This window comes from Chenopodium album, chromosome 15 (assembly GCF_948465745.1).
Source record: "Chenopodium album chromosome 15, dcCheAlbu1.1, whole genome shotgun sequence".
NCBI classification, from domain to species: domain Eukaryota; kingdom Viridiplantae; phylum Streptophyta; class Magnoliopsida; order Caryophyllales; family Amaranthaceae; genus Chenopodium; species Chenopodium album.
Window position 1 is genome coordinate 52,601,675 of NC_137848.1, and position 108,666 is coordinate 52,710,340.

Consider the following 108,666-nt stretch of genomic DNA (forward strand, 5'->3'; position numbering starts at 1 on the left):
GGTCAATGGTGGCTTTGAGGCCAGGGAGCCGGCCATGATGAAGTACATGCAGCTAGTTAAAAATGAGGCCGAAGGCCTAGAGCTTTTTTCTCTCAAGCAAGTTCCCCGTTCAGAGAATCATCAGGCGGACGCCCTCTCCAAATTGGCTTCCTCGGCGTCATGTGATACTCCAAGATCAGTGTTTTGGGAAGTAAAGGAAAAAAGGAGCATTGATGCCGAGCCCGTTCAGGTAATAGATAGAAGTTCAACCTGGATGGACAGAATTACTTCCTACTTAAGGGATGGAATACTTCCGGACGATCCGAAAGAGAGTTGGCTATTGAAGAGGAAGGCGGCCTGGTTTGAGATGAAAGACGGAGAGCTATTCAAAAGAGCCTTTGTGAAGCCTTACCTTAAATGTATAACTCCTGAAAGAGGGCATGATGTGTTGGATGACCTTCATCAGGGGCATTGTGGTTCGCATATTGGAGGCCGAGCCTTAGCTGAAAAAGCGACACAGTTGGGATATTACTGGCCGAGCCTAAAATCGGACGCCATGAAAATGGTGAAAAAATGTGACAAGTGCCAGAGATTTTCAACCCTTATTCATCGTCCAGCAAATAGTCTATCAGCCATCAGTAGTCCACTTCCCTTTGCCAAATGGGGCATGGACATTTTGGGACCGTATACTCCTGCATCCGGCCAGAGACGGTATGTATTGGTGGCAGTAGACTACTTCACCAAATGGGTTGAAGCTGAGGCCGTCCGGGGCATTAAATGGACGGATGTGTCAGCCTTCATTTGGAAAAGCATAATCACTCGGTATGGGGTGCCTCCGTCAATGGTGTTCGACAATGGACCCCAGTTTGAGACGCGTCAACTCAAAGAGTGGTTGGGAGACCAAGGCATTACCCATTGCTTCGCCTCGGTCGGCCGACCACAAGCCAATGGTCAAGTTGAGGCCTATAACAAGTTGATTGCAAATGGGATCAAGCGCAAGCTTGAAAAGGCAGGCGGCCTATGGGCAGACGAGCTGGTCAATGTGCTATGGTCCATACGGACAACAGCAAAGAGTTCTACAGGGGAGACTCCATTCTTTTTGGTCTATGGAGCTGAGGCCGTACTCCCAATTGAAATGTACGAGCCCACTTTGCGGGTAATGCTTTATGATGAATCGGCCAATTGGGAGGCCATGAAGACCGCCCTAGATTTCCTTCCGGAAGCTAGGGGCAATGCGGCGCTTAGGCATGAAATTTATCGCTTAAGGATGACAAGGGCATATAACCGCCGAGTGACTAAGCGGCCGCTCAAGATGGGGGATCTAGTGTTGAGAAAAATGGAAGCTGTTGGCCGTGCCAATGAGGACGGCAAGTTGACTCCAAAATGGGAGGGACCGTACAGAATCAGGGAAGAAGTCCGAGACGGCACATATCGCCTTGAGGCAATTGATGGCCGTCAGATCCCACGGACATGGAACACTGATAACCTGAAGAAGTATCATGTTTGAGCTTAGTTTCTTTAAGTACTTAGCCAAAAAGCTGTTTATACAGCTAGGTCTACTGACCGAGCCTTGTAATTAAAGCCGTACGGCCACAACAATGTACTTTTGACAGAAATTAATGAAGTCAGGCATTGTTGAACTGTTTGTTGTTTTTATGTTTAAAGGCCGAGTTAATAAGGAAGCAAGGTTTCTTCCAATATAGTAACACGGCCCACCATTCTTTTTGAATGGCCGAGTTAAAAAGGAAGCAAGGTTGCTCCCAATATAGCAACTCGGCCACACAAAAAAAAAAAAAAAAAAAAAAAAAACTGATTTAATTCAGAGATCAATGCGTCCGCCCAAATCTAGGCGGACGATTGAGGCAAGGTATCCCGAACTTGTGTAGAGAACAAGTGTCCTTTACAAATAGGGCAAGGGCATACCTAGGCATTTAGCCCGGCCAATCAAGGGATCTCTGAGTTGAGATAATACTCAGGATTTCTAGGGTACGTCCGAGCGATAGATTCAACGGACTACTCGTACAATGATAGCCGAACGGCCAATTAAATTAATTCGGTGCTTCACCTAGCCCAAGGGCAATCATTACTATGATTTGATTAACTTGCTAGCCGTTATGCCCTTTTAAGGCATAAAAACTACCAAGTTAATCAAACCACTTAAAGAATGGACTAGGCGAACACCGAATAAAGGGGCATACCCCTAGGAACGTACGAAAAGGCATAATACTGAGACGTACGGAAAACTTGCAAAAAGTATAAAATTTGCAAAAAATTGCTAAGTATGAAACAGAAGTAAGAGCCGCCAAAAGGCGGAAAAAACTTTCATTAATAAGACCGCACAAAGGCGGCCGAAATGTTTACATAACCGCTTATACAGGCGGCCTCAGAAGAGGAACAAAAAAAAAAAAAAAAAAAAAGAGAGAGTAGTACAAAATAAACTAAGTACATAGTAAGCTGAAAGGAAAAGGAAAGCTGAGCAGACGGCTGCTGGAGGACCTGAGCTCTACTTAGCCGTATTATCTGTGGCAGGCTCCTCCGCTGTTTTCGCGTCCTTGGCCGGGGCATCCTTTTCGGCCGCCTCCTCCTCCTCCTCATCCCCTTCCCCTCCAGACTCAGGGGAAGTAACTACTAGGTCTGGAGGAGGCATGCCGGCCTTCCTTGCCTCTTCTTTAAGGCAGACGTATTGAAGCCGCTTCTTGAAGCGTTCCTCGTAATAGGCGGCTTCACCTGCGTCCACCATCAAGTTGAAGGCATCAAAGAAGTATGCCTTAAGCCTGTCTTCAGCATTTTGCTCGATGCGGATGACTTCTTCAACGCTGATCGGCCGAGGAGTTTTAAGTTGCTCCTCATAGTCCGCAAGGGACTTCTTTAGGGTTTCCACCTCGGCCCTCAGCGCGTCCGCCTCATCTAGCGCAGACTTAAGGTTGGCTTGTGCCATCTTCAGCTCGCTCTTCAGGGCCTCGGACGCCTCGAAGCCCAACCTCCATTTTTCCTTTTCCAGGACGGCCTCGTCCCTTTCAACCCTCATGGCCTCCCTGGCCAAGGACTCCTGTTCGAGTGCCTGGCCCAATTTGACCAGGTCCTCTGTTTGCCGCGCCGCTTTGTCAGACAGCGCGGTTATTTGGGTCTCAAAGTGTACCCTTTGGACGGCGGCCGTCCCAGTTACAGCGTCCTCGGCTTTCCTGATTTCAATCCAAGCGTTCTTCAACCGTTCGTTCTCCTTGTCCTTCCAATCTAGGAAGGCGTTCAAACGGAGGAAGAGCTGCGGACAGAAGGAAGGAACTTAGTCAAAAATATGGAAAAGTTGGCTAAGTGTTGGAAAGCAAAAACATAAGGAGATAGAAGTATACCTCGGCGCTACAGTTTAGCATGGGGCCGAGGAAGCCTTCGTTGATCCCCCGCAGCTTATCACGCTGCGCTTGTGGGACCGCGCGAACCATGGCCTCGCGCATGGCCTTCCTGTCCGCGCCAGTCAGTGACTGGCCGGGTACCTTCAACTGCATCTCCTCTGATATATCTGCGGACGACCGTGTAAGAAAAGTTAGCTGAATTTTTCAACAGACTTGTAAAAAGTGAGAAAAAGATGGCTAACCAGTGGAGAAGGTTGGAGGAGAAAGATTGGCGGGAGGAGGCGGTAAAGGAGCTTCCTCCTCCTCCGGACGGCTCCCTTCTGCGCCGCTGGACGGCGGGTTGACCAGCACCGTCCCGATCCAGCGACCGGTCATTTTTTCTGGGGTTAACCTATCCCCACCGTCCGAAGGGACGGACTTCTCACGGACCTGACCAGCAACAGGTTCCGTGGACTTGGAGGCCCCGCTTTGTGTCAGCCGGGGTTGTTCTCCTTTAGACTGCGTTGTAGCAGTCTGCGACTTTGCCATGGCCGCTGCTTGAGAAGACGTCTTGGAAGCAACCGTCTTTCTCCTCTTGGATGCGTTCGCATCAGGAGTGGACGTGGCCGGCTGCTTCCGCCTGGCCATCGGGGTGGAAGAGGAGGTCTGCAAAAACACCAAGTTAGAACAATTTGATGGCGTCCGTGCGATTTGGGAAAGGAGCTCCCTGCCAGTATGCATGAACGGACATAAAGCGTCTCAGGAGGTAGGCTCCTTCCAATATAGCAGAACGGACGCATTAAGAAATGAGAAATTCAAAAAATAAGCTAAGTGTTTACCTCTTTGAGTTGCTCGTACATCTTGAAGCGAGCCTTGTATCTGGCCAAGTCCACCTCGGACATCTCAACCTCCGCTTTTTGGGCCGAGTCAAGCATAGCGTACGCCTCCGCTGCAAAAACAGAAAGCAAAAGTGTTAGAATATTTTTCTGAAGAATTCTATGTGCGTACAGAAAAGTTTATATATCTAGGTGCCCACCTTGGGGCATGTTCTGGTACAGGCCGTACGCAGACATGAAGATAGGGTCCCTAAGCCAATTGGCAAGTGGAACCCAATGGCTAGGAACCCGTTCAGTTTTGTTGCCCCGCCTGACTCGATTAACTTTGAAGTACTCGAGCTGGTGTTCGTGGCTTGGGTGGATGGGCGGCTTGTCAGGCTTGAGGTCTCCGCGTCCGAGTTGAATAGGCTCTGGACGGCACCTGTTCATGCGGAGGTTGAACTCCGCGTCCTGAGTTTTGATACGGTAGAAACGGTGCTTCCAATCCCTCCACTTACTGACACGGTCGACCACGACCATGTAATCCCTGGTTGCACTCAAGATAAGCCAACCATCCACCTCCTTTTCCAGCCGAGTGAGTGAGTGCATCTCACAAAAGACCGCAAAGTCTGGTGTAAATTTCTTAGCGATGCACGTCACTAAGTACCCAAAGATGTTCAACCAACTGTTTGGCGTCAGTTGGAAGAGGCCGATGTCATACTCGTCCAGGACAGTCCGGACGAATGGGTGAAGAGGGAAGCGGAGCCCCACATCAAAGGCGGCCCGGTAAACGCAAAACGCTCGTTTGCGCGGCTTCTCCTCATCCCAGATAGCCACAGCAATGGCCTTCCTGGGGACTTGAATTTCGAATCCCTCCCCCAAATGGAGGGACTCCTTATACTTCTCAAAATCCTTCTTTAAAAACTTTAGGGCTGTCTCCCCAACCGTACAGGCGTACGGGTCCCTAAAGTTATCAATGTTGGCGACGGTCTCTTCGGCCGCCTCCTCGCCCTCGGCCGTCTCACCCACGGCCTCTTTTTCCACTTCCTCCTCTTCCACTTGGTGAGAAGGGGCACTCCCAAACTCTGAAGACAGCACTCTGTCCAAGTCTGCTGCCTCGGCCGAGCTTCGGCCCCTTGAGCTTGGAACGCCCATTGAAGAAGGAACGTCCTCCTCGACCATTGGACGCTTGCCTTTATCCTTGGCAGCGTCCGCCCCATTTCCCGAAGGAGGGGCGTTGCGAATAGGCAGAGCGGACGGTTCACGGATTGAGATTCCTGTCAAGGGTCTGTCCGCCCCACCCAGTTGAGGCCGAAGTTGAGAAGAAGGGACGGACGAACCAGAAGCGTCCGCCCCAGGATTGGAAGGGTTGTCCATACAGGCTACCAGTTCAGCCCCATCCATGACTGAATTGGCAAATTGAGGGAACCTAAGTTCCGGAGCGGGTGCGGACGAGGCGCCTTCAGCTCTAAGGCGTTCCTCGAAGGAAGAAGTGACCTCCACGGCCAAGTGATGAGAGCCAGTGGAGGCGGTCGTTGTTTGGGCGGTGGAGTCAGTCTCCACCATTGTACTTGGATCACTAGGGTCATAAGGGACCCTAGGATGAACCAGACTTCCGTCTGGGTTCCTGGCCGCGTTAAGCTCACGCGTACGCATGGTTCTCGCCATTGCCTGTTGGGACAGAGAAGAATAAGTGGGGGTGAGTATGTACGCATCAGACATAGACTCACTCCAGGGAGGAGACAACTCTTCTCCGTCCACTCTAGATTCCTCAGTCCCAGGCGAACGGCCGGCCTCATGAGAAGAGTCGGACGAAGCCGAGTATGGATCCAGAATTGAAGTAAAAGAAAAAGAAAACGAGTAAAAGAGAAAATGTAGACGGCCTACCTCTGTACGTTCTGAAAGTTCTGAAGGTGGTGGTGAAGTTCTTGAAGATTGACCGGAAAGCTCAAAAATGCCCGGAAAACTCAAACTCACGGCGGCGCTCTTGAAGATTAAGGGAAAAATAACTTTCTCTCACTAGAACGCTCTGACTTCTCTCTAGAATTCACAATTGGGTAAAGTGTGAAAATGAGAATTCACCTCCCATATTTATAGAGTGAATTCATGAGGGCAAAATGGTAAAACCATCTTTCCCGCCTAAACACTCAAACGGTAATTTCTTGAGAAATCACTCGAAGAAAGGGCCAGGACGACGTTAGGGTTCTGTTAACTTGTGAAAGAGACCAGATGAACAATTAACACCTTCAGCACATAGTCTCCAAAAATTGAGAAAATCTAAGAGGAAAAGCGTCTGCCCAGTTCTCAGACGTACAAAGCATGATTAGAAAGCCAGGAAGTACATCTGAAATCATGGAAGCCCAGATTACCCCAAAGAAGATATGTGGCCGTTCTGGGTGGTTAGGAGATAAGCTCCTCCCAGAGTACCAGAACGTCCAGTCCCATTAAAGTGGTCGTTCTGGTCAGTTAGGAGATCAACTCCTCCCAGAGTACCAGAACGTCCAGTCCCATTAAAGTGGTCGTTCTGGTCAGTTAGGAGATCAACTCCTCCCAGAGTACCAGAACGTCCAGTCCCATTAAAGTGGCCGTTCTGGTCAGTTAGGAGATCAACTCCTCCCAGAGTACCAGAACGTCCAGTCCCATTAAAGTGGCCGTTCTGGTCAGTTAGGAGATAAGCTCCTCCCAGAGTACCAGAACGTCCGGTCCCACTAAAGTGGCCGTTCTGGTCAGTTAGGAGATCAACTCCTCCCAGAGTACCAGGACGTCCAGAGTGCAAGATCAGAGGAGGCGACCAGTAAGTGTACGAGCCACCCCCTCTGAGGGGCAAATGTTTAGGGTAAAAATACCCCAGGTACGTGGCCCAATCTCATAGTGACACGTGGCCCAATAAACAGGTGACACGTGGCCCTATGAGAATGTGACACGTGTCCACTTGTCATAGTGACCCATGTTAGCCATCTCTAAATGCCCCAATGCTGAAATCAGAAAGAGAAAAGGGCCCTGATGACCTCAGGCCCAAATCCCGAGAAAACCTTGAAAGCCGTAAAACGGCGCCCCTTACGACACGTGGCGACTTCTGATTGCGCAGCCAATCATGTCACGAAATTCTAGGGTAATAAACCCTAGAAGGGTACATGTTCTCACCCCTATAAATACCCCAATCATTTATGATGGGAGGGGGATGGTTGGCGACATAACATAAATATAGAGTATTAAAAAGCTCCAACTTCTCTCTACTTTCTCTCTCTAGCCTTTTCCGTTTCCGTTCACTAACTTGAGCGTCGGAGGCGAATATTCCGTACACCGGAATATTCGTTATTTTGCAGGTGTCCGAGTCTCATTGCCAGCAGAGCGTGACCAGTATCCGAGGGAATCACAAAAAACCCCGAAACATTTGGTAATTAAAAATATTTTTTGTGTTTTTTTGGGTGATAATTTCAAAAAATGAGTTATTTATGGGTAATGAAATACAAAATTTCTTTAAAGACTTAAAATAAAGGCAGTATAAACTATAAAGCATCAACAAAAAATGAGGATAAAAAAACTCAATGTGAATAAATTGATACAAATCTACAAATTCGAGTCCAATGACCCAAAAACTAGCCCAACCCAACAACCACTATTCCCGCCAAAACAATCGTCAAACCCTCGCAATTTTCCCGCCACAACAATTCCAATTATATAAACTACCCACCTCTTTTTTCCCGCCATTGTCAGTCTCCCACCATTTTCTCTCTCCTCACTCTTTCTCTCTCTTCATTTCCGCCATGGAAGCTCATACTCAAAGCTCGAGAAAACGAAAGCAATCATCCTTTTCTTCATCATCTGCAGCAGCAAATTCAAATCCATTTTCTGGGATTTTAACCCGCCATAAATCCCAGAAGTTTTTCTTCCATCATAATAGATCTGGAAAATCTCGCAGAAGTCGTTCGTTTCCTTCTTCTCTTACGAATCCTGAATTGCCCACTAATCAAAGATTGCTTGATTGTAATGTTCGTGATGTTGGTACTGAAGAAGATGATTCGATTTGTCAGATTTCGATTAAAGATCTTCGAGCTCGGCGGGTTTTTTCGAAGCCCGTTGGGGTGGATTCTGTGGCTAAGATTCGCGATGATAAAATTGGTAAGAGTGTAAACCCTAATTTTGATTCTGAGGTAATTGCTGGTAAATTGGATGATTGTGATGTTAAATCGGATGGAAATGGCAAAAACCCTAGTTTATTGGTAATGGGGAAATGTGATTCAGGGGTTGAGTTTAAGGGGCAAGGTTTGAATGGTGAAAACACTAATTTGGTAATGTCAAAAAATTACGATGATTCTGGGGTCGAATTGAAGGTGAATTCAAATTGTGGGAACCCTAATTTGGTAATGTCAAAAAATTGCAATGATTCTGGGGCTGAATTGACGGTAAATTCAAATGGTGGAAACCCTAAATTTTCAATGCTTGACAAGTGTGCTGAATTAAAAGGTGAGCTTTTGAATGGAGGAAACCCTAATTTGTTGATTGAAGGAATTGGCGCCAAAAATGATTGCGTACCTCGGGTTTCAAATGATATGAGCCCTAATTTGAGTAAAAAAGATTTGAACGGTGAACATTGTGAGGAAGATGTGCAGACAACACCTCCAGATGCTGCGGTTTTGGTCAGGCAGAGTGAAGATCAAAGTGTCCTGTGGAGCAGACGTTCTGATTCGAGGTCGCCGCCGAAGAAAATCAGTCCAAGTAAAGGTGGATTTGCTGAGGGGAAGAGGAGTTTTCCTAATTCCAAGAGAAATTTGGTGAGAATTATATTTTTTTCTCCTTACAATTTGTTTGTGTTCAAGTTAATAATTTCATTTAATTGATGATGATTTGGCGGGAACTTAGTTTATGAAGCTTAGTGTTTGTATGAGATTATTTGCAACTTTTTGGTTATCTTTGTCTGTAATTTATATTGAATTTATGATGCAATAGGCTCTGACTCCGTGCTCGAGGCTGAAGGTTTTTAAGGCCCCGAATTCGTTCAGCTACAAGAGACTGCTCCCTTTCCTAATGGACTTATCAAAGGATACACCAAGTAATCCCTTAGCCCTCCTTTTATATGTTTCTAATTTTACATATTCGTTTGGTTCATGTAGTCGACTCCACTTATGGGATTAAGGCTTTGATTGATTGATTCGTTTGTTTATTTGTTTGTTAATCTATGAGTATGATATTGTGGTAATAAAAAGCCTTATTGAATAAATGTTTTATACAGATGCACCAAAAGTTAATCCAAGCATAAAAATTGAGAAGGTGGAAGACAAGCCTCTAATTTTCTCCTCTCAAGAAAATGTCATTAATTGTCCAAAATTGGATGAAAAGCCAGTGGCAGCTGCAGTATGTTGCGAATCACCGGAAATGAATGTTGATGGTAAAGAAGAGGTTCTTTTGGACCTTAAGACTAATGTTTCTGATCCTCAGCAAGCTGCTCCATGTGCCCCTGACAGTTGTTCTATTGAAAAGGCTCAAGAAAACCCAGTATTTGATAAAATCCAAATAGAAACCCCTGTATCAGATGATCCCAAGAATGGCGGAGCATCTCTTGATAGCCAGGTTTCAAATATAGGGAAGTCGGGAGATATTAGTCCAATCGTCGAATCTGATCTTGCTGTCACATTGCATAGCCCCAAGAGAAGTGCTGAACCTTTAGGGGAAGAAGCTTTTTTAAATACTCCGTCTCATTTGTCTCTGTCTTCTGAACAAGAATGCAAGACAGTACATACAGAGTCAAATTCTGTAGGAAATCCAGTTAATGTCCTTAACAATTCTTCGACCCTGGAAGCTGTTGTTTCTCCAAGTGTTCCTAGTTCCGGCCAAGCAAATGGTATCCTAAAGAGAAATCCCCGGGGTTGTCGGGGTATTTGCAATTGCTTGAACTGTGCTTCATTCCGTCTCAATGCAGAAAAGGCATTTGAGTTTTCAAGGAATCAGTGGCTTGATGCCGAAGAACTTGCTATGGACTTGATGAAGGAGCTGTCAAACCTGAGGAGTATTTTAGAAAAATCTGTCAATGGATCTGATGCTAATGCTGTTGTCCCAGTTGATCAGGTAACAATTTCATTTTCATTTTCAATTACTCCATCTTTTGTGTTTGCTATGATATTGAGAGTATTACGATGATCTATGTTGATGTTTACGTTTCTTCTATGGAGAATATAAGATACTAGGATAGTGCTACACTATGGTTGCTAAATTTCATCTATACAAGCCATGGTAGTAGTTATGGCAAATTTAGAATCAAGGAAAAGCCTGAATGTGTTCTGTTACAGTACTTGATGATTTATTTGATATACATATACCTTGGACTTTTGTCTAAGAGAGGAGAAGGCTATGTCTCTGCACTCATGAATGTGCAACAATCTAACAATTACCTTTAGGTTGAGTTTTAATCATAGTGATTAATTCATAAAATTTCTTTCTAATATGATGATTTTGATTCATTTATGTATTACGTAGTATTTATCATAGAAGGTTTCAACAATATTCTCTATTATTTACTTCACCAAAAACATTTGAGGAATTATCCAAATTTTTAGCCCACTTTTTCTTCTATGGAAAGTCTGTTAGTGGGGTTTTCTCTCCGAAATTATGTTGTTTGGCTAGTTGTATCATTGTATGGTAGTCATGGCACGAATGCTTACTGGAAGTAAGCAATTCATCCCCTCTTCTGATTATGTTGATCAAGGAATTGTGTTTGTGATGCTTTGAAACTATATTTTCAACCAAACATATTTTCTCCTTTTGGGTTCACATTAAAATCTACGAATTTAATACTATTTCTAACTAGAAACACACAAAATACTAGTCACTTCAATAGTTTTGCTGATCCAAAGTTCGTGCAGGTTCAGGAAGCTTGCAGAAGAGCTTCCCATGCAGAAGATACAGCAAGAAGCCAACTTGATCAAATGAATGAAGATCTCCACGTTCATTGCAGAACCAAGGTAAACTCGTACACATTGTCCTTGATATTTCTTTTGATATATAAGCTCATATATCTGACAATTTCATCTCGTTACAGCCTTTGCAGCGTCCTGGGGTAAATTTCTCAAACTCTGTCCAAGAAAAGAAAGATCATAGGAGCCTAGGAGGAAGAACTTTTGCAAGATGTGGAAAAGTCTCAATGAGGATCTTGGACTAATGATTGGAAGACTTCTTTATCAGTTAAGGAAATTGATTATACTGTGGTATTGTTCTAGAGTTGAAATGCACTTCTCATTCATGATTGTAGCTTCTTGAAAAAAGGGGTGAAGGAAAGAATCTCACTGACTGACTCATGTTTGTCGAAATACCATGGCTAAGGGATCACCTAATGACAGTTACTACTAAAACTCACATTAATGTATTTGTAAGTTATAATTTAGCTTATATTATGTGACAGCAATAGCTGTAGGGTTTTTGTTGCAACTCAATGATCTGCTTCCCAAATTCATCCATGACAACACAAATAGCTTCATTGCGATGACTCAATGATAGTTTGCCAGTGACATCTCAAGCAGCAATACATGTAACTATTAATAGGTACTAAACCATATCATATTTATGAATCATGTATGCATGTGAACTAACCATTATTTCTGCTGTCATGTGGACATGTTTTAGTTTTTGGTATGCTAAGCTAATATCCTTTACTTTTCTTTAGTTTGGAAGAATGATACAGTCATATATTTTCGGCCACTTGATTCCTTTACCGAAGCATGTTTATGCTGTACTAAATATACAGGAATTTTCACTTGGAGGCAGAATATAAAGAGGTTTGAAACATTCAAAAGAGGTCGAGAAATTGAAAGGACTAAAACAGGACTTTTTATTTTTGTATGAATCAAAGAATGTAAATAATTTATTGAACAATCAAATACAAAGAATTTCAAATGTGGAAAAAAAAAAAAAAATCAAATTAATTTAATTTTAGTCATATATGCGTTGATATGACAAGGATTTAGTTTTCTCTTCAATCTTTTAAACCCTGTTGTGCTTGCACTCAGTAGGATAGCCTTGAGGAAATCGTTTTGAATCACTACAATAATCATAAACCTTAAAATGCTTATGCACCCATCTCATTCTTTTCCTGCCATTTGCATCGAGATCATGGCTCCTCCATGAAGCACGCGTAGTCCCTCCATTAGCCGGCCTTTTAGAATTGATGGAAGCCTCAGGTTCAATAGCACAAGAGGAGGAGCTGCTACCTACAACACAGGCATCGATATTGAAGTTACGATAGTAGGCAGTGAAGGGGGCCTTGGTCCAATCTGTCTTCACCAAGCCACCTTGGGTAGCCCAATCGTCAGCATTCCAAAGGCTAGAATGTATTGTCATAGGCTGGTTCTTTGGGAATGCAACTCCATGTTTTTCATGGTTTCTGAATATTCTTATTGGTGTTTCATCCACCAAAAACCTGCAAGTTAAATCAATGTTCACATAGAGTTAAACATATGTTCAGAAAGAAAATAAAAACACGCTCATAAAACAAACTAATAATTGAATTGGTGTTTAGCTTATTTACATGATGAGTTTTGTGTTCCAAACAATGGAGTAAGTGTGGAAGTTCTTGGTAGGATCAAACCATAGTTTAAATTGCTGCTCCCTGCTGCCTTTCCCCTGGCTGAACACATTTGTGTGGACGGTGTAAGGATTGCCACTCGAGTTTCCCAAGAACTCGAAATCAATCTCATCATGTATACCTGTGGTTTGATCAGCTGATAACTGCAAAATGTAATGCAAAAATCAGCAAATTGTACAACTTAGCTGCCATTCAAATGCATATAATGCAAGGACTATAACTTATACTTGTATATACTACTTCCGTTAAATGTTATTTGCAATTTTGGAATTTTTTTTCTGACCAAAAATATCCCAAATTTGCAGATATAAATTAACAGAGGCAGTAATAATAATAACGTGAAAAAATGTGACTTACATAAAATGTTGTGACGGTGCCAGCAGAGTTACCAGGAACGAGTTTAATTTGCATGTCAATCCTTCCATACAAGTATTCCTTCTTGGACCGAAACCCGGATCCAGTATACTTGTCTAGGGTAAGAGATAAAAGACGGCCATCTTGACCGAAGATCCGAACTCTGTTGTCTCCAAACGTGGGCTGAAACTCATCCCTGAAGCTGCCTGCAGCGAAGGCGGTAGTGCTGACCATGGCAGCAACTAGCACAACAATCTTAGGCACAAGCAACTTGTACTTGTCATGCCAATGTGATGAAAATGCCATGTTTTTTCTTATAATGAAGAAGATTTATTGAAAATTTATGTTTATTTGTAGTTGTGTGAAGAATATAGTTCAAGAGATAGGTATATATATACATGTAATATGGTGAATTATTAGTATTAGTAACGTAGATCTAATGCATGGTTTATAAGAGGGAAGGTTCTTAACTAGTGTATACTTAACGCGGAGCTAACTGTGGATTTGCGAGTATAAGCTGGCCAATTATAATCTAATTAGTCAAAGTAATAAACCTCGTTAATTCATTTTCATCTTAATTTAGTATTGATGTAATATGTTAAAAGTCAACGATTTAGACAATAGCTATAGTTATAATTTTTTTTGCTGTTCCATAACACAAATTATTTTAATTAAGCAATGATGCATATCGTGTTTTTAGAAATACACACATCTCAAAGGACATGCATAATAAAAGGACATGCAAGTCTAATGAAAAAGGAGATTAACTGAGAGCATGATGCAAAATATACTTACGATGGTTATGGGTGGAGCAATTAGCAATTTCTTAATTTATTGGGTGTGTCATTTTATTACCGAGGTGAAACCAATTAATCTATAAGTTTTAAATTTGTTTGTATTGTTGTGCTAGTATAACATGAGGCAATTGCGATGTGCTTTTCCTAAGCTAGCTTAGGTATGTTATACGACAAGCTCATCATGAATCCACTTATTTCGTGTTCGATTTGTGTTGTGTTGTCACGTCTGATCAACATTTAATTTATTAGCTCGAATTAGGCATATAATACTTCCTTTGCCAAGACTCCTTTTCTCTAACAGTCAATACCATACAAGTATAATTTTTGCAAGTTTTGTCAAATGTAAACTATGCTGGTACAAGAATCCCCTTTAATCTAGGTTGTCGTTCTAATTAACTTTCTAATTTCGGTGCTAATTAATTTTGTGAGCGTGTCTTGAATTATGTAGCATGCACCCATATGTGCACCATGTTCAATAATGTAATTTAATAAAGGTAATGTCAACGCTTAAACTAGGTATCTTGCTGAGTAGTGACTAAATTCATCAATTTATTATTAAGAGAAGTAAGCAACTTAAGTTTAATTAAGTCGTCTCTTATAGAAAACAACTTCCTCGGTTACTCACTTGCTAAGCTGCTTGTTGTTTGTCAACGCCAGTTCATTATTTCATGTAGCATCTTATAGCAGGATTTGCAACAATAGTAATCTCCTTCAATCTCAAGAAACTTCATACGAATTAGGTTTTTTGGTTAAAGTCTCTGCGGTGGTAGACTAATAGTAATTCATACTCAAATATAAGATCGTGTATCTTCTATTAGCTTATCACAAGAACTTTCTACCCCATCAACAAAGAAATAAGAAATAAAAATTTAATGCACTAAATAACAAATCCGAAACAAATTGAAAGGTTAGTAAATAAAACATATGGAGTAAAAATTTCTGCTTCTCTTTATAGGTAACTTGCAAGGTCATTCAAGTTAAATATTTTATGCAGAGAGAGTTGAAGCGGAGAGCCACATAGGGTTGTGTCGAAGGAGCTTGATCTCCAAGTTTTGGATACCAATAACCCCAAAACTTTAATCAACTAAATTAATTGAAATCCACACGTTAATTCGAATTAATTGGAAAATAATAAGAGAATTATTTAATTGTGTAGTCATTGATAACAAAACTTTGTGTACCAAAGAGTAAATGTGAAACAAATTGAAATAATGAGTGACTTATATTTCCTAGGTTTACATGTACCGATAACTTGTAACATTAATCCAATTTAATTTATTGATGTAATTCGATCTCTTCAATTATATAACCAACTAAATCACCGAGTAATCAACATTCATACATCAATTTGAGTTTATTGTGAAAGAATAAAAGAATTAATTTAATTACATAATATTTCTTGAATGATAACATTATTTCGTCAAACCAAACAAAAAGGTCTCAATTAGTGTTTGCATTCAGGAGGGTAACCTTGAGATGAGAATCGCTTCCAATCTTTGCAATAATCATAAACCATGAAATGCTTCTGGACCCACCTCATTCTATTCCTTGATCTTGCATCAAGATCGTGGTTCCTCCATGTGCCACGTGCAGGCTTTCTATAGGTTGGCCCTCTAGAGTGGGCAAAAGTTGTTGGGCCAGTTACGCAAGAGGAATGGGGTCCAATCGGGCCAACACAAGCATCAATATTGAAGTTACGAAAGTAGGCCGTAAATGGGGCCTTGGACCAATCTGTCTTTACTAATCCACCTTGTGTGGCCCAATCATCTGCATTCCATAGGCTTGAGCATATTCTCATGGGTTGATTCTTTGGAAATGCAACTCCATGCTTCTCATAGTTTCTAAATACTCTTATCGGTGTTTCATCGACCAAGAACCTACATATTCAAACAAATTAGTACAAGATTGATAAAATCGACCTATTTGTAATTTTATATCATAGTTACACATTTAAATACTGACATGCAAGAAAGTCTAACTAGATTTTTCAGACATCTTAAACTAGTATGCGTGACTATTTGTAGTTTAGAAAGTATATGCACAACTCTATAGAGATAAGGGGGCAAAGATAAATTGTTGATTTAATATGACTTACATGATGAGTTTTGGGTTCCAGACAAAGGAATAAGTGTGGAAGTTCGCGGTTGGGTCAAACCAAAGGTGGAATTGCTGCTCCCTGTTGCCTTTCCCATGGCTGAACACATTGGTGTGCAAGGTGTAAGGGTGGCCACTAACATTCCCCAAGAATTCGAAATCGATCTCGTCGTGTATACCCGTGCTTTGGTCCGATGTTAACTACAAGTCACAATACCATAAGATTAACATGCAGCTTATACATATTGCTACAATTGTGTCACTAAATTTTTTCATGAACTAAACAAACTGAAATATGAACTACGGAGTATAATTTTAGCAGTATAAACGGACTTACATAAAGAGTAGTAACGGTGCCAGCAGAGTTACCGCCAACAAGTTTCACCTGCATATCGACCCTTCCATACAAGTATTCTTTCTTAGACCGGAATCCAGATCCGGAATACTTGTCCAAGGATAACGAAAGGAGCTGGTTGGTCCGTCCCCAAACCCGAACTCTATTACCCCCAAAAGTAGGCTCAAATTCATCACTAAATCGACCTATACCATAAACACTTGGGCACACCATAAGAACAACCATCACAAAATATTTAAGCATAACAACTTTGTCATGCTTAATTGCTAAAATTCCCATGATTTTTACTACAAAAAAAAAAAAAAAAATGATGATTAAGTATTTTAATTTGTAGATAAGTTATAAGTTTGTGAGATGATTTAGAAAGAGTGTAAGATCAAGTGTATATATACTAGTGAAGTGTGAAGATAAGTCACATGGAATTTCAGAATGAGTAATGTAAGACAAAGATACAACAACTGGAGTTCAAAGCATAATTAGCTGGACTATCATCATGTTATTAACTTCATAATTTACTGAAACTTGATTCAATAGGAATAATAATTCTTTTTTTTTTTTCTTTTTTAGGTCGGTATCCTTAGTTTAAATTCATACAATATTCTGAATTATTTATGTCTTTTTATGGAGTTAAATCATATAGTACTAAACTAGGGTATATTAAGTACAAGAAGCTATTTGTTAATTATGATCAAAGCTTAAGCCATTGGGTATAACTCTCATTTTTTATGATTATACAAAGTGCATAATTATATTTCTAATGGTATTTTTCTATATTCGATGATAATCTAGCAAGTTTTATCATGTGTGATAGCATGTGAATAAGAAGAACAAGCTATGATTGAGACAATGATGCGGGAACAAGTAGATGGCTTTAAATAAATTATTAGTTGGTTATATTCTTGTATATTAGGATTATTGTCTAGTGTTATCATAATTTATTATTACTACGTAATATAGTTTTTAAGTTTTAGAACTTAATCTTTATAGGATTATGTTTAATCTAAGTAAAATTAGCTAGATGACGCAATAGTGTTACTTAAATTTAGTGTCGATGCCATTAATTTAAACCTTAGAAGTCGTCATTGCCTTTTAAGCTTTGTCATAGGGTCGTAAAGCAAGACCCATACTACTATTCATTTCTTTCTTAGCTGCCTTTAATTTGTTGTATTCCTAGTGATACTATGTACAAGAACTTCTTTGAGTTAGGAACCTATAACAATTAGTAACTTCTTAGGGTTTCTCCTCAAATACTAGTACCTTGTAACCTTACTTTGCACTCACACCAACCTTCTTCTTTTTTAAATTAACAATATATCATTTGCAATGATAAACTGTCTTGAGTTTTTCAGACTCCAATATTATGACATAAATCCTTTCATGGTGAAGATCGAATTAAACAAAGAAACCAAATCCAAGATCCTAGATCGACTTTGTCATTTTGTCAAGCTATATGCTCTTACAATTAAGTTACTCCCTTCGTCCCCAAAAGTTCGACCCTTTCGGCCTAATTTTAGTCCCAAAATGATCGACCCATTTGCATTAAAATGCCCACCAATTTACAACAATATTTGTGCAAAATTAGCTTCCCCATATAAAATTTTGTTTTTTCATGTATTTTTAATACTTTCTCTCTCTATTTTTTTACAAACCCTATGTAAATTTATCTTTCCTATATACTTTTACTTCTTTTTATTTAACTTTCTTAATACCTGCGAAATTAACCCAAAAGGGTCGTTCTTTCGGAAACGGAGGGAGTATAACCAAATATAAAGCATCAGAAATATACTCATGAGAAATAATTCATTGAAGCTTCACTATCTCTATCTTCATTGATCTTTAGTTTGGGCTTCAATTTATCTCATTAATCTTCTTTGAGATTCGAACAAGTCTCGTCTATTATAAATTCTAATATGCAATAGGAATAAATTAGGAATAGATATCTTAGATATACAAATTTATCATTTATTTTGATGCATAACATATATAAATCGACAATGTTATTTTATTTTATTTATTTATTTTAATTTTGCAATTGACAATGTTATTTTTTGGTAGGTTATGCTCTTACATATAACATATATTGATATATAGCTTGCAAGAGTATGTTATTTTTTGGTAAAGGATGTGCTCTTACTCGTAATGTTTAAGAAGCCAACCATATAATTGCACATACTACTACTGTAGGACTATTTATTTTTGTGGAATGTAAATTAATTCATTATTGAGCAAGTCACATGATATGACACCTACAAGGGCTAGAACATATATACTACCTCCGTTTCTTATTATGTGCAACAAAGGGGTATTATTTGTGAGATATAAAATTCCTTTGTTGCACATAATAAGAAACAGAGGTAGTAAATCAAAATGAGGAAAAAAAAAGAGAGAGAAAATGGGGCCAGGAAAGCAATAAAGTACATGTACACCGTTTTTGTTTTGTTGTATATAAATAACTAGATAATCCTCGAGCGATACTCGGCTTTCTAACTATAGAAAAAAGTTAATTGCATTATGTAATGTAGTTTTTAATAATAATAATAATAATAATAATAATAATAATAATAATAATAAGACTTAATAACCGAAATAAGAGAAAACCGGAAAAGAGAGTTTTCCACCAATAAGCTAAGCTAGGCCCAAGGAGATTCATATATACTAAAACTAATTGGTGATGATAATAGGAGTAACTCATCATCTATCATATAAAATGGAACTATGGTTCCTCTTTCTTCAATAAGCGACACTCATAATTAAAGTTAATTAAAATAGATTTCAAACAATATCTAATTTTATCATGTATGCTCAACATTAGGCATTTTGTAAAAAAAAAAATTTGTGTATGATGAGTAAGCACATTTAGGAGAGTTGCATAACTTTAGGATATATATATTTTATGTATGTAGCTAGGTAAGACTTCGAAGAAGACTCAAAGACTAAAAAGATACAAGCACAATAAATATGATCTAAAAAAATGGGAGTGGAATAAGTGTGAATAATTGATTTCATTTTGAAATTGCTTCACAATAATACAACAGATTTTCAAACTATTTGACTCTTGTAACTTGTAAATCATGTATGGATTGAAAAATGAAAATCAAACACGCTTGACCTTAGTTTATAATAAATATATTGATATAAAAATAGCAAACGTATATATTTGGATCAATATCACACGTACAATAATGCTATTTATAGTAAGTTTTCAAGAATTAAAACAAACGTTACTTCAAACAATATATCAGATCATGAATAACAATGGTGTAAACTCTTTAGGGAATGCATCTTTTGTCAAGTAATATAAGGTTCGTTGTTTCCCTACTCGAAACCGTGCTTGCACTCGGGTGGAAAAGCTTGAGAGAATCGCTTCCAATCGGTACAATAATTGTAGATCATGTAGTTTTTTTGAACCCATCTCAATTTCCTCCGGCTATTTGCATCAAGATCATGGGTCATCCATCTCCCGTTCCTCGCGGTGTTGATGTTAACGTTGCGGTAGTAGGCCGTGAAGGGAGCCTTAGACCAATCTGTCTTAACCAATCCGCCTTGTGTAGCCCAATCGTCGGCATTCCAAAGACTAGCGTATATTCTTTGTTGTTGGATTTTAGGAAAAAACGTTATTCCTTTGTTTTCGTAGTTTCTGAATATTCTTAAAGGTGTTTCGTCAACCAAGAACCTGAAAAGTCAAAGGTCATACATTAATTAAAAATGACTAGAACTATTGTACTGGCTCGTGCAGTGACAGGTTTTAATAAAGAAATTACTATACGTATATATGTTCATATCTTAAATGTAGTAAAAAATATTTAAGTGTACTTACATGATGAGTTTTGGATTCCAAACAATGGAATAGGTATGGAAGTTAAGAGACGGGTCGAACCATAGGTGGAATTGCTGCTCCCTGTTGCCTTGCCCTTGGCTGAACACATTGGTGTGGATGGTGTATGGCTGGCCGGAAACATTCCCTAAGAACTCGAAATCGATCTCGTCGTGTCTTCCCGTGCTTTGATCAGATGACAACTGCATATGATAACGTCGTAATGTATGTTAAGCAACTATAATATGATTACTATTTTTAAGAGTTTGTACAAACCAAATTAAACTATAACTAACGGATCAAATAATAATCGGCCTTATAATTGATTAGTACTATGTTCCCACCATCATCTCTAAATGTTGCTCCTATTTTGTAAAAAAAAAGTCAAAATAGGAACAATATCTAGAGGCAGAAAAGTAATTAACTAACGTACTCCAAATAAAGTAGTTGTAAGTTGGTTCATCTAGCTTATTTGACCTTTAAGTAATTAATAAATAATAATGCTAGCTATTAGCTAGTACCTGTTGTTTTACTCAGTCGTCTGGTAGCTGACTAGCAGTAATTATATTTTGAAATATGTATCGTAAATCATTACTCGTACAGTAGGTTTTAGACGTTTTAATGTAAAACAACCAGCTTAAATTTTGGAAAGTAAATGCCATAATAAAAGTCAGCAAACCTTTCTAGTACGAAATAGTAAATGTTGCTCGAACCAACTTTTTTTACGATTGAGAAATTTGAATTTAATTGTTTCACCACTTTGATAAGCTAGTTACTCTAGCTCTCAATTAATATCTATAAGGTTTTTGCCTCAAAAAAAAATTATCTATAAGGTTTTCATGTATTGATTTTCTAACGAGAAAAAGGCAACTATCTCAATCTCTGTAACTAACAATCAACGTTTAAATAGAAAAAACTTTTAAACATGATGGGATATACTAAATTAAAAAATTATTTAATTGCAACATGACACCACTAAACAATTCACTAATAAGTAACCAAGGATAATGCATGTTACCAAGTAATAGTAAGCAACTTACATATAAGGTAGTGACCGTGCCAGCAGAGTTACCAGAAACAAATTTCATCTGCATATCAATTCTTCCAAACAAATACTCCCTCTTAGAACGAAACCCGGACCCTGAACCCCTATCTAGGGTAAGTGCAAGTTGTTGACCACCAGGACCGGATACACGAACCCTTGGACCACCAAATGTGGGTTCAAAATCGGTGTTAAAGTTCCCGAGACCATAGGCCGTGGTGCACAACATAAGAGCAACCACGACCGAGGTTACAACTTTAAGCACAATAAAATTATTGTCATGCCTAGTCCCCATATTTTTTTTTTGGTTGTAGTAGTAATGATAAGAAGCTAAGTAGAGTGTGGGATGTGGTTAAGAAAGAGTGGAAGAAGAGGTATTTATATAGTAGTGGGAAGTGGATAATATGCAAAAGAAGGAAGATTTATTAAAATTTCTAGTAATAATAATATGTGAATGGAAAGAGTAACAACTATAGTAGGGACTAGGGAGTATTAGCTGGCTCAATAATCGGACTCACCCGAAAATATTGATCCAAAATTAATTTCGTGTTTTTTTTGTAGGTCCCTTTATAAATTGGTTGGCACTTAGCTAAGATAGTTGTATAGATTTTTTGTGTGGTTCATAATTTTATGAAACAATCATGCACGCGTATGTTTAAATGGCTATAATCAAAGCATAGGGTCGAAAAGTTAATATTTTTATTTATCGATCATAAGCTTATGATATAAACGACTCTAAAAGTTGGATAACAAAATTTAAATATATTTTTTTTTTTAATATGGTACTAATACTTAATAATTCTTAATTGTTTGTTGTTATTGTATTATTTTTTTATTACTCTCTCCGTTTTTAAATACTTGTTTCATTTTTCCATGCGTGGAGTTTCAGGATAAATTGTAGAAAGTAATAAAATATGGAGATAGTGGGGTAGGTGGAAGAATAAAAAATTATAAAAAGCAAAAATAGTGGAGAGAATTGGAGGAGATAAAATATGAAAATAATAAAATATGATCATGGTGGGTCCATTAGGTGAGATAACTTAATTTAATATTGTAAAAACTTTCCAAATAAAGAAATGAAGCAAGTATTTGAAAACGGCCAAAAAAGGAAAGTGAAGCAAGTATTTAAAAACGGAGGGAGTATGATTGTAGTAACAACCCGTCTTGTATGTGGCTGGCTATACCATATGGCCACTTATAAAAAAGACAAATTAACCCCTGTAACACTAACCAATTAAGTAACCCCTGTAACACTAGTTGAGTAACTCTTGTAACACTGACCGAGTAACCCTATAACATTGACGAAATAATCCTTTTAATATTGATCAAGGAACCCCTATTACACTAACAAGTAACTTTTATGATAGTTGGTCGGCTACATATAAGATTTTGTGTTCTAGTAATCGTTTTCATTTTTTTTAGAAAACTTTTTTTTTTTTTTTGGTTGTATTGTGTGTGATTGGAAAAAAGAAAATTATTGCATGTAGTTTAGAGTTTACTAAGGTAATTTTTTTTTTTTTTTTTTTTTTTTTTTTTTTTTGAGAACATGTTATGTTGATCAAATTTTAGCCAAATTAATAATATACGGTGTACTTTCTACTTAATTTAACCAAATTTTAGCTTTTAAACGTCGTTGTACATAATTACGATTTGCAAAATATTTATTTTCTAGACACGGAGTACGAATTAATATAAGTGCTGAATTATTAATTTTCTGTAGTTGTCATAATGGTAAGTTGAATTTTCATATATACTCCTATCAATAAAATGTAGAGCAATGCTAAGCTATTTCTATCTCAATCATAAATTCATCACACTCTCTTTCAATGTCAAGTGTAAGAAGTAACATCAACAGCTAGCTGCAATTGAAATTAGGTTTGTAGTCATCTTGTAACTTGCATGTAGTAAGTCACTAAGTCAGCCTGGTTTTAGTTGGCATTTTTGCTCTACTATTTTCATGATTGTACTAGAATTTATGTAACAACTACATTATTGAAAGATTTTGCTATAAGTGTTATACTATTAATTATTATGAATTCAACTCTCATGTCAACGTGCAATGTCTATACATTTTCACACATAAAATTAATTTTCTAGAATAAATGGATTAAACAATATACAAGAATAATTTATATACTACTCGATCATATATGAATTTTGGCCATTCAATTTATATGTATGTTTGTTAAACAAAGTTTTATCAATAATAATTTTCTTTGTACAACCAGTTAGTTGTATGATGTATATCATGGAGTATCTTGATTATAATTTTCTTAGTTTTTAACAAGGGCATGTTGGTACTATATGATCGTTGACGTGACTATATATGAACATGTACTTGTGTATCACTAATAACTCGAAAACAATGTATTGCAATGAAAAATACATTTGTCGTCATAATATGAGTTAAGTACGTACTTAATTAAATTAAAGTTAGTTGTTATGCATTTATTTATTAGATCACTCATCCATGCAAACACATTAACATGTACGCACATGCATTTGTGTGCTAGGGTAGGGATGAGAGAAGAAGAGTATCAGATTGTGGGTCAACTTATAAATGGATTTTCAAGACCTAGTCTAGGTTTCTTGAATCGAATATGCACAATCAAACATCAAGTCATCATAAGAAAATTATACATCAATGTATGACACGACATGACATAAAGTTGAGAGATTGATATGCCGCAGCCACAATTTTATTTATTGGAAACGTACATTATACTGCCTTGACACGTTAGCATGTGGGCTTGGGCCTTGAATTACCCATCCAAGAGAACCTTTATAAGTTCTCGACACGGCATGACCATGGCCAATGGTCATTGGACCAATCCAGCCAACCAGCATGCGGGTTTGGACCTTGCATTGAAATTCCTATGGAAGCCAAAGTTAATATTTTTGATACGACATAATCACCTAATAAAAGAAAATTTTGAGCAAATTAAATTTACAAGGATTATGGCCATGTTTGATAAAATCTTTTGTTCATTATCTTAGTCAAATCGCATAAAAGTTGAGTATTTGGAAATCTAGTGCTAAAGGTATTTATTAACTTCGGAATAATAGAGGTAACTTTTATGGAGAGCTAAATTTATTAGTCTTTGAAAAATTAAATGTAGTTGTTATTTTGGTTTTGTTAAGTCAATAAAATTAGAAAATTGTTGACCCATATACACTAATTACATGTACGCATATCATTAGTTTGTTCTTTATCAATTGCAATATTTAGAGTTTAATGCTAGCTTGATTAATCAATCTTAGATGCACTTTCATTGATACTAAGAAGCATTTTTAGGCCTATTGTGCCATAAAATTAGGTGTAATTTTCCATCCTTATATTAGCTAAGTGAGCCTTAAGAATATTGAGGGATTACACTCATACTCGAGTTTGCAACATCTATCTACAAGCTACAATTGGGCCAATCGAGGTACAATATGGCAAATTTTGCAATGGTGATTGTGACATATTTGGCTCTTAATCAAAAAGAAAGAAAGAAAATTGATGTTTTTTGGATTATTCTTTGGAGTTACAAGACAAAATGCATATTAGCTAATAGGGAATACTTTCTATAAAATTCTCATCTGTCTTCCTTTAGATTCTTGCATTATATTTCATATATTTGTCTGCTTCTATAAACTGTTTTGTAATTTTCTGTAATCTTCATATATAATAATAATGTGGTCTCTATTATTCACCTGAAAACGATTTAGAAGTAAGTTAATATAAGCCTAAGATGTGTGATTCAATTAATTTAGACTTATCCAAATTTATCTTATCTGAACATATTTTGTCAATAATAAGATCAGCATAATACGTTCTTAATTCTACAAAAAATTTGGTTAATACCCCCCTCCAAGTTGATTTTTATATGAACGATAAACAACTTTGTCTACAATTTTGAGTGAGACGTGAGCAATCCAACAAGGAGGAGTACATTTTGATCTACTTACAAGTTACAAGCTATATACTCCACAGAAAGTTACATCCCAAAACAAATGATAATTAAAGGAGTAAGACCCTATTCTCTTCACCTTAAAAAAAAATAATATTAAGTAAAAATAATTTCAATTCAGTAAAAATAAGTTCAATTCAGTAAAATTCAATTTTCTTAAAGAAGAATTATGATAGAAAACCAGTAAAAATAATTTAAGTTCAGTAAAAATAATTTAAGTTCAACAAATATAATTTTATTTCAGTAAAAATAATTTCAGTGCAGCAAAAATAAGATGAAAAGAACGGGACCTAAGTACTCAACCTTATAAAACACTCGCTTGTAATTATTATTTCTCCTATTCGCCAACGCAGGACAATTACATGTGGACATCAAACATATTTCATGATCCGATGATTTCAATAATTGTTGGTTTTTAGTTTAATTTATTACCAATCTGCCAAATTTCCAACCTCCATATGGTGGGTGACATCAATTTTGTCTCACCGTTTGTGGAACAAAACATTTTCACCCATAAAAATTTTTGGTAGATTTTTCCTTACAAAAATTGGTAAGAATTCATTCAACCATTTTTTTCCCTTTTCCTAAAAGCATACATCTATATAATTAAGGACATTTTACTATTTTAGGCATTATATATGTACACCGCTACTCTAGTCTACATCACCCCTTAGTTTATATAATAGAGATTTATGAGTACATTCTTATATTCCTACAATTTCTTGTAAATATTACAAGTAATAAGTTTTCCGATATATATCAGCTTTCTAATGTCGTTATTAATACCTAAAATTTGTTATATACACTCGGGTGTACGGTGTACCGTACACCCAACTAACATAAGGTTAGTTTTTGTTTTTCATTTGAGACCTCTCATTAATACCCCGTGTAGGGTGCATGTACTTTAATTTAATTATAAAAAAAGAATCAATTTGATTTTATTGATTATCTTATGATTATAATTACACATAAAAATGTAAATTCATGTATAAACCTAAAATACAAAGTGAAATGAATACGAGTATATAATTTGTGAATAAAGAATCAAATTAAAATACAATATGAATTAATTGGTAGCCCATGCATGCAAATATATTATATGTCCATATTTTCACCCCTTAATTAAACTTGGCATGCTTGCACTCTGGAGGAAAAGCTTGAGAAAATCTCTTCCAATCAGTGCAATAATTGTAGATCATATAGTTATCTTGAACCCATTTCATTCTTCTCCTGCTGTTTGCATCAAGATCATGAGTCTTCCACTTCCCGTTCGTCGAGGTATCGATGTTGAAGTTCCGGTAGTAGGCGTTGAAGGGAGCCTTAGACCAATCTGTCTTCACCAATCCTCCTTGTGTTGCCCAATCGTCGGCATTCCAAAGACTAGCGTATATTCTTTGGGGTTGGCTCTTTGGGAAAAATGTAATCCCTTTGTTCTCGTAGTTTCTGAATACTCTCAAGGGTGTTTCATCCACCAAGAACCTATAAAATATAATTAGAGATTAATTAAAATGAGCTACATATAGTATAATATTGTACATACTACATAGTCATGTAGGCCATATAAAATCGACTGGTACTCATGTTACTCGACCCGTTGCACAGATATTTTGGTACAATTAAATTGACTTACATAATTAGTTGTGGGTTCCAAACAATGGAATAGGTGTGAAAGTTGCTTGTTGGGTCAAACCAAAGGTGGAATTGTTGTTCCCTATTGCCTTGTCCTTGGCTAAACACATTGGTGTGAAGAGTGTAAGGCTGGCCAGTTACGTTCCCTAAGAACTCGAAATCGATCTCATCGTGTCTTCCTGTGCTTTGATCAGATGTCAACTGCAAGCAGCAACATTTTAATCATCAAACATCAAGCTTAAAATTTTTGTACTAAAAATATCATATAATGTAAGCTACCAATTAAATTAAGATAGACTTACATATAATGTCGTGACAGTACCAGCAGAATTACCAGGAACAAGTTTCATTTGCATGTCAATCCTCCCAAACAAGTATTCCTTCTTAGACCGGAACCCGGATCCTGAACCCTGATCTAAGGCGAGCGAGAGTTGCTCGCTACGAGAGCCGGAAATTTGTACCCTATCACCACCAAACGTTGGTTCGAAATCGGCGAAAAAGTTGCCTGCGCCGTAAGCTGTAGAGGTTACCATAATAGCAACCACTATAGCAAACTTAAGCACAAGAGCTTTATCATTTGAGAAAATTCCCATTTTTTTGTAGCAAAAATATAATAGATGAATTATTAATGAATGTGTTAAAGATGATTAAGAAAGAATGAAAGACGAGGTATATATAGAGTTAGACATGCAAATAAAATAAGTTAGGAAAGTTCATAGTACGTAGTTTGAATAATAATGTGAGACGTAAAGGTAGTAACTGGAGTAAGGAGTATTAGCTGGTCAATTATTAAATTCAACCGAAATATTATTGATTGTATTTTTTATAATTTTATTTAGGAAATATTGATATGAAATCGAATTATGTTTTTTTGGTGGGTCCCTTGGATTTGGTTGGTACTCTAGTTCTACCGATTGTGTGGAGAAATAATTGTTTGAAATTATGGAATTGGTCTTTTTTAAAATCATGCAGCACCGAAAAATATTTATTTTGCTGTGTTTTTTAGTGGAAAAATTCTGAAACTATTTAGGAAAATTATTGTTTAGTTTTTAATCTACCATTGTAAAGAAGATTGGTCAATATCTTACCTTCTATATATCTATATACGACCTAAAATAAGGTATTTTTATAAGTTATTATATTAGTGTCTGTTCTGATTTACTGAAATGAGCTAAACTAAGTTAAACTGAACTGAACTGATTAAAGCTGAACTAAAATTAAGCTGAAGAGAAAAGACCCTATATTTTTATTTACCCCGAATTGATTTAGGTACAAGCACAAATAAAAACTTGCAAACGACATTCTCTACAGCGCTTGGGTTTTAAAGTGCCTTGGAAATACACCTTTAGTGGTTATTGTCTTTACATACAAACACTCGTTAATGTACCAATTATTAACTTTTGATTAAACTACGTACCATCAAAGGAATCCAAACAAGAGATTATACATTATTCAACTCAAAATAGCTTACACAAACATTAAAGTCTATAACAATTGCTAACTTTATTTGCTTTATTTAGTCATGTGAAGTTTAGTTTAGTGGAAAAATTTGTACTTTCTAACTTTAAAATTGGAAGTTTAGTTTTCATTAGAAGCACATTGTGTGGAGATTCTTTACCCTTTTCCCTCATTCTTATGACTCTCAATTGTTTCGGGTAATTTTGTGATTTCCCCTGGGACACTGGTCGCGCTCTCTGGATAGACGACCCGAACACCTGAAAACACGAATATCCCGTTATCGGAATATTCACCTCCGACGGTCAAGTTAGTAACCGGAAAACGGAAAGGCTAGAGAGAGAAAGTAGAGAGAAGTTGGAGTTGTTTTAATGTTCTATTGAATGTTATGTCACAATCCACCCCTCTCATCGTAAATGATTTGGGTATTTATAAGGGTGGGGAATTGTGCCCCTTTAGGGTTATTACCCTGGAATGACGTGCTCTGATTGGCGGAGCAATCAGGGTTGGACACGTGTCCTGATAGGTTTGTCGTTTTGCGGCTTTCTCAGGATTTGGGTCTCCTAATGTAAGGAGGTCATTTTATCTCTTTTTCAGGTGCTCTTTATAGGGATTGTATACGTGTCATCTTCCTATAGGGACACGTGTCGCCCTTTGATTAGGCCACGCACGTGTCACTATGGGATTGTTGGGGTAATTTTTACCCTGAACATCAATTGTAAATGCTATTGTTTGTTGGTTTTGGGTTGGGTCACATGGTTGACTTTCTACCTCCTTTTTTGGTTTTGGGCTATTTCACATGGTGGGCTTTCAGCGACCTTCTTTATGATATGGGCTAGCCCAAACACATTTACAGGTGTAACAAAACTAAAGTCAAAAACATAAGTTTTGGCAAGTCAAGTTAAAAAAAAAAAAAAAAAGAAGAATTGACCGAGATTAATTCACAACTAGAACAAGTACTCTATATCAGTTACTCTGCACTTCAAACAAGTTCAGTGAAGCTCAATAAAAGAAAAAAAATTCAAATTAAGCTCACGGCTAATAATTAAGTTTAGATCAACAAAATTCAAATGAAAAAATTCAAATTAAGCTCACGGCTAATAATGTAAACGATTATGTTTAACTTTACAATCAATATGATACATGTAAGTTAATGCTTCAGAGAGTAAAGGAAAAAGGTAAGAAAATCCCTTACACCCAAACATAAATAATGAGGCTCGAATTTGTGATCTCAAAATGAGATAGTGAGTTTCCTACCAAGTATCAACTATTTGATTACTTTCCTAGTTAGTTATTGTCTAGCTATGAATTAAATCCATATTTTATACAAAGTATTTGGATGATATATGGCAATTTAAGGCTCAAGAAGTCAAAGTTGTAGGCCACTGCACTGAAATCAATAGCATTGAACTTGCTTGGGACCAATTTTTAACTAAATACTCCGTTAATGTTATTTAGTTACTAATGTTTCGTGCTCCATGTAATTATGTACTTGTAAATATTTACATTAATGTTATGACCTTGTGAAATTGTAAATTAAATTTAGAAACTAATAAAGCGTTTTTTTTTTTTGAAACCAGAAACTAATAAAGCTTGGTTAGGCTATTCAAATGGACTAATTCATACATAAACTTTAAAAGTAGGGAAAGGAAAAAATGAAGGTCTAAAAATGATTGTTAAAATTATTTCCAACCCAAAAAAAAAAAAAAAAAAAAAAAAAAAAAAAAAGAAAGAAGATGAATTTGATTCTCAACTCCAACACTACAAATCTACAAAATGGATTAATCCTATTATTTTAATACAGTATTAACTGGTTCCCTCTACGTTTTCTCCTTGAGAGGTTTTTTTTTTTTGTTCCCTCTAGGGTTTCTCTCTTGGATGGGCTTTCATAGCCTTTATTGCTAGGTTTTTTCAATTTTTTTTGAAGGTTTTCCTTTTCTCTTCTCCCTTTTCTCTCCATCTCTAGCTACCATCCATTTTCTTCTAGGTCTCTGTTATGAATCTTTGTAAGAGCTTTCACTGGTTCTCTTACCGATGGTAAACCCAAAATACCTTTTAATTGCTTTCAATAAATAAATCTCATCCTTCAGATGATGATTTTTGTCTTGAGTTTATTTTCTTTTTATGTTTGTATGGCAAGAATCGAAGATCTACGGTTTCATAATCTGTATAAGAATCCGGAGGACCACAAGAGTATTTTCACTCAAACGACAACGCATCAATGAATTTTAATCAAGCAGAATCAGTGCGAACTCATATATTGTATTGCTTCAGATGAATTTTTTACTAAGACGATTGTTTATCAAATCTACAATTTATTTAGTTTTAAGGTATTATGTACTTATATTAGAATTTTTTGATTTCTTAGAAATTATATGTAAGTGTCTTTTGATGACATTTTATTAATGAAAACACTACAATATGAAATTAGAAATAAAAAGTCAGGTTTTTTCAATTTAATTTGCTAAGATTTCCCCCCCTAAATAATAATAATAATAAAATTAAAAAAAAAAAACCCAACTCTGTTCGTGAACTATTTGAGGTTGACACAAAATTTTAGCGTGTCGATTTGAGGAAGCTAGTGTACAAGCTTGAAGTTTTCTAAAAACTATTTATTTTTTCTACTTTGCTCATACCAATTATAAGATCTACCTTGTATTTAAAAAATAATAATTAAAAAAAAAACAAAATTAGTGAGAAGGTAAAAAATGATTAACTCAATAATAGTTTTATGGTAATTTAAAATTGAAATAATTTAAGCTTAACAAAGATAGCTCAATCCCCAAATCGTGTTCAAATAAAAAGTGTTTAGAGCAACTCCAATGGTTGTAATAAAGGACGTACTTGCAATTTTAAATAGTCTTTAGCAACTAGCTTGACCATTAGAGCTACAATATGCAACTAACTAGCCCAAGCTAATTTGCTTGAAAAAAACTTGTCAAAAAGAAAATGCTAAAAGTAAATTAGTAATTTTATTTAGTTTTGCAATTTAGGTTTCAATAAATCTACACATGTAATGTAGATATTCGTTTGTCTCCCTACAGTGGAGTGTCTCCCTATGGTGGAGTCGTAAGTTTTTGTTAGTTTAGTTGTTTGTTTATGTTTAGGCTTTGTTTGTGTGTTAGGGTTTATAAAAAAAAAGTAATCATCTTTTGCCCTATTGTCAGTTCTTTGGTAAAGATTTGTTTGGGATCGATCGCAATGGTTGTCAAATTTTCAAATGCATTCAAGTGAATCAGATGAAAATCGATCATCCTTAAGGCTACAACAAACCGTTAGACCGTCTCTCTGAAAAGGCTGTATATTCCAGCGATGTGTGTGAGAGATGTACCACAGTTCAAGATCTTTTCAACGATCGTAGCTTTGATGAAGAAAACCCTAATTTGATTTAATTTTATGTATTTGTTAATTTAGATTTCATTTGTAGAACCCGAATGGCTTTTTATTAATGTATTGATTTCAAAAAAAAAGTAATTAAGATGAAAACAATAAATTATTAATTTAAATACTAAGCTAATAGCTAGCTATTGGGACTCAAATTAGCTAGAAAGATAATTAGTTTAAATATTTATGTGACATGACAAACTACAATTAACTTGTCATTAGAGTTGCTCAAACAAGCCCAGTTTAAGCAACTCTCACCTCGCTCAATTATCACCCCTGAATTTAGTCATAGACCAACCAAGAGCCGACTCTACAAAAATATTGCCTAGTTTGTTTAATTTGGCAGTGATGCATATGCTTTTAATACAAACCAACCATGTATAACAGAACTGAACCAGATTTCCTTGGCAAATTTCATCTTCTGATTTCTTCTTCTATTTTTAATGCAATCTTATTTGTGTGGTGCTATGTACTCTATGTATGTTCAATGTTTTTGCAGGCTGTAAGTGAACATTTAATGTATCTTGTTTGCTCTTACTACTAGGTCTACTACTGAATTTTTCTTAATAAATAATTCTACTAATGGAAATGGAAAGGAAAAAAAAAAAAAAAAACAAAAAACGGGAGAGTATTATTTGAGCTTAACCCAGTTCATCAAATTATTTTGTTTATCAAATGACATTTTTATAAATAATCAACAACTTTATCTGCTCAATATTAACTATATATGAGGCATGCGCTTAATAAAAAAATTATTAATATATTTACTATAGTGTCATTTGATAAACAAATATCGAAATCACTATATAAACTTGTATTCTCTTGTATTATTAGATTGGCAATTATGAGGATATTTGGTAATTGTAGGAATTTTTTTTCCCTCGACAATTATTTTCTATCATTTTAGAAAAATAAGGCTCCTTATTCTATTTATCTTAATATATACTTATATTAAAAATATATAATAAGTTCTAAAGCTCACTACCCATATTAGGAAAAATATGTTTTACTTTTGCAAACACAATAACCTTCATTACCCCATAATTTGTACCCATTCCAAATTCACCATTTCTCCTATTTGCATTTTTCATTATAAGCACCCGTTTGTATCTCTATACTGACTCTATATACCCATTTTTCTACATTCATTCACCTTGCATGTAAAGTTGAAAACGAGCATATTTAGTTGTAAGGAGAAAGGTTTTATTAGATTGTAATCTTTCACAGGTCAACCCGATTCAGCCTGAATTATTGAACTAGGTTATTGGCAAGAGAATTCCCACCTCAAAGTACCTCCGTGAGGTTTGATCCCACACTCTCTTGATGGTAAGCTGATATGAGTACTAACTTTTTCACTAGATCAAATTTATTTGGTAAAGCATATATAGTAAGTACATAAATCAATGTAACACTAACTACTCTGTGGTAATTAGACAAGAAAATAAAGATATAGATTGTGTATTTATAGCCGTGAATTACGGCCTAAGATTGATTATTGAAATAAATAAACAGCAAGACAATAAGGTGTCAAAAAAGTGAGTCTCAATTCAACTAACTTAACGTCAATTACTGAAGCTTCAAAGGAGTAAATTTCAAACACTAGGAAACAAATATGTAGCGTAATATATTGTGAAATAATGGACCATATTTCGGTGCCTGAAAACTTAGGACATCTTCACATGAATTTCAGATATCAACAACACTTCTAGGATAATTGGACCGTTAACTAGTATAAGGTCACCGACCAACTAGACCAAGACAAACATTTGTCAAAACCAACTATAATATCGATATTTTATTACACTACCTTATATTATCAATTTACTAGTATATGAATTTCTATTTTGTAATTTAACACCTTCAATTTCCAATGTTAATTCTGAAATTATTATTTTTTTACAAGGATTTTGAGCTTGGAGTATGACCATGTATATGTGAAATACTTATTGTGTTCTCGAAGAGACGTAGGTGCATATGTATAGAAATGTCATTATGAATAAACGAAGGAGATATGATACTTTATCATTTTACAATTACATGAAAAAAAAGGAAATATTCGTTTTTTTTATCATAATGTTGTGTTCTTTAGGTACATAGTTAATATTATGCGTATAAATAATAGAGTATGCCTTTCTTTAATTAAATTTGCCGTATAATAATTGTGAGATGAAATAATTGATCCAATCTATACTAATACTAGTTTTGTATCCTGTGCGATGCCCAAGAAGATTCGAACCCTTAACCTTATATATCAAAGGTGACTACTTAACCATCTAAGCTCATATTAACTATATTATTAATATGTAAAAACTTTTATATAAATGCAAACCACGAGATTCGATTAAAAAAAAAAGAAAAAAAAAGACAATCACATAATAACTCAATTTTGGTTTGACAACGATGATTTCAGTTTTAAAAAGCCTTTAACAAAATTTCTTGGTTGAACTTCTACAACAGTCGCAACCCGGGGCAACGCCTGAGCTACTCACTAGTGAAAGGATGGAAACATGGAATAAATGTCAAGCTAAAAGTAGACCATATTACATACTCCGTTGATTCTTTTTTTTTTTTTTTTTTTTTTTTTTGACTATGTGACATGTCTTGTGGTCAAACTTTGAAAATATTAATTGTGTATAACAATTTGTATATTGATAACACCATCTTACGAGATCTTATCAATTAGTTTTATTGGATGTATATATATTTTTTCAACAGAAAGAATGATATTAATGATTAAAGGTACTCGTAAAATAAAATTACTATGTGATTGCAAAAAATAATAGGATAATTTGGATAAGACATTCATTTCAGTCGTAAAGTAACAAAGAGATAACTTGTGTACACTTTATTTATTACACATTATTGTTAAATAATCTAAAAAAAATCAGTACACCATTTCAAAAAATAATTTAGAAAGAGCTAGATGATGAAGACATAGCCAAATAAAGAATTGGACAACCAATGCCCACAGCAAATCTACAGTTGGTAACGCTTCTGATGCTCTCCGTGTTACACTCACCTAGGAAACTACTATCGCGTCACCTTCCATGTGATCCATTAACGGTTTACAACAATTTTATCTATTTTTTATAACCAACGGTCCAAACTATTATATTCACCCTATATATATATATACGTACCCTTGTATACCATATTCTTCACACAACTATTATATCATATAATCTCTCAAATAATCACTTCTTTTAGTTCTTCATATTTAGTCCTTTTTCCCTTCTAGGGAAAAAAAAAAACCATATAATTATGGGCCATGAAAAGATGCTTCTTCTTGTTGTTGTTGCTCTTATGTTAAGCTCTAGGGTTTATGGTGCAGGAGGCAACTTTCGCGATGAGTTTGAACCCACATTTGGTGATAATAGGGTTAATATGGCTGGCCGGGACTTGTCACTCTCCTTAGACCAGTATTCGGGATCCGGGTTCCGGTCTAAGAGGGAATACTTGTATGGAAGGTTAGATATGCAAATGAAATTTGTTGAGGGTAACTCTGCTGGTACCGTCACTACTCTTTATGTAAGTCCGTTTTACTTGTTATGTTGTCTAGTCGTCTATCTAGACTGTACTCCTTATTTTATATTATCTGTCACTTAAAATATCTGTCACTTTATTTATATTGATGGCGGATGATTTAATTAATTTTTTCATTCTTGGCATTATGGTTCGCAGTTGACATCTGATCAAAGCACCGGAAGACACGACGAGATCGATTTCGAGTTCTTAGGGAATGTGTCCGGACAGCCTTACACTATCCATACCAATGTGTTTAGCCAAGGGCAAGGAAGCAGGGAGCAACAGTTTCACCTTTGGTTTGACCCATCTAAGGCCTTCCACACCTATTCTATTGTTTGGAACCCAAAACTCATCATGTAAGTATAATAGGACACATGAAATTGTTTCTTTAATTATTTATTGATGTGTCATACACAACAAGACCTAATAATCTTTGATGATATAAAGATGTAAAATTAAAATAAAATATACTTGTATATGAACAATCATGGGATTATATGTGTATAAGGGTCAAGGAGTGAAAGGATGGTTAGTCCTTCCATATTCCCCCTTAGTGGGTGGGTGTTGATCATTAATCCCATTTTGTGATAGAAGGGTCCCTTGTATTTTACATTTTTAGTTCATGTAGCCAACTCTACTTATGAAATTAAGGCTTTGATAAATTGATAGTAATAAAACACGTCTTAACTCATTTTTATATTTGAATGCAGGTTCTTGGTTGATGAAACGCCTTTAAGAGTATTCAGGAACTACGAGAATCATGGGATTACATTCTTCCCAAAGAACCAAGCCCAGAAAATCCATGCTAGTCTTTGGGAAGCCGACGATTGGGCAACACGAGGTGGATTGGAGAAGATAGATTGGTCTAAGGCACCCTTTGTAGCCCATTATCGCAACTTCAACATCGATACCTCACCAAATGGTGCATATAGAAATCATGATCTTAATGCTCAATCTAGGAGGAGATTGAGGTGGGTTCAAAAGAATTACATGATCTACAACTATTGCACAGATTGGAAGCGATTTTCCTCAAGTTTCCCTCCTGAATGCAAGCATGCCAAGTTTAATTAGAAGGGTTCAAAAGGGATTATTATTATTATTAACAATATATCATTGTTACTATTGTTACTTTTCTATTGTTATACACTAGGCCATTGTAATTTCATATGAATTTAACTCAAATTTGTTCTTGTATTTTCAATTCTTATAATAAAAATAATAATTATATTCTTCTATATGCATTGATTTTATGGAAAGTCAAGAATAGTGGCCATCCTTGTTTGATTTTGTGACATACAAGAGACTTTTTTTTTTGCCTAAGTTGTTGAAACAGAGGAATTTGCATTGACCAATTGATGCAAATATAGTAAAGTTAGACACTGGTTACTGTTGTTTTAAAAAAGGCAAAAGCTAACGAACGCCCCGCAAGCGTTGGATAAGCTAGCTAAAAGTAAAAAGATTAAATTAAAATGAACATTAATTACACCGATCGACGCGTGATTTTGTCATACTTTCCCAAATTTATACCACTCTTGGTAGTATTTTAAATGTTTATCCAACGCCTCGAGGACATTCGTTAGTAAGATCCTTTAAAAAAATCAAAATTTTCTTATTTTACTAATTAATTGTAGTAGTTTGAGAAACATAAAGTATATGCTTAGCTAGCTTTTTGGGCCATATATAAAAAATATCTATAAAAAAATAAATATAATATGCCACAAGTCATCTCTCTAGAGAAAGAGTTTAAATTACTTTTGAAATTAAAGATAATAATGAGAATCTTTAATTAATGACTTTTATTATCCGCTATACATATTACACGAAGTACTTTGTTTTATATTATTATTTTGACAGACCCTATATTCTTATGTTCCTCATTAAACATCATGCACAAAGAAAGGATTTTCAAGTGGAATGAAAGATCATAAACTTGCAAGAGTATGAAATTTTGTTTAAGGCTTGGTAAATTATAATTATATCCAATCTCTTATCTTCTTGAATTTATATTTTTATTTTTTATATCTTAAAAGAGTGTTTTCTATTTTTCTATTACAAATAGATAATAATGAGTGAATGACAATATAATGCAATGCAACACTTTAATTTTAAAGTAATTTTTTTCACTCCTTCCATCAATCCATCATATAGCAGTGTATACCTTTACATATTCACATCTACTTTTTGTTTTCGTAACAATTTAATAACTATACATACAATGCCAAAAAAATAAAAAATAAATAAAAAATAAAAAATAAAACAATAATAATAATAATAATAATAATAATAATAATAATAATAATAATAATAATAATAATAAAGAAGTTACATATGGAGTAATTTTTATAGATAAAACGGTTGTATTAGTTGTTACAAGAAACTTATCCAATATAAGTCACTCCTAATGTATTGTAGAATTATATAGCTTATTATTGAAAGTCAAAACAATACAACTAAGTATAAAATTATATAGCTTATTTGAAAATTACAATTCTATACATTATTTTTGAATTTCAATTTGTAAACATTGCAATCTATTGAAAAATCAAATAAGACAATCAATTAGGAACGGGGGAGCGAGTCCTCGTAACAAGCCGGGTTATCTACTTGTATGTAGCAATGTCGCAAATCTCATATACTACAAGTCGGAATCTTTGGCAGAAAATGTGGAAAGATTGACCTCGAAAAGCATAGCAATAAATTAAATCAAGGCTAACATGCAACTCTTTAATGCATGCGATGTAATATGATGCATTGCATGAGTCAAATATTCTTGAATAAAGTCACCAATTGCATCTATATGACTATATGAGGTATCCTAGACGAACCATGTGAGCTATGTTGTATAATCCCAATTCATAATTCTTAACCTTGCAACTCCATTTTGTCTCTTTATTTATTTATTTATTTTGTATCTTCATCATTTCACATGGTTTCTATTCTGTCTTTGGATCATTTCTTCATGATTAAGCATTATAACTATATTATATTTATAATAATAGAACTATTATTTATCCATATCACTCATTCATATTCAACATAGATTAAAATAGGTTTTCTCAGTTCTAATCAGAAATTTATTTCATCCTTTATTTATTTCATTGCATCAATCCATTAACGTTATCCACCCACATAAATCGACACTAGCTTAGGCTTTGTATGTATTGATAATAATCCTTAATATTGATATATATTAAGGTGGTGATTGGTACAGTGTACTATGTATGTATGTTTTTTTTAAATATATAATATACCAAGATATTATTACCCTTTTAAAATTAAAATAATATTAAAACCGATATTAAAATTAAATTCTGTGGTAACTATCCTATAGCTATGAGAGAAACCAACCTAATAGAGTAATAGGTCTCTAATACTCCAACACTTTCTTTATTTACAATTGAAGCAGCTGGTGGACTGAAGTTTGAATATTGACTAAAGTCATCTACCAAACCTTGATTCATTAGGACTATATATAGTCTTCAGCTAAACTACTCATAAAATAAGTTTTCGTTAATATATTTTATACCATTAATAACTATAATTGTGATCTTTACGTGCATGCAATTACCTCGTTGACTTGACGAATCACGACTCACCGTTACTTGTTGACCTGGAGTAATATATAAAAGATTATTAGATTATTGTTAATGTAATGTATGTGCAAGTAAGGAAGTCAATAAATTAATAAAGTTATAAATCTTAACAATTAAAATACCCTAGGAAAGTCACTGAATTATTAAAGCTAGCTACATACGTGAAGACAACACATTCATTGAATTAAAAAGAATAATTATAATTTATTTCATTTGATGAATGAAAAGTAATACAACATCGATCAAACATTATATACTATATCCCTTTAAATAAACCATCACTTTAAAAGTAAAATTTGAACTATTAAAGTGACACTTAAAATCTGGACAAAGATAGTGCGTACTCTCTGAACCTCATATTAGCTCTTTGCTAATCTAAATTCGTGAATGCTTGCATTCAGCAGGATAACCTTGAGAGAAACGCTTCATATCTGCACAATAGTCATATATCATGAAGTATTTTTGAACCCATCTCAATCTCCTTCTACCCCATGCATTGAGATCATGAGTTCTCCATGCACCAAGTGTTGTTTTCCCATTGGTTGACATTGTAGCGTCCGCTCTAGGGGTGGCACTGTCGATGTTGAAGTTACGATAGTAGGCCGTGAAGGGGGCCTTGGACCAATCTGTCTTAACCAAACCACCTTGGGTAGCCCAATCATCAGCGTTCCATAGGCTAGAGAACATCCTCATGGGTTGGTTCTTTGGAAAAGGAACTCCGATATCCTCGTGGTTCCTGAATACTCTTAGTGGTGTTTCATCAACCAAGAACCTAAAGAATTCAATTTAAATTTAAGATATTTATAAGTTATCAAATATATATAGTTAAAAGACAATTGATTAAACACTTAAATGTTATATATATATATATATATATATATATATATATATATATATATATATATATATATATATAGTGTATTTTCTTTTTTATAAGACATGTGAGTACAATGCGAAAGTAACATAATAATAATGTTATGCATGCATACGAGTGATATGACTATATGAGCACACCTACTAGCTGGATTATTGAAAAAAAAAAAGTTTAAATTTTAACTCTATGGTTTGTCTCCCAATACTTAAACCGTGCCTAAATAATAAAACATGACTTCACGTACATGGTACATTTTTTGTTTCAAAATTAGACACTTTAATTCTACATAATTAGTGAAAAATGTATACAAAATTTAGATGTGGTTTATATTATGGCAAGATTATATATATTTGGTACTTCGTCACTTCGAGTGTTTTGTATAACTTACATGATGAGTTTTGAGTTCCAAACGATAGAGTAAGTGTGGAAGTTCTTGGTGGGATCAAACCAAAGATGGAATTGCTGCTCCCTTTTGCCTTTCCCTTGGCTAAACACATTGGTGTGGAGAGTGTAAGGTTGTCCACTTACATTCCCCAAGAACTCAAAATCGATCTCATCGTGTGTACCCGTGGTTTGATCAGATGACAACTACATACATACAATAAAAATTCACAATATAATCAGGAAAATTTAACTTATACCTTAACATAAACTTATTTTGTGATATTATATATTTATATCTCATATCTCTAACATAATTAGTGTGATGTATGTGTATTTGACAATGTACGATTAGGTTGCTAATACGAAAATGAACTGCATAAAAATGAGCGAGAAAATAGCTTACATAAAGAGTAGTAACAGTGCCAGCAGAATCACCAGGAACAAGTTTCAATTGCATATCAAACCTCCCGAACACATACTCCTTCTTGGATCGAAACCCGGATCCGGAATATTTATCCAAGGAGAGGGAAAGAGATTGGTCACCTTGGCCAAAAGTCCGAACTCTATGATCACCAAAAGTTCTTTCAAACACTGCATTGAAGCTGCTTGCATAAGCACTACAAGTGAAAGCAAGTACACTCAAAACAAGTAACTTAAGCATGGTTAGTAGCTTAAATGATGAAATTTTCATGCTTAATTAATGAAGTAATGATTTAATGTGTGATGATTTATCATGAATTAGTAAGATTAAATTATGGAATTATATTAATGGAAAGACAAAGCTATATATATATAGAGAGAGAGAGAGAGGAATAACGCCGAAAGGTGACGAGAGAAACACCTAGTGGAAAAATGGTTAGAATTAGCTGGCTATGTACTAAAAGTAGTCGTTACATGATTTGTAGTGTAGTTTTCATTATTATTGCCATGGTGTGTTTGTAGGGTAAAGGTCTCTTTTACATAATTACAAAGTTAATTTATGATCATTTTTTAGTATTTTATTAATTTATGGATGGAATCCAACTATACATGGCACATTAAAATTACTATAAAGTCTATAACAAAAAAATACCAATATAGTAGTATATACAATCACTATGCAATGCATGGCACATCATCACTTTGGTTCATATAGTCGACTCTATTTATGAGATTTAGGTTTTGATTGATTGATAATAGTATATATGCACAATCACTTGTATAGCCCATTTAGAAAAATAAAGTAGTGATGATTTATGATTGAATTATTCTAATATATTAGTACTTAATTAAGCGGCACTATGGCAGGTGAGGATGTATTGAGATGACATGACTATTAAAAAACATGGAATTTGTTATATATACCCAGATGCACCGTATACCCAACTAACCCAATGTTAGTTTTTGCTCTTCATTTGATGATTACATGAAAAAAATCATCAAAATGAAAACAAAATACTCATGAGTTGATATACGGTGTACTCGGGTGTATATATCAATCTCTCTTAAAAACAAGGCTAATTTTGTGTCAATTATGTTATATTAATCTATTATAAGGACTATTAAAACGGTTTGAGATTAAAAGATAATGTTTATTAATTTCTTGAAGATCTCAGCTAGAGGATTCCATTTACACTAACATAAACAATATTAGTGTGCATTTGTTTCAGACACACACCTTTTTCTTTTTTTAAGGATAATTTGTAACATTTTTTTTTTTTTTTTTTTTTGTAACAATTGAATGTGTCAATACTGTAGACCATTGGTTAATAAGATCCCAAAGGTAGAAAATCAAAGAAGGAGTTTGAAGCAAATTAAAGTCCAATGCCTTAATCTTAATTTCCTATATATGGGCCTCCCATATATGATTGGGCTTTTACCCAAATCCATATTGGCTCAATACTCATTTTTTGGTGCTTTATAAGTCCATATACAACTCTCCAAGGTTAATCAATACTTGAAGTAAAGATGGGCAACCGGCACGTGGGCGGCACGAGCCCGGCACGATTCCGGCACAGCACGACGGCCCACTTGTGGGGCGTGGGCCGTGCCGTGGACAAAAAAATTGAAAATCGGCACGAGCACGGCGGGCGGCACGTTGGCACGACCCACCAGCCCGGCACGTGGCACAACCCACCAATTATTGTACGATTTTTAATTATCATTAATTTTTTGTATTATTGATTTATCGTACCGACTACCGGCATATAATAAAATAAGTTATTCATTAATTTTTTGTGTTATCGACTTATCGCACTCGTAAATTTTTTTAATTATATGTATTATTATTTTTTGCTAAATTAATAAAATTATTTATATAAACTTAAGTTGTTAAAAAAAAAATTATATATCGATTTTTTTAAATATATATATATATATATGTATATATATATATATAATCGGGTTGGCCCGGCCCGCTAGGCACGTGGGTCATGCCGTGCCATGGGCTGGGGTGTGCCAAAACTTGGCACGGCACGATGCCCATCTTTAACTTGAAGTATTTGCCAATTGATTTGAATGAAAACTTTCATACTCCTCCATCAATCCTCCCCACCCCCATTAAAACTCAAAGTTTTTGTCTACACCTACTTTCTAATTAAATATTCGCATACACTAGCTCATCCTAAAATTTCAACTTTGATTTATCAAATTTTATGATGAGGCGATGAGCTAACAATTTTATAGTAATGAATGTAAAATATCACATTAATAACATAATTTCCTTATTTAAAAGAAACTAAAAAGGAAGAAATAATATAATAATAAGGCATGATTCGTATCTATTGTATGAGTAAACGTCGACTTTCTATCAACAATGAGAATTGGACCAACTTTTTTAAATTGAACAAATTCTTGTAATATTCTTTGATAAGACTATAGTGACATATTTTGAGATTCAAAGAATGAAATTCAAAGCGCAAGTGATTTATACCATTCATTTTGAGGCATAACATGATATTTCTTGGAAAAGCTAGAGGACGAATGAGAGTTTTAGCACCTACTATGTTGCTTATAGGCAACATCAAAAGGTTATTTGGAATTAATAACTCATAAAACTCTTGTTGAATTTATGATTGAACAGAATCAAAGAGCCACAAAGCCCCAAAACAAACCAATGACATAATTCATTCTCCAACTGGGGTTTTCTTAATTTGAGTATCAAGAGATGATTGTTAGCTATTATTCTTTAATGTTGTGATTAATTCCAATTAGGCTTAACTAAATACTTATGAAAAATTAATTTGGGGTCAAATAGATTTAAACTCTTACATTTATCAAAATACTACATGCATTATATAATAATCATCAATCACTAGGCCAGGCCATTTCATATTTGTAATTGCACGATCAACTCATACATTAAGCTTTGACTAATCTGAATATTTTCACTAATTGGTTAAGTAATTTGCCTTACTATAACTTACTCATGTACCAACTTAGTTAAGCTTTCATTACACCATAGCCCCAAAGAGAGAGAATTTTAGTTCACATTCATAATGATCTAACTTCAATTAATGCTAGTCACTTACTTGATGTTGATTTCACACAAACGAGAGTACAACCCAATTAAGCCTTTGCTTACACCATAGCATCCAAATTGAAACACATATTCAAGCTTTTATATCAATCAATTACTATAATTATTAAAATGTAAGAACCATAATAATGTTTGTGGACTATGTTGAATCATGTCTTGTGCCGAGCTTATGTACTATGGGGTTGGCTAGGCTTAACTTACAACTCTAATCGATAGCTACATGCTATATATGTCATGCTAAAAAGTTTTCAAATGGTGGGTTAGCATGACTCGAGCTCATAGAACCATAATGATGATTGTAGGCTATGTTGAATCATGGTTGCGAGCCTAAACCAAATTCACTTGTTGTAGCATGTTTTGTCATGTCGGGCTTTGTCATTCTAAAGAAAAGTCAAATCCAACATGCAGAAAAACGTGTCATCACTGTCATGTCATGCCTAAGCCTAACTCATGTTCATGTCACTTTTTTTGTGTCTAACCAACCCTATATATATTTTATGAGTCATGTTCAGCGCATCGAAATCATAATAAATCACTAATACATTTTATATGCATGGATAGGACCTCTAAGGATTAAAATTTTAAGGAAATAAATCATAAAGATTAAGGGAAAAAAAATCACAATTATTTTTATTGGCAAAATTAGGAGAAGAGAAAGAGCATTAACATTAACATTAACATTAACATTAACATTAACAATAACAATATAGGAAAAGGGGTCATTTTGCTAAGCTCTCAAGTCTCAATACTTTGTTCCTTCGCCACCAAAAACCTTTTGTTTTTGCGGTCCTCAATCACACCACCACCACCAACAACAACCAAAACTTTGCTCAATCTATTCGTCAATTAGCTGCGCTCTTTTGATCTGGTAGTGAATTTAATCCCAACCCTTTTTCTATTTTTCTCTGTTAATCAATAGGTTTCTTTCGTTTTCCTGTTGTTTGATTGATTTTGATGCTTTTTTCTTTCTTGGGTTTTAATCGGAATTGGTAAGATTCCCTTTTTTGGTTTTTTGCATTTGATGTTAATTGGTTAATCAGCTTCTTTAATCAGTTGAAATTCGAGCATCATCAATTAGTTTGATTTTCTTGGGAATAAAGATTGACTCTTTGTAATTTTTGTTGTTATTTTATTGGAAGATCGATTAAATTGATTGTTTTGTTAGTAATTACTGATAGATTGTTTAATTGATGATGTTTGTTATCTGGAAATTGAAGTGATTCTATTGATGAAAATTGGTTGGTTTTTATTTTATTTATTTTGGTTGTTTTGGAATGATTTTACATTTGCTTATTTAAGTGGGATTGTTGGATAAAGTGTATAAGTGTGTAATTTGATTGTTAAGGATCGGTTTGGACCAATTGGCGGGATAAAATGTTAAAATCTAATGAAATGTACTTGTTTGTGGTATATGGTGGTTATGTTAATTGGCAGCTGAATGATGGCATCAATGGTAGCGAAAGCGAGTACTAGTAGTTGTAGTCAGTTATCAACATTGTCTATTCAAGAGAAAGGAAGTAGGAATAAGCGGAAATTTCGGGCTGATCCACCTACAAGTGACCCTCATAAGGTCTCTCCCTCGACTACAAATGATGGGACGAGTTATGAATTCTCAGCTGAGAAATTTGAGATGGCAGCTAGTCATGCACATCCGCCTAGCCCTTGTGATGTTTGTGGCGTATGTCAGGACCATTCGGACAATTTAAAACTTGACCTTGGATTGTCAAGTGCTTCTTTGGGGGGTTCTTCTGAGGTGGGTTCTAGTCATCCTAGAGAGGAAGAGGAACATGACGACTTCCAAGATGCGGATTGGAGTGATCTTACTGAAACTCAGCTGGAGGAGCTTGTTTTGAGCAATCTTGATACCATATTTAAGAGTGCAATTAAGAAAATAGTTTCTTATGGATACACCGAAGCCGTTTCCACCAGGGCTGTTTTGAGGTCTGGTCTTTGTTACGGGTCTAAAGATACTGTATCAAATATCGTGGACAATGCTTTGGTATTTCTTAGGAATGGGCAAGATATAAGTCCTTTAAGGGAGCATTGTTTCGAGGATCTGCAGCAACTGGAGAAGTATGTATTGGCAGAATTGGTATGTGTACTCCAAGAGGTTAGACCTTTCTTCAGCACTGGAGATGCAATGTGGTGTTTGCTAATATGTGACATGAATGTGTCACATGCCTGTGCCATGGATAGTGACCCCTTAAGTAGCTTGATAAGTGAAGGATCTCCAAATGACAGTTCAACCAATCCCCCTCATTCCCATCTGAAAGCCGAGTCTAAAAGTGTAGAGATGAGTCTTCCTAGTCCCTCTAAAGCAGTTCCAAGCAATGTAAATCAGACTGGCAAGCACAAAGTTGCTGGAGTTCCTAATCTCACCAAACCAAAGAATACCAACGTTCCGAAAGGAACAACTCCAGCAAAAGAGCGTTCAACTTCCTCACAACCTAATTCCATAGATAAGCCTTTCAGTGCTGTAGGTATATCACATACTCTTTCCCCGGAAGAAAAATCTGTGTCAAGCAGGAAGACACATTCTGGCAATTCAAAGAGAGAATCCATCCTTCGGCAAAAATCTATTCATCTAGAGAAAAGCTGCAGGTCCTATGGGGCAAAAGGGACTTTTAGAACGGCAAAGTTCAGTGGTTACATCTTGGATAAAAGAATCAGACCCACGTCTGATTCAGCTACCCTTAACATGAAGAGTGCCTCCTTAAAGATAAGCAAAGCAATGGCAATGGGATTGGAATTGGCACATGAAAATGGAAGCCTCAGTTTTTCAGCCTGTTCTACAATTTCCTCCTCTTCACCTTCATTTACTGTAGAAGCCCGACGTACCGTATCCTCGTCATCTGAGACGGATCATACTTCAGCGACATCAGTGGCCAAAACCAAGCCTGATGTGTCAGCTGCTGATACTGAACTTTCTCTTTCACTACCAGCAAAAAGTAATCCTCCTCAAGTGAATCAAAGTTGTAATAGTGAGGCTTCTATCCCTAGTGCTGCTGATATACCCTATGATAAGTCTCTAGCTCAGTGGGTACCTCAGGATAAAAAAGATGAGGTAATTATGAAGTTGGTGCCTAGGATTAGGGAATTACAACACCAACTTCAGGAATGGACAGAGTGGGCAAACCAAAAGGTAATGCAGGCTGCCCGGAGGCTGAGTAAGGACAAAGCTGAGCTCAGAAATTTGAGGCAAGAAAAAGAGGAAGTGGAACGGCTCAAAAAGGAGAAACAAAGTTTAGAGGAGAATACTATGAAGAAGCTTTCTGAGATGGAGAATGCATTGGGTAAGGCTAGTGAAAAGGTTGACCTAGCAAATGCTGCTGTACGAAGACTCAAGGTGGAGAACGCATCACTCAGGCAGGAAATGGAAGATGCTAAGGTACGTGCAGTGGAGTCTGCTGCAAGTTGTCAGGAGGTCTCAAAGCGAGAGAAGAAGACATTGATAAAGTTTCAATCGTGGGAAAAGCAGAAGAGTATTTTCCAGGAGGAGCTTGCAACCGAGAAACGTAAGTTGTCTCAGCTACAACAGGAACTCGAACAAGCTAAAGATCTCTATAACCAGCTTGAGGTATGTTCGTTTACATTGTTTGATTTCTGCATTTTGTTTTCTTCTCTTTTGTGTGAGTAAAAGAATTTCTGGCCAATGCTAGCTCATTGGCTCATTGCTTCTAATACTATAAAACATTCTGGATGAGAATAAGTTGGTGGATTCTTGAAGTTCATGTGATTGCCAGTGAGCACAAATACTGAAAATCTATTTCATGCTTTGATGTACAGCACTAGTTCAAAAGGTTGACCGTTTAGGAGTCAGGGATCTCTGCTTATGTTTCACTCTTGAATCATTTAGTTGACTAGTTCACCCTTTCTCTTCTCTGGAAAATTTGTCATATTACACTTTCTAACTTATGAGCTATACTACTAATATCCATGAAGGGAAATAATCAATAGATAAACAAAATTTAGAAGCTGAAGTAAATCTTACTTCAGTATGACTAACCATAGATAATTATCTCTTCCTTGTAGTTCAAGGTCTATATTACATATATACATGTTAGAAGGTATGTGCCTGCAGCTTGACAAGGCAAGATGAGTGAACAACTGAACAGGGCTTTTGGCGTTCTTATCTGGGTAGTAAATCACCAATTTTAGCTCTAGCTGCTGCAGTAATAACTGGTATTCAGTTTTTCTTCCTGCCGTAACCAAGCCAGCTTCTTGAGTTCAATCTGACATTTGCATTGAATGTTTTTTTTTTCCATTCTTCTATTCCCCCTCCCCCCCTCTTTTCTTCTCTTAGATCCATTTAATGAATTTAAGGAAGTAAATACTAGACTTGGACTCGTGGTTTGTGAAAAGCCATTTGCTAACACATCTCCTGGTTGGTGATTTGTTTTCTTGAGTTGCAATGCTTAGAAAGACATTCCGCCTTAATGATACAATATCCTGCCCCAATCCATTGATCATCCGTCTTTTTCTGACACTGAACTACCTAATAGTTGTTCATTTTAAAAATCACTACCTCATAAGTTTTCTTGAATAAATAACTGTCAAACTTTGTCATACACTTTGATTACACTACCTTTTGATGGCAACCGTTACTAATTCCATTTCTGGGCCTACTCTATCTGGTTCATTAACGATTTTCCGTCTTTTTTTTTTTTTTTTTTTTTTTTTCTGGATCCGTCTCATTTATTTTCGCATTAGCCTAAAACTCCTCAAACTCCTCTCAAGATCCAATGCATTCTCTCACTCTGTTTTCATTATAAACTAATATTTAAGCATCTTGAAATTTTGATCAACTAGGTTTACAACAGGAAATATTATTCCTTGTTAATTATTTCAGGTTTAAAGTTTTAAATTTTTGGAAATATTATTCTGAATTAGGTTTAATATAGTTAAAAGTATCCAAAGGGTTTTGAGTTTGATGAAGGCGGGCTTTTTTCATTTATTTTCATAGTTCAGATAAAACCCATGCTTTAGTCTTTCAGTTTGTGCCTTTTTTTTTTTTTTTTTACTTTTTTTGGTTGTTACCAACAATAAATTATATATGTTTCAAAAAAAAAATAATAATAATAATTCAAATATTGAATGCAAAATTGATCAATTAAACAACCAATTTCAGCAAGTCTAATTTAAAAAGTTAGGGAAAGAGACTGCAATGAACCCACTCCCACCACCACCCGTGACACCCACCTACAGCAAGCAGCAGGGGCAGACCAACAACAACAACAGAGACAAACAACAACAGCAAGCAGAGAGAGACAGAGGGCAGAGGAGCAGCAGGGCAGACAGGCCTCCTTAGGCCATTTGTTTGTAGTGTGCAAAAATAGGAAGAAGACAAGAGTAGTACTAGAAGTAATTAAGGCATTGTTGCCATCTTATGCTTTGTAGTAGTAGTATAAATAGTAGTAGTTTAGGATAGAGAAGGCAGGCAGAAAGTATTAAGTTTAGAGAGTCTTGGAGAGTGATGGCCTAAAGCCATTGACGATTGTACGAAAGCTTCGAGCTTTATCTATCCAAATCAACCTTCCGACCATTTTATTTATCAGCACCACGCTAGTTCGTTGCAGAGACCTGTAGACAAAAGTTATGACAAAAATCATCGAAAAGGTGGTTAACCCTTTTAGGTAATTGTTTCCAAGAGTGGAACAGATGCAAGTAGTTGCTCACAGATTCTACTTAAAAAATATCTCTGATATCCAACAATAACAATATCCTCCTTCTAAGCCATCTATCTTCTTTTCCTAGTTTCAGGCTTTCAGCTTGGAGTAAGTATGCCCTCGCTTGCTTTATAAAAATATTATTGGAAACTCTTATCTTTATCTGCCTATTCAGCTGGTCAAATTTTATGTATACTATTGATAACCATGGCCCTCTAGGAGGTGTTTAGTGTGGCGAATATCATACATCCTGATGTTGGAAGGTTATGAGTTTTGCATGGATCAAGCCTTTAAGCTTTTATTTTTTTGAGGGAAGCCTTTAAGCATATAGTTAATCATATTGGACAACTATTTGAGGATGAAATGCTTTTTTCCTCAATCTTGATATTTTTGCAGTGGATAATGAAGTTTCAATGCAGATATCTCACTATTTCGGTTCAAAACCGCGTTTTTGTCTCATAATCTAATTCACATTATGTGTTTGTTTTATATGTATTGCCCATTATGAAAATGTTTGCAAAGGAAACTTTTAAATCTCTTTGTCTTTATTTGACCCCAAGAATGGATTAGATCGAAACGACTTTCCTATCGAGCCCCTGCGTGTCCGTATAAATTTCTGACCGCACGGAATCTCCATAGCCAATTTTCCATTTTGGATTATGAAATCAGAAGGTGCTGCCTTTGGTACTACTCTTATTTCACACAATCGAGGAACGTCCATAACTGAGATGTTGATGGGCTATGTTTATTAGGACTTCATTTTACCTCAAGTACTTGACATGGGTTTGGACATTTGACACTTCATTTCTGACCAACCATAGAAATTTTCATAAAAGGCTGCACTTGGATACTTACACATGCTATAGTTGCATAGCTTTTAAGTGGTTCTAGAGGAAGCTGATCCTTCTGGTGGGTCTGCCCCGTAAAGATTAGAAAATATTTGTGGCATTTTAGAACATCCATTCATTTTGAAAGAAATGTAGCCGTATGAAAACATGTTCTAAATTATAGTTCAGTAGTCTTTAGAAATCTCTATGTGAAGTAACTACTGTAATGCATGTACTAAATTGTAGCAGCATGCCTTTACAACCTGCTAGGTAGGTACAAATGAAAGTAATGGATATAAATTAGATGTAATATTGCAAGGTAAGTACATGCTAATGTCTATGCCCTATGGTAGTGCAACCTCATCCTTGAACATGCATCTTTCTGTACAAACTTACATTACCACCCAATTCTGCATTTCCGCCCCTCAAGACCTCAAGTAGACGAGTGGTAGTGGGTGGTAGTAAAAATTTATGGGTGAACTAGAATTTACGTGCCCTTTGGCATATATAGGACTTTCCTTGTAAATATATTAACGCCTATCTAATGCGCTGTTGATTTCATTCATCTCTGAAAAAAGTTTCTGTAGTGTCTCTTATATTCTTAGATCACCTACAGAGGCAGATCCACAGAAGGTATCACTCTGAAGGTGGTTGTAATTGCCAAGTATAACTGAAAATTTATGCCAATGGCATAAACTTTTTGTGTTTACTGCTTCTTCCCCTTTAAAACAAAGAAAGTGTAATGTATTCTTTTGTGCTATTTGTTGCATCTCTGTGATTACCATGAACTATCTTGATTGAAGCCAAGGATACAGATACTAATGCAGTAATGCTTGCTTATCATCTTATGAGTTGATTTATGTACTGTGCACACATGTTAATAGAAACGAATAATGTTATGGGTAAAGATCTCAATACAGTATTGTTTCTAGAAGAATAACAATAATTGCTTTGTGCTTTTTCTTAGGCTACACATATTTTTAATAAATCTATGAATGCTCCATATCAATTCAAGTATGATATTGTATATTAAATAAGTTTAAGGTTTCCCTTGTTTAGTTGTATCTTTCATCTGTATTAGCAATTCATCTATTCTTTATTAAGACTGTGGTAAGTATATGCATTTCCTCTAATAGCTGCAAACATACACTTAAAAATCAGCAATTCAATCCTTTGTTGCTAGGGTATCACCCAATGAGTTGTAACTTGTGCAGGTCGCTGTTAAAAATCAGCAATTCTATTTAGAAAATCTGTGCCTGGGAGCATTATTACCCAACCCCTTTCCCTCTGCAAACCACATTCTGGAACATGCAAACTACAATATGGCTATCTTGGGTTCCAGTTCTTAGTCGTCCAGTCTAACAAAGCTGCTACATACACTTCCATACTTGTTCCTAGCTCCTAAAGGCATGGTGTTGCTTGTGACACTCTCTGAAATCATTCCTATTGCTTACGCTTTGTAAGAGTTTTTCTGGTTCTGTATCCTGAAAGTTGGTTAAGCTCTATAGATCTTCAGATTAGTGTAACAAAGCTGATGTAATCAATTCATCATGACACTTGGCAGATGCATTTGTCATCTAATAATTAGTGCAATCTATGTGCACAAGTTTCTTTGCTCTTGTCATCATTAGCAGCTTCATGCTCTTGTTGGGCTCCATTATCCCCCTCACATTCTTTGCTATGGAAAGTGTGCTTGTGTCTAGAAGAATAGACATGTCCCTGCTTCTTGACTTCATTCTGTCAGCATATGTTTGAGAAGTTTGCAGCTCTTGGAGGGATCTGTGTGATTGTAAATACCGAGTCTTAGATTTGATTAGTATTTTACTGGTGAAATTTGAAGCCTTTGGGTTTCAGATCTTGTTCAGATGGAATGTTTCTAGGGACTTGCTTCGTACATGGACAAACACAAAAGGAATCTTTCAGTACATCATCATCTGGAGAAGTCAACAATCCTAGTATCCGTCGTTATGTTCTCTGTTGCTTAAAATCTCTTGTTTTATACTTCCAATGTATCATTAATTTTACCTTGAGCTTTCTGAATTCTGATAGCCTGAGTGTACAATATTTACAGGCTAGGTGGAAGCAGGAGGAGAAGGCAAAGGAAGAATTACTCGCTCAAGCAAACTCAATTAAAAAAGAAAGAGAACAGCTTGAGGCATCTGCAAAATCTAAAGAGGATGCCATAAAACTGAAATCAGAAGCTAATCTTCAGAAGTATAAAGGAGATATCCAAAAGCTTGAGAAGGAAATTTCTCAGTTAAGACTGAAGACCGACTCATCAAAGATAGCAGCTATGAAGAGAGGCATTGATGGAAATTTTGCTAGCAGGCTCACTGACACTCAAAGTGCACCTGCTGCTAAAGAATCCAGGGACACACACAAGTCTAGAATTGCAAACGGGTTTCAAGAATTTACTGCTGTTGGAGGGGTAAAACGAGAAAGGGAGTGTGTGATGTGCCTCTCAGAAGAGATGTCTGTAGTTTTTCTTCCCTGTGCTCATCAGGTGGTTTGCAAAATGTGCAATGAACTCCATGAGAAGCAAGGCATGAACGATTGCCCTTCATGTAGGAGCCCCATATCTAGGCGCATCTGCGTACGTTTTGCTCACCCTTAACCGCTATACTTCTCCCTGAATATAGAGCTCTTGAGTGTTTTGAATAACGGAGACAAAATGTTTTGAATAAATACACAACATTTTGAACGATTGAGTTCACAAAGCTTATACCAGTACTCCATACAGCCTTGCATAATGAAATGAAAGGGTCCATTATATTATTGATGATTATACCCTGTGCATTAGTTTCAGTCTATATTGATGCCTGCTTCCTCTTCTGTTTTCTGGTCTGAGGTGGTTTGTTTATATTATGTATGTTCTTTCAGTCAAATTTGTCATCCAGTTTTTTAAATCTAGGATTTGAGGGCGATATCAATTTATGTAAATTTAATGTGAGAAATTAAAAGCTACTCTTTAAAGTAGAAGTCATATCTAAAGAGCGCTTTTCCTTTTTTTTCACCACTAGTTTGACAAGAAATATAATACTTCCTCCATTCCTAAGTGTGGATTAGGTTTGGAATCCGAGAGAAAATTGGCAAAATTATAACCAACAAAAAAGAACGGAAAGAATATTTTAAAACAATCTTAGGATGACCTAAAACTTGAAAGTTAAATGGTCTCGGTACTAAAACATCCTATATACTGTATAGTACTCCGTATCATGCGTGGATCTTTACTCTCCCTGTTTCAGTGAAGTCTTGGACATGTTAGTTAAGTAGCTTTAGGAAACAACAATTATTACCGAGAAACAACCCGAAAAGAACTAAGAAAAAGATGCATTACATCTAGAGGTATCAAAAATTAACACGACCAATCCAAATTGATTTGACTCATCCCAAAAAAAAAAAAAAAAAAAAAAAAAAGATTTAGATTTTGACTTGTATAGACACAATTAGTTAGCATGCATGACACTACTTCAAAAAAGACTCAACCCGACCCAAGTATCCGAATTACACCTTTATCTACATCAACCTAGTTTAGTTGTCATTCGCCTGGTTTAGTTGTTACTCTTTATATTGTTAGTTTAAAAACTTTAGTTATGCAAAATACGGGAATGCTTTTGAAGTTCATAGGGAGGGAATATGGGCCTGTTTCGATTTACTGAAAACAACTGAACTGAACTGATTGGGGCTAAACTGAACTGATTGGAGCTGAACTAAACTGAATAGAGTTAAAATGAATGGTTTATGAAAGAAGGAAATTAGGAACTGAACAGATTGGAGCTGAACGGAATTAAATGTCTATATTGAATTGATTTGAGTTGAGCTGAACTGAACATAACAGAACAGGCCCTATGTCTCGTGGATATAATTCTTCCACTTTATGCAATATTTCATCAGAGTAGATATTATTTCCTCAAAAAAGATTTAGATATTTCTTTTGTTCCTTGAGATTAGATGCTGTATGCTTGTATGTTAACATACTGGCATAATATTATAAGTTTTTGTTAAATTCGTTTGTCGCAGTGTCAACATCATATTAACAATTATAACATGAACATGATTCATTGTAAAAGAAAAATACACAAGACGCAAGGATAATCTTACCTCAAGACTACGTGTGCGAAGTACTCCATAATATTTTTTGTTAAATATACTTTCATATTATAAGTTTTCACTAACACAACACACAAGGATTATGAGCCAAAAAAGTTGAAGAAGGGCTTACAGAACTGATTGTCACCCGGGCTTGATAATCAGTACTACATAATACAAGGTTTGAAAAAAAAAAAAAAAAAAAAGGGTTGCCTTCTTTCCTTCTGTAAGATCACTAATCAGAATCTGAACCAAGGTTCAATGATGATCTGACTGACGTGCGTTTACTTTCAGAATAATCATCCTCGTCTTCATCTTTTTCCTTCTCTTTTATAATACCTGTAAACAACTGGTCAGACACATAATAGCAAGCACTGCAACCCTCAAAAAATAAAAGGATTTCTACCTTTCTTGATCAACAGATTTTCTAGTCTCTTAGTCGGGAAATCATCTTTAGCTCCAAGGTCTTGAAACCCTACTAGTCTATCACCAGCTATTCCTTTCCTGAAATTCAATCAGGAAAGCCATATTCAGATGGGAAAATTGTAATCAACTGATGTTCAATGTAGAGAGTATAGAGCATTTTTTGCACAGCAGATAATGATGAACGCTTATAGAATAAGTTAAGGATACAATACAGAAAAGATGGAAAACTAACTTGAACAATATAACACATGGCAAGGTTTTGATTCCAAGCTTGGATATGAAAAAGGGGGCGTTCTGCATTTGGTATACATCGTCAGTTTATCATCCGCAAATTATAGGAACTTAAAATTGTTTAAACTTAAGTTTTTGAGAGACCAAAACAGAATTGGAAGACAAACTACTTTATAAAGTAACATCAACAAAATTTACAAAGAAAGCTAACCTCAGCGTCCAGTCTTAAGAACTTAGTACCAAGGTACTTGGGTGCAAGCGCCTTCAGATGCTTATCCATTATCCTGGAAAAGATAGCAAAAAACTTCTTAATCTAATAAGGCAAGCTATTTAAAAGTTTCTGCAATACAAAAGTGTCAGCTCAGAAAGCTGCATATTCGACAAAGACAACAACAAGAAAATTGAAATGCTGTCTCTCTGTAGCAGCAATGCAAAAAGGCAATTACAATCTCCATTTCCCTGAGAAGCTACTTGGTTGAATATTTTTTTAACTCAATTTCACCATTTTCCCTTTGGAAGTTCCCCATTAAGCGTCTACATCAACTCCACCTTTTTCTTGGGACTTGAGCATTACCCATTTTCCTCTACCCTCTCCTCTACTCCACAGCTCCACCCAACCACCACCAAACAACTTCTTAGCTATCAACTCCCACCACTTGCCCACTTCTCGATCAACAAAAGCTACCCAACCACTACCTCACCCCTGCCAAAAAGCCTCACAATGAATCCACCACCAACTACAGCATCCCATATATTCCACCGCATCAACCCAACATTTCTAACACCAACCCCTCCCCCCCCCCCCCCCCCCCCTCCTCTCTCTCCACCGCCAACATATAAACCACACCTGCACGACTAAAGCCTTTAAATATCTGTCATTTCCCATCACCATCTCCTTTTTTGTTACTTACCAATTAAGATAATGAAAGAGACTGAACCTCCAACCTTTTTCCGGTATCTATGGATTACTTTTGACTCCTCGGTTTCTTACATGGTAAGACATGACACTCCTTGTCACTTTCACCTCCAAGATTGCAAGTTAGTCAATTTTATTTTAAGGCATCAGTGATAGATTAAATGATGAAGAGAGATGAACGGATAACTTCCAGTAGTTGCGGTGAGGCTTAGTAGGGTGAACACCTTTTACGAAGTGGGAGGTGGTAGTAGTGGTTCCGGTGAGGGATAGTAATTCTTCCATTACAAGTTTCTCGCAAGTGACATGTTGGCTCGTTGGTTGTGGCCTTGTGGGTAGCAAGAAAGACGTGATTATACTTTCTTTTATTTTGACAATCAAACATTGAATAAGGATTTCAAATTATAATCAACTGAACCATTCGAATACTTTAAAATTTCTTTCTTATTCCATTCCACCTCATTTCCTTTCCTTGATTTCTTTCTATTTTGAAGGAGTGAGCCAAACAGCCTCTACATACATTTGGATCCACTACTCTATACAATGAACATATATTAGATTCAGTTTACCTCGTTACCAAACATTCTTCACAGTGAAGACCACTGAACCTTCTCTACTGAACTTTACTATAGATAATTTTTAACATACGCTCAAACTCTTGTCCCTCTTGAATGAGTAGAATTATGATAATTCATACAAGCATACCATAGAAAAGAGAAAAATGAAGACACAATCACAATAAGGGGTAGGATGTTAGGCAATTGCAACTGCTAATTGATGATCAATAGTCAGGCCAGGTAGGGTCTGGGCAAATTTTATGGCTTTCTGCTTTAAACTCAGAAACATGCCCTGACTACATTTATAAGTTGCGCAGGCGGGCATAAATCCAAAAGATGCGGAGACCACAGAAAGAACATATATTTTTTAGCTATTGGCATGAACACAACTTAAGAGATGGAAGGGGGTATCAGTGTATTACATATCACTAAGCACATGCTAGAGGAGAAAAGGCCTTAATTATTATTTGATAGCTTCGAGAAAATAATCAATATTAATATTAAGTTAAAGAGACAGAGTAGGGCTTTACTTGCATCTATAGAACTCCCGGTGGTAGAAGTGGCAGATAACTAATTCGCTGCCAGTAACTTCACCCAAGAAATCCCCTTCAGTTATGTCTCTATATTCTCCATGGCCTTGATTCTTCATTTTTTGTCGCTTCTCAGCCTCTTTCTAAGAAAATATACCATAGGGTGAATAATTTAAGGACTTTTGGTAGCAGATGCCAATACTAAGAGACAATATAAACCTGTAGTGCTGCAATTCTCTCAGCATGCAGTTTCTCTAGCTCTGGATCCTGGTGTTACGGAAAGAAACAATAGTTGAGCATTCAAGAAAACACACAAGTGCCATGCAACCTAACTGCAAGTGATCTAAAACTTACATCCATCAACTCATCAAGATCAATATCGTCATTAACTGAACTTGATGCCTGTGTCTTCTCTTGAACAATCATTTCCTGTAAAACAAGTTAAGTGAACTGTTTACAAGCCATCAAAACATCAAAGAGAAGGAGGAACACAATAATTATTCAACTAGCAAACCAGCGAGGCTTTAAACATCATCCCTACTAAGCTGGTTGAAAATATAGTCTTAGCATCTGTCTCCTACATCTGACTACAGCCATGACATTTAACAGAACAAACACAACAACAAAAATTTGTAACCAATAGCATACATTCTTGCAAAAGCATACCCACATAATACTCTCCTACACCCAGGTCCATTAGTTTTAAAATGAAGACATAAAATCAGAACTGAAAGAAATGTCAGATTTTCAAGAAATCAAGCACATTATGATTCGGAATAAGATAGTATCCCACAAACTTGTATCACTACATTACAAAGACAAAATCATACACTTTGGATGTATCCCATCACATCACAAAAACAGGTACTCCGTATTTAGATATTTACTAATTGTAGAAATTCTTGCAAGATTCCCGGGGCCAAGTACAATTCAGTAAAATTTCCATGGCTTTTGCAAACACTATCAACCTTTAAAATCTCACGCATGTGCTTCTCATTCTTGGCCACAATGTCCAATTCAAGTTATAACTAACCAACATTCCATTAAAAATAAAAAATCTAACCATTCACTAATTGTTGAATTCAAGCTAAGATAATCAACTTTTCCATGGCCAAGCTCGAATTCGATAAAGTGCCACGATTTACACGAATACTAACCAACTTTGAAGACACATGTTCAATTCGAACTTCTCATTCATGGCTGTAGACTGTAGTCTCCTCCAATTGAACAAATTACTAACCAATATTCTAAAACAAACAATTCAAATCGATAAAACTAATATATTGGAAAATGGGAATTGCATAAAAGCTAATTCCAAAAGATAAAACAAAGATAAATTATTAAAAAAAAAAATAAAAAAAAAAAAGGCATTGAACTTTATTGATCAAAGATGAATTATGAGGGATGGAAAAGGGCAAAGAGAGTAAATTTACCTTCTGAAGATTGCGGGCAGCAGCAGCCATAACATTTCCCATAGCTAAATTAGAGAAAGTCGATTTCACTGAATCTGGATCCATCTTTTGATGAACTCACTTCTTCTGTGAAAAATCAACCTGAAATTCAGAAATCCCAAAAAAAATTCAACCAACTTACAAACCCTAGAAATCAAAATTAAGAATCATACTCCCTCCGTTCCAGATTAATGGACAAAATTCAACCTTTTGCAGTATTCATAGTATACTAAATTGACAAAGAATACACATCTTAACAGATCAAAAAATTTAAACGATTGAATCAGTAGAAAAATTGTCAGATGAATCTTGAACAAAGTACTGTATAATAGAGAAAGAGGGGATGATGAATACCTGGAAATCAAGGAAAGGGAAGAAGGTGAAGAAGTGCAGGCAAGAGAGAATAGAGTGAGAAAACAGAAGAGGAGAAGATGAAGATCGTGCTAGTACTTTCTTTTTCAAAGTTTGGTTCATTAAGGGTAAATATGTAAATGTACACAATGTATCGAGTTAGTATTATATGCTCCTGGATCACGGTATTCCATACTCAATATACTTGAGTTATTTTGTGTAAGTCTTATGTTATTTTGCTCAAAACCTTGTGTTATTTTGCTAAAATAATATGTTATTCACTTATTTACTTCAACATCATGTATAAAAAAAAAAACAAAAAAAAAACATGCATTTATTAAAATAACATGTACTTATTTAAAAAATAACATATATATAAATTGAAATAATTAAAGATTCGCATCAAAATAACATGAATTTTATAAAAATGGAGTACCATGCACATGGTACTCCAGGAATAGCATAGAATTTGCGCAATGTGTCCAGAACAAAGGGTACGAGGACAACTTTCGGGAAATTTTATATGATGACCTTGTGTTTTGCCGATGCGCAACCCTTGAGGGTAAGCATGAGTGCAAGGGTGTTTTGATTTGCACCCATCGATTCAATTTAGGTAGGATTGGCTCGAGTTATAGCGAGGTTTGGATGAGGTAGGTTGACACAAGAACGAATCGTGTTGTAACGGTTGTATAGTGTATTATACGAAGACGATTGGTGGTGAAAGATCTCAAGTAGCAAAAATAACGAGTTTGGACAACACTTTTGGGCTCAAAATTCAACCCAAAGTAAAATTGAGCTTTGGGCATCAATTTTGCTCAAAGTCCACTCTCTAGCTCGATTTTAGTGGATTTTGTGCAAGAGGTTTTTGGTTTGATCATAGACATATCTCAAACCGACCCTATGATTAAGGCATGAAATGAATTGCTTTTTTTTAGCTAATTCCGATTTCTGACCCATCTCATGATCACCTTTATATTTTGTGCTATTCGTATAAGTTGATAACTAAATTTGTGTTGTGAGGCAAATTTTCGACTTGTCACCCATCCATCTTCAAAGTCAGGTTATAAAAAGTCCATGTCGGATCGACCAAATATTAATCTATACAAATTAAAACTATCACCACTTTTTAAATAATTATTAACCATATTTTTGGGATCGAAATATCGAATCTCAAAATGAAGGGAGAATGGAAGAGATTATGGGGTTCATTCATGACAGACTTATCTACTTGAGATAAGTGGACTGGACCCAAACTCATGTGTACCACGGCCACACCCATCCCTAAAGGGATCATAACAATGCAAACACAATATAATGAAGAAAAATATTTATTTACTCCGTACTTAAACCCATTTAATACAAAATTGGATACAAATTAATTAAAAAGCTAATCAACTTGCAATACACTAGTAATGCAAGAGTTTAAACAAACATTGATTCCATACTACTTAACATTTCAAAACAACCTACATTCTCTAGGAACACCCTTTGGAAACCTTTGTGCATCAGTACAATAATTGTAGATCATGAAGTACTTTTGAACCCATCTTAGTCTCCTTCTGCTCCAAGCATTTAGCTCCTGGTTTTGCCACTTTGCATCAGTGAAGGCCGCGGTTGCAGCTGCGTGGTTAGGGTTGACGTTGAAGTTCCTGTAGTAAGCCGTGAACGGTGCCTTAGCCCAATCTGTCTTAACGCGGCCTCCTTGAGTAGCCCATTGGTCTGCATTCCACAGGCTTGAGTATATCTTCATGGGTTGGCTCTTTGGGAAGGGCACTCCTCTAGCCTCGTGGTTCTTGAACACCCTAATAGGCGTGTTGTCTACCAAGAATCTGCATGAATTAATCAAGTCGATTCGATTAATATCCAATAATAATAATAATAATTAGTGTTTAGAAAAAATATTTTATTTTAATTATTATCGAGAATAGATAGTGTAAATTTACGTATTTGCCCTTAATGAACGAAACTAAAGTCGTACTTACATGATCATACGAGGGGTCCAAGCGACGGAATAGGTATGGAATTTTGAGGTTGGGTCGAACCAAAGATGGAATTGTTGTTCCCTGCCACCTTTTCCTTTAGTAAACACATTAGTGTGGAGTGTATAAGGCTGACCACTTACGTTTCCTAAAAACTCGAAATCTATCTCGTCATGGGTTGCTCCTTCCGATGATAACTGCATACGTAACACAAGTTCAATCGTCACACACTATAATAGTATAAACTACTATGTATAATACGTAGTATTAAAGAAATGACGCAATTTCATTTAGAGACATGCTATAGTGAGATTATTTTCATGTTCTCTTATTACTAGGTCTAATAATGAGATGTCCAACTAGTTTCCGAACATCTTAAATTTATAACATTATTATTATATGCTCATTTGGACTCTTATGATTTGTATGGTTATGCACTTATGCCTATATAATTATCTGCTTTTGTGTTATTCCTTTGAAAAGCATGTTTAATTTATGTAAAAAAAAAAAAAAAAAAAAAAAAAAAAAAAAAAAAAAGTGATATGAAGTTATGAATTGACATCAAATAAATAATTGGTACTACTTTCTTAATAATACGACCAAAACTTTGTCGATGCCATATTCTATTCTCGTGCAATTTGTGCAAAAGCAATAAACTAACCACCACCTTTTTTTTCCTTTTTTTTTTAATTGAAAATATTTCCAACATAAAATTCATGTGGACCCTACTACTCCATCATCGTCTCTCAACTTAGGTGATGCGACTTATACTTTATAATAGAAATAAATACGATTGTTTGTTTATAAGTTACTTCTAAAAATAAATGAGGACGTGGACTAATAAGCAGTGTACAATAATATGAGTATGACCTAAACTATATTAAAAATATCATACGTTTGACATGAAGTTGAAGTTTGTTTTAGTCTAGTCCATTTTGAAGAACTTTGAAATATTGGAATATAAATTGGTCACTTAGTTTATATGGTGAAGAATATAAAAAGTCGCATTGCGATAAGGATGTATAGGTTTTACCTATACTACTAGGTCTAACTAAACAACCACTTATAATCACACAAATAAAGTCGATTTATTACTTACAAGTACCAACTAATTAGCTAAACTATAGCAATCCCATTTGTGTGTTATTACTTCATCACCTAGTAAGTTTGAAATTAGTTGTTATAAACTTAAATCATATAACACGAACTTAAATAATTAACGTGACAACTAACGATGTTTGTATGTTACACTAAACTCGACTACTCTTAAAAACAGAGGAGATACTAACTAAACTTAAATGGTGATCGATCAAAGATCGAAGAAGGCTTACATAATAAGCAGTGACAGTGCCAGCAGAGTTACCGGCAACAAGTTTAAGTTGCATATCAATCCTTCCAAAGAGATACTCCCTCTTAGAACGAAAACCCGAACCCGAAACCCGATCAAGAGAAAGAGTAAGAAGTTGGCCTCTCCCAAACTTCTTAACTCTTCCATCACCAAATGTAACCTCAAAATCTTGATCAAAATTTCCCCCATTAACAACAACACTCAATGCTAGTGCTACTACCATTACCATGATCACTAAAACCCCTTTTCCCATAATTTTTCCCTAGACAAAAATGTTTTAAACACAATATTTTTTTTATAAATGATATTTTAGAGAGGATATTATTTTTTTTTTTTTGTCTTGTAATTTTTTTATCTTGTAATTTAGAGTGATGAAATTGAGGGGTATATAAAGGGGAAAGAAATGATTGAAGGAATCAATGGAAGAGCGTGTAGTAAGGTATGGTGTGATGAAGTGGGGAGTTTAAGGGCACCAGCTGGAGGTATACTGGTGCCAGCTGGGGTAAAATAAATACCAAATTTAAAACTATATATTATACGATGTACCCTTATAAATGGGTCATTTACTGATTTTTAAGGACTATTAGTATCTTTTTTTGGAAGGTTTTCTAATTTGTTTATAGTATGGTGAAGTGAAGTGAAGTGAAGTAAAGGGTACATGAATCTAATTTTAGGAGTTTTGTCTCTTTATGGTATTATTGATGGGTCAATTTTATTATTTTGTTCAATGGTTTTATTACTATATTAGCATGTAGCTTGTAAATTTTAAATTTTAAAATTAGGGGTAGGTAGGTACCCTACTTATTTATGTGATGGATAACTATTTTGTGATTTTGACTCATTATTAATGATATTTTTCTTGGACAAATTTTTAAAAATAGTAACAAATAGTATAATATAAATGATTTGATGAGTAATTGTTGGTTAATTTGTTTGTAGCCATTGTAGGTGTTTAAGATAAAGATTCTCTATTCTTTATACTTGTTTATGTTGATTTTATATTAGATTATACATGTTTGAAACTTGTTGATAATATCTTTTGAAAAGAGACAAATCTAATTATAATTCGTGTATCTTTTTTTTAAAAAAAAAAAATCTTAACAGATTGCTTATATTTAGTGCACCATCGGATTGTTTGATGACAAATTAGTATGTACTGATATCATAGTAATCTAACTAACACTAGTTAAGTGTGTGACATAAAGCAATTAAAGTTCATTTGAAATTGAAACATCTCAAAGAGAATCCTAACTAGAGAAAATGATGCCTACTCATAAAAAAAATTTATATTCACCTAAACATTTTGACTATATCTTTTTTTCACTCTACTATATATCAAGATTGAATTAATACATAAATTAACTAGTTTACTTAATTAAAGTGTAACGTGCGTTATCTAAGAATTGAGATCAGATATTATACTATCATTTACATCAGTCTCAATTATAAATACAATACTTAATGTTGAAATTGAGCTTGTACCATCAATTACAATAATAAATCATTTAGTCCAAGAGAATTAAATAGTCCACATCATTTAGTCAATAGTTGAACCTTTGGTTTTTAGCAAATTTCACTATCCAATATGGATCCAATTAGAGAGAAAGTGGGACCATATTTAACCAAAAAAATGAAGATAACACTGAGTTTTATGGGGTGTGGGCCCCATCAAAGCTTTAGCCCAAAACCCAAAAATCAAGACAGAAAATTCAGAAGATGATGTTTTTAGTAATTATCTCATCTTTAATTTCATTGGATTTTTTATGAGGTGATGGTTGTGAAAATTGCTTGGGTGGTGCATGGTTGGATGCCAGAAAGGAAGATACTGTCTTAAAATTAAATTATTACTGGGTTTTTTTTTTTCAGAACATTCTTGATTCTATTGGTTCTTAACAAACCTTGGAGAGGTGTATTTTATTGTATTAATAATACTTGTACAATCTATGTCACATTTTTTAGATTTTTATTAAAAGCTTATCCATTTTATTGTTCTCCATGATTTTATTGTATGATTAGATTTTGTCATTGTGTGTTTCAATGGAGTCAAAATCTTCATCCTTATCTCTTTGTTCCTAGTTTTGAGTCACAATAGGTGACTAGCTCACAGCTCTAGTTGTACTTTGTACACATATTATTGTTCATGAGTTTGGTTAATTAAAAAATAAATAAATAAATGTGTTTATTTTTTTTTAGATTTAATTATAAGTTGATTTACACTATACATGAGTTATGAAGCTAAAGACATTGGTAGTTGTAAACTTGTAACTAAAAATAGTATTCCACTAGCATATGAATTATGAACATGAATTGTATGAGGGTCATGTCATGTTTTTCGTGTATCCAAAATAGCATGAGTTTAATATAAGACATATTATGTTAGTTCAACCAACAATCTTAACTATCATTGAAATTGTATGTTACACCATAAATATGGTCTATTGGTCTTCTATTCATATGGTCGTGTGGTGTACTGGTGTAGTGGTTAGGGGTGTCAATTCGGATGATCAGATCGGGTCTGATATAATCGGGTCGGGTAAATTTTTAAAGTTAAGTCATACTAAATTGTTATATCCACGCGAATTCAAATCAGAATCAGATATTTTTCGGATCGGTTTCGGATCGAATCGGGTGTGCTATTGACACCTCTAGTAGTGGTGTGACTAATCATGGTTGTTCTCTTCAATTCAACTCGATAGTGCAATACTTTGTTAGAATTTTATTTCCATTAGGTTATATACATGTTCTTTTACTTTCCAATACATAGATTGAACGTTTCTTGAACTTCATTTTGCATTCCATAGTTTCACTTAATTTTGTTTCAACTCATTTTTACAATTCGACACTTTCATACTATATTTCACTCCCTTTTTAATATACGTCTAACTGTTAGAGAATTAGCGAGACCCAAAACAAAACACTTTGATGTATGCCATCAAAAAGATGATACCATACTTGTTATTTTGAAGTACTTTGATACAATTACCTCTTTCAAACTTATCCCCATAAAGAATTGTTGATCCCACTTTTGAACTAAAAAGCTATAAGAGGAAGAATAGTATGCTTCCAACAAACCGTTGGCCATTAAATTAGTAAAAACTTATAGGCCTCTCATTGGCCCAACTATTACTATTATTGTGGGCCTCACAACTAGATGGGCCCACGTCACGGATAACCAGTGACTTGAATAATTTATTTCATTCCAAATTTAAAATGGTGGATTCTTTAGAAACATTGGTTTTTAGCCTTTTGCTTTCCTCAACTTTTTTTGGCTTACCTTTCAAAAAAAAAAAAAAAAATTAAATTAAAAAAAATAAAATAAAATAAACTTTTTTTGGCTTTGCACATTCTTAGCCATTAACAACTCAAAAGAGGAATTTACAGCTGCAAATCATGAAAGAGTATTTTTATGATGAGTAGAGAACCTGTGAAGATGCCAAAAGATGGTATATAATAATTTAAACAAGAAAGGGTTCGAAATTGATGACACCCAAGGAAATCCCTTGACCTAAAGTGAATCAAATGGTATGTATTTATGCTAAACAAAAACTTTTCATGACGCCTTTTGTGTAAAGTGCAAGCTGGAATTTCATCTCCTGCTAGCGAAATTCGTATATTCGTTCATTACACGAATTATCTGAAATGAGTGTTAGCAAGCTCTTGGGTTAGCTAGACTGTTAAGAGCTACATTGATGAGTTTTAACTGATAGTTTTGGCCCTAACCCCTAAGCATCAGGCCATAAACAGATACCGAAACAGTAAGGTTTGAGCAAGCCTGGCAAGCTAAGGCCAAAAAGGTCTATTCACGGCTGTAGTGAAGTTTTAAAATGCCTAGAAATTAAGGTTTCAAATAAAACTATAGACCAAATGTCATCGTTATCAGACTAGACAGGAAACCATCAAAGCAAAATACGAAGTAATAATTAAGGTAGACACATTTAATTAGTAACTTGACAAGAAGGGTGTTAATCATAAAATTGTATTTCTTCTCATCACCCCTCGTCCCTTGAGAGGGAAGGGGGTTCGTAAACAACATCAGTTAATCGGGAAGTAGTCAATAAACCACATATGTGACTACAGTTATAGTATCTATGTTTTGGCACTAGTCAATTACAAAGCTTACTGAGTATAGCATGAAACACCCAGGCATCAGTTTTTAGAGCATCGGTTAACACCACCACGAGGACAAAAGAGAATATACTAAGCTAAGTCTGAGATAATCACAGTTAAATCACTTACTTAGCTGAAGATGCACGGCCCTGTGAAGGATCAGTCGATACATCAAACCCAGGTGGGATGAAAACGACATCATCCCATTTCCGAGAAGAATCGTCCTGCAAAATTATTCTGACATTAAATTTCAGTATTAAAATAATGTTTCGTACGAGAAAAAAGTAGAGAAGCTTAGGCCCATATGGTAATTTCGCCTAACCTATGGTCCCTATGGTTGGGAATGTGGGTGGGGTGGGGTGGGATTGGGTGGGTGGGGCGGGGATAGAGGGTCAACTGTCTAAAAGCTTAGGACCCTGAGAAAATGACTGAATCAGAGCAGGTTTTATCCTCTATTTCTAAAGCCATAAGAAAGCAGAATTAGGTGCAGTACACAAAGAATTCAGTGAGCAGCAGAGCATAATGGCTCCATGTTCTTTATTACATGTCAGAAGTTCGGTTGAACGTAAGGTTGATGAATCTCTTCAAAATGCAGTAGTTTAAGAATCAATATATCTACTTTTATGATGCTAATGTCTTGAGAAATTATAGTGGCAAAGACTTAATATACCTTCATTCCCTTAATTATGTCTTCAAGAACAGCTACCTGCGATATTTAAAGGGTGAAGAAAAAATGTTAGGAGAATAAAAACTACAGGTAGAGTAGAAAAGTCGTGGGCCATGAAAAACACATACTTCAATATCCCCTTGTCTGTAAGCAGGATTCAGCCTTCCTTGCAGCGTAGAAGCTTTCAGTAATGAATTTTCCAAGTCCTCCTATTACGCCAAAGATAAATGCAAAAGAAATGGGAGTTAAAATTAAAAATACAATGGACAAAAAACAAATTAGAAATCTTTCTGCAACTTGAGATACCCAACCTTTCTGAAGAAAACAGGACGGTATTTCCTCTTGTCGCTGCTTAAAATTAAACTCCGGGACTGACATGTAAAAGAGTTGAAGATTATTACATGGACAATTCATGATGAAGTAACAAGCAATATAGCTACAAACGAAAGCCTAAAATGATACAACCATCAGATGCTGTAAAATTGTAGTCTAAGCTGTCCCAACAGAAGCAGGTCAAATACAACTGTAACATACAAGGTTGCATGAATAATTCAAGCAGGAAAATTGAACTAAAAACACTAATCTAAGCTGTGGATCACAAACGGAAAAGATATGAATTAGTAACAATCTCAACCGATTGAGAAGATATTTTAACTTCATATATACTACTGTGGTAAATGAGTTTGGCTAATACTTCCATAAGAAGAAAATTTTAGTTATTATATGGAATTGATTTAATCTTGGTTGAAGAAATAATTATTAAACCTAAAATCTGCATTCAACAAGGATAAGCAATCCTGTTCCTTAACATATTCTGTGTAACAAAGTTTTCCAGATTCTCATCCATACTCAAAGTATATCACAGAGAAAAGGCAAAACTTAAACATTTGAGCTCATAAGAAAGAGAATCATTAACTATCAGAAAAGGGTAGGGGATTTCATGTGGCTAAATAACAGTATAACATTAATGGGAACCATGCACAATTGCACATTTTTGAAAAAAAACGAAGATATATGTGAAGTTCTAAATGGATGCTAGACATTAGATTCCTTAGGATAAGCCCTAGAGTTGACTCCTCATTTTCTCACCAAAATATTTTGAAGCAACGCCACAACATATTGGTCAAAGTCTCGCTCACATCAAACACATATCTACTGTTTACAAGCTACAAATTTCTACATAAAAGATATGATTGCCAACCATTCTAGCCTCAAAGTAACAGAACACAATTATAGATTTGACCAAACCAGTTCACAGAAACATCTCACCAGATAATTCACAAAGGAATACATTACTTTAGGATTGATATGTAGTCAATAGATCAAAAAAGATTCAATAATGGAGAATGTGCTATGAATTAACATGGCTTAGACAGTATTAATGGCAGAAATTGGGGAAGGAGAAGATGTTTTTATTAAGGAACTGGAATTACAGAAGAATAAAGGATATTCAAGCTTTCAAGAGGATTGATTCTCTCCAATTAGCAATCTGAATGCTAAACAAAATACTCATCAATATTCCATCTCCCTTCCCTCCCTCTTACATGTCCTGTACTGCTGTATATAGTGCTTTTCCTCTCAACTTCTCGCAATCTTATCCCTCAAGCCACTAAGTTAGTAATTACTGAATTTTCATGTAAAGTACTCCTCTCACTGATACTGATGCATAACAATATGATGATTTGGAATTTCATCCATGTTGACAATTTTCAAAGCCAAATTTTTTTCAGAAGCTGAAAGGAAGAGAGACAAGAGTCAACTAAAGAGAAGGGGGTTAGATCTACAATTTCTGGAATCTGTAATGAAAATACATAGATTAATATAGACTTAAGCGTAGTAAAAGATAGAGCAAGGGACATAGCCAAATTTATAAGGAACAAGAGAGTAGACTAGTTGGTAGTAGCTACACTTAGTTTATAATCCTCGAATGAGATAAAAATGAAGAAAGATTGTGCTCCATTGTTCCACTAATCAGAGCAATTTCTGTAATTTATGTTTAAAAAAAGAAGGGGGACGGGGGAAAGGATTCATATTGATTGAGGGAAAAAAAAAAACTGAAACTCACTAATCTAACAGTTTCAGGACCTTTAGAGTAGAGGATAGTTTTCTATTAATCCTCTTTCTGAAAATCATTTGCCTCTTGCAGAAACTTCTAGTAAAACAAGACTTCAAATTGTCCCTAGATCTATATTGGTGTTTCATGGCATTTGATTTACTTTACACAAACTCACAGGCAATACTTACAAGCATCCTAAGTAACAAAGCCACTCAAAGCAAATCAACATTTCGTCAAAACACCCCAATCCCTATTCTCCAATCCCTACCCAAAGAACAATAAACATAAAAATAGAAACAAACCTGGAAAACTGGAACCCCTAAGAACTCTTCTTCGGAAATTCCAGCCTTTTGCCTTTCCTACAAATTTAAAGGGAAGATTTAGTTGGAACTTGGAAGCATAGAATTCACACGTAAATTGAATGAAACTTTCTGCCTTGCATGGCTGCATTCACACTGAAATATATCCAATTTCCAAAAGTTAAAAGTTTGTACATATGATTATGTCTATGGTTGAAGAGATAATCTGCTTTGATGTTCAATTTTTCACATATAAAATTCTAATAATAAAAAAATATTTGAAGCAGTACAAAATTGCACAAAATAAATTCTCACATCATTGGTCAATATGAATCTAGTAAGGTTAAAGGAGGCAAGTAATGACACAATGCTAACCAAACAGCAGAAAAGCACCCGTTATTTCTACAAACTTAGCACACAGATAAAACAGCTAACACGACAATGAAGCATGTCACCAAAATCTAACCCTATATTAAGTAAGCAAGGTCAATACACTGAATCTTAAAAGGAAATATGGTCTAATCTGGCTATTTTGAGAGGGAAATTGATACATAGAAAACAGACAAGTTCAACCTCTTATCAAAGTCACAAAAAGTTCATAAATCTAGAAGCTTAAACTAACCACTTGACCAACATTCCAACAATATTCGATCTCTGTAAACTTTTGTACCCCAATACCAAACACATCTCAATCCTATTTTCCAGACTAGAACGTCTTAGTAGTGCAATGACACAGGAACAAGATTCAAGCAACACAGTAACTCAATTTCTCTTAGACAAGTCTTCAATTTATTGCTGATTTGTAGGATGAAGATAGCATCCGCAACACAGTTTGACTGAAAACAAATTTCAAAAAAGGAAAGAAAATCTTGAATTTATAGCCGAATAGATAGTCAGTAGAGGATAATAGGAATTATGTTTTCATGAAACAGGAATAAAATTGAAGATTTGACCTCCAACCCCAGATATAATATTCTATGTCCTAATAATTCTTCTTATCCTTCAACTACCCAGTTACTACAATAGTAAATGATTCTTTAACCAGATTCATGAAACTGCAGCAGCTTGAGAAAAGAATGATTGCCTTCAATATAGCAAAAATGAGTACAGCTGATTATACAAAACAGACCAAAACTATGTTCATATTAGCAATAGATAAAGCTCATAAGATAGTATACACCATTCCCAAGTCTCAACTAGGGGTATTCATAAATCGGTCCGGACCGAAAAAATGGCTCGGACCGACCCTGGACGGGACCGAATAATTCGGCCCGGTCCGGTCTTCGGGTTTGGATATAAATTTTTCCGGTCCGGCCCAATACCCTATAAAAATCGGTCTTGGACCGGACCCTTTTTTTGATTAAAAATATACGTGAAACCTTAAATAATGGTTAAAATTATCCTTAATAAGCTTAGAAAAAACTTTAATGTTATGAGCTTTTTTGTACTAAACATACAAAAAAAGCTTTAAATTATAGTTTTTCCTTTACTTTTTTTTCGAGTTTTCCACAAAATGAATAAAAATTTAGAATTTTTCTTTTTTAAATTCTTAAATCGGTCCAAACCGGTCCGGTCCGGTCCGGATTTTGGACCGTTCTTTCGGTCCCAGCTTAATTGGTCCGGTCTTCAGTTCTTAAAAATCTATTTTCGGTCCGGTCCGGTCTTGGACTGATGAAGAGCCCTAGTCTCAACAACGCACATACTCAACCAAGCAATGACTGTTTTCACTAATGGCAAATGAATAGTGAGCCCCCAATGGCTGTTTTCACTTTTTACAACAACCAATCATACAATTACCACCATGCTTAACAGTCAATAAAATAAAATAAAAAATAAATTTTAAAAAAAAAAACACTCACCTTCAAAGCATTTTTAACCTCTGATGCCTCCGGAATCAATCTGAAAGCAACTCCATTCACCTTAAGCTGGAAAACCTGCCAATGCAAATACCATTTTTCTCTTCATTAGTTATGAGTCGCACTGTAAAATAAACACATGCTATTATTAGCTCACACTCGTCAATGTAATCCAAAATGAACATTCACCAAATATAATAAAAAAAAAAAAAGCCAGCAACAAACTTATTAACCATTGATCTAACTGCAATGATCAGTCACTTCACCAGTACACAAACAGCTAATGTACCATATTATTGATACAATCCACCAAAAGTTTCATTATCCTATTCAGAATCCTTGACCCCTCAAACTTAACAATACCCCCTTAGGTGTCGTTTGGTTGACAAATAAAAACATGAGAAGTTGAAAACTTGAAATTCCTAGGAATTGAAATTCTTTGGAGTTGTTTGGTTGACAAATTCATGGGAAGTAGAAATTCCCATGAGTTTCCACTTCCCACAAAATGGAGGTATTTATTTACCTAGGGAGACCTAGGTAAGTGGAACTTTCCATGGGAATTTCCACTTCCCATGGTTAACCAAACACAATTTAACATTTTCTAGGAATTCCAATTACATGAGAATATAAATTTCCAAGGCATTTGCATTTCCCACATTCAACCAAACTAGGCCTTAGTTTATGGACAATTTGCAACATCCCAACTCTGATTTCCATCCCCCACCCTCCTTCTACACCACCTTGCGCCCCTCAAAACCCCATTTCCTGCAAAGTAGCACTTCCCATCAGCTAATTGCACCAATGTGGATGTAATGAACCATCCCATTTTGATGGATTGATTATAGTTAAGGTTAACAATTTGGGAATTTCATCAACCAAAAAAGCTAAAATCTTCTCATAAAACTCATGCTCATCAATCAACGACACCAATTAGATAATGCAAGTAAATAATTAAATAAGATTACATAATTAGCATAATATAAGCTCAAAACTTTCAGAAAAAAAATTAACCTTATTCAAAGCAACAGGAACAACACTAGCCCCACGACGCATGTTGGGGTCCATCAATCTCATCTGATCAAGAAGAGTATCAGCATCTTCCTCCTTTAAACAGAACAAAGCAAGCGAATTCTTCGATTTCTTCCCAGAAACCAACACAAATTCTTCATTCGAATTACTCAAAGCATAAACAGCAACCCCAGCTAATCTCTCCTCAATTGCTTCGTTCGACATACCATAGTGTTGCTGCCGCGGCTTCTGCAACTGCTCAACATTAATGGGGTTTACCTCTAGTTGCTGAATTCGAGCAAAAGCTGGGGATTTGATCGAACAAGAAGAAGCGGAAGCGAAATTGGCGAGGTGGGTATTGAGGTGATTAGTGAAAGAAGAAGAGAAATTGTTGAGGAAAGAAGAACAGGTTGTAAAAGCTTGCTGAAATTGGGAAATTGGCAAAAATGGCGGTTGTTCATGCTTGGATGATGATGAAGTTGAGGAATTCATCATCAATTGAATTGGGGTTTTTCAGAGATGGGTATTTTTGTCGCGGGAAAATTAAGGGATTTGAGAAAAGGGGGTTTTAGGGTAGAGGAGAGAGAAAATGGAGAAGGGGTTTTAGTTACAGGTTGAGTTTTCTGGAAGAGTGAGTGAAGACTGAAGAGGGAAGGGAAAGACTGAATTTGTGTTCTTAGGCCTAGACTAGTGAAACTTTTTATACACATTCGGGTTTATCGTGCACCCAACTAACGTAAAGTTAATTTTTGTTCTTTATTTGATGAATAAATGAAAAATAATTATCAAAATGAGAATAAAATGTTTATCAGTGTGTGTCAAAAAAAATATTTATGGGTATACCGTGCACCCAAATGTATATAATGATCTCTTCTAGATTAGTGTTATTATTTGGGTGAATTAGGTCAGTTGTTTTTGGTTTTGGGCAAATTTTTTCAACTACTTTGAGTATTTTCGTGTACGGACTACGATCTAATTCAATTCACCTTATTTTCATTCATTTGAAAAGTAGAGAGTATAGATTGGTTTTAAACTTAAATGAGTGGATTAAATTCAGATAAAATAAGTTAAGTATGGTTGAATAAGGATTAATTGCAATTACTCATATTCAATTATCAATTTAAGAGTAAATTAAAATTCATATTCAAGAGTTACAGAGACAATGATTAGCAGAAATTTAATCTTAGTCTCTCGGGTTATGGCCTATGGGTATGACCTTTTATGATACTATACCAATTAATTGAGTTGCTAGTCACTTTTAAATAAACAAGCTTAAAAGCGCACGCAAATGCGTGCACGACATCTTTTGCCTCCTACTCCTGCCTATTTTTGAATGCCTAATTTTTCGAGAACAACTGTGTTTTTAAGTAATTCTATAAAGAAACAACTAAATTATTGATAAAATAAAAAATCAAAATTGTATAGACTACTCTTTACAATTGATAACATACTTATAAAGGTTTTTTCTGTTTAAAGGGGCTTACCGTTTTTTTAAATGTATATAAGTTAAGATAAAGTTTATATTCAAGTAACCATCTAGATCTATTCCAAATAAAAAATAAAAAATAAAAAATAAAAAAGTAACCATCTAGACTTCCCCTAGGTAAAAAAAAAAATGTAACCACATATATTTTTTTAACTAATCTAGATTTCCCCTAAAATAAAAAAAAATTGTAACCACCTAGATTTTTTTTTTATCAGTTTAAGAAGATATTGTAAAGGGGGAATAAATAGGAGTGACTAGTTAGAATTTTTTTTTTTTTTTTTTGGAGCCTCTCCTCTTCTCTCCTCCTCTCTTCTAGGGTTTCTCCAAAATCTTGGCCGTTTAGGCCGGAAATAGTCTAATTTCCTGGAAAATTAGACTATTTCCGACCCTTTTCCCTTAATTTTATTTAGTTTTGCAATTTAGGTTTCAATAAATCTACACAAGTAGTGTAGATATTCGTTCGTTTCCCTATGGTGGAGTCGTTAGTTTTTGTTAGTTTAGTTGTTTTGTTTATGTTTAGAGTTTGTTTGTGTGTTAAAGTTGATAAAAAAGTAATCATCTTTTACCCTATTGTCAGATCTTTGGTAAAGATTTGTTCGGTATCGCAACGGTTGTCAAATTTTCAAATGCGTTCAGGCGAATCAGATGAGAATCATCCTTACGGCTACAAGAAATCGTTAGACCGTCTTTCCGAAAAGGCTGTATATTCCGGCGATGTGTGCGAGAGATGTATCACAGTGCAAGATCTTTTCAACGATCGTAGCTCTGATGAAGGAAACCCTAATTTGATTCAATTTTATGTATTTGTTAATTTAGATTTCATTTGTAGATGCCGGATGGCTTTTTATTAATGAATTGATTTGTTTCAAAAAAAAAAAATATAGGAGTGACTTTTGATAAATATTAAAAAAAATATTTTATTATAAAAACCAAATTTTTGACATAGATTTTTTTTAAATATATTTTGTGTCTAATTCGAAGAACTATCCATGGCTAAAAGATAGATTTCTTCCTTTCTAAGATATGATTTTATTTTTCTTGTAGAAATATAATTATTTATTTCATTGTATAAATTATAAAAATTATACTTGGTATATTATAGAAGATAAATGTTCTATTATAAAAAAAAATAGCAATTTTTAGCTCTTTTCTCCTAAATAAAAAAAGGTTTTATTAGTAGAGGTCAACTTTATAGGGGAGAAATAGTAGGATAAACCTTAGAGGAAAAAAAAAAAAAAGTAACGTGGCTTTTCATAATTTCTTTAAAACCATCTACACTATTTTATTTTTTTTAAAAAAAAAGTTTATAATTATTAAAACATGAAAATCATCATGCCAAGTTGAAAAAAAAAAAAACATTAGATATGAAGGACTTGAACTTGATATATATATATATATATATATATATATATATATATATATATATATATATATATATATATATATATATATATATATATATATATATATGTTTTTTGAAACATGAACTTGATGTATATGGTGCTATATAAAACGGTTTATAGATAGTAAGGGAATGGTTTTTTATTATTATTTTTTTTAAAAAAAATAATTTTAATAACAGGGTAATTCCTAACCAAAAAAAGTATTCCTTTAAAAATTAACATAGATAGATTAATTGTTAAGAGAAATTACTGTTACTAATAACCTATGATCTGTATGTATAATCAGCAACAATTTACAGTATCAAACATTCTCATACACTTGATTAACTTCTAAAAATCATAATTAATCATATAATCAACACACAATAACTAATGCAACAATATCCCTAACATGATACAGAGTAATTAAATGCATGGTCGTAAAAAAAACCATTAATTAGTTAATTACAAAGAGAAGAATAGAAATCATACCAAAAACAATGTTAGTAGGACTCATGGCAACTTTTTACTTACTTTTTTAGTAACAATACGAATCCAAACGCTTAGTATCAGTGAAAGCTATAAAAGACGGCGCCATTTGATTCCCTTTATCATTCTCTATAATCTTAACACAATCATGCTGCCATACTAACACATGAATTTGTCTTGCCAAGATCAATTTTAATGGTCATAATAACATTGTCAGTAACCTTACCAAAATTGAAACAAATAGAGAAACATTTTCCAATTACAGAGTATTATTTATTATTTTGATTTTTTTTTAGAGTATAAATTTTATTTTGTAAGCTGTAAAAAAACTGAATGAGATTATGAGAACGAAATAGAAAAGAAGGGGTAACTGATTTTTTTTATACTTGCACAATAGAGGAGAAGGGCTGAAGGAGTGAAGGGGTAACTGTATTTTTTATACGTGCACATCCAATAGAGTAGCTAACTGTTTTTTATTTTTAAGAAAAAATAACTGTATTTATTTATTTTTAAATAGATATATTTTTTTAAAATGTGCATCAGTAAATTTGGGAATTGAGAAGGGCATTTTGGGAAAAGACAAATTATCACCCAAGATGCCCTTTCTCTTTATATATTACTATAGATTTGTAATTGGAGGTTTAAAATTTAAGATAAGTGTTTGAATCAGTTTTTTTTTTTTTTTCTTTGACCACAAGTAGGGCTGTGCACCAGTCCAAAACCGGACTGGACCGGAACCCGGAATCGACTTTTTTTGGGGACCGGGACCGGACCGTAATCAACTGGTCCTGTTTTGGACCTGTTATTTTTTATTTTATTTTTTTTGCATTTTTAGTATCTTAATATATACATACATACATTTTTAACGTCTTGTTTTTATTTGCGTTCTTTCCTATTTAACACCTAGAATTTATAAATTACAACTTTTGTACCTAAATTTTTTAGAAAAATAAACATTAAATTTAATATTTTTACCAAAAATATTTCAAAAAGTCACTTTCCGGTCCATTCCGGTTTTTACCCGGACCGAACCGGAAACCCGAATCGCCAATTTGTGAGGACCGAAAACCGACCCGGAATCTCTCGGTCCGGTCCAAATACGGTCCGGTCCCGGTCGGTTTTCCGGTCCAGGTCCATTTATGCACACTCTTTGTCCACAAGTGTTTGGATCATTTGATGAATTATGTTGAGTTTTTCATGATTTATTAATGAAGAGTTTAAACCAATCCTGGGTAATGAAAAATAACAATGATGAAATATGGGCCGGTTGGGATGTTATGCTGGCTGAAGCCCAACAGGGTCATTTGATCTGATCATAAAAATATCTACCTCTAAACCATTCCTTGTTGGTTTTGATTTTGATCATAAAAATTGCACTTTTTGATAAGAGGCTAGAAATACTAGTACAATATTTTGACTTTCACAGTGTACTAGTTAATTCTAAAATATTTTGTAAAATTTTACTTGGAATTGTGTGTATTTTGTTTATCTGATTTCTATTTATCATGAATTTCTAAATTTATCCAGATTTATTAAACTTAGTCAAAAAAATTTAGTTATAATTTAAACTTGGGTAGCTGTCATTTACCCCTATCAAAACTTATGTTTCTTCCATTTTCGTATTTGATATTTTTTCTTAATTATTAAAATAAGTGAGCAGAACTAGAGAGCTTATATTATAGATATTTGTAAAAAGAAGTCAAAGTTGATATGTGAATTTTTCACAAACTCAAAATACTGGCACTATTTTAAAATAAGTATAGTATATATTTAATTTGCACTAGTGTGTGACCTGAGCTTTTGCTCCGAGTGATACTTTGAATGATTTTATTTTTTATATTAGACGGTGTAAAAGTTTTTTTATTTTATTTTATTTTTATTTTTTATTGTAAGTAAATTAGTATACAATACAACATATTTTGGATTTTTTTTTCCTATTATACATTCTAATACTTGTATGTATTTAAATATAAATGTGGATTAATAAAGCATGATTTATTTCTAGCTAAGATGGTGATACATATGGTTTTCATTCAATAAGATTCAGGGTTCAAATCTCTTTCTAGTTTAGATAATTGAATAATGATATGGGGTGATGGAAAAGGTTATCGAATGATGATGTGGATGGCGTGATGTTTGTGTAAGAAGAGGTACACAAGGTACACATGGCACTTAGACACTTTTAAGAACGCCTTTATATAGATAGATGCCTTCTTTAGTTGTATGCATTTCTACTCATAAATATAACCATATACAGATATAAGTGCAAGTCTTACTTATATAACCTTTGCGATGTGCAAATATGTACATAAATATTTCACCATAGGCCGTGTAGCCTATATTATTTCCTTATCTTCACTTTATTTCCTTTCGGAGGAGATAAAAGATTAAAAACTCAAGGACTATGTTCTCCTTATATTTCTTTATCATAAGTCTTGATAAGATTGTATAAGGGCTAATAAATTTATACAAGAATGAGATAAGAGTTTTTAGATGAAAGCTAATAAGTTCGGATAACCTAATGACAAATAAGATAAGTGCAATTTATGTAAATAATACACCAACATAGTCTATAAAAAGCCTTATACTAGAGAAGTTTAGGTCGGAGCCACATGGCACCGTCCTCAATCAATCAAGTTTTTCATTCACGTGCTTAAAAAGCATAGCTTGTTCAAGATTTAAACCCACGACCTTAAAATTTAAAAGTATAGTTAGTCACTATGCTATTATCATATTATATGTCATTCTATTAAAATTAAATATAAATTAGATAAAAACTTCAATCATAAAATTTATGCAGTAACTCGAAATATTGCCTGGGCCTAAAATCTAGTTTTGAATAAAAAACATAATAATAACCGTAGTAATAATAATAATAATAATAATAATAATAATTATTATTATCAAAACATATATTTACAATTAGCATGATGATAGATGATGAATTGATGAGTGTTGAGTACATCATATACCTAACCAAACCTAATTCACTAATGATCTCATCTTCTATGCATGATGCAATCTATAACAATCATACACGTGGCATGATCACAGTGGATAATATAGCATCATCAATAATTTATAGTATAATTAATTATTTTCCTCCATCTTATCTTGACAGATGTAACGAGAAATTCCTGCCACTTTCAGTAAAATGGGCCAATCAACTCTTCTCGTTACTATTGGATAGTTGATACATATTTATGATTTGAAAATTAGGAGTTTGGATGTTGTTATTTGAACTGTCTTGTTCACCAACTCAACTGCTAATAGTTAATCTGGGGCTGAAATAAAATAGAATTAACTACTTGGGTCACTCTTTCTGTCTTTCATTAGCCAAAAAACATAGTCGGACAAAGTATGAGATTACGCGTGTTTTGAATAGAACACATCCATAGATTAATTAATTAACTCTATAAACTTAAATGAACCTACCTCTTTTCTTTTTTTCTTTTTTTCTTTTTTTTAGAGAGCCACAAATCTCCTGACCAGAAGAGAAGGAAAATACTATTTGTAGAATCTACACATACTCCGTACTAAATTCATGTTTTAGTTATAGTCTTGCTTCTGATTTGTGCATTTGCATTATACATGCTTTTTACTTTGGATTTGTTTACGTCATGGTAGTTTATTTTTATTTGTTATTGGTCAATTTTAAACTATCATAGTACAAAATACATGTATATTTTATATTTTTATTGAATTGATCGAACATGTATGACATTAATGTTCATTGAAAATTGTAGGATTGAGTCATGAACCAATCAAATGTTTGAGAATGCAACACACGTGAAAATCCATGCAATATGTAGCCTATGGGTTTGTTTGATAAATGGCTTTTCATTGGCTTTTTGATTGGATTTTGGCTTTTGGTTTTTTCATTTGGTCAAACATCTAAAATTTATGTTTGGTAAATGGCTTTTTCAGCCAGATGAAAAGCTGGCTTTTAAGCCAAAATGAAAAAGCTACTTGGAATAGCTTTTGGTTACCTAAGTTATTAATAACATCCAATAGTCAATTTTACCAAACATGTTTTTAGACTAATAAAAAGTCAAACATTTAATAAAAAAGCCAATACAAACAGCCAGTTAAATCAACCAATCAAACCAACCGACAACTAACAATCAATTGCCAAATAAGGCCTATATTATGCCAAATATTTAGAGAGAATTCCTTCAAATTTAATTTTAACAAGGAGCAATTAATCAGCTGCTTGGTGCACGTTAGTAGGACTAAGCACGTGTGCGGTGCACCACATAATCAAAATTACTCGTATTATAATCTTAATAATGTATTAAATCATAATTAATCGATACATTATATCATAATCATAATGACGATAGTAGTATAATTTGTAAAATATATTAGCCGTTGATTTAGGGGAGTGTTTATTGAGCTACCACGAGATGTGGAGCCTCACCAAAAAGAAATTTTCATAAAGCATGTGAATAGGACAAACTAGAGGTCATGCATAATTGTATACTCTAATGTAAGTCCGTGAGCCACGTATAACTCTGGTTTAGCGAATACGAGTTGTTACTTTAGTCGTTTGGGTTTTTGGTCGAGTTCAGTTCAAATTGAATAATAGAGTCATGTTTTGCAATTTTCTACTCCGTATATGCTTAATATGGTCTAATGATGAAAGTTTACTTGATGATCAGACGAAAATTTTAAGTTTGAGTCCTAGTATTGCTTGTTAGAAAATATGTTTTCACTTCTCATACAAAGTATTTAAGTTTGTGCTCCTACCTTGAACTCAATTTTTAGTGCTCTAATCACAAAGAGAAATGCCAAAATCAAGTAAAGTTTATCTTCATTCTCTCTCACGCCGTCATGCTTATGCATGCCACACTCATGATAAACTCTGAAAATGATATCCATGCAAGATTCATTGCCACACTCATGATAAACTCTGAAAATGATATCCATGCAAGATTCATTGCCAACCGACGTGTCTTTTTGTATCGTATTAAGCTTGTGCTACAATGGATTGTTCTCGTATCATGCCTAAGTGACCCTTGTATCGGCCCAACCCATGTCCATATCTAATCCTATACATCAATAATTCATTATATTAAGAATTAATTAAATACCCCAAACTCTAATATTATCATAGGATTCAATTTTTTGATATATTGCATTGTATTCCATTCGACCCATTGAGAGAAAACGGGCCTACCATAACATCACCGCACATGGTGTACTGGATTATCTCTTCTTGTCCTTTTCTCTCACTTTCTTCCTCACTTCACACCACACTCACTTCTACTCGACTCGTTCACTCGTTCTTCACTCAACTCAGTTACTTCCACACTTCACTCAACCCATCTAACTGAAAACGACTGCAAAAATACTCCCGATTTTCATTTCTTATTCATTCCTCTTTCTCTCTCCTCTTTGTCCTTTTTTCCCTCTTTCAATTTCTATCATTTTCTTCTTCTGGTCGGATTGATGGAAACCCAAGATCACAAAAAGCCTAAACAATCAGGTTTGTTTTCTGGGTTATTTAAATTTTCTTTCTTTTTTTCTGGGTTGTTATTAAAATCTATCTTTTTTGTTCTCCCTGCTGTAAAATGTGATGTTTTGTACAGATTTTTTTGTGGGTTTTGTGTTTGGAGTTTTCTGATTTAATAGTTAATGAATTTTGGAATTATTGAGTATGGTTATGTTGATTAATTGGTATACTGTGGATAAATTTCTTTTTTGTGTGTTGCCTGCCAAGTGTTTGATGAAATGCCTATCAATCAAAGCCTTAATCCCAAAAGTGGGGATTAATCCCAAAAGCTTTACATGAGCCAAACAGATTTGATGAAATGCCTAAATGAAAAAAAAATTGATTTTGCTGTTTTTGATTTGATGTTTGGTCAAAAGGGTATGAAGGGCATAGTGGAGGAGTTCATGTTTGTACTAAATGTGGATGGCCGTTTCCAAAGCCACACCCTAGTGCTAAGCACAGGAGGGCTCATAAGAAGGTTTGTGGAACTGTTGAAGGCTATAGGCTGGATAATGATGCACAAGACAAGACCCATTTGATGGATGGTTCTGATGGTGAACATGCTTCTGATGATGAACACAAAACCCCAAGTAATAATCGATTTTATTTCGCGTTAATTGCTTGATATATGCTTTATGAATGATAGTTTTGAAGAGGGTTTTTGATTGGATATTTGGTAGGTGGTAAAGTTGTGGAGACTACTATAAACAGGAGGACTAGCAGTGGAGTTGGTAATAGATCAACTAGGTCGACCAGATCGGAAGATGAAGTGTTTACTGATGCTGTCACGGAATTTGCTGATACTCCAAGTCCTGGAGAGGCCTCCGATGGTGGTATACAACGTTTTTATTCAATGCAACGTGTAACTCAGAACGATTTGGATGATATTAAGCATGCTGCAGAGAAGGCTGATGCTGGTGAGATCATTTCTTCTATTGTTACCATGTTTTATCGAGTTTTTGCTCAGTGTGTAGCTATTAAAGTTGCTGAATTTATCTTAAGCATTAGCTGGTGAGTGTGCATAAGAATTTTGTTTATTTGATTCAAGTAAAACTTGTTTGTGCTGTAAGTTTGTATGGGTGTTTGTGTCAGTAGTTTAGGATTGAAGTAGTCCCAAGGATGTGTACCTAGATGGTTTATGTTGTTGCTTAGAAGTTAGAATCTTTTAATTCCATCTGAGCTTATTTACTTCAGAAGTTAAGAATTATAGGAAGTCAGATAGGTTTAAATTGAATGAGCTAAGTCAAGTTACCTCACAGTGTGGAAATTGTTTGTGCAATGTGGTTCCATCATCAAGCACTGAAATTTAAAGTCAAAAGTTAAACAGAAATTGATTCCCTTTGTGACTGTTTGATTCAAAGTAGGAATCAATTAAACTACATAATTTTGCTAATAATATACAAGTATATATTTTTCCTTTATAAGTTGCTGTTATGAGCAAAACACAGTAGCCACTGGGTCTTACATCAGATTTGAAATAAAAAAATCTTAATTTTTCTTTCCACTGCTGGGCTGGTGGCTTTCTTTTTGCTTCATGTGTGTGTGTTATACTGTTATCTGTCACTCTGTCTGTTCTTTCAATTGACTGTGACTCTGTGAGGGGGCTACGAAGCCTACTTTGCTGTGCCATAACTGCCTTGCACTCTTGCATATTTGTCAGTGACATAAAGGCGATAATACATTATGTTGGCTGTGGTAAGCTTTACATTAACAAACAACTAGTGTTACAGTTTGTCTGCACATGGAATACATGCCAAACCAAAATACAAGAATTTATAATATGTATGTTAGCGTTGATATATTCTCTTCTTGGCTGAAGTTTTATTTAATTATTTATGCGGGAGGTAGAAAATGGCTTTATCATCTCCCATAATTGTTTATAATGTTTCTGGTTGCATAAGAGATTATAGTGAATCACATGTGACGTTTTCGTGAAGTCTTCTAATGTTTTCTGGTAGTAGATGAAGTATTTTGGGTAAAAAAATTATTTCATAGGATATCCATATGATGATACGATTTCTCTATAAACATAATTTCATTGGATATAAAAAAGTTCCAGAACTTGATATTCTGATTGAGATCACATTAGTTTAGTGATATGCACTAAGTGGTAGATGTGTAGAAATTACCAGTACATTCTTTTATCTTGGTCTGTTGTGAACTGATTGTTTGTGGCTGATTGTTTTCCTTCAGTTTTTCAAAATTAACAGTGTGTGTGTGTTCTTGTCTTTGAATTATTATTGCTTATCACGTTTTCAAATGCAGATAATCTACAAGCCCCCAGCACACATCTCAATGACAATCAGGATCAAGTTCAACCTGTTCAGAATTTGGAAGGTGAAAATGATAGAATAGAAGCTGGTATTCTATCTCAGGATCATATCCCCAGTTTCACCTCTGGTCCAGCTTCAGCCTCAGCTTCAATTACTGTAGAAAATGAGAATGAAGATGAGACAGCTGATGAAATTGTTTTGAGTAAGGGGAAGTCAGAACTTAGAACCTCATATAATGAAACAACTGAGGAAGCATCAGAAGATGTTTCTGTTTTGAGAGATATGGATAAAGGAGTTCTAGGACCTGTCTCCAATGGTGAATTAGCAAAATCGGTAGTGATGGAAATTACTGGTTCTGAAAACAATGTTGAATGCTCTCAGGCAGCAGGGCAACCAGTTGAAGTTATTGATCCTGCAAGTGGAAGCTCAGCCAAGCTAAGTGACGTGACAGTGGATCATGGCCTAAAATCTGGAGCTAATGCAGATGTCTATGTTCTAGCTGCTCCTGATACTTTACCTCCGCATAAGCATCCTGAGAGAGCAGTCAAAGATTTAGACCATGAAACAAGTGAAAGTAAGAAAGTCTATTCTGAAGATAATGTCCTAAAAAGTGTTGATGTCATGGAGGGTAAACTTCACCAGGATGCTGGGCAGAAATTAATAGCTGAGCAAAACCCTGTTGGTGAGACAGTTCAATTACCTGATGTTGAGGCTTCTGAAGGTGACATAAGTAATTTTAGTTGTGAAGTAGTTTCTGACTTGAAGACTGAAAATTTGGGAGTAAAAATTAGCTGTGCTGAAGAGCAGAAACCCACTATTGCATTGAATAATGTCTTTCCCGAAGAGCAGAAACCCACTATTGCATTGCATAATGTCTTTCCTGAAGAGCAGAAACCCACTGTTGCCTTGAATAACTTCTTTCCTGAAGAGCAGAAGCCTATTTTTGCTGCTGATAATCCAGAGTTCACCTCAAATGGAGCTTCCAACACAAGTAATGGTGTTAAAACTAATGCTGAGCATGTGGTTTTACAAGAAATCATTGACAATGAAGTGTCAAGGAGTCTATTATCTGCTTCTGATGTTGGCTCAACTGAATTCAGGAATGAAGTAGTTTCTGACTTCAAGACTAAAAATTTGGAAGAAAAAAATTTTAGTTGTGCTGAAGAGCAGAAACCCATTGTTGCGCTGAATAATGTATTTCCTGAAGAGCAGAAACCCATTGTTGCACTGAATAATGTATTTCCTGAAGAGCAGAAACCCTTTGTTGCTGCTGATAATCAAGAGTTCACCTCAAATGGAGCTTCCAATGGTGTTAAAAGTAACTCAGAGCATGTGTTTCCACAAGAAATTGGCAACAATGATGTGTCAGGGGGTTTATTATTGTCTGAACATGCTATCAATGACATACTACCCCAATCTAAAGAGCTAAGCAATATCCATGACAGCTCTGATACAGGTAATAATGAAAACATTGGAGCTGCACAAACTCATTTGGATGGAAGTGAGATAAGTTATGGAGGCGAGAGTAATGAGGCTGTTAATGCTGAAACTGCACCTAGTGGCTCAATTATAGCTGGATCTCGTGATGGCATTCATGAGACATTTGAGGCAAATAGATTTCATGACCATGTTAAATCAGATAAGACGGTGGATTTTGGGGATGTGATGGCAGGTCATACACTACCCATGGTGGAGAGCACTGGTGGTAGTTCAGGAGGGGCAGAGTTTACAAGTGAAGATGGTCTAGGTGCTATTTCGAAAACCGACAATCTTCCTGGTTCAATATCAAAGATGATATCAACTGATTCCTCAGCTGTTTGTGACAATGCTCAACTTTCTTTGAAAAGCTCTGCTACTGTCAATGACACCTGCACGGAAAAGTCTGCAGAGGAGGCCGATGATGTGTTTGAAGGGGATAGGATTGTTAAGCCCCATATTGCTATTTCAGGAGCTGATATTCTCCCAGATTCTAGTAGCCAAACTGACAGTCTGGAAGGCAACTGGGGATCTGTTTCAGGTAATTTTTTTTTTTTTTTTTTTTTTGAATTTTTTTGTAAGATATCGCAGCCTACACAAGTACATAGTCATATCTGTTATAACAGATTCAGATGCATTACTCTTGTATATATTCTCTATTTCTTATCTCTCTCCTTCAGAGGTTTCCTTCTTTACGCATTCTCACTACATCCATCCGGAAACTAAATCTTTGAATACTACCTGTCTCTAAATGTAGTTAATATCTACATTTTCCAAAAAAGATTTAGGAGAGTGAATAAGTAGATAGATTTAAGTGGCCCTATTTTGGAGAAGAGTTGGGAGGAGAAAACATGCAAAACGGAATTATAACTCTAGTCAGACACTGGACACCCACAAAGAAGCTTTAAAATTGTTTTAGGGACGGAGTAGGTTTCTCTTTGTGATCATGCCTTTTTATTCAAATGTATGAGGTTGATCAGTCATGGTTTCTTTGCTTGAATTTTTAATGCCTCTAATTAGACATTAAGAAGCTTGTGTTCATCTGGGAATTAACTTCTGCTTGCTTGTTTTTGGTTGATGGAGTTATGTCTGCAGTATCAGACACACCACCTGCCTATGACACTCCTGCATTGAACCAATCCCAGGTATCTGCCTCAAAAGATAATGGCAGCTTGGATGTGAAACCTATGATGGAAAGTCAACACCCTGAGAGTAAATCGTCAGTTGATCCTGTGGTTGGAGCGATAGAAGGTGTATCTGAGATCCAGACATTAGAGGAGCAGAAAGAGAAGGGCTCTGCCTTACAAACTTCTTGGTCGACCTCGGTTGCTCATTTGGATAATGCACCACATGGAGGAAAAAGAAATGAGGAAATTATTGCCAAGGTAACTAACTGGAGCACTGAAAAGCAACATCTGCCTTTGAAAACCCTTTTGGGAGAAGCCACTGCCAGAAGTAGAGCAGAATCACCAATTCACACACATATGAAACCCCAAACTGATGAAACTCCAGCAGCAAATAATGATGCTTCAAAGACAGAAAATGTGATTCTTAGTTCCAACAACCCCATTCCAGAGGCGTCAAAGATAGAAATGGGAAAGGAATGGAATTCTCCAGCAAGGTATCCGGTGAATATCAAGACAGAGAAGAGGAAGGGCAAGAACAAACCATACTGGGCACCATTTCTTTGTTGTTCATCTGTCAATGCTAGGTAGGATAGCTGTTCAAGGTAACGGAACGACTTGAAACACATTTGAGGAGCAATTTTCTTCGATAAGTGGAATGCTCGTTTAATATGCACATGTTTAGGGTTTGTAAAAGATATGTCTATATGTTGGATTTTTAAAGCCTAATACTCTTGGTGATCTTATTATACTATGAAGTATTTAGTTCAGATTATTAGTATTTAGTTCAGATTATTGTTGCATAGTGAAGATTTGTGAGCAGAGTAATTATTGTTTTTGCTGTGAAAAGGAACTAGAGCCCTACTTTTAGTGTATTTTCAGCAGATTTTTTCTTAATGCCTTTTTTTTAGGTTGTTACCTTTTTTTTGTGGAGACATTAGGCTATTACCTGTGTTGGTACAAATCAATCATATAAACTGCAAATAATTAAGGCATTTGAAGATGTTGCAAATGGGAGTAAATCATAGGGGTGAACCAGTGGATTAAGGGTCTGTTCTCTTCAGCTTATTTTCAGTTCAGTTCAGTTCAGTTCCTAATTTCTCTCTCTTATAAACAATTCATTCCAGCTCTATTCAGTTCAGCTCAGCTCAGCTTAGTTCAGTTCAGTAAATCAGAATAGACCTTAAGTAATGCTTTATATAAAAGAGATGATATTTGCTTTTAGCCTATGGGACACCCATTAGGCCATTACTAGTAGGCAATCTTTTGGACCGTTTACTTTTAAATGTAACACAGCTTCTTGAACATGTTTTAGGAGTTATTTAGAGTAGGTAAACGAGCGACTTTATCAAAATAATTTAAACAACAAGATTAGAGAAGGGTTAAGTACTTTATGTATAGATAATTCTTATTAATTTTTCCGTTTACATTGTTTAATCTCTTCCTCAATATATGTGTAAAAAATGTGTATTGCATTTAAAAGAAAACGAAAGAAGTACAATGGTACAAATGGGTGTGATGCTCACATCTTCCAAAATCGCATGTATAAAGAGTATAAAATCGACTCGCAATACCTTACTACGTATAGTTACAAAATAGTTGAGATGAGCGGCACTACTTTGCCATAATGTTAACTAAGTGGTAATTTCGTAATTGTTTTAATCAAATTATACTTCGTAATTATTGACCCGAAGATCATAATTTCTATAGTTTAACAAGTTCAAATACTCGTAAAAAAAAACAAAAAAAAATTCAAATAAACTTTTTATGAATAGTGTGTGGACATTTATATATCCCTAAAAATGTTTGTTTATTTATTTATCCTCATTAATGTTAATTGCCTTTTTCTTTTTGAACTCGTATGAATAGACGAATAGTGTGTAAACATTTATACCATAAAAATATTTGTTTATATCTTTTCTCTCACTAATATTAATTACCAATAACTAAATTTATGACATAAACCCAAGCCGAAGGAGTTCCTCGAACATAGCTAGCTGCGACTTTTACTTCGCACTCGTTAGTTGCCCTAGTAGTCACCAGAAAAATTTAACCATAAAATAAATCCTTACATATACCTATTAATCCAAAACCATAACTAATAATACCGGATACCCAAATGTATTCTTCCTTTGTTTCTTTATTTGCCCAAATTGAATACCCTTGTTAAACCCGGCCCATCCCAACTAGAGTAGGTGTATTTGACTCGAAAAATTATCCCAACTTTGAGCTGACTTAGCCCTCGGATGAAGTCTATATTAAGACATCCTTTGACACAAACAGAAAAACTATAAATTATCCCAAATTTCTTACTTCGTATGTTGTTACCATGGATATTCGATTTTGAGATATTTTGCCACCATCGGTATGAAAATTATAGAAATTATGGCAAATGGCAAAATCGAAGGATGACAATGTTTCGCCTTCGATCCAATCCAACACCTACGCAACTCTTCCGGAACATCTTATAATAGCTAATATTCTACCAAGATTGCCTGTAAAAACCTTAATCCGTTTAAAATCTGTTTCCAAGTATTGGTATTCTACAATCTCTACTCCCGAATTTGCAAAAACACATCTCAGCCTATCTTCGGAACAATTTATGTTGCTTACAAGGCATCCCGGAAAGACTACTTATGATTCATCTTCGTATAAGCTTATGTTGTTGCCCTAGGACGAGATTACCAATCTTAAAAAAACCTTTATCGAGATGGATCTCACCCTCGATGATTGTATTCGACAAAAACTAAAATCGAATCATAGTTTTGTTTCGATGGTTGGCTCGTGTAATGGCCTGCTTTGCTTGTTTTGCTGCAATTGTCCGACTCAAAATAATAATAATGATTATGGTTTCTACGTTATCTGCAGGACCGTTCCTGACATTTTATGGGCCCTAGGCAAAATCATAAATAAGGGCCCTTAGAAAAAAAAAAAAGCAATCTCTAGTACAATATATACAATATACTGCATACTCCATATTACTCCGTATTACACTTAGCTATTAATCTAGACATAGTTCTGTGTACTACGGAGTAAATAAGAACAATGTTTCATTGTAACTATGATATATTGCTATACTACGTAGTATATTTTAAGAGTATGAACAATTGAAATATTTTTTAATTACATAGATTTAAAATAAAGTTGAATACTTGATCATAAGTTAAAACTACAGTATCTAAATTAAACACTAATTCCCAATAATTATCCATGGATAAAAACAAAGAAAGGAGAGAGAAACTTTATCTGAATTTGAAAGAGAATAAACACAATTAGTGGACACAAATACAGGCAAACAACTCAATGAGATGATTAAATAAATGATTTTGTTATTTTCATTCATAGTAGGATAATTAAAATGTACGAGTATAATTGAAGCTAATGACTGGTGTAGTCTTTTACGAGTAATAGTTTTTAACAATATTTTAAGTGCTTATAACATTCCCATAATTTCATTTACATTATCAAAATATTTGGGGAATTGATAAGAGTGAAAGGCAAGACCCATTAATTTACTTGGTGGGAAATGAAGTTTTTTTACTTGTATTTAATGCTGAGAGAATTGGATATAGTGGGAATCGCAACAATTTTGAAGTGAAGCGAACGGCGAAGGATTAAAGAGTGTTGTCTTTTTTTTTTTTTTTAATTTATTTATTATAATTTTATGAAAGCTGAGGTAATATATTATTTTGGGCCCCCATTGGCCATGGGCCCTAGGCCATCTGGCCATGACACTCCCCGCCTACCCTCAGGGCCGGGGCTGGTTATCTGCAATCCTGCGACAAATCAGTATCGCGAGATCACTAATCCAACTTCATTAAAGAGGACTTATATGCTTCTTGCACCTTTTATAATAGATAAAGATAATCATTGGTTTGGTTATATACCTTCGATTGATGACTACAAGATTGTCGTTTTATTGCCGGCTGAATCCCGCATATATGTATTTTCATTGACTACTAGTAGTTGGAAACAAATTTGTGCTGCTAACTTTTTTTCTTGTGGTTCGGCAATCAAATTCTTGCAAAAGATGCCGCTGTTTGATAACGCATTGTACTGGTCTTTCGTACTTGTTCATAAACGCGACTGGGGTAAAACAACGAAGAATAAGCTCGTTGTTAGGTTCGATTTAGTTAATGAACAATTCGAAAACCTCCCAGGGATGGAATGGCTTAGTCAATATACTCGCTTTTCGTTTTTTGTGATGAATGGGTGCCTATCATTATTATGCTTCTCATGCTCACAAACATTATCACTTTTAGACGTTTGGACACTGAAACAAGGCAACGAATGGAGTTCTTGGGAGAAATCGTACTCTGTCGATATGTCGTGTGGTTATTATCTAGGCGTTACTCCCACCGGCAAGTTTGTAGTGTTGGATATTTTTGATCGCGAAATCAAGATGATTGGCCCGACTCAAGCTACTCTAGAACAATCTTCATTACTGGATATTTCTAATTTGTCCATGTTGTATGTAGGAGGTTACGTTGAGAGTCTCATTTCGCCTTCTGGAACGATCAAGTCCAACGAGGAGGAAGACCGCGAGGTTTATTTTGATCAAGTCAATACAATTTTGCAATTTTCTCTCCAGTAGGTTAAGTAATAAAGAAGATACTTATAAGTTATAATAGTATACCACCCGTAGTTTTCTAATAATTTTCATTTTTATCTCCCGTAAAATCTTAAATTAATTGAGTAAAAGAATAACAATAATTAATTTCTGTAAATTAGTACGTTAATCAAAAAAACTTTTCAAAGTTAATCATACAAAATCAAGATACGAACCTCTCAAAAAGATAAAATTAAATGATGTATGGCCAAAGTACTTATTAAAACAATTTCTTATTCTTATTTTTAAAGGATCCAAATTAAATACAACAACTTAAAATTGCATTGCTTTTTTTGCAATTGGGAGGAGACTAGAACCTAACCATCCAAAACTGATCCCCGAATCCGGATTAGCCCAAAGGGTGAATCGGGTGGAACACTAAAAAAAAAGACATTGTTTTTTTTACCGTGTTTTTTTTTTGGTATGGCCAGCCACATTGTGCGGCAAACTAACACTGACCGGGTAACCACTGACCGATCGCGTAGCCCCTGACCGACCGAGTAACCCTTGACCAACCGAGTAGCTCATGACCAAGTTACGCCTAACTGACAAAGTAACCCATGACCGAACGAGTAACCCTGATCAAGTTACGCCAAAATGACCGAGTAACCCTGACCAAGTAACCCCAGCCACATTGTGTGGCTAGCCACATATGAAAATATGTGATAAACATAGCATCCAGCACAATAGTTTTTGTCCTTATTTAGCTCACCAAGGTATCCATACCTAGTTAATACTCAATTACCTGCCCGTCATCTATAATATTTGTACAATCCTTGCTTATTCACTTTATTTCCAAGGTATTTACATCCACTTATAATACATGCCTCCTTTTCACCCAAAAAAAAAAAAAAAAAACACATGCCTCATCACCTCTTTAGTCCTAACTAGGTTAATTCCCGTGCCATGCCCAATTATAATTAAACTTTACAACAAAAATTATAAAGAATGGTGAATTTTAATTTATACCAAATGCGTAAAGGTATTTATTTTGAATTTTATAAAAAAAATAATGTAGTAATAGAAATTTAGAAGCTATTAGGTTTTATATAAGAAAATGAAAATATAAGCTTAGGTTAGTACACGTATATGTCTTCAAAAAAAAAAAAAAAAAAAAAAGAAAAAGGTTAGTAACCGTATACGAACTCATATACATACATTTGTCCTTATATTTTTGTTGACACACTTTGACTGGCATTAAATGAAAATTTAGTTGGTTTTATATTACTTTAGGATAATTAGTATTCCGTAATCAACTTTTTTAAAATATATTTATAGTGAGTAGTAGCGGTTTTTATTTTAATTTTAATAATCACATTGCATAAAATGTGTAATGTAATTAGATTGAAGTTTTCAATATATGTTGAGTTAAAATATTTTACACTATTCACGTGTCATCATTTACTTAATTTATTTTACCAATATACAATATAAATATGATCATATATTATGTTGTTGGATTTGTCATATTGTCTGCTTTTATATATGAAAAAAAAATCATAATTTTTAATAATCTTATAATTAAAGATATTGATAATTAAAGTTGTGTCTTGGGAAATGTGCAAATCCAACTCTAGCTTATAAAAAACGGAGGAAGTATAATATAATAAAATAATTTTGTTCAGTTGTTTGTATAAATGTTATGTATAATTTTAAGATTCATAAAAATTACGCTACCAAAATGATTTTTCTATTTTTAATTAAAATAAATTTTATTGTCAAATGATTAATGTTGGAGGAAAAAATTGATACTCCTTATTAATATTATAATAATCTTGGACAGTGATATATTTCAATACCTTATTTTTAATCTATGTTAGTATATTTGTAACTAAAAGATTAATAGTATATAGAATATGTGTTAAAATACATTAATATAAAATGATAGTTATTAGTACCCATTAAAAAAGCAGCTTAGTTAGTTAAAGTTTCCTCCTATTTTCAGGGGATTACATGTCCTTGTGTCCATCTGAACAACAAAAAATATTTAATAATACAATATAACTATGTACTTTTAATTTTAATATAAATATATCTATTGATTTTGTGATTGATTATTGTTTAATGCAATGTCATATATTTGACAACTAACATTTTCATCAACTACATACTTAAAAAAATCGAGTAAAAGTATGCCTATGTGGCCTTACCATTACACGAATATAAAAAATAAAATTGTTTTCATTAATTGTAATTTTTTTTTTCCCAAAAAGGGCATGTGTCATATTTCAATAATAAAATTGAATATTGAACAGTCAATTTGTAAAAAAAATTCACAAACATACTTACAGTTACAGTATCTTAGTCAACTTTAATTTATAAACTATCAGTTATATATAGTCAAATACTAAGCATATGGAAATTATATAATTCTGTAAAAAATTTGAGATTTTTCACTCATTATATCTTATATAAAAAAGAAACCAATATTATATACAAATTGAATTATTTATATAAACGGATCATATAAACAATCATATAAAGTCTTTTTTTTTAAAAAAGTAATGCAATCAATTTTTGTAAACGTTAGTCAAAAAATTCTATAATTATTTAATTTTATTAAAAATATGATTATTTGCCCATCCTAACTAGAGTAGGAGTATTTGACTCGAAAAATTATCCCAACTTTGAGCCGACTTAGCCCTATGATGAAGTCTATGTTAAGACATACTTTTTTTTTTATTTATTTATTTATTTATTTTTTTTTTTTTTTTACTTTGACACAAACAGAAATACCAAAAATACTTCAAAATTTCTTATGTTGTTACCATGGACTGTTCGATTTTGAGATATTTCGCCACCACCGGTATGAAAATTATAAAGAAATTACGGCAAATGGCAAAATCAAAGGACGACAATGTTTCGCCTTCGATCCAATCCAACGCCTACGCAACACTTCCAGAACATCTTATAATAAATAATATTCTACCAAAATTGCCTGTAAAAACCTTAATCCGTTTCAAATCTGTTTCGAAGCTTTGGTTTTCTACAATCTCTTCTCCCGGATTTGCAAAAACACATCTCAGTCTATCTTCGGAACAATTTATGTTACTTACAAGGCATCCCGGAAAGACTACTTATCAATCATACAAGCTCATAATGTTAATGTTGCCCTATCACGAGTTTACCAATCTTAAAAAAATCTCTATCGAGACTGATTTTACTCTCGATATATGTATTCGACAAAGACTAACACCGAAACGTTACCATGTTTCAATGGTTGGCTCGTGTAATGGCCTGGTTTGCTTGTTTTGCTGTATTAATTCGGCCAAAAATAATAATATTGATGATTGTGGTTTCTTCGTTATCTGCAATCCTGCGGCGAAGCAGTATCGTGAGATAACTAATCCAACTCCATCAACGAATTCCCTTAAGTTTCTTGCACCTTTTATGATAAATACATCGAATCATTGGTTTGGTTACATACCGTCAATTGATGACTACAAGATTGTCATTTTATCGTCAGATGAATCCTGCATTTATGTATTTTCTTTGACTACTGGTAATTGGAAACAAATTTGTGCTACTAACTTTTTTTCTTGTGGTCGGGTAATCAGATTCTTGCAAAATATGCCGCTGTTTGATAACGCATTGTACTGGTCATTCATACTTGTTAATAGAAACGACTGGGGTAAAACAACGAAGAACAAGCTCGTTGTTAGGTTCGATTTAGTAAATGAACAATTTGAAAACCTCCCATGGATGGAGTGGCTTAGTCAATATACTTGGGTTTCGTTTTTCGTGATGAATGGGTGCCTATCATTATTATGCTTCTCATTCTCAAAAACATTATTGGACGTTTGGACATTGAAACAAGGCAACAAATGGAGTTCTTGGGAGAAATCGTACTCTGTCGATATGTCATGTTGTTATTATCTAGGCGTTACTCCCACCGGCAAGTTTTTAGCATTGAATGATCACAGAATCAAGATGATTGGCCCGACTCAAGCTACTCTAGAACAAACTTCATTATTGGTTGCTTCTAATTTGTCCATATTTTATGCAGGAGGTTACGTTGAGAGTCTCATTTCGCCTTTTGAAACGATCAAGTCCAACGAGGAGGAAGAGGACACCGCAAGGTCAATATAATTTAGCATTTTTTTTTTATCTTCAGTAGGTTAAGTAACTTGTTAATTGTTTAGTTGAGGGATTATTACTTAATACTACTATTATTAGGTTTATCTATGATGATGAAATGTGTAAAAAAAAAAAAAAAATCGATTTACATACATATATATATACACTTCAAAACATTGTAATGAACCACCCTAACCATTGTAGTTTCATTTAGGACTTGTTCTCTTCAACTTGTTCCAGGTACTTATTACTTACTCCTTCCATTTTTAAATATTTGCTCCATTTTTCCATGCACGGAGTTTAAGGAGAAATTAGAGAAAGTAATAAAATATGGAGGTAGTGGGTAGGTGGAAGAATAAAAAAATTGTAAAAAGCAAAAGTAGTGGAGAGAATTGGAGAAGAGAGAATATGAAATTAATAAAATATGATTTATGTTGGGTCCACTAGGTGAGAGAAATGAATTAAATATTGTAAAAGCTTTCCAAATAAGGAAATGGAGTAAATATTTAAAAACGGCTAAAAAAGGAAAGTGGAGCAAGTATTTAAAAACGGAGATAGTATTCCTTAATAAATCCATATCAAACTAGACAAGAAACATTCAAGATCAAATCAGATCAGCATTTTTAATTATTGCTAAATATCGTTAATTACGTATTAAAAAAAGGACAATTTTTAAATTACCACAAAAAAATGTAACCATTTTCGAACTAACCACCCGTTTAATTTTTTATTTTAAATTACCACCCCTTAAATTAAATAAATGTTCAAAGTACCACCCATTTCAAAAATCCGGTAGATTTTCCGTCTGTGGGCCCCACCTAACGCTTATTTTGACCCTTATGACTGATTTTTTCCCCAGATTTTTCTCTTTAAAAACGCTCTCCTAACTTCAATTCACATTTTTCTCTTTGAAATTTGGTAGAATTTGGTGAAGGAAATGTGAATTAAAGTTTAAAGAGCGTTTTTAAAGAGAAAAATCGGGGAAAAAAATCAGTCAAAAGGGTCAAAATAAGTATTAGGTGGAGCCTACAGACGGAAAATCCGGTCATTTATTTAATTTAAGGGTGGTAATTTAAAATAAAAAATTAAACGGGTAGTTAGTTCGAAAATAGTTACATTTTTTGTGGTAATTTAAAAATTAACCTAAAAAATTTATGAAAATTATATATTTGAAAAGTTCATAATGAGATGAATCTAATAAGACACATTTTGATAATGTTTTTCTTTATAGATTAGTATTAAAACGCGGTCAAAATTTACTCAAATTATTGAATCAGATTAGATCAGACCATATCAGAAAAATTTAGATCAAACCAGACCAGACCTTAATAAAATCATACCACCTCTACTTGTTTCAGGTGAAGAGAACAAGTCGTCCTTAGTTCTTATCACCAGCAACATATATTGACAGTAATATAGGTGAGTTTTAGGAGTATTAATTAACAAGGGTGGTTCTGAGTATGTGTAATTGTGTAGGGTGGTCGATCATACAGGGTTGAGTTAAAGACCCCAAAGTTTGATATTTGCTACTCTGTAATACGAAATAAAGATAAAATTCATAAAATTGATAATTTAGTAAAGTATATATGTTAAAACTCGTATTTAAATCTTGTAAAAATTTATTGTAGGCATAGTTGCACTTGACCAATTTCATCGCCCCTGGTAAAAATATAAAATTGTAAAGAGATGAAATTATTATTTTTTTAGTTTACATAATTAACTTTGTTAGAGATATGAGATATCGTAAAATATATTACGGAGTATAAGATATATACAAAAAATATATCACACATATATTTTCCGATATCTCATTTATCTAACAAACTTTTATGATAATTTTTCAGCCTTAAATTTGATATAATTTTAGGGTTGAGTTTAGCTAGACCTCTTTCCCTTACTTTACTATTTTTTTTTAGAATAAAATCAATTCATTAATAAAAAGTCATATGACACGGTCAATCCAAGTTACCTAAAAAAAATCCTCTCACATCAATGGTGAAATTGGAGGGTAATGCTTATGGGAAGTGTTTGATGAACGACAATGTTTCGTCACCGAACCAAATTTCCGCAACTCTTCCGGATCATCTAATAGTGGAGAAAATTCTACAAAGATTACCAGTAAAAACTCTAGTTCGATTCAAATCTGTTTCCAAGTTTTGGTTTTGTATAATTTCTTCTCCTGAATTTGCTAAAAACCACCTCAATCGAACCTCCGATAATGATGAATTTATCTTACTTACTTATCCTTATTATTCTCGCTCATACAAGTTCTTGTCATTGCCATACGACGAGTCTAGCAATCTGAAAAGCCGTATCGAGATGAATTTTACTCTCGATATACACTCCCGACAACAACTACAAACGGAAAAGGGTCCAGTGGTAGATCTTGTGGGTTCTTGTAATGGCCTCGTTTGCTTATCTTATCTCAGTTATCCGACAATAATACTTTGTTTTGAATTCTTAGTTATTTGTAATCCTGCAACACATCAATATCATGAAATTACTAATTCTTCACCAACAATTTTTTATTATTGGTTTGGCTATATACCGTCTATTGATGACTATAAGATTTTCGCCACTTCAACAACTAGTTTGGAATTTTATGTGTACTCCTTGAGCACTGGGAAATGGAACGTGCTAAGTCACACTGATACAGTTTTTCGGTATTTCAAGCCGGTGTTAGTGCCACTACAGACAGTGGTTGATGATATTCTGTACTGGTCTATCGAGGTGAGCCATAGGAAGATAAGGCACATCATTGGGGTTGATATAGTAAACTTAAATTTCAAAGAATTTCTATGGATGGATTGGCTAGATCGATATAATAGGGCTTCTTTTTTCGAGATGAATGGGTGCCTGTCATTACTTTGCTACTCATCATCTAGACGACCACAAGCTGATGTATGGACATTGAAACAAGGCAATGAATGGAGTTCTTGGGAGAAAATGTTTTCATTCGATATTGGAGATGAGTATTTGCTACACATTACTTCCAATGGCAAGTTCTTAGCACAGAATTATTTGAAATCACATATTTCTCGAATCACATTAATTGATCCTAGTCGAGACACTCTTCAACAATCCTCATTGGATATTGATTTGAATATGGTTGCTGCAAGAGGTTATGTCGAGAGTCTTGTTTCACCTTTTGGAACAATCAAGTCTACCAAAGAGGAAGACCACGAGTTTTGATATAAGGATATAAGTCGTCATATAACCATTTAGGCATTTTTCAATTCTGTGGGTTAAGGGAGGAAGTGTTATCTCTAGTATTGGTACATATTTCATCAATTTATAATTTCATATACACTCAAATTTAAATCGAGTTACTTATTTGTCAAAGCCTTTACTTAGATATAACCCGAACAATGTTACAATAGTTGCACAAAATCAGGTTGCTTAACAAACCCCTCTTAGTTACTCTTTTCATGATTCCATCCCTGCTTTTACTTTGTGGTCATAGATAATTTGGTGATTCTCCATGAATTAACTGGTTAAACCGCCTTCTTCATACAGCTGAATGAGGAACTAATATCCAATAGACGTGCTTATATTAATATATACTGTATGTCTGTATGTAATTATATGAATAAAAATGGGATTCTAACATTCATGCGTTAATTCAGTTCTGTGTATATATACATGCAAAAACAACAGATCGGACTACTTACAGTGCTCAAACAGTATTAACAAATCTTAAACTTGAACAGGCCTAAGCTCAGCATGCGTTCTCAAACCTCATATCTTCCGCGAGCCTGGAAAACAATTCCATTTCTTCCATTAACCTATTAGCCCTGGCATGATATCCGCCAAAATTAACATCCAGTTGTTTTTCCAACGACATTAATTGGAGTAGAACCTCACAAATTTCTCCCAAGTCGCTTGACATTGTCACGACCTTCCTTCCTTGCTCTCCCTTGCAATCACCATCTTTACTCTCCATGTGTATGCACCTCTTACAAGCCTGAAATTCATAATGTAGAATATAAATGGTTTTGCATCATTTTCCTCATTCCATTCTGGTTAGTTCTTAGGACATCACAGAAAGTTTGAATGTACATAACCTGGTTTGGAATTTAATGTATTAACACCGTGGTATTTAGCCAACAATCTTATTATTCCCTGCTAAAACTTCCTCCTAAAAATCTCTTAGTAAAGGACTATATCATAATACAGAGTAAATTAGAGTACAGTTGACTAATGTCCGATTTTGTGACTCTTTTTCACCATCTCGGATCAAACAAATATGGGGATGGATCGGGAATTATCTTAGTACAAAATATAATAAATGTGCCAAATAATTCATGAAAAAATTATATAAGACAAAATTTGAGACAAGAGTTACCTGAAGCAGATGATTCAGTTTATCAATTTGATCAGGCTTCAGATAAGCTGACAGCAGCAGCTGTTGAAATAAGAGAACCACCTCAACACTAATGTTATTAGGAGAGAGGTTTTCGATTAAGCTAGATACACAGGCTTCATCGAACACAGAATTCATCCACGAAGGAACAGTTTTTAATCTTAAAAGAGCAGTAGCAATGTGCACTGCAGGCCGGTGATGATTCATCAATGAAGTAGATACTGAAGATGGCGCAGCCAAAGATCTTACTAACTCTTCCACAATCATCCTGCACCAGCTGCTGTTTCTATTTAAGCTTGTATGATACGTACTGGGTACTTCCCAGCTGAAGATCATTGATAAACAGAGGCTAGAGTTCAGGGCAATTCGAAGATCACAGTGAAAAATAAGGCCTTCTAATACAGCAACTATGGACCGTAAATACCCCTTGGTGCATTTCAATCCATTCTGCTGATCTGTGATCCCACTCAATAACTCGAACAGGCAATGTGAGGCAATTAATTTTACCAGGGATGAACCGAAGTGCAGGAACCTGCATATATCCTGGCAAGAAATTCCAACTGCAGGAAATGCACATGTCCCTTCTGGTAAATTGAAGAAATTTTGCCAGTCCACGCTTCCTGGTAGAACAGCTTGCAAACTAAAGCACAAAAGAGTTAGCAATCAGATGAAACAATCAAAATGTTACTCGATAAAACCCTGCTTACCTTTTTAGATAAAAGTGGACAAATAACAGCAGAAAAACTAAGGTGTGCTCGGTGTCTGATTCCTCTTCTTGCTCAATTGAAGCAGATCCATTTGCCAAAAGTCCATCGACTGTGGCTCGTATCAGGGAGGCTAAAGAAGAATTCAGAAGTATGAATTTTGCAGTTTCTACGAGCACACCCTGAGTGGAATGATACAAAACTAATGAAAGGACACCGAGTACTAATAGATGCTCTTCTGTCCATCCATTAGCCCTCATGGAGGAAGTAAACGAGTCAAACAGCTGCTTGGAGAGAGACGAAAAAGAAGAAAAAGTAAGAAATTTTCATGGATGAAACCAGGTGTCAATGCTTTACACAAAGACTTACCTACCTTCATCACCACTGCAAGCCAAGCTTCATCATCATAGAGTGTTTGAGATTGCACAGAACATAAGATGACGAAGATAAAACGTGAAACGATCATGTAGCTCTCTAGTGAGGAAGAACATAACAAATTCGAACAGAGATTTTGAACTGCACTGCCCATTCCATGCATGCAGAGCTGATCTGCAGCATGCGGAAAAATGGTGATAATTGACGATATAAAATGAAGTAATGATATTACATCCTCTAGTAACATATCATTTCCAACAAGCTGTTTCAGCAGAAGGACCAACAGTTTTGGTAAAAGGTTGTCTCCTACAGAGGCTAAACATGCTATATCGTGGAAATTAAGAATCCCACAGTTCATTAGGGTGTCATTTGAGAAACTATTTCGAGAGAGTTTGAGAATTTGGCAAGACAAGGACTTGCTGAATTTCTCCTGTTGAAACAACCATTTTAATGAGGATGGGTGAATGTCGAAAGATGATAAATCCCAATCTTGCTCCTCCAAGAGCTCGAAGAAAATCTTTTCTGCATCAGAACTGTAACAAATTTGGTAGTTTTTCTTGGCAAAGCTTCTACACAGAGCATAAAGATTCAACAAATAGACTACCACAATCGAGTCAACAGCTCTGAAAAGCAAGTGACTGCTGTTGGCAAGCATATATTGCTCCAGAGAAGTCAAAACTAGCTTCTTGTCAGCAAGCCTGAGAAAGATGGGAAAAATCTAAAGGTTAAGATGGAAAACTTGAAGGACATTAATAAGTCAAGAAAATTCAAAGCAGGATTAGATACTTGCATTTCGTCGTATAAAGAGCTGATATGCAGTATTTGTAATACAGCAATCTGGCAAGATGACAGATCTAAGTTGTGCTTCTGCCCCAGAAGAAACAGAAGATCAACAGGATCTATTGGCAAAGCAGATGCAACAATTCTGATGGATTTGCCAGAATCATCGCCAAGAATATTATCCACAATAGTACTTAGCATCAGATACACTGTCAATTTCATCTTTTCTGTTGGGTACAGACCTAAACATCTGAAAGACAAGCTGAACCACGAGAGTGAAAGTAGAGCATGAGTGCGTTGCAAGGCCTGATTATCATGAGCTTGTAACAGTATGAAGTGCAAGGTCTCCAATATTCTTAACACACTCTCCTCTTCCAAACCATTGATTTCTGTCATAAACCAAGGTACTATATGATTTTGACATAATTCTACAATTGAATCTCTCGGTTGCATCTCTGTACTGTTACATATGGAGCTGATTTCGTGACAAAATGAGAATGTTTCTTTTAACAGAGATAAAGAATGCAGAAGTTGGTAGCTGTTTAAGTCATTTGTGCTCAATGAGGCCAGAATTGCATGTCTTGATGCTTGTAGGACTGTAGCCAGCAAATTTGAAGCTCTGCTAGCTGAAGGAGATTTCACAAGAGCAACAAAAATGGAACAGATGGTAATGAATGCTTCAGGAAGCATACCCATCTCACCAGCAGAGTATCTCTTTAGTATTAGTGTCAAGGAACTACTTATTTCTTCAGCAAGTTTGGCAGATACTACTCCAGGATAACTTGAGATGCCAACCAATATGAGCTTTAGCATCTGAGGTTGAACAGGATGAAAAGGTACTTCAGCTACCTGAGGCAGAACAGAGACCAAAGTAGAGAAGCCAAGGGAAAGCCTCTGCCTGAAGACGTGTTCAGCCGCTGATAAGATATCAAGAGCTTGAACGCAAGAGCTTACAATCTGGTCCTTGTACTCTGCAAAGTAGAAGTTGTAATATAAGCATACAGTTAGGTAGCTTGTGAAATGCATCCAACAGAAAATCTATACCTAGAACTATATAAGTTGCTAATAACAACAGTATAACTTGAGTTAGAATAACGAAATATTTGACAAAACATTGCACAAAGCATCACTGATGATATAAAATAGTAAATACTACATGTAGCATGATTCCTCAAGAATGCTTTTAATGTTTGATTCCAATAAATTTTTGTTTAGGCAAACAAATTATTACCTGATAGCCTTAGTATTTCAAATATATAGTCTGCAAGATTCTCTTCCACCAAGACTTGAATTTGCTTGAGTGAACAGTTCCCACATGACAAACAATGTACTATGAGGTCCAGTGTAGAGACTTGAACTTGACTATCAGGAGAGAGCAACGGAGACTTAATAGCCTCAGCAAACAATCTACTTAAAGAAGAACCATTAGGTTCATCATTGGAGGATTGCGTATAGTTATCCGCTTCACAGGTATCCATCATGTTGAATTCACTTGAAAAGGCATTTGAGAGGAATCCTCTTTGACCCAACACCTTCAGAAGAGCTACACAAGTAAATCAATCATTACTTAACTAAGAGTCTGAAATGATATGCAAATACAAAATGCTTCTTGCAGTGCTTCTCTTCTATGTGATGCAAGGATGTTACAACCTTAAGACAAAACGTAAAGCCCGTCTCATCCAAATTTATTAATCTAAATGTCCCCAAATAAACAGATAGCTTAGCTTGCAGATTCAATTTGATCTTTAACAAGAGATGACAGTCATAACACATTCTCATGCAAACTGCTCAAGAGATTTTACCAAGCAAAGAATTTTAGCTAATAATCCTCTAATAGAGTTTTCCAAGTTATACCTTCCTTTATAACTTTCACTCTAGCTCAAGTACTAGTGTAATATCTGACTAGCTGAAAACTATAACCCAATTGACATTGCTATACATTAGAATGATCTTACTGAAGCTTAATCCCTTCGTGCCCAGAGAAAATAAAAGATTGGAATCCAAAATTTAAGATCTTCTATTAATATAGACCATAAATGCAACTTTTAATATTGTCTTACAGCTTGGTTCTGCAGGTGTTGCAGAGTGATCCAAACTAGAAAGCTATATACAGGCAGTTGTGAGATATAAGGGACAAACCTAAACAGTTTAAGCGAACATCATCTCTTTGAGTCTTCATAAGAGCATGCAAAGATAATTGTAAGATCATGGGGCAATACTCAAGCAATATATCAGCACCTTCCTCATCTTCACTGGAATGCTGGAGGATACATATCCTGTATAGAACAAACATGATCTCCCCTCGAATTTCTTCACTGCATTTGTGATGGCATAGCAATGACAAAGTGAAAAGACAGTAATCTGTACTTAATAAATAAACTGCTCTGTGTTTGCTCAGGCTGATACCTCGGCAATTGAAGACCCATCACAAGATTGTTGATCAGACCAGTTTTATCTTTGATACAGGCATAAGTATCCATTTGACGTGTCAAAAGAACTCCCAGACAATGTAGCTACATTTTTTTTTTTTTAAAAAAAAAAAAGTGAGTTTAACTCCAAATCACTGAGGTGCCAAGGGGGTGGGGGTGACAGCAAGGAAAGGCAAAAACCTTTTGTGTTTACTAAATGCTTGTAGTTTACTTGATATTATATGCTGCAAATGCACTAATAGAAAACTATATGAGTAAATGGGAAGAAGCTTGGAGCAGTTAAGCATAATTTAACTCTATAAGCTGACTACTTTATGATCACTGTTGTGACATAATGCATGTTTTATTCATCATAGGCTTAAATCCAATCACTTAACAAATGACCAAACAAATGGATACACAGTTACATGTACCCATTTTAGGCCTATAGCTCAAATGAGTCAAATCTAACTACACCTAAAACAAAGATGGTAGGCTAGAATCTAACTACACCTAAAACAAAGGCTTAAATCTAACTACATAGGCTAAAATGTATTCATCATAGGCTTAAATCTAACTACACCTAAAACAAAGATGGGTATTCATCATAGGATTAAATCTAATTACATAGGCTTAAATCTAACTACACTTAAAACAAAGCTGGGTAAAGGAAAAGTACAGAGAATAGTTCAACACTCAAAATCAATCCGTATATTAGTATATAGCTAATTAACCAATAAAGTAACAGTATAACCACATTGTAGAAAAGAAAAATCTATTTCACACTCATTCTAGGCACAATATTATATACTTATACACACATCCATATATGCTGTTGCGATTACTGCCCATACATTCACATTTCTATTTGCATACTTTCTACGGGTTTTTCAAATAACAGAATGCATCAATGATTTTTACAGATAATGGTAGCTAGAATGCTAAGCTAGCTATAAGCCTTATAAACATATATCACAACATAATTCATCTCCAAGAGTCATATTCGATTCAGAAGTGAATGCATAATGCTCTTACCAGTAACTCCATATTCGATTCAGAAGTGAATGTATAATGATCTTACCAATAACTCCATCTTTACTGATCTCAACACGCCTATCAATGTCAATACTACGGTCTCCACCCTCCACATCTCTCATTTCAAAACACGAAAAGTTGTAAAATCAAGTCTCCAGAAATTCACTTCGGATCTTTGACATAACTTCAGCAACCAATTTTCCAAACATTGGCATCAAACAACCTATTCATTCATCAAAATTGAGCACAATTTAAGAGACAAGCCACCAATTCTCTCATCTCCAACCTCCATTTAAAAATCAACTTTTGAAATCAAACAATTTCATCAATCTCCAATAAAAACAATTCACATCAAAACCTAAAATTACCTTTCACAAAATCACCACTCAATTTCTACAAAACGAAAATCCAAAAATCAACTTCTGAAATCAAAAAAATTCATCAATCTACAAAAAAAAAAAAAAAAAAAAAAAAAAAAAAAAAAAAAAAAAAAAAAAATATCAAAACCTAACACTACATTTCACCACTCAATTCAATTTCCACCAAAAATCCAAACCTAATTGATCAAATTAATCACGAACAGAAAAACAACTCACCGAGTAAACCTGACGACGACTCCAAGCGAGTTCACCAGACGACAAAACAGCAGCAACACTGGCAACAAAATCACCAGCAACCGAAGAACCGCCATAATCAGAAATCTGAGAAACAACATCAATAACTTGGCGAGCAATCTGTTCATCATCAAAAGATGATAAAGAATGAACAAGAGGAGAGAGAATGAGGTGAGTATGAAACGAGAGAAGAGGAGAGAGAAAGGAAGGTTGAGAGACGGCATGAGAGAGCTGAGAGAGAGCGTAGGAGACATGGAAGGTTGGAGAATTAGGGTTTGTGATTAGGTTTGTGAAACAGAGTAAGCAAATTGAACCTCCTTCTTCGGTTTGAAGGATGAGCGAAGATCGATGACCTTGACTACATGATTGGGGTGATGACGATGAAGATGGTGGTGATATCGGATGATTCGATTGCGTTGGAATTGGAACCGGAACTGATAATGTCGAGTATTGTTGTTCGAAGTAGCTGTACATTATTGTGTGAGTATGGTGATGATGAAGATGGAGAGATGAGAGAGAGGAGTAAATTTTGAATTTGGGGGTTATGGCGCCAAAGGAAGGAGGTGAATGGTATTTATAGAAGAGCCAAGTGCTGTCAATTTTTTTTATTTTTTTTTTTTTTTTTGCACGCACACTCGGGTGTGATTTACTTTGAACTCGATAAACTTACTCGAGGATCGCACTCGTGGCAGGTGGGTATGATTTGGCGGATTGTGCATAGCACCCGCCTAATTGAAGTGGATATGGGTGCAAATTTGATGGATATAATGATTAATGAGTGAGTATGGATATAAAAAGTCATACTTCGATTTTTTGATTCGTCATAGAAATTGAATATGTGGTAAATTTGAAATCTCGCTCAACTTATGTCCACCGCCCGCTCAATATCCACTTGTTAACCCAATCCCAACATTTTATATACACAAGACATCTATTACATAATTTTATTGATATATAAAACTAGATGGTCATAGGTGGTAATAAGTGGGTATAGGCAAGTAATATGTGAATTAGTGGGTAGTAGATATCTACTTGGGTGGTGGAGTAGATGTGGATTCCATAGTGGATAGTGGGTATAGAAATTTCAGGTGGATATAGGTTTGGGGGAGGGGGGTTTCCACAATTGCACCACACCACCTGTTTGTTATCCCTAAATTCCCTAAGTTCACTTACTTGTAATAAGTCGACGATGATAGAAGGATTGACCTAATGATTAAGAACTTTACAGAGTTAAATCTCTTTTATATTTATAGTGCAAAAAATATTTATTGCACACTTATATATTGTTCATTTTCTTCATCACAAATCAAAAAAGTTGTTTTTTTGTAGAATGCAGTATAATTATCAACATTTGGGAGAGGGGGATTTAATGCTTTATGTATAGTCTCACATTGATTGGTTATTATCACTACAAGATAAGGCAAATCTAACAAACTGTAACATTAGCTTTTCTTTATTTGATTTAATTTTAATAAATTCGAATTAGAGAATGAACTCATCTTAATCCTATAACTTTGTTTGATATTTTGGCTTGATAGGAATGATTTGGGTTTGATCTAGATAAACCTAAACTCGACTAAATACATCATGTTTCAACATGTGCAATTAAAAATTTATGTTGTTACTTGGCTTTAATTTGTAATTTTATATGACTAGGGCAATTTGTGTGAAAAAGTGTATCCTATCTTTGTCATTCAAATAATAAGCTCATATAGTATCATTTTCATAAATTAATAAGCTCACAAGTTAGGCAAATAATTGTTCCTCGAAAAAAAAAAAAAAAAAAAAAAAAAGATAAGGCAAATGTAACTTAAGCTTGAACATGGCTCATTAACAACTGAACAAGGTCGGATCAAACTTTCCAAACCACCAGAATGTAATCCTTCGTTCCAGCAGCATTCTCGGTTGGCACCATGCAATAGGTCGACTCACAGTAACAACCCCATATGGCGGCTGATTCGTGACAAACATGGAGAGGATCAGGGTTGAATTCTACTCAAAAAGAAAAATCACCAAAGAACAAGTTGAAATAAGAAACATACTGATCATTGCTTGCATGACAATCATTAGCAGTAAACTATATGATACTATTATTATTAGCATATTGGTAGGGCTACAAACAACGAAACTTGGCGTTAAAATAGCATTACTACTCACTTGAGCAACAAGAGAACTAGCAAACCAGAAAAAACAGTCACAGCAAGAAGACGCAAATTTACCAGAAATTGAAGTCAGTTAGCAAGTAGGAAAGGGGCCAAAGAGATCAGGACAGTAGTCAGGGAAAGGGAGATGTTTGTTTATGTCCAATGTAGATGGTTTCACAGCCTGTTCATAAATAATTCAAGCGAGTTTTGCTTACAAAATTCAGAAATTAAAAAAAAAAAAAAATCAAATACTCAAATTCATACAAAGCCAAAATGAAATTGATGGATTATATAATTACTTAATTGTTATTATCATAAACCGACCACTGCAACAGCAGCAGTCTATTACAGAATTGTCAACTACTAAACAACAGCAACAAAAAGTGCTAATTCCCAGCAAAAAAATTGTCTAATGGGAAAATCACATGATAAACCCTAATACAAGAAAGATTTAAACCACAACGCTCACACACCAACACAAGATAGCAGCACCGATCAAACTTCAGGGTTCTCCTCATCAATGGGCATGATTGTTCCAAAGGGGGAAATGAGACTCAACATATCCTACCGCATTTGAAACAGTTCTATTACCAGCACATGAGCAAGTATGGCTTTGCCTTTGTTTTTCAGTATCTAGACTTACATCAACTATCATGAACCGGTTTGGTGTTTGGAGCTCAAAACATTTCTCTACTAAAAACTTGCCTTTGGGGGTGAAATGAAAACCAAACGTGCATGGAAGATAGAAATAACCCACTTTCTCCCAAGAGTTCCAGTCATCAAATTGTTTCAATGTCCAAACTTCTGTCGTCCGATCGATTAAGCTGATGCATTCCATTGATAAGCACCCATTCCTCAAGAAAAACATCATACTAACATACTGTTGTAACCAATCCATCCAAGGGAATACTTTCACCTGTTCACTAACCAAATCATACCCTACAATGCGCTTAGGCATCGCATATACTGGAAGCCCAACAGACCAATACAGAATATCATTGACCAGTTTTGTGTCCAGGCAAGGTGTTAGAATCCAACCTCTTAATTATGTATTCTTCTTTATTTTCTTTGTATTTTCCCTTATGTATCGTTTCTTAAGTCTTTCTTTTTATTTTCTAGGCTCTAGGGAGAATTATTGTGTTACTGTCATTTCAACGTTCACTTGTAATTCTCTAGTAATACTATATAAAGCTCTTTAGGGAGCGAATGGTTATTGAATCTAAGCTCCCTACCCCGTTGCTATTGCTTTAAGACTTGTGTGTTGTTTAAGCCTTTATAGATATTGTGCTTGCCTTGTTTTAAAGCATCCCCACCAAACCAAGAGACCCAAGATACACTTTCATCTCGTCGGTTCCGCTTGTGCCCGCTTCGAAGTATCGGCCGTCACAAGCCCCGACTCCGCATTCGTTGTCATCGTGTGCCCTTTTAAGACACCCTTGGTCCGTGTTGCTGTGTGCTCACAAACCTCTTTTAAGATAGGCTTGCGTCCTTGTCGTCAATAGACAAGCGCGCGCCGCACGATCCAGTGTCAAAACACTCGGACCGTGACAGTTGGTATCAGAGCCGAGCTTGCCGCAGATATGGCAGAAGAAGGAGAGATGCATGAATATACACTTGAGGAACGACTTGCTTGGCTTGAAGGCAAGTCCGAACATTGGGTGATGCTTGAAGAAAGGTTGCCCAAACTCGAGGATATTGTGATAAAACAAGCCGAACAAATGGAGAGGCTTGCAGCAACAGTGGATGGGTTAACGGAGCAGCTTAACTTCGTGCAAAACGTTGCTGATGAAGCACAAGACAAATGTGCAACTCTAATGCGTGCCCAGAGAGGGCTCGGGGGAAGTGGAGGTGCCAAGATCAAACCTCCCAAACCTCGAACCTTTAATGGCACGAGAGATTCAAAGGAAGTCGATAACTTCATCTTCGATATGGAGCAATACTTCCGCGTCTGTCAGTTGGAGAATGAGTTAAAAGTCGATACCGCCACTATGTATTTGGTGGATG

The 108,666-nt window shown here is 34.8% G+C and overlaps 15 protein-coding genes across 18 annotated transcripts; 6 read left to right on the forward strand and 9 right to left on the reverse strand.

Moving 5' to 3' along the window:
• Positions 1-7,855: 7,855 nt before the first annotated feature.
• Positions 7,856-11,701, forward strand: LOC145582579 (uncharacterized). The gene is made up of 5 exons (XM_081639560.1): positions 7,856-8,898; positions 9,074-9,176; positions 9,357-10,189; positions 10,984-11,082; positions 11,160-11,701. The coding sequence occupies exons 1-5, from the start codon at positions 7,891-7,893 to the stop codon at positions 11,277-11,279; spliced, it is 2,163 nt and encodes a 720-aa protein (XP_081495686.1). The 5' UTR covers positions 7,856-7,890; the 3' UTR covers positions 11,280-11,701.
• A 343-nt stretch (positions 11,702-12,044) lies between these two features.
• LOC145582580 (putative xyloglucan endotransglucosylase/hydrolase protein 16) lies at positions 12,045-13,358 on the reverse strand. Its single transcript, XM_081639561.1, has 3 exons — positions 13,056-13,358; positions 12,642-12,841; positions 12,045-12,533 (listed from the first exon to the last, which is right to left on the reverse strand). The coding sequence occupies exons 1-3, from the start codon at positions 13,356-13,358 to the stop codon at positions 12,098-12,100; spliced, it is 939 nt and encodes a 312-aa protein (XP_081495687.1). The 3' UTR covers positions 12,045-12,097.
• A 1,935-nt stretch (positions 13,359-15,293) lies between these two features.
• On the reverse strand, positions 15,294-16,577 carry LOC145582581 (xyloglucan endotransglucosylase protein 1-like). Its single transcript, XM_081639562.1, has 3 exons — positions 16,281-16,577; positions 15,945-16,144; positions 15,294-15,726 (listed from the first exon to the last, which is right to left on the reverse strand). The coding sequence occupies exons 1-3, from the start codon at positions 16,575-16,577 to the stop codon at positions 15,294-15,296; spliced, it is 930 nt and encodes a 309-aa protein (XP_081495688.1).
• A 2,831-nt stretch (positions 16,578-19,408) lies between these two features.
• LOC145583370 (xyloglucan endotransglucosylase/hydrolase protein 24-like) lies at positions 19,409-21,516 on the reverse strand. The gene is made up of 3 exons (XM_081640607.1): positions 21,153-21,516; positions 20,116-20,315; positions 19,409-19,971 (listed from the first exon to the last, which is right to left on the reverse strand). The coding sequence occupies exons 1-3, from the start codon at positions 21,447-21,449 to the stop codon at positions 19,614-19,616; spliced, it is 855 nt and encodes a 284-aa protein (XP_081496733.1). The 5' UTR covers positions 21,450-21,516; the 3' UTR covers positions 19,409-19,613.
• Positions 21,517-26,141: 4,625 nt separating this feature from the next.
• Positions 26,142-27,352, reverse strand: LOC145583371 (xyloglucan endotransglucosylase/hydrolase protein 24-like). Its single transcript, XM_081640609.1, has 3 exons — positions 27,039-27,352; positions 26,738-26,937; positions 26,142-26,586 (listed from the first exon to the last, which is right to left on the reverse strand). The coding sequence occupies exons 1-3, from the start codon at positions 27,327-27,329 to the stop codon at positions 26,226-26,228; spliced, it is 852 nt and encodes a 283-aa protein (XP_081496735.1). The 5' UTR covers positions 27,330-27,352; the 3' UTR covers positions 26,142-26,225.
• Positions 27,353-34,821: 7,469 nt separating this feature from the next.
• Positions 34,822-36,335, forward strand: LOC145583372 (xyloglucan endotransglucosylase protein 1-like). The gene is made up of 3 exons (XM_081640610.1): positions 34,822-35,103; positions 35,257-35,456; positions 35,811-36,335. The coding sequence occupies exons 1-3, from the start codon at positions 34,837-34,839 to the stop codon at positions 36,169-36,171; spliced, it is 828 nt and encodes a 275-aa protein (XP_081496736.1). The 5' UTR covers positions 34,822-34,836; the 3' UTR covers positions 36,172-36,335.
• A 2,600-nt stretch (positions 36,336-38,935) lies between these two features.
• LOC145583374 (putative xyloglucan endotransglucosylase/hydrolase protein 16) lies at positions 38,936-40,687 on the reverse strand. Its single transcript, XM_081640613.1, has 3 exons — positions 40,355-40,687; positions 39,956-40,155; positions 38,936-39,465 (listed from the first exon to the last, which is right to left on the reverse strand). The coding sequence occupies exons 1-3, from the start codon at positions 40,640-40,642 to the stop codon at positions 39,069-39,071; spliced, it is 885 nt and encodes a 294-aa protein (XP_081496739.1). The 5' UTR covers positions 40,643-40,687; the 3' UTR covers positions 38,936-39,068.
• Positions 40,688-44,185: 3,498 nt separating this feature from the next.
• Positions 44,186-52,746, forward strand: LOC145583373 (putative E3 ubiquitin-protein ligase RF298). 2 transcript variants are annotated; one of them, XM_081640611.1, is made up of 3 exons: positions 44,186-44,336; positions 44,903-47,045; positions 52,033-52,746. In XM_081640611.1, the coding sequence occupies exons 2-3, from the start codon at positions 44,907-44,909 to the stop codon at positions 52,573-52,575; spliced, it is 2,682 nt and encodes an 893-aa protein (XP_081496737.1). In that variant the 5' UTR covers positions 44,186-44,336; positions 44,903-44,906; the 3' UTR covers positions 52,576-52,746. The 2 variants fall into 2 exon arrangements, with proteins under 2 accessions (XP_081496737.1, XP_081496738.1); XM_081640612.1 differs by lacking the exon at positions 52,033-52,746 and adding an exon at positions 51,176-52,025.
• A 1,337-nt stretch (positions 52,747-54,083) lies between these two features.
• Positions 54,084-58,626, reverse strand: LOC145582582 (thioredoxin domain-containing protein PLP3B-like). Its single transcript, XM_081639563.1, has 9 exons — positions 58,513-58,626; positions 58,141-58,260; positions 57,062-57,136; positions 56,927-56,974; positions 56,708-56,850; positions 54,919-54,991; positions 54,709-54,770; positions 54,457-54,554; positions 54,084-54,389 (listed from the first exon to the last, which is right to left on the reverse strand). The coding sequence occupies exons 2-9, from the start codon at positions 58,222-58,224 to the stop codon at positions 54,286-54,288; spliced, it is 687 nt and encodes a 228-aa protein (XP_081495689.1). The 5' UTR covers positions 58,225-58,260; positions 58,513-58,626; the 3' UTR covers positions 54,084-54,285.
• A 1,195-nt stretch (positions 58,627-59,821) lies between these two features.
• Positions 59,822-62,306, reverse strand: LOC145583375 (xyloglucan endotransglucosylase protein 1-like). Its single transcript, XM_081640614.1, has 3 exons — positions 61,820-62,306; positions 60,492-60,685; positions 59,822-60,338 (listed from the first exon to the last, which is right to left on the reverse strand). Exons 1-3 carry the CDS (start codon positions 62,087-62,089, stop codon positions 59,966-59,968), a joined length of 837 nt encoding a protein of 278 aa, XP_081496740.1. The 5' UTR covers positions 62,090-62,306; the 3' UTR covers positions 59,822-59,965.
• Positions 62,307-65,796: 3,490 nt separating this feature from the next.
• LOC145582583 (protein TIC 22-like, chloroplastic) lies at positions 65,797-72,484 on the reverse strand. The gene is made up of 7 exons (XM_081639564.1): positions 71,833-72,484; positions 70,825-70,899; positions 68,969-69,025; positions 66,922-66,981; positions 66,739-66,819; positions 66,614-66,649; positions 65,797-66,167 (listed from the first exon to the last, which is right to left on the reverse strand). The coding sequence occupies exons 1-7, from the start codon at positions 72,322-72,324 to the stop codon at positions 66,069-66,071; spliced, it is 900 nt and encodes a 299-aa protein (XP_081495690.1). The 5' UTR covers positions 72,325-72,484; the 3' UTR covers positions 65,797-66,068.
• A 7,896-nt stretch (positions 72,485-80,380) lies between these two features.
• On the forward strand, positions 80,381-86,450 carry LOC145583376 (uncharacterized). 3 transcript variants are annotated; one of them, XM_081640617.1, is made up of 5 exons: positions 80,381-80,674; positions 81,058-81,270; positions 81,361-81,597; positions 82,946-84,970; positions 85,525-86,450. In XM_081640617.1, exons 1-5 carry the CDS (start codon positions 80,638-80,640, stop codon positions 86,142-86,144), a joined length of 3,132 nt encoding a protein of 1,043 aa, XP_081496743.1. In that variant the 5' UTR covers positions 80,381-80,637; the 3' UTR covers positions 86,145-86,450. The 3 variants fall into 3 exon arrangements, with proteins under 3 accessions (XP_081496743.1, XP_081496741.1, XP_081496744.1); XM_081640615.1 differs by having other exon boundaries at positions 80,384-80,674; positions 85,513-86,450; XM_081640618.1 differs by lacking the exon at positions 80,381-80,674 and adding an exon at positions 80,711-80,909 and having other exon boundaries at positions 80,990-81,270; positions 85,513-86,450.
• Positions 86,451-89,259: 2,809 nt separating this feature from the next.
• On the forward strand, positions 89,260-90,147 carry LOC145581432 (F-box protein CPR1-like). The gene has a single exon (XM_081638436.1). It carries the CDS (start codon positions 89,260-89,262, stop codon positions 90,145-90,147), a length of 888 nt encoding a protein of 295 aa, XP_081494562.1.
• Positions 90,148-96,231: 6,084 nt separating this feature from the next.
• On the forward strand, positions 96,232-97,431 carry LOC145581433 (F-box/kelch-repeat protein At3g23880-like). The gene has a single exon (XM_081638437.1). The coding sequence runs from the start codon at positions 96,232-96,234 to the stop codon at positions 97,429-97,431; it is 1,200 nt and encodes a 399-aa protein (XP_081494563.1).
• Positions 97,432-97,907: 476 nt separating this feature from the next.
• Positions 97,908-104,992, reverse strand: LOC145581434 (protein PUTATIVE RECOMBINATION INITIATION DEFECT 1-like). The gene is made up of 9 exons (XM_081638438.1): positions 104,501-104,992; positions 102,868-102,974; positions 102,601-102,776; positions 101,693-102,004; positions 100,472-101,432; positions 99,680-100,379; positions 99,310-99,590; positions 98,585-99,242; positions 97,908-98,203 (listed from the first exon to the last, which is right to left on the reverse strand). Exons 1-9 carry the CDS (start codon positions 104,990-104,992, stop codon positions 97,958-97,960), a joined length of 3,933 nt encoding a protein of 1,310 aa, XP_081494564.1. The 3' UTR covers positions 97,908-97,957.
• Positions 104,993-108,666: the final 3,674 nt, after the last annotated feature.

Coding starts and splice junctions, on each gene's coding strand:
- LOC145582583 (XM_081639564.1), bottom strand. CDS start 72,324: ATGATGAATTCCTCAACTTCATCATCATCCAAGCATGAACAACCGCCA. Junction 70,900..71,832: donor TTCCTGTTGCTTTGAATAAG/GTTAATTTTTTT, acceptor TTGCATTGGCAG/GTTTTCCAGCTTAAGGTGAA. Junction 69,026..70,824: donor AGGTTAAAAATGCTTTGAAG/GTGAGTGTTTTT, acceptor TTAAATTTGTAG/GAAAGGCAAAAGGCTGGAAT.
- LOC145583376 (XM_081640615.1), top strand. CDS start 80,638: ATGGAAACCCAAGATCACAAAAAGCCTAAACAATCAG. Junction 80,675..81,057: donor CAAAAAGCCTAAACAATCAG/GTTTGTTTTCTG, acceptor TTTGGTCAAAAG/GGTATGAAGGGCATAGTGGA. Junction 81,598..82,945: donor TGCAGAGAAGGCTGATGCTG/GTGAGATCATTT, acceptor TTTCAAATGCAG/ATAATCTACAAGCCCCCAGC.
- LOC145583372 (XM_081640610.1), top strand. CDS start 34,837: ATGGGCCATGAAAAGATGCTTCTTCTTGTTGTTGTTGCTCTTATGTTA. Junction 35,104..35,256: donor GTACCGTCACTACTCTTTAT/GTAAGTCCGTTT, acceptor TATGGTTCGCAG/TTGACATCTGATCAAAGCAC. Junction 35,457..35,810: donor TGGAACCCAAAACTCATCAT/GTAAGTATAATA, acceptor ATTTGAATGCAG/GTTCTTGGTTGATGAAACGC.
- LOC145581434 (XM_081638438.1), bottom strand. CDS start 104,992: ATGTACAGCTACTTCGAACAACAATACTCGACATTATCAGTTCCGGTT. Junction 102,005..102,600: donor TGTTCGCTTAAACTGTTTAG/GTTTGTCCCTTA, acceptor TTACTTGTGTAG/CTCTTCTGAAGGTGTTGGGT. Junction 99,591..99,679: donor GGCTTGCAGTGGTGATGAAG/GTAGGTAAGTCT, acceptor CTCTCCAAGCAG/CTGTTTGACTCGTTTACTTC.
- LOC145581432 (XM_081638436.1), top strand. CDS start 89,260: ATGGGCCCTAGGCCATCTGGCCATGACACTCCCCGCCTACCCTCAGGG.
- LOC145582582 (XM_081639563.1), bottom strand. CDS start 58,224: ATGGATCCAGATTCAGTGAAATCGACTTTCTCTAATTTAGCTATGGGA. Junction 54,992..56,707: donor CGGGAGTTCTATAGATGCAA/GTAAAGCCCTAC, acceptor TATCTTTTCCAG/GATAATGGATAAGCATCTGA. Junction 54,390..54,456: donor AAATCTGTTGATCAAGAAAG/GTAGAAATCCTT, acceptor AGTTGTTTACAG/GTATTATAAAAGAGAAGGAA.
- LOC145583373 (XM_081640611.1), top strand. CDS start 44,907: ATGATGGCATCAATGGTAGCGAAAGCGAGTACTAGTAGTTGTAGTCAG. Junction 47,046..52,032: donor ATCTCTATAACCAGCTTGAG/GTATGTTCGTTT, acceptor CAATATTTACAG/GCTAGGTGGAAGCAGGAGGA.
- LOC145582579 (XM_081639560.1), top strand. CDS start 7,891: ATGGAAGCTCATACTCAAAGCTCGAGAAAACGAAAGCAATCATCCTTT. Junction 9,177..9,356: donor CTTATCAAAGGATACACCAA/GTAATCCCTTAG, acceptor TGTTTTATACAG/ATGCACCAAAAGTTAATCCA. Junction 11,083..11,159: donor ACGTTCATTGCAGAACCAAG/GTAAACTCGTAC, acceptor ATCTCGTTACAG/CCTTTGCAGCGTCCTGGGGT.
- LOC145583370 (XM_081640607.1), bottom strand. CDS start 21,449: ATGGGGACTAGGCATGACAATAATTTTATTGTGCTTAAAGTTGTAACC. Junction 20,316..21,152: donor GCACGGTCACTACCTTATAT/GTAAGTTGCTTA, acceptor TATCATATGCAG/TTGTCATCTGATCAAAGCAC. Junction 19,972..20,115: donor TGGAATCCAAAACTCATCAT/GTAAGTACACTT, acceptor TTGACTTTTCAG/GTTCTTGGTTGACGAAACAC.
- LOC145583371 (XM_081640609.1), bottom strand. CDS start 27,329: ATGGGAATTTTCTCAAATGATAAAGCTCTTGTGCTTAAGTTTGCTATA. Junction 26,938..27,038: donor GTACTGTCACGACATTATAT/GTAAGTCTATCT, acceptor TGCTGCTTGCAG/TTGACATCTGATCAAAGCAC. Junction 26,587..26,737: donor TGGAACCCACAACTAATTAT/GTAAGTCAATTT, acceptor TATATTTTATAG/GTTCTTGGTGGATGAAACAC.
- LOC145583374 (XM_081640613.1), bottom strand. CDS start 40,642: ATGAAAATTTCATCATTTAAGCTACTAACCATGCTTAAGTTACTTGTT. Junction 40,156..40,354: donor GCACTGTTACTACTCTTTAT/GTAAGCTATTTT, acceptor GTATGTATGTAG/TTGTCATCTGATCAAACCAC. Junction 39,466..39,955: donor TGGAACTCAAAACTCATCAT/GTAAGTTATACA, acceptor TGAATTCTTTAG/GTTCTTGGTTGATGAAACAC.
- LOC145581433 (XM_081638437.1), top strand. CDS start 96,232: ATGGTGAAATTGGAGGGTAATGCTTATGGGAAGTGTTTGATGAACGAC.
- LOC145582580 (XM_081639561.1), bottom strand. CDS start 13,358: ATGGCATTTTCATCACATTGGCATGACAAGTACAAGTTGCTTGTGCCT. Junction 12,842..13,055: donor GCACCGTCACAACATTTTAT/GTAAGTCACATT, acceptor TACATTTTGCAG/TTATCAGCTGATCAAACCAC. Junction 12,534..12,641: donor TGGAACACAAAACTCATCAT/GTAAATAAGCTA, acceptor TTTAACTTGCAG/GTTTTTGGTGGATGAAACAC.
- LOC145582581 (XM_081639562.1), bottom strand. CDS start 16,577: ATGGGAATTTTAGCAATTAAGCATGACAAAGTTGTTATGCTTAAATAT. Junction 16,145..16,280: donor GCACCGTTACTACTCTTTAT/GTAAGTCCGTTT, acceptor TGTGACTTGTAG/TTAACATCGGACCAAAGCAC. Junction 15,727..15,944: donor TGGAACCCAAAACTCATCAT/GTAAGTCATATT, acceptor TTGAATATGTAG/GTTCTTGGTCGATGAAACAC.
- LOC145583375 (XM_081640614.1), bottom strand. CDS start 62,089: ATGGGAAAAGGGGTTTTAGTGATCATGGTAATGGTAGTAGCACTAGCA. Junction 60,686..61,819: donor GCACTGTCACTGCTTATTAT/GTAAGCCTTCTT, acceptor TTACGTATGCAG/TTATCATCGGAAGGAGCAAC. Junction 60,339..60,491: donor TGGACCCCTCGTATGATCAT/GTAAGTACGACT, acceptor TAATTCATGCAG/ATTCTTGGTAGACAACACGC.